Below are 144,179 nucleotides of genomic sequence, written 5' to 3' on the forward strand. Positions count from 1 at the left end.
TATGGAAGAGAAGAACAGAGGATGTGGTGCCCATGGTGTGCACAAAGATGGGGAAGAGCTTTCGGTGTCCCACAGATGGTGCTTGTAGAATGTAGGTGCAGAACTCTAGCAAAGCTGATCAGAGCATGAACCTAGCTTTGGAAAAAAACCTGCTAGGTAGTGGAGCAGTGGCTATTTGTATCTTCCACTCCTCACCACTATCAGAAGGTGCCAGGAGGAGCAGCTGAAACTGCTGGTAGAAGGAGTGCAGTAACCAACTGCATTTTGAGAGCTGCCACCTGTATTAAGTAGGGGGAATGCCTGGCAGCTGACTACAACAAAGAGCACTCTCCAGGGAGATGATGCTGTTCTTACTTGTTGATCTGCTGTGTCAGCTTTTACAGATGCTAAAGCCAGTATGTCATCTTCAGTTGGGTTTTCTCTCACCACAGGCATTAGTTGGACTCTACCAGCAGCCAGACTCACAATCTGTGTTCTTGTCATGACCCACACTGAAACAGTGCTTTCAGGTCAAGTTTCTGACCTGGAGATAAAAGGAAGGGCTGTAAAATTTAAAAGTGATTCCAAAAGAATTTATAAATATTTTAAAATAAAATGTATCCTCTTCCTTCACCAGACTGTTGACTATATGTGATATAAGCACTGGAAAATTCCTGGTGAGAACAAAACTTCTGAAGTTGCAATGACCACCACTGATTAACTCAGTTCATGGAGGTCCTGAACATAGCATACATCTGGAAATATGACAGGCAGTGCTGGAGCTTTGCAACTATTCACCAGTTAAATAGTTCGCAAAGTATCAACTGATAAGGAAACAGAATTTAGAATACTGAATTATCAGTAGCTTCTGCCTAACACTTGCCTCTTATCTTTGTCCATACTACAAGCTCTCCAGACTATGCATCTGTAAAATGTTCTAGGAATAACTGTTCTTAGCAAAGTGCAGGTAATATGAAGCACTCACCCATTTTAGGTCTGCAGGATATACAGAAATCTTCAAATTAAATACCTTCAGATACACAGAAGTATTATTTATGGTCATGTATGATGACTTTTACAGTCATAGATTTTTTGCCCTGAACTTTGTATTTTTATTAATCAGTTATTACTGAAAGCCAGTCAATATCGAGAGAAAAAAACACCCAGTTTGTAGTCTGAATACACCCCTTAAAGTAAGCAGTATACACAGCACAACTTTGGATGTGTTCTTCTGTGTGTTTGTATACCTGTCTCTGTTACACAAAGGGAAAGAACAGAAGATTGCTTCAGAAATCAGCTAAGGAGGTGAAATACATGTGGCAGGATTTCGTTCCAGCATCTGTAAGGCTAATTATTATATACTCAATTTACTTCCTCTTCATGAAGTATGAAATTTGCTCACAATTATGGGTGCAACACAAATGTGTCACTCTGTGAAAGCTGATATATTGTGTCAGGAAACACCACAAGAATGGGTTTTATCAAAAAACAGGGACTGGGTGAACCTGGCAAGTTGCAAGATGTGGGTAGCCAAAAGATTATCATTCCCAGTGGATTAATTTTTACAATATGAACTGCACTTCATGTTTGTTCTGTTAGAACATGAAATACATGCTGTCGCTGGAAAGGAGTACCGTAGTTTTAAAGCAAGGACAAAAGCTCTATCGCAAACAAATGTTTGTTGTCTGAGAGTGCGTTTTGGTTGTGTGGAGCACTTCTGGACCTCCACTCTGTCACCAATGTGTCACATAATACCACAGATACACGGTCCCCAGCTTCCACGTGAGGTGCTACTGAGCCCTCCCAGCAATGCTGCTTCACCATTAACCAGGGAATTGCAGATGTTCTATGCACAGCGCTGTTGTTAGTCACAAAGCATAAAAAAACAAACCCATCCACTTTCTGGAGCCCTTCATAGAATCATTAAATGGCTTGGGTTGGAAGGGACCTGAAGGATCATCAATTCCAACTCCCCTGCCGCATCCAGGGCCACCAACCTCCATATCTAATACTAGACCAGGCTGCCCAGGCCCCATCCAACCTGGCCTTTCAAATGACCTGTTCTATTCTTCAGGCCTTGAATTTTAACTTTCAGTTGATTGGGCTTTTGTGTAAGTCAATTTTTGTATTAAATAACCAAAGCCAAAATCCTGGATGAAGCAAATAAAGATATTGTGATTGATTACTCAGAGCCAAAAGCCAGTGGGGCATTTTCCAGGGATGTTGTTCTCTAGCTGAGTTGTTTGTTTCATATTAGCTGATTGTTCTGTGAGTGTTCAAATACTCCCTATTTCTAGTAAATTCTAGTAAGTTCTCTAAAAACTCCCTGTTTTCTAGTAAAACCATAATTTTCTTCTTTGGCAATGGAGTTGCAACATAGTCTTGCCTCATCACAAAAAAGTTATGAAGAATTAGCAGTAAATACTTAAGTGAAGCAACTCCTTAGATATGCAAAACAACACTCACAATCTGGGTATTTCTGAAGGCTCAAATTCTCCATTTTTCATTGGGTCTGTATCATTACAACTAGTATTTTGGAAATTGCTTTTGTTATCTTTGCCTCTAAAAGACAGATTTATTTAGTTTAAAAGACTGTTTTGATGGGAAAGTTTTTGTTTAGGTTAATTTCTTCCTTTAAGCTGCAAATCTGAAACCTAATATCATCAGTTCACCTCTTCTTTCCAAATCAAATCAGAATGTCATGCCTTTTCTCTGACATGTTATGCAGATTTTTCAGTGCCTTTTGTCCGTTTTCCTTTCTTTATTGCTCAACATAGTTCATGTATGTTAGCTTTCTCTTCTTCATAGCTGAGAAATGAAAAAGCCCCGGTGATGCTGCCCACCTACAATCCCTAAGTTATTCGTAATAAAATACAAACAGATGAGTGACTGCTGTGTGAAATATATGTAAAATACTGGTCTCTGTTAAAGCTTTGTGGTACAATTTGAAGCTTCAAGAGAAATGTTTTTCAAAAGCAAAAAAATAAAAGTGCTGATAAAAATTGCCTCAGAGCTTTGTCAGTATGCTGATGCCCTGTGTGACTCATGGCAGCTGCAGAACACAGTTCTGATTTCATCTTTATATTAGGCTTTCTTGTATTCCTAATTACAAGCGCATAAAGGAGCTTGGAAATAATGAGAATTCTTTTCCTTTTATGCTCATAGTGTTTATGCAGTCCCAGAGTGTTTATCCAAAGCATACTTGTTTCCAAAGGATAATGACACTGGTACTCCTCTTCAGTGAAGCGGGCAAACCAAACAGCATAATTTTAAGTAGAAACAGCAACCACAAAAATAATAATACAAACATGCTAAGGAAAGTACCTGATATCTCTGTTCAGCCACCCTGATTCCTTCCTTTTAGCTGTTCCTCTCTGATTTAGACTTAAGCCCATTAATACCTCCCTTCTGCAACTTGCTCTCTATGTTCAAACACTAACCCTTGAACTTACATTAGCACAACAGATGTCATGCCAACCCTTTCCTTTATATGCAGTCGTACACCTACAGTAGTTTGTCAAAACTGAAGCGTTCTCTTCATATTAAAGGAATATAGAGTTTTATAACTGTGACTAATTTCTGCTGTTTGCAATTTTTCTGCAATTAGTATTTGGAAAATAATTATTAAATAGCTTGGAGTTTGTGTTTTGTTTGTTTGTTTTGTTTTGTTTTGTTTTTTATGCTTTGAAACTGTTTCCAGGCTTACTTAGATTAAAATTTACATTGCTACCTCTGACTCACTTAAGCTGCAAGACACATGCTCATATCTTCACTCCAGCTAGTGTTTTCCACTAGCATTACAACAGCATTTTTGTGTAAGCACAATCAGCCTTACTGCATAAAACAATATAAAAAGACAGTAAGATCCATCCTGCAGCTCCTTTCTGTTGATGTCCAGGTGCAGCATAGCTCTAAAGCTCATGTAGCTTACTTAGAAGTCTGAGCTCTAGCAGTTCAAAATGATCATCCAAGACTACATATCAACATGGCCAGGGGGAGGGAGGAATGGGTGGGGACAAAAATAAATAGATGAAATAAATAAAAAATGAATATATTCTGAACATTCTTGAAAAATTAAAAGAAAAAACAAAAAAAAAACAAAAACAAAAACAACAACAACAAAAAAAAACAAGTAAAACCCCTTCCTGTGTCTGTTTCATGAATGAAATCAATCAGTCAAACAAACAAACAAACAAATACATACTTGGTGGAAACAATAAATTTCCTTTTTAGATCACAATCAGAGAAATAATAAAATAGGAAATATACATCACGCTAGTGAGCAGCATCCTTTTTTCTTGACAACTATGTTATTAGGAAGCTCTCCAAGGCAGGGCATCACCAGTCTTAGTCCCTTACTCTGCCTGATGGGATGGAAACAGTCATCTGCCTTTGATGCATCCCACCATGCCAAGCAGTACCTGGGAGGGCTGGAACAGGGCTTGCTAATGTAACTTGCTAACTGTCCTATTTTAAAGTTTTCCATTTGGTATAAAGAACTGAAGAGTTGTTGGAAGATACAGGTGCTTTATCTCAAGAGACTGTCAAGGTGTCCACCAATGCAAACAGCTTCTGCAGCCTTTTTTTGTGCAGTAAGCATTCATGCAATGTCAACGGTCTCTTTTAAGCATTTTTTAGTTAATCTTTTCTGAGATGGAAGACACAACTGCAAATTCCTTCTCTGCCTGAATAGCGTCAAGCTGAACTTGTCACCTACCTCAGTACGGCTTATTCCATGTCTGAGGGACAAGCATGGTGCTGTTCACTCAGAAAGTGCCACCCTGTTTAAACTGTGACTTTGCAACCACTGACCATATCTCCAGAATTTTTCCTATCAGCAGTAATCTACAGAGTATGCTGGGAAGGCACAATGAGCCTTGGAAAGAGAGGGAACAAAGTATGGAGCAGTACTCTGGTTTTTGTTTTTCCTTCTGATTTTGCTTGTCTGCAAATGCAGCAGAAAAACTAGGGGTTTTCCTTTAATAAACATATGACCAAAGATGGATCCAGGGAAGGCCGGGCCAAGTTCTCCCGGTCTAATTTTATGGGACTAGGAGGCTCAGCTCAGTCAGCCTCAGAGCCCCTGAAGGCAGTCACTGCTGCTGCCATGTCCACCCTGTCCACTTCCCCTGCTACCCTTCTTGCCCTTCCCTTTTGACTTGTGCATCAGTGCCTGTGGCAGCAGCACAGAGGGATTTCTGCTCCATGCTAGGTCAGAGGCACTGAAATACAGGAAATAATAGCAATACAGTTATGTAGTGTCTGCCGCAGAAAGGAAGTAAAAGCTATTTTAACTTATCTTGGTGTAAGCAGGCACAGTAGAAATTCCACATGCAACAAACATAATGACTCATATTAAAAGTATCTTGGCTACAGTGTGATTTTATAAGGTGTGTATGCCCAAAGACCTAGACTTACAGTTACAAACAAAGAAGCAAACAAAGAAACAAACAAAAAAAAGAGAGAAAGAAATCCAATTCCTGTTTCAGAGTTACCATCCCAAAATACTCAACAATTAGTTACGTCCCCTGGAAGCAAAGTCCTTTAGCCTGCCTGCAGCTTCTCTGGGTCTGTGGAGCTGTTACAGCGGTTGCATTTTATTATGAGGCATTGCCTGTGATAGTATTATCAGACTCTCCAGACATGATAGCATGAGATAGCTGTCACTGTGCTGCTGTAGTATATAGTCTGTCACTGAACTTTTCCATAACGTAACTGAAACTATCACAAGAAATAACTTAGGTTTGGATGGTATGTAAGTGCACACAGCTTGTGTGCTGGGATGGTAGTGAAAAGTGCCATTTCATAGCAAGAAAGAAGGGTCCTAGCTCGTGTTTCTTTTATTGTTGCCAGTTGCAGCTTCTTTTACCCAAAGAGAGTCAAATATGCTGCTAAGTGCTTGCAAAGCCCTGGAATGTGTGGTTTACAGCGGCATTAAGAACTGACCTATAATTACAAATAGACATGGCACTACTAATCTATTTGGTAAGCTCCTGAAATGCTGACTATTTCATTCCTTCTTATAGACTGAATTTAGGTTGTACAGAGGCAGGAGAAGCAGTGGGTCATAGTTTCCCCTGCCTCCCCTTTGGTTTGTTTTTTTTTGGCAAGCAAAAAGGCTTTTTCAGAAACTATCTGGTTGTGAACAGCATCCTTTCCCTTCACAGCCTGCTAGATGTACTGACTTGTGTGAGTCTGAAATCTAGCTATCACCTATGACCAGAGTACCAGCCCTAAATACAGTGTTTAGAGAGCAAAACTAGAAATTCTGTCTTTGGTGTTTTGTTGCTATTGATATAAAATTAGAATATTTCCAAGTCAGATCAAGTATTTTTTTTTAAGTAATTGAAGTTTTCAGTAGTACAGCAAGCACTAAGAAGTGAAGCCTTCTTGGGGTTCTTTTAAATCAAGAGTCACGTAGAACCTAAGAAAATTTATTCCAAAATGTCCACTTGCTCTGGTCAGTGTTATACAAAATCAATTTCTGTATTTAACTGAGAATTATAAAGAACAGGAATGAGAGATTATGCCTAACTGTTCTTTCTTGAATATATTTAGAAAATGCTGTTTTCCATTGCACACATTTACCCACTTACTTCAGCAATGACATATTTTGAATCTGAACCCCGGAGATTAAACTTTATGGCAATGGCAGAAAATTTAGCCAATGAGGCAATGCCATGTGAATAAATCATCATTTAAGAGTTTCAGTTTCAAGAGTTATATCAGAATTCCTATTGCTAGTCCTAAATGATGAAAGAGATGATTTCAGGATGGCTGTTTTAGGAAGAGGTAGGTACTAGCTGAATAAACCCCTATTAAGATTTTCAGTACCTTGTGCTCAATGGTTCTCATTATTCACCAAGTGACATTAATCCAAACTCTAAGTCCTTCAGAATGCTTTTTCTTTGCTAAATATTTTGACAAGAAAAAACAGTAATAAAACTGCTTGATCTGCAACATTTAGAAGAGTGTTTTAATTTTTGTCTTCTACAGGGCTAAGATGTCACAATGAGGTGTACTAAGAGTAGTAGCTGGAAGTGGAAAATGCTCAAAATTCTTACCAGAAGAGAAGCTAGAAAGGTCTACCTTCTTATGCAGGTGGAAGCCTTGCTCTGTGCCCCAAGCTAGATGGGCAATGGTTATGGATCTGCTCCACCTTAGAGGTGATTTTGGAGGTGGAAGTTGAGCACTACTGCTAAGGGACTAATGAGAATTTGAATGAAAAGCAAACATTATCTCAGGCTAAAGCACTATATATCTTCAGCTATCCAGAGTTACTGGTGCAAGTACTGCCTTCTTACAAACTTTCAGACAGAGATGCTGTCAAACTCAGACATTACAATCCTCATTTTGTCCTTCATTTGGAATTTTTAACTTTAAGAAATTGCAACAATTCTATCACAGACTTCCACAGGAACAGGAGACAATGGAAGACATTTGAATATTGGAAGGGACTTACAGGGACTTACATTTGGAGGTGGCTTCTGGTGTTCAACATGAACAGTTTTTAGGCTTGCTGACTATTAAGAAATAGATATCTGTATTTTAAGATTGTTAGATATAGATATCTGCATTTAAAAAACAAGTAGAAGGGGATGAAAGTTTCAATGAAGCAGCAATGGGCTACAGAACACAGCAACAGGAAGAAATTTTACCCCAACCTCTGGTCAGAGGAATGGCACCAAAAAGTCTAATCTAGGCACAAATAGGTTGATGAGTGGCTCTCTCAAAAACAACAGTAACAGTCTTCAGAAAATAGCACCCACATGAAAGTTAATGAGCTTCTAATTGTATACTTATCTATACTTAATCTTCTTGTCAGTGTTTCTTAGTTTTCTGTCTCTCCCAAATGTGAAGTGTAATAGATGATTTCGATTCTAGTAACCACATAATCAGACAGCACACTGTACAGTGCTTTTCTGGTGCTTCACTATTGCTGCTTAGATGCTCTAACCCTCTGATGGAATTAATACAAAAGAAAGAGTCACAGAACACCTGAAAACAAAGACAGTGTGGCAAAACTAAACTGATCACATATCTCAGTGTCAGACTGTGTTGTATGTGTACAGGTGTCTTTAGAGCACAGCTCACAGGTAAGCTTTTGCCTGTAATATCTTTTTACAAGTCATCTGATGTTAGGCACTGCTTGAACAATGAACATATTCAAGTAAGGTTTTTAATGGGAAATTCTCACCAGGAAAAGAGAGGCGTTTGTTACAAGTAAATATTGAAGACTGTTCAGCAGGAGCAGAAGAAAGGCAATATTCATCACCTTGGATAGGAAAGAGGTTACACTACAGTCTTTGAAGAAAAATATATTGGATAAAATTTGCAGTTTTAATTGGGAAAGGGGGAGAATTAAGTTACAAAGGAAACATGTTGTCATATACTTCTGGAAGCAAAGATCTTTAGGCTCTGAGCTCTGGAAGAACCTCACTCATTCCTGTTCCAGGCATATAAATAGGATCGATAGGACGAACAGGGAATGTATGTACCTGTTAAAATCCCATTCCTCCATCTAGTCTTATTTCACATCCCAAAGGTAAGTACAAAGATAGAAAGTGAATGCTTTTTATCTCTTTACTGTGGAACCTTGGTCTGAGTTCTTCTACAATGCACTTTTTGATTCAATCCCTCTTCTTTCATTTTACTGTCTGTGACTTTTTTTAGATAGTCTTACTAGATATTTTAATTGTATACTGTTCCATATCCTCAGAAAAGATGATCACAAAGGATAGGCAAACTTTCCATCACTGCATTTTATCAAAGGCATATAATTTTGTCATGGTTGTTACAGTGGTCCAGGCTGTATGTGAATTCTGCTGTGCTTTCAGCACCTCACTGCACTAAGGAGTATCAAAGTTTTGGGAGGGGTATTGCTGGGAAAAGGCAGTTGTGTTCCTTTTTCTATCTCTCACAACTCCCAGCAATAATCTGTGCAATGCACAAAAACAACCATTAGAGTCTTCAAATATTTCAGCTTACCATGTAGTACAAGTATTTGAGTTTGCTCTCTGTATGTTCAAATTATGTTCAAACATAATTTATTGCAGAAAAAATAGATTTTTTTTCCTTTATTTACATCAACATTTTGTTTTAAAAATAAATGCATGCTGAAACTTGAGCTGGTAAGTCCGGTCCTGTGCTAGTCTCTTTGAATGAAAATCTCATATGATGAACTTTTCATGAATTAGACTTCAAGGATTATAACAGAAAAACATTGACTTATGAAAGTGTTCCTTCATGCATAAGGAGAAAGTTTTATCCAGCTTGATCCTATTACAGACTCTGCTAGCACAGCTTATACTCTTACCATAGCAGTGCTCTGTAACACTTGCATAACTAAGTCTGTCTTTATTTCCCTAGCACTAATCTCCTCAGCAGCACCCACCTCTTCCTTTATCTCTTCTAGACTTCGTAAAAGTATTTAAACAATTTGCTTTGGCTAAACAAGGAACATATATATATATGCCTTAATTGTGTGAGTTCATAAGCTGCGATACATACATCAAAAATGGCTAATAACATAAAAAGATGTGAATGAAAACAGTAGTGATGATAAACTTATTCCTTGCTTTTAAGAGTACTGGTTTCATGGAATAAAGACCGATTTCCATCGTTTGTGTTTCTCTGTATTATCACATAATAACCTATCCAAATCTAAAAAAGAAATGAGGCCTAAGTGCTTTCCTAAAATAAAGCATTGCATATGAAACTTTGTTTAGCAGAAATGAGAGATTTGATTCTTCAGAATTAATCTGCATCTGCAATTCAACAAACCTGTCCCTCCAAACATGGTTATTTTTTTTTTCATTTTGAACTATGAGTTTTATTACAGTAATATAGAATTACTTAAAATGCAGTACTTCTTGTATTAGTAGTTGTTACAATGAGTCATTCTAAAAGTCCTGAACTTTAAAGGTCTGCCTCACTGGATATGTTGAATACAGCTGAAATAGAGAATCAATTCCCTTTTACTATAAAGAACCATGACATTTTGCAAGTAAATGTCTACTACAGTGAAGCCAGTGAAAGTTTCTTCTTTTTCTTTTTGGTAGAGACAAAATGGCAGTCTACACAGGAGTCTGCAACATTTTCACAATGTATTTTGAACCCTGTACGTCCTTTCACAAAGAGACGCAGTGCATTGAAGAGGTTTGATGTGGTGTAACTGATCCTCTTCTCTCCATCAGTATACCAATGGATGTAGTGACAGCAGACAGCACATGCTCTGCTCTGAACAGCTGTGCTAAAATAACAAAGCAAACAAAAGTTATCTCAATGTTAATGGTTTCTCTTGAGAGGTTCAATTAATCCTTGCATTACTGAAAGTGGAGCTGCATAGTATGCTTAATTCACAACAAATAGACAAGAACAAAAGCTTTTCATTGCTGTCAAAGTCTTCCATCATCTTCAATTGCAAAAATGTTCAAGAACAGTGAAATAAAATTCTCTAACTGCAAATGAAGAGAACAGAACGGAACAATATTATTTTTGCACATTCTTCTTTCCTTAAAATCTTAAAACTACTAGGTTTTCTGTAGCTAATTGTAACCATGACCTTAAATCTCCATTCGCTTCATCATATGGGATAGTTTTTCTCTGTATCATGAGGTTCAAAATGTGTGTAATAGTTTCAGTATTCCTGACTACTTATTTTGGAAACTTAATTTGGCTCTAACTTAGAGAGAAATGATGAAAAAGAATAGTGTTCTCCAAGAAACATATATTTATCATAAAAGAATTTTAATTGCTACTGATTAAATAGTTAAAATAGCATGTTTAGAAATTATATTCATCCACTGCAGTTTGTTCACCCAATGTTTGATATATCTCTTGTACAGTTAGTTTTAAAGCCAGTTTGCAATGTGGATGAAGATTCATTCTGTTAATCATTTTCCATGTCACTGTGATGCTGACCATTACAGAAAATGCAGGACAGATAGGATGAAACACAGATCATAGAAACACAGATCTCGAAAGTATGTAAATGCAGGTATCAAAATGCAAAGAAATACAGTAGAAAAAGGAAGAAGAGAAGTGATGAACAGATAATGGTTATTCAGGAGAAATTGGATGGGATGAGTAAGTTTTCATTTCTTGGCAATATTCACTTGGGCAATAATCACATGTGCAATTATATGCAGGATTTTAACTCATATCCCGGAGCAGGGAAAAATTGAAAGGAACAGACTTGACCCAGCTGATCAATGTGTGGTTCATAGCTTGCTGCTGCTGGCAGAATTTTGAGTTTCTTGATCATAGGATGGTCCACCAAACATCAGACATGATGGGATGCACTTTTCTCAGAGTGGGGGAAAGGTTTTTGTGAAAGAGTTAGAAGAGATGATCAGTACATCTTTAAATTAAATTAAAAGAGAGAAGGGATAAAACTAGAGATAAACTATGGGTTCATACATCAAAATATGATGGAGGGCATGCTAGCAAGTTCCTACAGTCTGCTTCACGAGGTGCTGGGTACACTGAAGCACATTTGAGGCCAGCCATTAGGAAATACTACTTTTCTGAAAGAGTGGTCAGGTACTGGAATGGGCTGCCCAGGGAGGTGGTGGAGTCACCAACCCTGGAGGTGTTCAAGGAATAGTTGGATTTTGTGTTGAGGGACATGGTTTAGTGAGTGATAGGTGGATGGTTGGACTGGATGATCTTGCAGGTCTTTTCCAGCCTTGGTGATTCAGTGATTCTGTGATTCTGAAATGTTTCTACAACAATGAACAAGCATGAGGACTGAGCAAGAGAAGTTAGAAGTCTTGGCCCAGGCCCAGAGCTACAACATCACTGGCAGAAGTAAAACTTGTTGGGAAGAGCCCTGTGTCTGCTATTATGATCGATAGTTCTGTGGCTTTCAGTAGGAACAGGCAGGACAAGAGAGAGGGGAGGGATGTTGCTGTGTGTGAGGTAGGGGCTGGGCTGTACAGAGCTTGCAGTTGAGACTGATACAGTTGGGAGTCTTGGGTAAAGATGAAAGGACAAAGAAATAAAGTGGATGTCATTCTGAGAGCCCGTCGTAGGCCACCTAGTCAGGTTGACGACACCAATGAACTACTCTTTAAGGAATGAAGAGATACCTCCGTGTTCCTAAGGGTAACTTCAACTTGCCAAATATTAACTGGAAACACCACACAGCTGATAAAAACAGGTCCAGGACACCCTGATTCTAACTTCTTGTTACAGGTACTAGGAATCAGACATGGAAAATGCACTCCTAAATTTGATGCTTGTAAACAGAGAGGCTCTTGTGGGTGAAGTGGCCATTGCTGGTCATCTTGCCACTGTGACTACATTTAAAATCTATGGTAACAGGAGGAAATCTGCCACCAAAGCTTCAGCCTTGGATATGGGAGGAGCAGAGTTCATGCTGCCCGGGGAAGTAGTTGACAAGGTCCCCTAGGAAATTTCTTTTGACGGCATTGGAGTCCATTGGTGCTGATCACTTTTTAAGAGGCTTCTCTTAAGAGCACAGGAACAGATAATTTCAAAATGTTGGAAGTCATGCATGTGGGGCAGAAGATCTTAGGCTGTCGGGATGTTTAATCTTGAGTGCTTCTGAGACACCAAAATTTCCTACCTTCCTTAATTGAGGCAGATTCAAATGGAGATTCAGGGTCCTGCCAGTAATCAACATCATTTGTCTATCTTATCCTTAAAATGCACAAATACTTTCCTAGCTAGTTCACAATTGCCTCCATGATCTCTCCAGTGTTTGAACAATTGCTTAAATTTGCTTTTGCTGATATCATCCTTGAAGAAATGCCCTTAGATTCTTACATTCACTTGTGAACTTGGCCTTTTCATACTTCACCATTACTAGATAACCAAAAAGCAACAGTTAGCTGAAGTGCCTTGATTATCACGGCTGGCCAGGAGACAGCCTGTTTTGGCAGATGGAGATTTGGCTCCATCAATTAACTTGAGAGCCTTTGCGCTTCATTACTGCAATCTACCATATCTAGCCCAGAATAGTTTCCCACACAGTGAGCAATGTGACAGCCTGTCCCTGTACAAATTCTGATAGTATAGATACAGTACATCTGATCCAATAGTTTTCTCGTTTAAACTCCAAATTCCTCCTGCAGATTCTGAGGCATTCAGTTTCAACTTGGCAATCACACAAAGGGGTGTGTGGGGAGGAGAGCTGAATAGTTTGATCCTCATGTTGGTCTCCTGCCAGCTGCCAAACAATTTAAAGCAATCAAAAAGCATTTCTAAACTACACCAGCTGCTAGCAGCTCTGGAAGAGCCGTCTGCCAGGTTAGAGCACCCCAGTACAGTCATGGCTTGATTATGCAGCTTCCAGTTCCTGTACTGGGAGGTTAAATTGCATGCATGACAACAGCTAGATGTTAATATAAGTCTCCCTTGGAAGACAATTAGGAAATTGTCTCCTGCCAACTGACAAGTTTCAAGCCTGTTTGTACTGTTCTAGTATAGCAAAGAGAGTAGGAAGAGAAGAGGTATAATTCCATATCTTGCTTTTCCAGGCTCTCAACGCGCTAAATATTCTGGAGTTGTCCTCATTATTCAAGACACACCAAAATAACAGCAAATATCCTGAACAATGGAGTTGACACAAAGCGTAGAGGCTGGTATCTCCATGGTGGCCCATGGGTGTGGAACACACTGTGAAGAAAGATTAAAACAAATCTGTTCTCTTTTGGAGAAAAATTTGGAACCCATTTCTTTGCCAGTTCAAATAACAATAATAGCTCAAGGGAAAAGACACAAAGGAAAGTGGAGGAGAAAAGGAGACTCATCTGCAGAGGAGAGAAAAATATATTGTAGCATACAATAATGAAAGGACAAATAGAAATAAAATCTGAACACTGTGCAAGATGTATTATTATTGGCTACTATTATGAACCCTATGACATATTGGGAGGAAGAAAATGAAAGATCAGAGCTGAAATCTCCATGGGTGGAAATCAACAACATTCTTCCCTGACTACAAAAAGCAATGCCAATATAGAACAGCTGTTATTTGGACTGTACTGGGTTTGGTTCTCCTTTTTCTTTAATTTCTGGTTTTATTTTTATGATCAGAGGATAGAGGATGGATTGACAATGTTTGCTGTGGGTCTCATGGGACAAGCCTGCTGTTTTGAGTTTTCTTAGCCTTTTGAATGCCTAATGCAATGCTAATTTGAATAACTAACAAAGTTTTCTTTGGCAAAAAAAAAACCCTATTTGGTATATGAACAACTAAATGATGACTTCAAATGATAATTAGCAAATTTTGTTATTGCTGATTCATAATTGCATGTTTGAATATTGGAAAGGAGAGAAAGTAAATGCTGTCTGACTGACCATGTCAGGAGAATCCTTACTCTGCATTCAGAGAGAGTTGCTTTAGATTTCAATTCAACTTCTGCTTTGAAAATATGTTTTCTTCCTCACAGAACACAATGTATTGTCTCGTAATTTGCTTTTTGGTTTGTTTTGCCACCAACACTTATCTGCTTGTCAAGGATACTTACAAAGAGTCCAACACATCTTTACAATTGTGATTCTTTTAAAAATTAATTGTTGCAAACAAATACGAGTAAGTATTTCTTTGTCACACTGGCAGAGTGGTAGACAATGAGTACAGATAATTTTTTCTTTATTTCACAGTCTTTTAAGTAGTTATGTGGTAGCCTTCAGAGATGGTAAATAATAGATAAATGATTAAAGCACAGATTGAAAACAACAGTGAAATAAAACATACCATGGCCAAAGGAAAATTCTGTCTGAAATGAGCTTCTTTCTTACTCTGCACAACAGTAAGAAAGTCATCACGTAGCCAGGCTAAGATTCACAAAATAATTCACTTCATCTGCCAGGAATTTATAACACTGCTTAAAAATCTTTTATTTAAAATGCTAATAATGGTAAGTGAAAGCACAATCCTCACATGCTTTTCACACCATTATTTCAGATCTTAGCTCACATTGAAGCTCAAGCAGAAAGTTGGTTTTAGCACATTCTAGAAAATGTAGCTTTGCTAAATAAATCATTTGAATTGGAATTTCTGGGGCTTGTTTAGCCTAGAAAAGTGAAGGTGCTGGGGAAGCCTTTCAGTACTTAAAGGGGACCTATAACAAAGATGGGGAGGAGCTTGTTATACAGCGTGTAGTGAGAGGACAAGAGAGGAGGGCTTAAAACTGAAAGATGGCAGGTTTAGATTAGAGATAAGGAAGAAATTCTTTACACACAAAGTGGTGAGGCCGTGGCACAGGCTGCCCAGAAAAACACGCGTGCCCCATTCTTGGAGGTGTTCAGGGCCAGGTTGGATGGGGCCCTAGGCAGCCTAATCTGGTGGAATCTGCAATCTCATCATCAGTGACACTGGCAGTGGGATCAAGTGTACTCTCAGCAAGTTTGGAGATGACACCAAGCTGTGTGGTGTGGTCAATATGCTCGAGGGACCTAAACAGCCAAACAGTGGGCCCAGGAGAACATCATGAGATTCAGCAAAGCTAAGTGCAAGGTCTTGAACCTGGGTCTTGGTAACTCCTGCTACAAGCTCAGTGATGTAAAAATAGAGCACAGCCCTGCCAAAAAGGACTTGGGGGTACTGATGGATGGCAGCTGGACATGAGCCAGCAATGTTTCCTCACAGCCCAGAAGGCCAACCATATCTTGGGCTGCATCAAATCAATGCAGCCAGAAAGTTGAGAGATGATCCTGTCTCTATGTCTCTATGCTATCCTCACCTGGAGTATTGCACCCAGATGTGGAGTCCTCAGTACAGAAGAGCACACCCAGAGAAGGGCCAGAAAAGTGATCCAAGAGATGGGACACTTCCCCTGGGAGGACAGGCTGAGAGAGCTGGGGCTATTCTGCCTGGAGAAGAGAAAGCTGCAGGATACCTGGTGGTGGCCTTCTAGCATCTAAAGGGAGGGGGGGAGGGAGCTATACAAACGAAGGCAACAGTCTTTTCAGCAAGATCTGCTGTGACATGAGAAGGGGAAAACAACATCAATGTTCAGAAATCCATGGGACCCAATGGGATTCATCCACGGGAGCTGAAGGAGCTGGCAGAGGTGATTGCTGAACCGCTTTCTGTCATCTTTGAGAAGTCTTGGAAGATGGGGAAGGTGCCTGAAGACTGGAAGATAGCCAACATCACCCCGGTCTTCAAAAAAGGCAAGAAGGAAGACCCAGGCAATTATAGGCCAGTCAGCCTCACCTCTGTCCCTGGAAAGGTGATGGAACAGCTTGTGCTGGATGTCATCTCCAGACAACTGGAAGAAGAGGAGGTTATCAGGAGTAGTCAGCACGGGTTCACCAGGGGGAGGTCGTGCTTGACCAACCTGGTAGCCTTCTATGATGTTGTCTCTGGCTGGGTGGATAGGGGGAGAGCAGTGGATGTAGTCTACCTTGATTTCAGCAAGGCATTTGATACTGTCCCCCATGACGTCCTTATAACAAAGCTGAGGAAGTGTGGGATAGATGAGTGGACAGTGAGGTGGGTTGAGAACTGGCTGACTGGCAGAGCACAGAGGGTCGTTGTTGGTGGTGCAGAGTCCGGTTGGAGGCCTGTAACTAGCGGTGTTCCTCAGGGGTCTGTGCTGGGTCCGGTCTTGTTCAACATCTTCATCAATGACCTTGATGAGGGGATAATGGCCACCCTCAGCAAGTTTGCCGATGATACGAAGTTGGGAGGATTGGCTGACACGCCTGAAGGCTGTGCTGCCATTCAGCAAGACCTGGATAGGCTGGAGAGCTGGGCAGAAAAAAACCGGATGAGGTTTAACAAAAGCAAGTGTAGAGTCTTGCATCTGGGGAGGAATAATTGCATGCACCAGTACAGGTTGGGGGATGACCTGCTGGAGGGGAGCTCTGCGGAAAGGGACCTGGGTGTCCTGGTGGACAACAGGTTGGCCATGAGCCAGCAGTGTGCCCTTGTGGCCAAAAAGGCCAATGGCTTACTGGGGTGCATTAAAAAGAGCGTGGCCAGCAGGTCAAAGGAGGTGATCCTCCCCCTCTACTCTGCCCTGGTAAGACCTCATCTGGAGTACTGCGTCCAGTTCTGGGCTCCCCAGTACAAAAAAGACAGGGATCTCTTGGAAAGAGTCCAGCGGAGGGCCACGAAGATGGTGAAGGGCCTGGAGCATCTCCCCTATGAGGAAAGGCTGAGTGAACTGGGTCTGTTCAGCCTTGAGAAAAGGAGACTGAGAGGGGACCTGATCCAGGTCTATAAATATCTAAGGTGTGGGGGGCAGAATGGCAAGGCCGGACTCTTTTCAGTGGTGAGTGGAGACAGGACAAGGGGAAATGGCTGGAAACTGGAGCATAGGAAGTTCCGCACAAACATGCGCAAGAACTTCTTTACAGTGAGGTGACGGAGCACTGGAACAGGCTGCCCAGGGAGGTGGTGGAGTCTCCTTCTCTGGAGACGTTCAAGACCTGCCTGGATGCCGACCTGTGCAACCTGGTGTAGGGAACCTGCTTTGGCAGGGGGGTTGGACTCGATGATCTCTGGAGGTCCCTTCCAACCCCTACAATTCTGTGATTCTGTGATTCTGTGAAAACAGTCTTAAACAAAAGGAAGGTAGATTTAGATTGGCCATAGGGAAGAAGGGTGGTTTTTCTGTTTGGTTGGTTTGGTTTGTTTGTTTTTTGCCAAGGGTGGTGAGGCACTGGCATAGGTTGCCCAGGGAGTTGGTGGATGTCCTGTCCCTGCAGACGTTCAAGGTCAGGCTGGATGGTACTCTGAACACCTGGCTGAGCTGTAGGTGTCCATGTTCATTGCAGTGGAGTTTGACTAGATGACCTCTAAGGGTCCCTTCCAACACAGTAATTCTATTCTTCTGTGTGTCAGCCATTCAAGAGGTTGAAAACTTCAGTGGCTGACTATGAAAACGAGGCTGCCTTTTCTCTGGTGCTACAAAGGAAGTGGCTGTTTTCTAGGGCAAAGTAGCAGATCTAATAAAAGTGGGCATAACTTTCTGCCAATGAAATAGCTCATAAATGCCCTCATTTTAGTACAACTTCCAAGATCCCTTGCTATCATCCCTCTCAATATTGGATATTGGATATTATTTTTACACAAAGTAGCATCTTTGATAGTTTCAGGTGTATTTTGAAACTCTGTCTAAGAAGGTATCACAACATTTGGTATAGATCCCTGGGTGGAGTAGTCACTGTAGAAGCAGCCTTGCTTCTACAAGAAGAAAAGCAGACTACTGTACACTCCTTCTTGAGGTAACCTAACATTTTCATGGCTGTTTTTATCTACCTTTGTGACAAGCTCCTTTCATATATGTAGACAGATATACAGGGTTGTGTGCATCTGTGTGTCTGAGGTTCATTTGGACAAGAAAAAAGAGTCAGCTCTTCAACTGTTAAGAAACTCCTTGTCTCTGTGACCCTGAAGCTACTTTCACATGGATTTTTATTGCAGAACTCTTCACTCCAAGAGGGATGTACCAGCCTCCAGTGTAGGCATTTAGACAACAACTGAATCAGAGGCTTTTGCACCAAGAATTTAGTAAGAAACGGTCCCCCTTTTTCATATTGAACATCATTATAAAATAGAGTGGGAGACTTACTTTGCCCTTTTTTTCAGGCCAATATCTGATTTTCCAGGATTTCTCTAAAATTGTTTTTCACGTCATTTGATTGTTCAAATGTCTTACTTTGACCTAACTCAGGAGATGGAGCCTTCTGCCAAGAGACTGACAATATCTATGAATTTAAATATCTCAGAATCGTGTTAATAATGAGGACATTACCAGAACAGTTAATCACTAGTAGCATCTTGGTTATGGCTGCAAAAATTCTTAGTCTGTAGGACTGCTGTGAGTAGAATTCACTGATAGCTCTTGCAAAACACGTATAGCAATACAGATTTTGTTTATGGCTCACTTGAAACAAAGCATTTGGTCTTAACCCAATTTAATGTGTTGTTCGGTCAGGATTTCCTCCAGTGACTCATAATACCCCCACTGAATTTAAGAGGATATGTGTAAATCAGCATTAACCTCCAAAACTTCTGACTTTTTATCTTGCCTCTAAACTGGCAACACACCACATCTACATGTCCTACTAATACAGGGAAATATCTCCTACTTTTCTTTCTTCCTTATTTTTCCTCTTAAATGAGATCTTAAATGAGTCAGAGACTGCAGGTCACACACATGGCAGGCATAAAGCATAGTTTAACCCTGGACAGCCAGCTATACGAATACTGCTGATATGACTCTGCAGCCAAGCAGTCCCACAAGTAAGCTCTGGCATCATGAGCTAATGCAGAAACCAATGGTTAAAAAATGTACTGGAGATATATGTAAGTTAAAATAAATAAATAAATAAATAAATAAATAAATAAATAAATAAATAAATAAATAAATAAATAAATCTGTGAGTCTGGAGAACTTTTTTCTTTTTCTTTTTTTTTATTTTTTTAAAGGAGGCAAAGATAAAACTAAAGTCAGTGTCAGAATGTGAAAACTCAAATAGACAAATGAGAAGCCAGACAAAGCAGACAAAGTATACATAATTTAACACGGAAACTAATTATCTATTATAATAATGTTGTAAGGAACATCGTGATGGAGGCTTGATCTCTGTCTGAGAAATGTTCTCCAATTCATCCAAGCATTAATGGGCTTTTATGCAAGAAGCTAGAGCAGCAGATTATGATAATTTTCTCTGACCTTTTGAGCCATAATGCCATATATTAGCTTTCCAGCCATGTGTGTCATGTGGAGTTCTTCTGCACAATTCTGAATCTGTGTGGTGTCCTGCTGTGAAATGATCTATCTGATTCACCCAACAGAATGGATCAAATCAGTAAGCATTTGATAAACCCCTCCTCTCATGCTAGATGCTAAATGGCATCTTGAGAATGCAGGAACACAGGTACACACAGTCCCAGCAACAAATCTGAAACCATTTTTCAATACACTATTCAAGTTTTCTTAATCTTTTCCCATTTTATGGATGAGGACCCTATCTGTATTCTTTTCAAGGCAATCTCTTGCTCTCTGAAATTTACTGACAGCAGTGAGCTCTGCTGTGGGCTAACAGATCAGGTTCAGACATCACAAACACTGAAAACAGTACAGGAATAGAGCAAAAAGAAAAAAAGAGAGAGAGAAAATGGCAGTTGTGATTTCTTCAGATGTAGAGATTTCACAAGTCAGAGGTAGTACAGGAAGTTCTGTTTATTGTAGTGCAGGCTAAACAATAGTTCACTGCTTCTAATGGCTTATGAAACACATTCATGACTCTCTCAAAGAGAATTATGCCCACAGTTTTGTTTGCTCTGTGTTTACATGATTTTCAGAATGAAAATATTTTCTCAAATGGAGCAAGACAAAATGAAGGTGGGAAACCTGAGAACGATTTTAGAATGCCAGAGGCAGGGTTGATGTGGTTGGAGTCCCGTATATCTCCACTCAGAATCTGAAGGCAGGAACAGCATCTGGTTTGGGCTCGCTTTTTTTGACATGTGTAGATAAATTTCTCTAAAAGTGGTACTCGTTCTTGCTAAATCTCCATGCTGAATTTGAATTTTTCATTTTTAAGGGAATATTTAAGTGCCACAGCAACTGCTTTGAATGGCTGTGACTCATCGTGGGTCATCATTTGACCAACATAACGCTATTTGCTATTTCAGGAGATACACTTACTCTGTAATTGCTAGCTTTCGCTTAATATGACACTACTGCTGATGTTCCTTGGTGGGGTCACCATCTGGAAGTCTGTAGGCTGCCTTTACTATGAAGTACTCTAAACACCCTTGCACATTACCAACTGCTTAAGTTATCTGTACCAATTGGGTCGCAGCAATGCGCAGCATCTTCCTGGAGTAACCTCTCAGGCTTCTGCTGCCTCCTGTCTACTCCTGTCTCCACACTGCTGCACCTTTTCTGGAACACATACAGGTCTCCCAGCACTGTGCTGGAACAGCCAAGCTCTTGCAGGATACACCTCTATAACCTCCAAGCCTTGGATGAATAATCGTCTTCATGCGCAGCACTATTAACAGCACACTTCTACATCTGTCTCAATGTCAGCCCTTGTAGGAGTTTCAAAAGTTACGTTTTTCTCTCATATTTAAGGAATCACAGGATCATTACTGAATCACAGCATGGTTGGATTGGAAGGGATCTCACAGCATACCAGCCCCACCCCTGCCATGGCCTGCTTGCTCCCCATCAGCCCAGGCTGCGCAGGGTCCTTCCATGGCCTAGAGTATCTCCAGGGATGGGGCACCCACAGCTCTGGGCAGCTGTTGCCCTGCCTTCTGATTGGAGAGTTTCCTCCTTATCTGTAATCTAAACCTACTCTCTTTCACCTCAAAACCATTCACCCTTGTTCTATCACTGTCTGCCCATGTGATAAGCTCAAACACCAGCCTCATTTCACCATGTGGGAATACAAACGTTCAGCCAACAATGAGATGGTCCTGTAGAAACTTGCTGGAAAAAAACAATGTGCAACACATTTCCAATCCATCTTACTCCTTAGGAGATATAATAACCAATGCAAAGAATTTCCTTTTTCAGCAAAATTTTGTAGCTTGCAACAGAATGCCTGGAAGGCTGGGTGAAAGAAATGGAACTGGGGATGTTGGTTGATGCATGGCTATACATGAGCCAGCAGTGTGCCAAGAAGGCCAATAGCATCCTGGCCAGGAGAGGTCTTATCACTCTCTATAACTCCCTGAAAGCAGGCTGTAGTGAGGTGGGGGTTGTCCTCTGCTCCATGGTAACAGCAATAGGATGAGAGGTGATGTTCTCAAGTTGTATTGCGGGAGGTTCACGTTGGATATTAGGAAAAATTTATTCTCCAAAAGAGCAGTCAGGCACTGGAACAAGCTGCTCAGAGAGGTAGTGGAGTCACTGTCCCTTGAGATGTTCAAGAAAAGGATGAATGTGGCACTCAGATGTATGGTTTAGTGGTGAGTACTGGTGGTGGGTCGACAGTTGGACTATCTTAGAGATCTTTTCCAACCCAAATAATTCATCAATTCTATCTGTTTGCATAGACAGTAAGAATAAAGAGAACATTTTATTTTAAACATTTCAAAAAAGGGAAGGATGGTACCACAATAATGCCAGTAAAAATCCATCTTGATTTTTCACAGGAGCTGAAGTTGTATCTTATAATTTACCTTATACAGCTATGCAGCCTAATGAGTACTTCTTATTTAAACAGTATTTTCAGCAATGAGCTCAGAAGTAGTTACATAAAGACCTTCTTTACTGCTGTGACAGAGCACAGGAACAAGCTGCCCAGTGAGGTTGTAGAGCCTTCTCTAATCAAGAACTGCCTGGATGCTTACCTGTGCAACCTGCTGCAGGGAACCTGCACTTTAGCTGGGGGCTGGACATAATGATGCCTAGAGGTCCCTTCCAACCTCCACAATTCTGTGGTTCCGTGATAAGCAGGAGTATCATCTCTAACTGAGATGCTCTTATATGTAACACACACAAAGATACTTGGCAAGGCTTTAGCTAAAAGCTGCATTTGCATATGGATGGCATTTATGGCCTCCAAATTAAAATAAGGCCCTTCTGGTTTTCCATCCACCCCCGCCTCGCAGGCCACACTGCTGCAGGATGTGATATTCTGCAGCTGACCTGCATTCCTTCCAAACCATTTAATCGCACAGAGCTGACCAGCATTCCTGTACCAAACCAGCTCGTCAAATGCATTACAACTGCCCCAAATGGTTACTTCACCTCCGTGTATGTGCAAGTGTGGAACGTGCCACGTCCATGTGTGCCATCCACAAAAGCAAATGATGCAGCAGAGAGGGACATCTCCAAAACAAACCTTTCCCCCTCGCCGTCAGTCAGCACGGGTGTGTTTGGGGGGCTGAGATTGCCCCACGGCCCCTGCCTGGAGAATGAGGGTTAATTCATAGCAGACTTCATTCAGGCTTCTTTCCTACACGCTGCGAAAACGTGGAGGATGTGCAGGGAGTGGGGCTGTGGGGCTATGGGGAACGCGGCAGCGAGCGGCCGCGGAGATCCCCTCAGCGCCGCGGGCAAAGGCACCTGCGGCATCGGGAGGAGCGGCAGTGGGGATAAGGGGTAGGGGGGAGGCAGGGGACGGAAGAAAAAGGGGCTGGGAATGGAGGGGCTGTGGGAGTAATAGATGGAAGAAAGGGAAAAGTGGGGAAAATGAAAGGAAAAAAAAGGGATTAAAGGGATGAAAAAGGAAGAAAATGAGAAAACGAGAAAAAATAGAAAAGAATGGGGAGAAAGGGGGGGGGAAATGGAAGAAAGGGAAAATGGAATGAAAAAAAAAACGAAAACGGGAAAAGGGAAAAAGAATGGGGGAAGGGAAGAAAAAGAGAAAAAAAGGGAAGAGAAAGAGAAAAAAATGAAAATAATGTAAATAATTATTTATATAATGTAAAAAGGAAAGAAATGGACAAAAATGGAAGGGGAAAGGGGGAAAAGGGGAGGAAAAGGGGGAGCAAGAGGGAAATGGGAGGGGAAGAGGGCGGAGAAAGGAGGGAAAACGGGGGAAGGGGCGGAAAATAAAGGGAACGGTGGGGGGGCAGGGCGAAGGAGAGACCCCCGCGCGCTATTCCGCACCACCGCAGCCCCGCACGAAGCCGCCGCTCGCATCGGGGCCGCCGCTGAGCCCGCGGAGCGCGGCGCGACCGCATCGTGACGCAGCAGCGGGACCGTCCGCAACGGCACTGCGAGCGCGGAGAGCGCCGGGCCGCGGCGGGGCCACCCCGGAGGAAGGCAAGCGGCCGAGGGCGGGGCCCGATCCCGCACCGGCGCGGGGAGGCGGCACCTGGGTCCTTCCCCGGCTCCATCACCCGGCGGCGGCCGCTGAACGGCGGAGCGGAGCGCGGCGCGGGGTGAGGCGAGGTGAGCGGCTTTGTGGGCCCGCGGACGGGAGGGGTGCGGAACGGGGACCGCGGAGAAGGCGGCGGCGAGCCCCGCGCCGTGCAGCCCGGGACGGGGTTCGGCCGCGGGCGCCTCCCGGCTCAGCCTCCGCAGCCCGGGCGCTGCGAGCCCCGGCGTTTCCTCTGGCAGCAGCCCCTGCGTCGGAATCGGGGGGGAATCCGAGCAAAAGTTACGCGTTTGTAGCTGCGAGGAAGCGCGTAGCGAGTTCTCCGGTAGAAAAACAGCACCTTGGGTCAACCGCGGTACGAGGGCGCGAAGCCGGGATCAGACCTCTTTCTTGTAGCAGTCTGTTCGAGCTGTTTTATGAGCAAACGGGAAGGACGGCGCACAAATCAGCTCCCAGACAGACGTGTGCTTCGCTGTCGGTGTTGCTACCTCGTAGCATTTCAGTTGTTGGCTCGAAGCCACAGTACCTAAAGACACATTGATCAGTTAGCACCACTTCTCGACAAAAAAATGAAACAAAGCAAAGAAAAAAAAACTTAACCCAAGCGTGCTAGTCGCTGTGATTCTGTGGAAACCATGGAGGCAAGTCGTCTTGCTACATCTTGTACTGCACGTGCCCCTAACGAGCTATAAGTATTGAAGCCCATTGCCTTGCTGGTCAGTGTGGGCATCTTCAGGCCACGACTTGCTGCAGGCAGCTCATACGCTGCTCGGTGAGCATAGGAAGCCACTGGGCTTCTTGTGCTGCTAGGCTGTGGGTATGGCATGCTGTAGCTACACCTGAGGCTTTTATATCTGAACAAGAGCCCTGCTGTTGAGAGCAGGCTTGAAAGGACTCTCAGTGGGAACTGATGAGAAGGGCTGAATGTGAGCACAATTGGCATTTAGCCTGAGCTGTTGTCACTTGTATCACCATTCCAGTGAGAATTCACAAGTTATGCAGTGATTTCTGCACATAGCACCCACACCTAATGTGAAAAAGAATATTTTTTGGCATCCTTCACAAGGTGTAGTGTGCTTTGTCTGCATGTTCTGTCAGAAGCTGCACACCATTTCACTAACAGTATCATAAACCAGCAGACCTCTCCTTCTCCAGACCTTTGTGGTTTTTGATCTGTGTTGTTGGCTCCATGCAGTGCAAAAAGAAATGTGACTTGTGGCTTGTAGGAAGATGGATGAAATGGGGACATTTCTTTCAGAAGAGGGGGCAGTGAAGATCCACCTCCATATCTGGGGAGGCTCTGAGGGACTGGCCTGCCAGAGTAGCTTGTTGAGATAAACAGACTTTCAGGTGAGGAGGTCTTGGAGAAGACAGTGGATTATATGGGACAGAAAAAACTCCTCTCCTCAGCAGCTTTATTTTTTTTAAGGACAGAAAATGATGTGGTAAGCAAGCAAGTTTGACCTGATTTCTTTGGGACTCAGTTCTGCGTTGACAAAGAGCCACATGTGGAAGGCAGACTAGCTGCACTGGGTGGCCAAGTGACACTGCTGCAGGCGCAGAACAGTTACCCCAGTGCTGTGGATGAGTGATTGGCAAGTTTTTGTGTATTTTTCTCATTACTGAGGAACCAATGGAAGTTTCACCTCTGGAGGTGTTCAAAGCCAGGTTGGATGGTGCCCTGGGCAACCTGTTCTAGTATTAAATGTGGAAGTTGGTGACCTTGCCTGTGGTGGGGGGGTTGGAGCTTCATGATCCTTGAGGTCCTTTCCAGCCTGGGCCATTCTGTGATTCTGTGATCCAGCAGTGGGCTCAGCCCTGAGCTGCCACAGCTCAGGGAGCACTGGGACACCACTCAGACACACAGCGTGGGTCTGGGTGCTGCTGTATGGGGCTGGGGGTGGGACTCGGGAGGTTCTCCCCGTCCCCCTCAGGATTCTGTGGTTCTGTAAATATCTCATTACTCTTGAGTGATGAGTTGTCAGAACAACTCAGTCTGTCCTGTTGCCTTTCTGTCTCTCCTTTCTGGCCTTACCACTTGTCCCCATGTGGAGCTCTGTAGCATACTCTGTAGATCTGGATGCAGCATGTTGGGGTTACCTCCTGTTCCCGTGTATCCTTGAGGTAGCATGCCTCTCACAGTGGCACAGATCACCTCACACAGTGCATCCCTGCACTGTCTGCGTTCACAGCAGCTCCTTCCTGCGTGGATAGCAGGAAGAACCAGTAAGGGGGAAGCATGGCAGCCCTGCTGCAGCTGCCTTACTGCCTGCTCTCTGAAATGGAGACGTGCAAGTCACACTGTCCTGATATTGCGCTGGGGTGCCAACATGAGAGCAGCCCTGCGTGGGACATGCAGCTGTCACAGAGAAGAACAGATGTGATGTGCTGGCAGTGGAGCAGGGATTCTGGCAGTCATGGTTGTGGCATCATGGGGTGCAGAGTGACGCTGTATGGGCACATGCACAAGGACCAGCAACCCCAGCAGCCCCAGCAGCTGCTGAGCAATGAATGCAGCATGCTGCCTCCACTCCGTCTCTGACTGCTCTGGCTGAGGATGGGGCAGCATGCAGCAGAGCTGTGTTTCCACGCTGTCTGCCTCTATTGCTGCCAGGAGTTCCAGCAGCTATCTGTGGCTAATTGCAGGAGGGAGGAGGGGGCAGAAGGGGAACACCTCCCACCTCCTTCTGATTCCAGCTTTATTTACGGTTTGATTTAAAATTTGTTTAAAATAAATAAATCATGATGCATATGTTGAGAGTAAAGCTATGTCTGTTTCGGGCTACACTTAAAAGTGGAATGGCAGAAGGAACATCTCATCTTCCCTTATAAAACCATCTTGAGTATTATCAAGTGAAGGAAAGAAAACTTCCCATTTTTCAGATTCAAGTATTTGCAAGGAGGCAGTTTACCAATACTTTCCTGTAAATTACCTAGAAAATACAGTGATTTTTTTTTTTACTGTCAATGTATATTTTTCCACACTGTGGCAGCAAAAAATTGTTAAAAACATGTTGGGAAGTAATAGATTTTGGAAGGGCACAAAGATTTTCTTCTCAAAAATGGTCAGAACAGGGCCATGGCCAAACTGAAGGGAGCAATCATCAGAGAGTTTGCAGGAGGATCTGAGGGAAGGTTGTGTCTGGGCTTGCTTTTTTCCTGGAAGATGTATCTGCTCCTCAGAGGAGGCAGAGGATGTAGGAGTTGGAGCAGGTGCACAGCAAACACCAGGGAATTCATCTTTAAATGCAAATGTGGTTGTGCAATGGAATTATGTGCACAATGGAACCATTGAAAACAAGAGAATAGAATGTATGCATCAGGATGCCTTATTGATTTAAGATCCCAAGAGACTTTTTAACTGATGGGGAAAGAGAAATTAATTAATTATTGCAGCAGAAATATTGCTTGCTGCTTACCTGCCTGAGATGGAATTGCAATTTCCACTTCTATAATCAAGTTCCAGAGGTATGGAGATCCTGCAGCTATTTAAGAGAAGGAAAGTGCCATTCAGCTGTCACCGTCTGATGGCTGGGAAGATCCTTCATTGGGTTTGTTTTCATGTGAGTCAAGACGCATTTACAAAAATTTGTTCTGAATATGGATGTGTTTGACTTGCACTTAATAAATAATTATCAAGTCAAACGTGGAAATACATTTTGCTGAAGCATCGTATTAGCTCTGTAATGTTTGCTCTAAGCATTTCCTTTTCAGTTCGCAGTTGAAATGCTGGTATTGTTTTCCCTTGTTTGTAATGGAGAAAAAGACATTGTCTCATTTACCTTTAAACTCAATACAAAGCATTACATGACCTCTCCTTCCTCTCCTCCCCATTTATTATTATTATATCAATCTGGAACTTGTCCTTGAAAATGCAGCTATCATCAGGAACTTAACACTTCCCTTCGGCTCCCCCATTTTAGCAATCTGTGCTTACATCTGTGAGCAAAAGTCAGCCTATGCTGCATAGCTTCCTTGCATGTGCATGACAGCTCTCTGCTCACAACTGTAATCTGAAGTCATACTGTTTTGCTTGTTCATCCATGAGTGCTTCTGCAGGATCTGGCCATAAGGACTGCCATTTTTCTTAGGAAATGGGAAATCCAGTAACAACATATAACCACTGGCATATTTACATGTGCATATTCATATCTCTCGTTTAGTAATGTACAACTGTAAATACTCTGCCTTTTGCAAGCTACACTCTCAGATCTGCCTGTAGTCACAGTCATACACTTTAAAAAGCTTAAGAAGAGCTTTGGATTTGGCTTCAGGTTTGTAATGCTACGGTTGTCAGTATGGTGAGAGATTTATCTGAATATTTGTAATTGCTGTGTCCAACATTTAGAAAATAACAATAACTTTAAAATGGCAAAACAAAATTAGGAATTATAGCACACTAAGTAGAAGAAGGGTGCCAGCACAGCAGAAGGATCATGCCATCCTCTTTGACCCACGTCTCTATTCCTCTTAGTCTAAATGTACTCATTTGAGTTTCTCTCTTCTCACACTTTCAGACAGCCTTAAGGTAAATGCACTAATAATATTAAATACTGGGATATTATCATTCAAATATCACAATCTTCAACAGCGTCAAAGGTTTTTACTTCCTATCTGTAGAATCCTGAAGGGCATTTTTTTGGCAGATGCATAGAGAGGCAGCCTGCTAATGGAATAGCAGTGTGTCAAATACAGGATACAGCAAATACAGGAAGATTCACTTGCTCACTGTCCTTTTGAATATGATACTGCAAAATCTTCATCTCCTATTTCATTACAGCAATTTGATAGCACAGTTTTTATGATTTTGTTTTTTATTGCTCCGTATATTTATTGCTTGTACTAGTTATTTGTGTGTGGCATCTTAGGATACCCTTAGGAGAAAGAGAATCACCTCCTACAATCTAATTATGATAAAACAGTGGCTGCTATTTGGATGAAACAGGACAGATCTTGGAAAGGATGCTGGCAAAGCAATTAGTCACAAGAGGAGTTATTGCTCATCACTGTGCGCTTTGTGCTGGTACGTGCAGCAGGGACTCAGCTGCCCAATAGTTTGAAAAGCTTTGGTAAGGTATATCTGTTGGGTAGATTTCTCCATGCAATCTTTCACGTCTCATCTAACTTCAGATATCAGGACTCCAAGACTGAAAAAAGATAGAAATGGAGCTCTCTGCCACCTCCTCACAGTTGCTCTTGAGGGTTGCAGGTGAAACATGTTAGCGAACAATGCAGTGAACACTGCAGTCCTGCTCTTTTCTGAGATGCTCCCACTGCAGACAAGATAATGTACTGTCTGTACTGTACGTACTGCATGCTTTCTAATGTACTGTATGCTTTCTGTTGAAGCACCTCAGGAAATATTTCTTAGATGAAACGTCGTGAGAAGTGCTGCCTGAGTGCCTGGAGTTTCAGTTGTGCTCATGAGCCTAGGTCTGAGCTGCCATGTGGAGCATGGCAGAGGATGTCTGTAGGGTTTCCAGGGAGAGACAGCAGCACAGGATTCTTACCCTTTTGCTCAGAACTGTCTGTCCTTCACTCACTCTCTTCTTCCCTTGGTAAATTAGCCCAGATGCAATCCCTGCTGCACTGATTTGATTCCAGCCAGAACTGCAATTGTTTGAGGCAGAATTAGCTTGTTTGCCTTTGTTCTCTCCTCATAAGGCAGCTAAACATGCTGAAGAGCAGCCTTGCTTCTGAACCTGTGTGCTGGCTGTGATTTAGCAAAATGCATGCAGCATCTCCCTGGAGCGTATTGTTCAGAATACAGGTTAGGTACATGTGTAAATTCTTCTGGTCACTTGCTGGACAAGCTGTTGTAAGCCATCCTTGAGAGGCCTCTGCCACTTTGTGCTTGTACAGCAATCTTTGCTCCCTGTGTAGCAAACCACCATTAGAGGGGATGAGGTGCTGACAGTAAAGGACTTGACCAACTAATGGGTTGCTGTGCTACAGTCTGTTCTGCCCCTGTTAACAACAGTTGTGGATGAAGATGTTATTGATGTCTTGATATTCTTCTGAAATAACTGGCCTTGAAACAGTGGATAACTAAAGTGCCTGCTTAGATTAGGATTTAGCCTTCTGGCATTAGTGCTTTATGAAGATGAATGAGTGCCATTTATACATAACACTGTTGCCTCCAGCTGCCTGTAGAGTGTAACACTATTGTTTCATTACACGGTGAAACTGGGTGAGTAGCTGTACCTGAACTTTCCAATTAGTCTGGCCTAAATCTGCCAAGCCCCATAGGAAAGGCCAACCTGCAACTTCGTGTTGTAGGAGTTCAAGGAACTCCAGGAGTTCAAGAAAAGCAGCTTGTGTGGGGGGAGAAGTAAGCTCTCCTGATCCAGCTTAGTAAAATGGACACTCCCTCAAGCATGTGTTCCTCATCAGGTCCCATATACTTTACGCTGTGATCCCAGACTTTTCTTTTTGCACATACAGTTTTTAGATGAATGTGTCTGTAGTAGCATTTTTTTTCTGGATTTGTCTACACTGAAGTTGAGTAGCATGAATGTAGCTCATATGGACACATCTGTACTAATTAGGAGCAGATGACTTTCGGGTAGATAACAGCAGGACCAGGGAAAATGGTTTTAAGTTGAGGGAGGGAAGATATAGATTGGATGTCAGGGGGAAGTTCTTTCCAGAGAGAGTGGTGAGGTGCTGGAACAGCTGCCCAGAGAGGTTGTGGATGCCCCGTCCCTGGAGGTGTTCAAGGCCAGGTTGGATGGGGCCCTGGGCAACCTGGTCTAGTACTAAATGGGGAGGTTGGTGGTCCTACATGTGGCAGGGGAGTTGGAGATTCATGATCCTTGAGGTCCCTTCCAACCCTGGCCATTCTGTGATTCTATGATAGCAAAGCTGACACTGACCACAAGAGAACTAAAAAAAAAAAAAAAAAAAAAAAAAGGAAAAAAGGGATAAAATGATCTCAAGTTGCACCAGGGGAGATTTAGTTTGGACATTTCGAGTGTTATCAAGCCTTAGAACAGGCTGCCCAGGGCAATGTTAGAGTTCCCATATCTGGAGGTATTTGTTAGAGTTCCCATATCTGGAGGTATTTCAGAGATGTATGGACATGTCACTAAGGGACATGGCTTGGTGATGGCATTCAGGAGGCCAAAGGTGATAGCTGGAGTTAATGATCTTGAAGGACTTTTCCAGTGTATGTTAGTCAGTGATTCTACCTTTAATCTGTAAGCGATGTGAAAACTTGTCAACCTGGACTGAAGGGTGCACTATCCAAACGTTCTGGATAAGTTGTCATGCCATGCTGAAGGCTGCTTTCATCTGTCTTAGCTGCTATTTTTAATTGTGCTGTCTGTATTAACACTGCCAAGAATACTCCTACGCATGCTGAAATCCCTTCATGACTTCATGCCCACTGCTTCTCTACTATGTTGTCTGTGACTGCAACTGCATCTGGGTATGTGTCCCTTTGCACTGATACTGTCTAGTTTTCTTCTCCACTATGTTTAGTTGTTTATTTTGGATTTTAATTTCCTGCTGTATGGAATTATAGAGAGGGCATCAGAATTTGGGAGGGAGTTCTGGCAATTTTCCACTGCAAAATTCCTGTTAGAGTTTCTTCCAAGTCAGAAAGAAAAATCTTGGAAAAATATCAGTGATGACACTAACATGACTACTACACATCTGTTACTACGTGTAGAAAACTGTCTGACTTCACTGCATTTTTAAGATTAGTTGTTTCTGATATATTTTTTTTTTATTTCTTTATTTAATGCATGTAATGAGGGTTATTTTTAGTCTTTGTCAGATTTGATATTAAGTAACCCCATGGACTTCGTAATGAAGTGTGCTTCCAATTAAGGTGCTGTGCTGTATGAGCAAAGCTTACCAGCAACAAGTATACTTCCACATTAGATTTTAATGTTTTTATTCACAAAATGTACTTTCTCTTCTGACCAACCAACCAGCAAAAGTCAGAAAACAGTGAAACTAATATTCATCTGAGGATACAGACTGAGAAGCTGTGCCAAGTATTAATTTCTTTTACTGTACAATTTTTGTGTTATTTAACAAAGACAAGGAGAAAAATATGACTTGGAAATTGAAGCTAGGACTTAAAAAGATGATTTCATGCAAAATTTTTGGTGCCATAAAAATATTTCACATGAAAGCAAATAGTGTCAAACAAAGAGCAGTACAAAATAGACTCTAACATGGCTCGTGTTCCCATGACATGAGACATGCTGGAGAAGAACAAGGTGAAGCTGAGCTTTTCAGCCTGTTAGAATGTACAGCTTACTTATCTGCCAAGAGACTGTTTTCTGTGTAGTTAAATGATTGAACTGAAATAAAATACAATATTCCTCATCTTTTCTTAAGCAAAAAAAGAAAGGAAGTATGTCTTATGGCTGTCCCTGATGCTCTCCTGAGGGAGAAGTGTAGCATTACTATGCTGGGATTGGGCAGAATAACGTGAGTATTGACCTGCCAAGCCTAGTTCTTGCACGAGGATATCTTAAATGAGTTTTCTAAGATTTTTTCACTTACCAGACAATAAAATGAGGAGAAAATATATTAAGAAACTGAACTAGCAGAATTGTTAATAGCAGTACCTTTTTCTAATATGATCTGGCTTTGTAAAGAAGATATAGCCCTTTCCTGAACAGCACCCACACATAGTTTGAAGGTGCTAGAGTTTAAGTGCATCACTCTTGGTGTACTTTGTCTTCTTCACTCACCTTAGTTATCCTGCAGGATGCTGCAGAAGTCCTCCTGCAGTAATGGGCTCTGCACACAAAGCTGGCTCTGTGCTCCTAAGGAAAAAACAGCTGTTGTTGGACATTACCTAAATAGCTCAAACAAATTAGAAAAGGGAGTGGTAGAGCCACTTTGTGCTTTCCTTACTCTTCCCCTTTTTGGCAGGTATGTGGTGGCCAGGGATGCTTAACAGATATCTCGACTAATTTGCTAATGGTTCTGGAAAGCACATAGATAAAGGGGTAAGGAGCACAGAAGAAAGAGAGATGTCATTGTAATTAATACAGGCAAGGAAACATTGACCAGCTCATGTCCCTGCCTCTGATGGGGTCTTTTATGTTGCTAAGCAAGAAACTGAATTCATTATGAGGCAACTGGCCACAAAAGCTGCATGTTTGAGCACTTGGTTCCCAAATTAAATCTCTTTGCTTTTGCTGTATAGAAGAAATGTACTGCAGTGAGAGCTGCTCCCCCGTTTCTGGCAGCAATCAATATGGTCTGGAGATAGGAACATACACAGAGATACTCCCACATGCTATTTCTGATCCTAGCCCTTCTGCTATGCTATTCTGTGCCTTGCCATGCATCCCTTTGTCTCTTTTCCAGTTTCTAGATGTGATTAATAATGTTTTCTCAATTTTTGTAGAGATTCTAAATGATTGTAAGACAGTACAACAATACTGCTGAGCATCCTTGAAAGCACTGTGAAGATGTGAATGTATAGGGCTTGGACAGGCTGAGGCAATAAGATTTAGGCTGGTAAAATGCTGGAGGAGGAGTGGGAAAGAGAAGTAGTGACAATAACTGCCTGATTTTCTGAGTAGCCTTGATTATACCCTTTATGAAGAAAACATCTTTTTGCAAAATACTGAAATGGAACCATTCTATTAGATTTTGTGTCAGACAGTACATGTAAAGGAATGCCCCAAATGCACACATTTTATAAGATGTTAGTTTTTGATGCAGTGACGCACATTTCTTTATTTCAAAACTGAAATTTAATTTTCAGAGAGTTTTTAGAATCTGTTGGAGGCAATACTACAAAATTAGAGCTTAAAATAACAGCAGTGCTTCTGTAGTTAGGAGTTACTTTTGTTACAGCTCAGTTGTGTTTCACTGATTTTGAGTTATATCTGCTGCCTGTACTGTTTAAAAAGCAGCAACAGCAAGTAGCAGTGGTTTATACAGGATAGCAAACAAGTGCTGTTGCAATCTATTTTTGATCACTTAATTGAAAATGAATGACAGTTTTAGAACTTTCTGATCTCAGGGTCATAGATATCTCTCAAGAATAATTTGATCTTCTCTGAATTTTGAAATTTCCCTGAAACTAATGGAAATCATCATTTGTATTTGACGACATTTAAGTTTGCAGTAGCTCACACCATTTAACTCATAATTTTAGCAAGCAATTATAAGCTCTGTCTAGGGAGTAAAATGTCAGAATCACCATGATTTTGTCCTTTGTCAGTTTTTAAATCAAAATAAAGATACATGCAAATATGTCAGTAGCGCTGGTGCTAGTTGTGACATAAATTAATATCTATATCTGCAGCAAAATGCATGTCTTATCTAATAGTATTTGTTTACTTTAAAAGCACTTACCCATAGCATTACATGCAAGCAACTGAATTCATGTAGTTAACTGAGTAATCTCAAATGAAAAAGGTTTGTTCTAAGAAATGAGGAGGGTGAATTTTGGGAAAAAGCTTTTTCCTTCGGAGTCTGCTCCTTTCATCATAGAATCACAGAATAGCCTGCGTTGAAAAAGACCACAGTGCTCATCCAGTTCCAAACCCCTGCCATGTGCAGGGTCACCAACCAGCAGACCAGGCTGCCCAGAGCCACATCCAGCCTGGCCTTGAATGCCTCCAGGGATGGGGCATCCACAGCCTCCTTGGGCAACCTGTGCCAGTGTGTCACCACCATCTGGGTGAAAAACTTCCTCCTAACATCCAGCCTAAACCTCCCCTGTTTCAGTTTAAAACCATTCCCCCCTGTCCTATCGCTATCCATTCACATAAACAGCCATTCCCCCTCCTGTTTATATGCTCCTTTCAACTACTAGAAGGCCACAATGAGGTCTCCCCAGAGCCTTCTCTTCTCCAAGATAAACCCAGTTCCCTCAACCTTTCTCTGAGCTGAGTGGTGGGGGACAATCACCTCCCTCTCCCTGCTGGCCACCCCAGTTTTAATGCAGCCCAGAACACAGTTGGCCTTCCAGGCTGCAAGCGCACACTCCTGGCTCATGTGCAGCTTCTCGCCCACCAGGACCCCCAAGTCCTTCTCTGCAAGGCTGCTCTCAAGGAGATCTTCCCCCCAGTTTGTATAAACACGTGGGATTTCCCTGACTCAAGTGCAGCAGCCTGCACTTGGCCTTGTTGAACCTCATTAGGTTCTCATTTGCCTACTTCTCCAGCCTGTTCAGATCCCTCTGGATGCTTCCCTTCTTTCCAGTGTATTTACTGCATTGCTCAGCTTGGGGCTGCCTCTCACTACAGTCTCCTGACACATTTTGTTTTGCACCATGTGCCCTGCCCAAGGCTGACCAATTTGCCAGATGGGAGAGTGAGTAGTGCTGTTTGCTCATCAGGTCACCGCATACACTCCAGCATCCCAGGATACACTCCGTACATTGTCACCCTGGAATGGAATGTTACTCGCATAGGAGCTTTCCCTTGAATTTATAGTTAAAGCTATCATGAAGGAAAAAAAAAATCACCATGGGACTAAATGCAGGATATATATTTTGGCAGGCAAGTGTAAATGAGGCAAGTTCTAAGTTATGATGTTCAATACAGCATTTGAATGTTGTAAACTTGAGAGGGTACCATTTGGCATTAGTATTTTCCCAAGATATTTTTGAAATTAACTGAATGGGCCACAGTGGGACTACATGGTATTGAAATTCTAATGGATGATTATTGAATTGGGCTGAGGAATTTAAATGAGAAAATGAAAGATAAAAGAAAATGAAAAATACCTTTTCCTGATCTTTACAGTAGATAACAAGCAAAAAAACCAAACATGGTCTAACGGATGCTGTCAGCGTTCAAAATATGTTGAGCAAAGATATCTCAGATTATTTGGTTTGTTGAGACAACACTTATAAATGAAGTGTGTTCTTCAGTGACAAAAAGAAAAAGAAATCAGGACGATTTATAGGGATGGTGTATTGATTAAATTAATTTCAAATTTTTTTCTGTGATCCATGAATCACAGAAGATATGAGCTGTGGAGAACAAGTCAAGTAAGGGTGTTGCATGGCACGAGAGGGACAAACAAAAGCCGAGGTTTGAGTTTCATGTCATAAAACTGCAGTGTCAGATTCTGTGATTTAATCTAGCTGATTTTACTAACAGCAGAAACATCTTCTGAAGGATTGCTGCTCCCGTGCTACAGCCCCCAGTGCTGCTGCCACTGATTCAGTGGAAAAAAGAGAGACCTGAGTTTCTGATTTTTAAATGAGTGCGCAGTGAGTCACATCTGCTCTATTAAAACTGTTGACACAGAATTCCCCACCTCCCCCCAAGCCAACACATGGTTTGGAAAGAGTGAGCTTTGCTATGCTTGATTTCATCCTAACACGAGAGTTGGAGCCTATGTTAGCAGTGCTTGAAATAAGCCTTTTGCTGCTCCATCTTACTTTAGGGCCAAGTTTCTGGTTCCCTGTGGATGCTATTACTAGGATTTTTACACGAGAACTAGGCTACCAAAAAGAAGGCATCTTTTTATTATTTGTGTAGCTCAAGAACTTGCAACAGCTCTACAGATGTTGAATACTTATTACTTCTGCCAAAATACTTTAGAAGTTGTGAAAATTTTTATGGCAGAGTACTTTGAGAATGGTACCTGGAGTAAATTGTTGTTAAAGCAATATGTCGTGCATATTTGCTTAGATCCCCTTCTTCTCAAGTTGATTGGGAATGAATACATCACCAGTACTTTTCTCAGTGTTACATTTAATTTCCCCAAAAATCAGCATCTTTGAAAGCTTTGCTCAAGTAAATACAGGCACACTACACAAGTTCCAATGTGGTTCTTCTTTATGCTGGTAAAATATTATATTATTATGGAATCATTTTAGGTGAGACGTGAGCTATTCATCCCCAGCAGCCACTGAAATATAATAGTTGAAGTTTAATTTTTCTGTGTTTTGCATATAGAAGAGGTGACTGTCTTGTCTAATGGTTTATGGTCCACTGTGGGACTTGATTCGGAGTGCATAAATGCAAAGCAAGACTGTTAGTATTCAGATACTTATTCCTTCTTATGTGACAATGTTACTAAATAGCTGGGTAAAGCTTTGCTGTTTCTTTGCTTGTTAGGAGAGTGCTGATGGCATCAGATAATTAAAAGTCCAGTCAGCCGATATCCCAGTTGCCGTTAAGTAGTTTGCATCCTGCATTAAGGAGATGAAGCACTGTCTTTAATGTGGAGTGTGCTGTATTTCAGTCACTGGTTTTCTTTGAAATAACGATGTGAACTGCAAGTAATAGAAATAGAGCAGCATTTTATGTCTCTTTCAGTGTTCCAAGCAACCATGACTTGATGCCTATAAGTCTTTGGTTCAGTCTCAAATCTAAGTTTAATGGAGGATTTACAGAAATGTTGAACAGCACAAGTACTTGTACATGATTGATGCAGTGTTCTATATATATTTTACAGTTCTGCATTATACATTATTTGGTGTTTTAGTATTAAAAACAGATGACAACCTATAGCTTTAACATTATGTATGCACAGAAGATGGATATATACCCATGCATAATCTCTGGATTTGATTGTTGAACCTCTATGCTATATTAAAATGTATTATTCATTTCTGCCAACAGTCATGAGTCAATGGAAAATAATGAGCGCAATCACTTGAAAAATGCGCATTCACGATTTGCTTGTATTCATCTCAAAGTTCAGACTGCAGATGTGTAACCATTCATTTTACTGTTCTCAGTGATGCGTGTAAACCTCTTGAGTATTCACATTTATGAACTTTTATGAACCACTGATATTTAATGTAGAAAAGATAGGTAACACGAAATAAAATTTCTTTGTGCCGCAGAATTTACTGGTTTAAGAGGCAGTTATGGAAAAGTAACTAACTAACTAACAAAACAACAACAACAAAAATAACACCAGATCATCACTCAACATGATTCTCTTAGTTCGGCAACTGTATTTCCACTTGGAAGGTCACAAATTCCATTTTCAGCGGGGTATTCTTGTAATCACAAATATGTGGTCTTTTTCTCAGAGGAGTCACGGTTAGGAGGAGAAAGTGTCTTTTTTTCTTTCCTATTTTTTTTCAGGAAGCACAGGAAAAAAAGATAGATTATCTTTTAAGCTTGCTTTGTTTTTTTTTTTCTGACAAACTTCACGTTTCTGAAGTGGCTGAAGAATGCTAACTCCCAACATTTCTGCTCAGTGATAATTTTCCAGGGAGAGTTTCACCGTATACAGTCTTCTGATCTGTATGCATTAGTTTAACCCCACCCAGTGTTAGTATTAAATTACTAACATTCAAAGCAAACATATCTGAAGACTTCTTTGAAGATTCCTTGTTTTCAAGCACAGAACACAATGACCGTGTTACCACTTGTCCAAGTACAATGTGAGTCATTATACACCCAGAGCTCCAAAATCCATCAGTGGCACATTTCCCATCATTACACACATTCTGTTTTATTACCAATTAAGCCAGTGCTTCTGGTATAATTTATTCTTATTCATATCTTGGTATGAAATGTCATTAATTTTTCCCTTGGTTTGGCTGTATTTTTTAGTTTTAGTCCGTTAGCTTTATACATTGTTGTTTTTTCACTATTTCAATAAGCAAAGGAAAAAAAAATCATTAGCAGAACTTATTAGTGAAATCCTACAGTTTCAGAGGGTTTTTTTTGTTTTTCTTTTTGTTTTTGCTTACAAGGGCTGTGTAGTGTCATTAATCATAAGTTCAACCTTATGAGAACCTGCAGAAGGAAACCTGCACTATCAACCTATTGCTATAGTTTTGGCTCTCGAAACATGAGTTTGTGATCCAAGAGAAAATGAATAAATAACAACTATTTTTTGTCTTTTTAGATTTTAAAAACATGTTAGGAATGATTGCTTTGATGGGGCAGAAAGTGAAGTGATGTTTGAACCACAAGTATGGTGTAATGCAATGTTCCCTATGTGTATTTTAGATTTCCAACTGCAGCATGAAAAATGCAAGTTTCACCAGGACCAACAGCCACAAAAATTCCTTTCCCCTAAATGGCAAAACCAAGCAGTATGCTTGAAAAATTAGTATACTTACAAAATCTTTTTAAAATATTTGTAGATCACTTGTTTTTTTTCTCTTGGACGGCAGCATAACACATTGGTTTTGAAGGAAACTGCTTCCACAACACTGAGAAAGTGAAAAAATTGCCAGTATTGTATATAGATCACCGTAATTCTGCAGAGAGATGTTATTCTCTTTCTTGCTGTGAAAACTACATTTAGTGTACATTAAGGAAGTAATAATCTTCTTCGTCGCATCCCACACTCACACACGTTGGAATCTATAAGGTGCCCCTTCTGTAAGGAGATGGTGATGTGCAGCCAGTGCAGCCAATGCCAGAACTGTCATGTGCATCACTGGTAAAACCATGAGCACAGCCAGCGCCTCCTCTTGCTTATACTCAGAATGGGGCATGCCATCAGATTCTGAAGGACCGTGTAGATCTTCTTAAGATGCAGTTTCCTCAAAGTGGAAGTAACTGCTTAAAAGGTCCTGCTACATTTTTAGAGAATTTGTACAAGCTTTAACTAACTTGTGGATAAGTAGGAAATCAAGTCATTTGCAAGAAAAAAAAAAAAAAAAAGGTTTAATGAGTATTTTTGGTGATGGGCGCTGCCACCATTTGAATCTATCCACTACAGGATAATTGACTTAATAGTTACAGCTCTACAGGACTGATCTCTTACTGAAACTATACCATAAGTCATAAGCTTAGTATTTTCTTTATCTGAAAATTCAGCAATTCCCATGGCACTGCATGTGTCTCTGCAAATCTGCAGTGAAAGTTAATGTTGCAGAACTCAGTCCTGCCTGACTGACCTGATCTCCTATGAAAGAGAGCCCACTAGCATTTGAGGGATAGACTGTGAATGCTTTTCATTTGGGTTCAGCAAAGATTTGATAGCGTTTTCTACAGGTATTCTGGAGAAACTAGATGCTCATAGCTTGGGTAGGTTTGTACTTCACTGGATGAAGAATTGTCTGGATGGCTGGGCATAAAGAGTAACCACGAATGGAGTCCTGTCCAGTGGGTAGCTGGTCACCAGTGCTGTTCCTCAGGGCTCAGTCTTGGGGTCAGTTACACTTAACATTGTGATCAGTGACCTGGGTGAGGTCATTGTGTGTGCCCTCAGTAAGTTCTCAGATGATACCAAGTTAGACAGGACTGTCAGTCTGCTTGAGAATCACAGAAAGGCTGGGGTTGTAAGGGACTGTAAAACCCACCTGATAGGCAGGGACTCTGCACCACTTCAGGTTGATGGCTGGTCTTGGTGATCTTGAAGAGCATTTACAATCTTATGACTCCATGTTTCACTGTCAATTAAATTGCTACTTCAGCTGTAAATCAGAAATCATGCTAAAAGCCACATGGGATTTTATTTTCTACATTCCGTAATTATTAAACCAAAATATCTGAGGATTTACTTGAACTTCCAAACAAATGTAAATTAAATCAGATGTGAATACTTCTATAGTGATTGGCAAAAACTGTTTCCTTAACCACAGTTAATATTAAAGGCTTAAACTTTAATTCTCAGAATGTCATCATGGTTGCTTTTTGATTAGGTGATAATAGTACATTTTATAGTTGCAGGTTTGAGATAAAGAAGTAAACACATTAACCTTCCCTAAGCATCAGATGGTACAGTAACTCAAGATGAACAAGCTTCATTGGTGGAAAGGAGAGGCTTTATATATTTAAAATAAGCACATAATATGTTTCAATAAATGCTTGAAATCTGGTAAGTATCTGATTTTTTTCCCTGACATTAAGAAATATGAAGAGAATCAAAGCAAGTTTTCTTTTTTTTCTTGTCCAACAAAAAGAACAGTGTAATTTTGCATTGTGATAAATACATAGCAGTAAAAAGCCTATCACTGAGTTAAAACCTGCAGTTCAGGAAGGCACATTATTTGTCAGCAGTAGGAAATACCCTGAATGCTGAAATTAGTTTTGCCATCTTCATATTTCACTGTAATGGTGAACTTCTTCCATAAATTAATTTATCTTTGTACTATGTTTGCTTTTTTACATAACCTAAGGAAAGCTCTGTAACACATTCAGGAACACTGCCATAATCAGGCAAAACATTAACTGCACTATAGAATGAAATCAAAAAAACTGGGGCTTTCTGGCCCAAGCACAGAGCAGGGTACTTGCACATCTCGTCTTGGCTAAGACCACTGCCTGTGCAGCCATCACACCTGTCTTACTGCTGTGTATGTTCCCTGTTACCTAGCTGCATGTTGTCTCTTACTGAAGACTGTTCTTTTGGAAGGGTATAGCATCTGTCTCTTTGTGTCTGTTTCTGTCCTTGTCAATTGGCAGAGCTGCTCAGTGTAAGCATAATCCAGTTATAGAATCATAGAATCATAGAATCACTCAGGTTGGAAAAGACCTTAAAGATCATCAAGTCCAACCACAACCTAACCATATTACCCTAACAATCCTCTGCTAAATCATGTCCCTGAGCACCACATCCAAATGGTTTATAAACACATCCAGGGATGGGGACTCAACCACCTCCCTGGGGAGCCTATCCCAATGCTTAACAACTCTTTCTGTAAAGAAATGTTTCCTGATATCCAACCTTAACTTACCCTGGTGCAACTTGAGGCCATGTCCCTTCGTCCTGTCACCAGTGAGAAGAGACCAACCCCTCTCTGCTGTAAGCACCTTTCAGGTATTAGAAGAGAGCAATAATGTCTCCCCTCAGCCTCCTTTTCCCCAGACTAAACAGCCTCAGTTCCTACAGTCTCTCCTCATAGGGCACATTCTCCAAGCCCTTCACGAGCCTTGTTGCCCTTCTCTGGACCTGCTCCAGCACCTCCATGTCCCTTCTGTACTGAGGTGTCCAAAACCGAACACAGTACTCAAGGTGAGGGCTCACCAATGCCAAGTACAGGGGCACGATGACTTCCCTAGTCCTGCTCACCACTCCATTCCTGATACAAGACAGGATGCCATTGGCCTTCTTGGCCACCTGGGCACACTGCTGCCTCGTATTCAGCTGACTGTCCATCAGTACACCAACGTCCCTTTCCATCAGGCAGCTTTCCAGCCACTCCTCCCCAAGCCTGTAGGGTTGCCTGGGGTTGTTGTGAACAAAATGCAGGACTTGACACTGCAACTGAATACTCACACACTGATTCTGAAACTCATACATTTTATCTTGGCCCATCGATCCAGTCTATCCAGGTCCCTCTTAGTGCCCTTCTCTGCTCTGGCAGATCAACACTCCCTCACTACTTGGTGTCATCTGCAAACTTATATGCCAGCTTCTCATTTATATTTACATTCCCTTCATTAACTCTAGGGGGAAAGCTACCAGAATATGATCATAAATATTCAAACAGACAGCACTGTAAAGGGTGATACGGCATCACAAATGAAGAGTCATTGGCTTCTGAACAATATCACTTCAGTTTCAGCATTCAAATAAAATGACATGCTGACATGGTTACAGTGTGTTAACACTACTAAGTCATAGAAGGATTTGTGGTACTACAATGCAGTCTGAAGCATTACCAATTTTTCTTACCTTTTAGGGCTACCAAAGTTTTTTTCTAATTATGTGTAATAACATTTTTTTCTATTACTTGTCCTGCTCAGTGTCTGGTTTGTCTCTCACTGACTGAACCTCTCTTGTGTGAGTTTGTTCTATATACTTTCCTTCCTTCAGTGTAAGCCAAGAAAAATATATCATGCAAAGGAAATTATCTGTCCAGTCAACTTTAAAATATAAAAATATAAAGGGGACAGCTCAACAGGAGCAAGAGATTTTAAAGAGTAAAGCTGCATTTAAAATAACAACTTGTTGCAAGAAAAAAATGAGAAGTTAACAGTAAGGCTGAAAAATGGAGTGATTTATTTCAATGAAAGAATAAATTCTGAGACTGGGACTGCTTTATCCCTTATCACATTTATTCAGAAGTTTTCCTGAGTTTAAAAGTTCACAGCAGCAATTTATAAACAGTATGGCACTTCTAAAGCAAGTCAAAGTAAAAGCACTGCTTTTAATCAGCACAATTATCATCATTGCTCAAGCTACACCGATAGGACGGGAAAAGGAATGCAGCAAAGCACAATGATTTCCAAAAAAAAAACACCCTAACATATACAAACTTTAAGAATAGGATTTAGAAATCCTTGCATTCCAGACATGCAGGAATGATCTACCTACAGCCCTACAGAAGTACAAATACTGAGAATGGTTCTATTCCTAATAAAGGCAGTGCATATTCGGTGCAGATTTTTAGATGAGAACAAATGTATTGTTTTCTGGACCAATTTAAAGAGACCCTTTTACCTAGATCTCAAGATCACACAGTCATCCAACCTTGCATCCAGTGCAGTCTTAGGGAGTTCATTTTAAAGACGTCATGCTAAGGTCAGTAATATTGTGTGGTTCACTTGCTTAGTCTCCTACTCTCATGAAATGCACAGAAAATCCTTCTCAATTTAAAGCACTTCAACATCACTTATTTTTAACAGCTACAGTGACTGGCACTGTACCAGTCACATACTGCATCAGGATGCACAGTGATGGTAAACAACTCTTATTGACATTCCTCATGGCTTTTGTTCATTTCTTTGTTTTTAAAGCACTGAATAAATAGTATTTCACGTAACTTATTCCAGAAGCAAAGTCTTGCTTTATGAATGACATCTGAGCTCCACTTTTTCATTAATAGCTGTGTGAGTTGGACTTTACCCAACTTGGGGCAAGGAGTATCTACTTGATTGTTAGTAATTACTTCCCTTTTACTTTTCTAAATACTTCTGCATTTAGTGCTTTAATAAACAACCATCACATTTAATACTAAAAGACAGCAAGTCCACTTCCTCATTCCCAAAAGAAAGCAGCAATTTAGCAACAATGTGATCAATATTCCGGTTATTAAGTGATCTGACTGAGGAGTTGTTAGTAATAAGCACAACTTGAAAGGCATTTGTTCAATGAGAATCACTCCAGATTTCTCATAATAAAACAGTCTTTTCCTCTCCGTAGTTTTATATTTCTTTCAAGATTGAAGCAGAAAGAAAACTGGACTCTGAGCATTAGACCGGAATGCATGCAATGGAGCTTTCTGGAATGAGGCCTAGAAAAATAAGTATGTTTGTTTCAATCAACCTTGAAGGGGAAACCTTTGGAGTTGGAAATCAATATTTGTTATTTTAAAACTGAAACAGCTTGTGGGGGTTGGAGATTCATGATCCTTGAGGTCCCTTCCAACCCTGGCGATTCTGTGATTCTGTATGATATGTGATTCGAACTAGAAGAAAAGCTAATATGCTGTCTGCTTATTGCTAATGAAAAGATCAAAATAAATAAGAGGTCAACTGATCTGTCAAAAATGAGATGTTTGGCTATATTTGCCTAGTTTTTCCCTTTGAACTACCACACACCTATTAGCTCTTAATATGATATACCCTACAGCTGTGCAACATTAGCATTCTTATTTTATCATAAGAAGCCCATATGGCAATAGTTTCAGATATTTCCCACCAGCTAACTTTTTCTGTGGTTTTTAAGATTCACAAACATGCAGAACAAAACCAGATCAAACAACTCACCTCTGTAAATGACAGCTGCACACCATGTAGAAATGGAAGGGAGGACTAGTCAGCAAACAAAAACACACAGCAGTATTGCATGCTATGCTGTACTACATCCATTACTGTAACTTACTTCCATAATGCTACTGTTTGCAGTGATGTACAAAAAACATAGTAGGATAGCAGCTGTATTGAAGATTGCACCCTTACAGCTAAACATACAGGTGCTGCTTTTGATACAATCCAAAGCCAAATGGTAAGACATGCAGGTGGTGCCTTTTACTTCAGCTTTCCACAGACTTTTGCATTAGAAGTTGAACTGGGTCTGGTTTTGCCACTTCTCCACCAACCAGCTCATGCTAGTAAGTGCTCTCACAGAGGTGCTAAACACAGGGCTATGGTTTTGATAATACTTTCGTCTTTCCCTGTTAAATGTTGTTATAAGCTTCACACACAAAAACCATAAATTGCATTTAACTAATAAGTTCTATATGTTCCCTATTTAGTAATTTTCTATATAAGAAAAAGAGCTTTTACTCCTGAGAGAAGATAATGTACTGGTCATTCATCTTGGACTTTTTTTTTTTTTTTTAATCAAAGGGCATTAAACTCTTCAATTATCATGTATTTCTACTTAACTTTTTTACACTGATAGTTTAATTCCATTTACCTAAGCCGCAGAATGCCAGTTACTGACCGTATTTGGGCATAGTAGCTATTTCCTCCACTTGTTCAAAAAGGGTCTTTAAATAGCAATGAGCTCCTACTTCCCCCTTTAAAGTGTTCTATGAATATATGTTTAACTTCATGTTATCTTTAATTATGATTTGCATTGGATCTACCCTCCACATTTAAATTGCGGAGGGGGGATCTATAATGCTGAAGCACTTCTGCTCAATGTAGAGAGTACTAATATAGGAGAAATATTAATTTGATTTAAAATATCTTGTAAATTTAAAATTCTGGCATTCTTTACTATAAGGTAGAGCTCACAGCCAGAAGGACTCAGATCCTTCCCTGAAGAGTTTGTTTGCTGGTAAGCTTCCAGTGCACACTTGTGCATGGGGTTATAGCTCCCCAGATTCAGGACTTTGTATTTCCTTTTGGTGAACTTCAGGGCACTCCTTACCTGCCCAGTCTTCAAGTTGGCCCACGCACCTTTGAGTGACAGCACATTCATTTGGTGTGCCCTCCATTCCTTCCATTATTTTATCATCAGCAAATTTAGAGTGCACTCTCTTCCATTGTTCAGATCTGCTGAACTGGCCCTGGGGATACACAAGTACTGACTTGCCCTCATCTACACATTGATTGCACTATTGACCATAACACTCTGGACCAAGATGTTCAGCCAGCCAGCTTTGAATCCACCTTCATGTCCTCACCTTTAATCAGCTTTCTATGAGGATGTGAGGCTCCATCTGGAATACTGCATCCAAGTCTGGGGCCTGCAACATAGGAAAGATGTGGAGCTTTTGGAGAGGGTCCATAGGAGGGCCAGGAGGATGATCAGATTGCTGGAGTACCTCTCCTATAGAGATAGGCTGGAGGAACTGGGCTTGTTCAGTCAGGAGAAGGCTGCAGGGAGACCTTGCTGTGGCCTTCCAGTATATAAAGGGTGTTTATAAACATGAGGGAAGTCAACTTTTTATATAGGTAGATTGTGATAGGACTAGGGGGAATGGTTTTAAACTAAAGGGGGGGAGATTTAGATTAGATGTCAGGGGGAAGTTTTTCTCTGTGAGGGCGGTGAGGTGCTCAAGAAGGCTGTCCAGAGAGGCTGTGGATGCCCCATCCCTCCAAGCATTTAAGGCCAGGTTGGATGGGGCCCTGGGCAGATTGAGTACTTGGTCTGTCTGGCAGCTCTGCCTGTTGCAGAGGGGTTGGAACTTGTTGATCCTTGAGGTCCCTTCCAACCCAAGCCATTCTATGACTCTATGATTCCATGATTCTCTGTTATGTGAGGTAGCATCAACCCTCACTAAACAAAATCCACTGCTCTCCCATATCCACCAAGCTAGTCTCTATATTGTAGCTCACAACAGTATCAGGTTGGATAGGTGTGGTTTCCCCTTTGTAAGTCCATGTTCATTACTCTAGATCCCTTGCTTGGCCTTCATCTCTTTGCAAGTGCTTAACAGGATGATTGTCTTCAACCAATTTCTAGAGATTGAGGCACCTGACCCGTGTGGTTTGTGAGATTTTCCTTCTTGCCCTTCTTGAAGACAGGGGTGACATTTGCTCTCCTCTGGTCTTCAGGAACCTCTCACAGTTGCAATAAACTTTTAGAGATAATAGGGAGTAGCCTCATTCTGAGATCATTCACTGAGATGCAACACTAATACACACAAAACGGCAGGCACCATAGGCTTATGTGCTTCCAGTGTGTTTAATTGCTTCCTAACCTAGTTCTGCTCCAAAAGGGGCAAGTCTCCCTTGCTCCAGAATTTTACTCTGGCTTCAGTAGTCTGGGATTCCTGCAGTGGAGAAGACTGAGGCAAATAAATCACTCTATGCGTTGGCATTTTTCATGCCATTTGTCACCACTTCTCCACTACATTCAGCAGCTGCCTCACATTTCCCTTATATTTCTTTTTGCTATTAATGTATTTTGAAAGCCTTTCTTGTTGTCTTTCACATCCCTGTGGGATTTAACTCCAGGTTGATCATGGCTTTCCTAACCCTGCAGTATCAGACTGCAACTCTGCTGGGTCACTTGTCCCTTCTTCCACCTTGTATCAGAGTTCACTGTGGAGCTTCATGCATGGTTTAAGTCTCCTGCCACTTTTGCCTGGACTCTTGCTTGTTGAAGTACTTGAGCTTTACGTGAGCTTTGAGGTGATCCTTGTATACTGACCAGCAGTCTTAGACTTCTCTTCAAGGTCATAATCCATGGGATTCTTCAAAGTAGATCTCTAAAGAGATGCACAGACTAGTACAGCTGGATGTTGCTAATATTTATTTCTTCATTATTTCTTTATTTTCTGTTTGTTAATTTGTGTGAAATGAAATAAAAGGAAGTAGGTTGCTCTAAAAGCAATGCCTCGTTTTTATTTACTTGAAAAATACAACAGATCAGAAACCAGGACAACTATTTGATAGAGCAAATTCTCTGCTACAAAACACTTTTTCAACATAGTCACTACCAGTAGCTATGCCTTTTTGCCAGCAGTGCACAAGAGCCTGCATGCTGCGCTTGTACAAATCTGCAGCAGCAGAGGAGACCAGTGTCACTGTCACCACTGCTGAAGTGCACTGTTCACTGCCTTGCTGTGCTCACAGCCACCATATGTAATGGGACACTAGTGGGAAGGTTCAACCTCTACTGTCATAAAGGCAACATCTGCCTCTGACACTGTGGACCAATATCCAACATAATAATATAGGACACATTACTTTCAGAGCAGCCCTTGTATTTCAGATGCTTACTGGCTGTCACAATGCTGTTAGTGTCAGTTATCCATCACTGACAACTAAAACCAAACCAGAGATAAACACTGATTTAGCACTCCATATACATTTTTTTTACAGATTGTCATGTTTTCAGTACTTGCCATTTCACTCTCCCTCTTATGGATGGAAGTATTCAACAGAAGAACAGAAAAAGAGAGAATAGTGATTAAATACTTTTTAGAGTGTACAGAAACAGGAATATCCATATAAATAATTGTGAGCATAACCATTATATAAATAAGCTACATGTACTTCTCATTGCATAGTGCTGCTCATGACCAAAACATCCTGTTTGTTCTGCCTGTTCAAAAAACAAAAAGAAAAAAAGAAAAAATATTCATGAAAGCAATTCTTTACACTGTTTCAGAAGTTTCAGAAGGAAGCTGGAGCTGGTAAACACATGTTCTTATGGGAAATTGCCACAATATTGACTATACCCCAGCAGGCTCTGAAAATACTTCTCACAAAGTCTCTTGTCTAAAATCTAGAACATATGTACAACAGATTATATTTCATGTCCTTTTAAGGAACTTGCTAGATTAGCGCAGAAGTCCTCGCATTTCCTCTGAAATTGTGTTTTTCTACAGGTATTATTTTTATTTTCTGTGCTATTCTACACTTTCATAAGCCTGTGAAAGAGGCTGAGAGTTCACATCCAGACCCTATGCTGCTACTGCATTATTCCCAGCATGGATTGGTAAACGTGTTTCATTCTGTTGATGTCATTAAATTACTGTCATTCTTCCAGGACAATTATCAAAGAAGTCAATATAGTTGTTATTTTTTCTTCGGTTGTAAGAAGTTTTGAAATTGCTACTTTTTCTATTACTATTGATTGATAGATCAAAAAGAACACAAACAGGTCAACACAGCTCCAAAGCTAATTGTCACTCGGTTCAATCCAAGGCATATAAAATTGGGCCATTAGAAACATAAAAAATTCATACATTTCTGGACTGGGAACACTAATGTTAATGAAAATTATTGAAAACTGAATCACTATTTGAGCAATGCAGATCACTCTTTATAATCTAAAATGTACAGTGTGATTCTCTCAGCTGTTCTTTCTTTGCAGCTTCTTTTCCTAGTCTTCATTCTCTCCCATCAAGCAAGACTATTCCGTTAAAGAAAGCAAATCAGATCACAGAGACACAGAAACATCCTGATTGCAACTGGAGAAAAATGATACACAGAAAACATCTTTAAAAAATTTCTAAATGCAGTCCTTTCATATATCAAAGTGCACACCCAGCAATTAGTCTTCCTGCAGAGGTCTGTGATCAGTATTGTCCACTGCAAGTGCCTATTTTTACTAAAATTAAAATGGTAACAGAACTCTACCAGGGCCAAGTGTGTTGTGTCTGAGAGCAAACATCAGCTCTTCTCTAACTGCTCTTTTATCAGGTTTGTACAAAAAGATAGATAAACAGGCATCCCTCATCATCTTCCAGACAAAGGAGCAGCACTGACCAATTAAAACTTGTGTACATTAAGTCGTAGAATCATGAATTCATAGAATCACAGAATGGCTTAGGTTGGAGGGGGCTTAAAGGTCGTTGAGCTTCAACCCCCATGCCATTCTAGATTGGGCTGCCCAGGGCCGCATCTTGTGTCTAAAAAATAATACAGCTAGTGAACTGGGAGAGAAGCAGAGCACTTCTGTTTGGTAAAATTTACTACATTTGTGCATGGATACAGAGTGCCTTTGTTCTGATTTACCAGTGTTTTACTCTGTGTTAGTGGGAACAACTGCAGAAAATGCAGGAAAAAAAGTCAGAGCTTTAATGATCGTACAGAAATTTATAACCAGTGTCCTCCATGCCACAGATGGTGACTAGTTTTTAAACCAGTGTGCTTTCCTTTACCACAAGCAAAATACTGCAACAGTATTTTTAACTTTTTGGATGTCATTTGGCCACAATGACTTGCTACTACAGTTGGAAACTAGACCACAGACATCCTACTGCTAAATTTAAAATCTATCTCTTGGGTTCGACTCCACACTATAAATTACTTAAACAAATAGAAAAACTCCTTTTCATTTGTGCTTCTGTTACTTTCCGTCCAGGATTCTACTCTCCAGGCAGCTATTTAGATTCCCCTGCTTCATTACATGTGACTCTCTTAAAGCCTGGGATTTTAAATGCTCTGCCTAAAGGACTCTGACTCCTTTAGTGGGTGTCACTGTTAATTAAGGACACATGGGAAAGAAGTGAAGGAGCCAAAAACAGCCTTGTTGTCTGGAAGAATCAAAAGCATACATGGACAAGGGTGAGAAAAATCAGCTAGATAAGGAAATGTTTGCCTCTGTAACAGTCAAGTGCCCTTTGTTCAAGCTTACAAAGAAGCTGCATGTCTCAAAAATCAGCCTCAAGTGGATGAAAAATTGGGACAATGGTGTCAAAGTTTCAAATTAACAAGAATCAGTATTGATTGATTTGTAGTAAGTGTTTTACTCACTGGCAGCTTCGTTTTTGCTCCACACCAGCTATATTTCTGTTCAGTGCAGCAATAAGGGGAGCCAAAAGGAAAACTCTGACCTGCTCTTTGCTAGTTTCTAATTCTGACTCCTAGTTACCAGCCTTCAGAAGTGAAATTATGCAATCATATCACTCGGGAGGACCTCTAAAAGACACTGCAATTTAAGAAAAATAAACTGTGTGCTCATCATGCAAAGAAATGGTGATCTCTTAGTCTTCTTCATTTCAGTTTCCCCAATTCCTCCACCTCCACTTGGATAATCTGCACTTCACTCTTGAGCCCTTCTGTAGCTAATGGACCTACCAAGAGGGGCTGCTATATCTAGTAAAATCACAGAAACACAGAATCACAGAAGTATGTTAATTATTGAAAGTATTTGAGATCAAATAGCACAATTTTAGTGCTGTTTTCACTAAAAATTGTAACAGGCGACGTTTCTGCTTCTGGAACTAGGAGGGTGTCAGAGAATAAATTGAGAAACTAAGAATGCATCTGTTTACTGAGGGGAAAAAAACACTAAATGAGAGCATTTGGCAGACCTGCAGCTTGGCTTCACAAGCAAATATTTAGTTATCTGCAACTGACAAGTAAGCAGAAACACTAATTGGTTAAGTTTGCTTTAAAATCTGAGCAAGCAATTTAGCATTAATGTTATAATGTTTACTTTTAAGTAAACAATACTGTCATAGAAAAGTCTGTGCTTGTGGATAGTAACACTATAATTTCTATTTTATTAACATAATTTTCTGCGTCTATAAAGCACATTGTGAGCCTTGGCATGCAACCAAGCTACAAGTGTAGTCACTTTACTGGAAATAAATGCAACTGGCTAGGCAGTGTTGTGAGACTGATATTTCAGTATTCCAACAAAGAAGTATATGTCTTGCTACCTTATTTTCCCATGTACACATACACTGAAATGAGCAGCCATTCTGCACGTAGGATCTGTTCCAGCTCCAAGAAAAGGCAGCAGTTCAGAAGAAATTAGTGCCAGCTGCAACTTTTTAAAGAGATTATTGACCTCACAACTGCTCCAGTTTCTTCCATTCACCTGTTACAAGGTAAAGGGACACTGTATCTAATAAACAGGGGGAAAAAAAGGATTTTCTGGTTCATATATCCTTCTACACAGATGAATATGTTTCTATCCCCATCATTTTCATTATGGAGTATTGCAGAATTTGAAAACCTTATGGGGTTCAGGTGTTCATAGACTGATTTGTTGATCTTTATCATAGCTGTGTAGTCTGAAAGAGAGTTCTGCATCACAGTGTCAATTCAGCATGTAGTTACTATTAACAAATGTGGTCTTAGGTGCCCTATTGTCTAAGCAATATGTCTTCCATGTATACTCTTGCTACTCAGAAGTCAGTTGCAACTCCCGTAAATGCTGGGCAATGAAAGAATACACTGCCTGCATTGTGTCAGACTCTTCCAATCAGTGATTCAAATTAATGCACAGTATGAATACCCTTTATGTCAACATGAGGTTTTTCGTTTGTTTGGTGTTTTTGTTTTTTGGTTTTTTGTTTTTTTTTTTTTGTTTTGTTTTGCTTTTTTTTTTAAGAATTACAGTATCAGAGTAAAACCTATGTGAATGACAGTACAAACACCGGACTGAACAGTCAGTTACACAAACATACACATTTTGCATGTCTGCTGCCTTAAAACGATGCTGAATTCATAGAAGATGAGAATGATGGAAGACAATTCAGAATTTAATTACAGTCATAGAATCATCTACCTTGGAAAAGATTACCAAGTCCAACCATCACCCTGACATACCAAGTCCCATCACTGAACAGAGCCCCTCAGTGCCACATCCACATGTCTCTTAAATACCTCCAGGGATGGAGACTCCACCATTTCCCTAAGCAACCCGCACCAATGCTTGATAACCCTCTTCATGAAGAAATTCTTCCTAATAGCCAGCCTAAACCTCTAAGGTGCAACTTGTGACTGTCTCTTCATGTCCTATCACTTGTCACCCAATAAAAGGACTGACAGCCTCCTCACTGCAACGTTCTTGCAGGTACTTACGGAGAGTGATGAAGTCTCCCCTCATCCTCCTCTTCTCCAGACTAGATAGCCACATTTCCCTCCACCACTCCTAACAACTCCTCCAATCTCATCCCTTCACCAGCTTTGACATCTTCTGTGCACATACTTTGGCAATTTGAGATCATCTTTGTATCAAGGGACTCCAAAACTGAACTGTTGCACTGAAGAGTTTTCAGGGTACGATCTCATCAGTGCTGTGTACAAGGGCACAGTAATTTCCATGGTCCTGCAGATCACACTATTTCTGATGCAGGCCAGGATGCCATTGACCTTCTCGGCCAGCTGAGCACACTTGTTGGCTTATGTTTGCTTGAGCAGCTCTCCAAGCTCTATTCCCCATGCCTCCACCACTGCATGGAGTTGATATGACCCAAAGTGCAGCTCTTGGCATTTAGCCTTTTGGATATCATGCAGTTGGACTTGTCCTATCCATCCAGCAATTTACTTTCCTTTTCCCTTATCAGTCTTTGCATTCACTAAGTAATGACAGTCAAATGCTCATCTCTGCAGGCCCTTGTTGTTGTGCAAGATCATAGATAATATGGCAGCCATTGGCATTGCAATGCAAAGTCAGTAGCAGAAATGCCTTTAAAGCATTCCAGCCATTCCCACATTGAATATTCTTCATCTTTACATGCCATGTCCCTTGATACTGCTTTTGGTGTGACTTTTCTGAGGCAAATCCAAAGCTTGATGAAGTTCAAAAAATAAACTTTTAAACAATGTAAACTTTTCATCTGCAGGCAACGCATGCCATCAGCCTAGAGTGAGTTTTAGTTCTTGCAGAAATTATCAGATTTGTTCTCATGATCTAGTATTTAATTGCTTTTTTTGTTTGTTTAAATTTTACTGTTTGCTTTCTTTGTCATTTTCCCTCCATTTACCTAATCATATGGAATGTTTTTCAGAAACAGGAAAAGGGTTCAGACAAACAGGCTTAGCTTAGAACAATAGCAGGGGAAATCATCTAATTTGGAAAATCAGTGACAATTGCTGTTGTTGTTTGAAAAGGAGAAGGATGGTGGTTTTTCTGTTTTGCTTTATTTTGCAGCATAATCACTAATTAGTATCTGTTGCAATGCAGTTTATGCAAGATGTTATTATACCAGCATTACTATTGACACATTTCTCTGTGGTTTTTAGCTGTATGACTTCTCCTGATGGCAGTGTTTCATGAAACCAGAAAAACACCTTTCTTTACTATTTGTGGATGATGTTTTGTCTCTTACCATCCGTTGCTGGCAGATGCAACTTTGGTTGCAATTACTTTTACCTTGCAGATTGCCTATTTTCTCTTTGTGAATAGCATTTGGTTTGTTTATACCTCTGGTGAACACTGAATTCAGCTATTGCAAAGGTCTAAAAATAATCACAACCTGAGTGCTATCCTTACCATATGGTTTGCATTATACATGCTGTAGCTCTACTCTGTTTCAGAAAGTGCACCTTTTGAATAAGACACCAAGTATAGTCATGGGAAGTCTTATTTGATGTGCGTTCTCTAAGCTGATGCCCCGTTTCACTACATGGAGAAAATCCTCAATGTGTGAGTCTCTTACCCTTTCTTTACACATAACTGAGCACCATCATTGGAAAGAGAAGCTTTCTGTTGAGAAAGTATCTTTGCTTTGGTTACTGACTTCAGCCTTTCTGTGCTTGATGGCCTTTGCGTTTTGAGGAAGACGGAAGATAACATTTTGTGGAAATAACATTTCAGGAGTGCAGATAGGAATGGTGAATCTTGTATGTCTCTAGGTGAAATGCAGTCCTCACATTAGCACGGACAGAAGCAGTTGTTTGGATATTTTGCTCCTATGCCTTCTTGAAATTATGGTTAAAAAGGTCAAAAATTGAGATCTTTTCATTTGGGATGATTTGATGTATACGGCAGTCAAGAATATAAATCTTTTATCAAAGTTACATTTGTTTTTATGTTTATGAGCATGGGAAGGTGGTAGTTTTCCTAAATAAATCAGTTCTAGCTGCAAAAAAAAAAAATTACTATTATTAATATAAATTATTATAATTATTATTAATTATTTAGGTTAAACATGCTGGATTTTCTTTAAATCTCATTCCAGGGAAACTTCAAACTCTTTTCTGTGCTTCATACATGCCATTGGGCGTATCACTATAACAGGAATCCATACTAATTGTTTTGTGCCATTTCTTTGTCTTATTCTGCTCTGCTAGAGCAGAATAGAGGAGCTCCATGGAAACTGCTTCAGCTCTTAAGTTGTTCACTCTGAAATGGTTGACAGTGGGGATTTTGTATCATTTGGCCAAGTGTAAGTTGTGCCTATGCAACAGTGATTGCTATCTGTTCATATGTGTAAACAGTGCAGAAATGGTTTTTCCTGCGGTCTTATGCTTGCAAAAGGAACTTGGTTGTCATGATGATGCCAGAAACAAACTGTAATGTTGTTCATATACAAACTAAGAAGGTTGTGCTAAGGCACAAACCTTAAAAAAATTATTGAAAATCTATGCCAAGAAAGCAAAATCAGTTACAAGGAGAAGAATTCATAGACTTGAATGTGTCATCTCTGTTCTTACCTTTTTGTGGCTATCTCCTTTCTATCACTTTACTCAGTAGCAACAGTGAGAGTCAAAAATAAATAGCTGAAGTTGTTCTTCCATGCTGCCTTCCTCCCTGCTTTTTCCTCTCCAGGACTTGCCTCCTTATACTGAAAGGAGAAGAAATATATAGTAAAGAAGGCATTTATGGATTTTTGTGGGGGTATTTTTGTTTATTTCCATTTCAAGAAGAAACTGTAATGAAAAATACTTTCAGTAACTTGGTAAGATATAAAAATTTTATTTTCCAACTTTTCTAGCTTGAAACAGCAAATGTGTTTCTCGGTTCTTCTTTCAATAACTTTCCAACAACAGCTGTCTTAGAATCAACTATGAGCTTGTATGGGCTGTTGCTGAGGAGATCGTGATTGTAGATTTGTCTGCCAATGAGTGTCACACCTGCAGGAATAAATTTTCTTCAAACCTCTTATCCTACAACAGTCTTAACCACAAGTAAATCACTCATGCGATTGTTTTATTTGGACTGTACAGATGACACATCATTCTTCATAAATGTATTTCTTGGCAGTTGTCATATGGGTAAACTGGACTTTCCTTCAGGCATTTCCAGGTGTTATGTACAAGTACTACCAATGTTTGGTTTTGCTCCCATCATAATACCTAATACTCACATAGCGACTCACTTCTTGTAAAAACAATTATCACTTTTTTACCAGCTTTTAAAATAGCATCCTTTTTCACTTCTATTGTACGTATCTTTAGTGATAACACATGCATTCACTCTAGTTAGGATTTGGAAAGTTGTGTTTTGCTGTCTTTGATCTGATTGTTTAAGCTCCACTTTATTCAGAAGTACATACTGAATTTCTTAGCCAAATTTCTTGCTTTGCAAAGAGACTTTTAGCTTCTTTTTTCCCCTTTCTATGAGGATGTATTGAAGATCTCTGAGAATCGGTGGAGATAGACAGATACACTTCTGTTTTTGCCCCGGTTATTGCTTGGGAAGAAGTGCAGATAAAGACTGAGGACAGACAAATCACCACCTGTAAAGGACCATCTGTGTTGTGTTGTTGCTTGTACGGAGGAGTGGAGATGAGGTGTGAGAGGATTTTGGTTTCTGTGCATCACATGCTTCTCATTTCTTGTATGCCATCCTGAGCAGAGGAAAACAGAAGTGATGAGCTGTGTACTGGGTAGCAAAGGAGTAGCATCCTTAACAGAAGATATTCCATGATATGCAGAGTATAGGAGAAAAACTATTGTTTAGCTTTGAGGATTGATCTCCTGAAGACCTGCTTGTGTATTTTACGTGCTTTCAATGATCAAATAACTATATTAAACTATTTCTATGTGGTTTTGACTTCATTAGATTGCCTATTTTTCTTTTCTTATTTAGGTCTTTACGACTATGCTGAGTCACCAAAAATGTCCATAGAAGAATAATGGAAGCCCCTGAATACCTTGATTTGGATGAGATAGACTTTAGTGATGATATATCGGTAAGTATTTGTCTTATTTTGTTTATATGAATTAAGACAATTTTAGGTATCTTAGTGCTGATGTAACAAACAAAACAACAACAACAAAAAAAGGTTCTTTTTTTTGAACACTTCTTTTTACCTTACCCACAGAAATGTTTAAAATGTTGAATCTAGAATTAAATTTGGTATTTTGTAAAGAAAGACTAATCAGCTTAAGCCTTCTACCTTCATTAAAAAGGGTTTGTGAGTCAAATTAATATATTGGTTTTATTTCTAGGTTGCTTATGCGTTACGATTCTCTTGAATGAGTTACACGTTCTCTTGGGCTGGCCTTAGACACGAAAGTGACAGCTCACATTTCTCGTTTTTTTATTTTTTTAATCAAATGTACTTCCACTGTAAAAAACCCTCATGCCTTTCTCCTGTCTGGACTGCTCTTTCACCATGTAAGCTCTGCCCCTTCTGACAGAAGCTAGCAAGATGTTATGTGTAGTTGTGAGACAGCTAATTGTGATGCAGTAGAGTGCAGCAAGAGGCCAGACTCAGACTCCAGGGACTCAGAGTGCTTCTCCTTCATGTCACACCTAAAATAGCTCTGACTGTAAATGAGAGCAAAAAGGCTGTTCTTATAAACTGCATAAATTGTACTGTTTGAAACACCGACACAGTCTGTCCCGTTATTCATAGCAGTGTTCCTCCTGCTAATGTTTCTGCTTTTTGTGGAATAGAGTTTTGTGAGAATAGAGTTGCTAGTATATGTTGCTAATATAGTACGAGGTACTATGTACCTAGTAAATGAGGGACTTGAATACACCATAAGTATTTATTAATTCAATTTTCAAGTCCTGTTTCCTTCAACATTCTTCCTAACTGTAGTGGGGTCGGTGGCAGTGCTTTTAATTTGTTTTGTTTGTTTGTTTGTTTGTATTTTGAAGGTATTGGTTTTTCTTTATTTTGGTTTGGGTTTCTTGTTCTGCTTTGTCTTGCTTTGTAGCTTGTTTCTTTGTTTGCTTGTTTAACAAAGGGCCTGTCTTTTCCTTGAGCTTCTGGGATTCTTGATTCATTTTAAAGCATTCCAAGTGCTGTACTCACAGACAGGTTCAATTGAACAGGGTTTTGCTTTTACCTATTGTAACACTGATTTTTTATTAAAGAGGAATGTGGCACATGCCCAAAATATAACAGGACAATAAGCCAGTCTTGGAAGAATACCTTATTTGGGGCAACTTTCCTTTTATTACTGTTCTATAGTAGATCATGTCCTGGTGTCTGTTTCTGTGCTCAGTTTTGCAGGACTGTAAAACATAAGGGATATAACCTCTCTGTGTCTCTCCCATTGTGGCTGTTGCTGCATACTGGTGGGTTAGGTTACTTGTTTTTCCACTGACTGGCTCAGGCTGCCTGCTGTAATGTGCTGCTCTCTTATTGGATGCTGAGCCTTGAATTAAAAACCAGCACCAATTGTGGAGGTTGTGCTTTTAGTTCTACTTTCACAAGTAAGGGAATGAAGGATTTGTTGCCAGAAACCAGATTTATAAGAGAATTCCTGGTTATTCTGGTGCTCTTGTCACATCTTACCACGTACCATTCTGAGATAATCAGCCTGCACACTTTACCACCAGCCTGCTGTGGAAGGAGCAGCTGCACAGCACTGGTGGTAACAATTTAAATTGTTCCCTTTTGCACTCTGGTTTTAGTCCAGAGCAGAAAAGTACTGGTCAAAAATAATGGCAGCAAGAACACTGTTAGAGTGATGTGCTTGTAAAAGTACCTGAACTGGAAAGCACTGTGCTATCACAGTTCCTCATAGAGACCCTTTCTCCAAAAATGATTAAAATATAATAGATATCGAAGATAGTCTAGGATTTCTTTTAAAAATGCCTGGATATGTAAGTTGTCTCAGTTCCTTTTTTGTTGAACACTGTTTTTTTTACATAATGGAATTGAACATATCTCTGAAATATGATATTTATTCTGAAAACTAGGATGGCACAGTATCAGATATGTATGATACAGCATATCTCAGTGTAGTTTAAACAGCAGAATAGACTTATGGGACTCTTGCTTATATTAAGAAAAAGTAGCATTATTTCCTTAGTAACACGAAGCAAACAATCTGAATATTTTTTGTTATTCTTGAATAACAATTCACACAAAAATGATGAAATAACAGACGTTAACACCTTTACATTTCATTAAAACAACAGATAAACTCTGTAAGTAAAATTATGTTTTAAACTTTCTCTTTTCCCTATCTTTCTCTTTATTTTACCTATAAATGAGGAGGTGACTAAGAAGCTGTCAACTTGCCAGGTATGTTGACACACATCGAAAAGCTTCTTTCTGTCCATCTTTGCTTGGCAGAGCCCAAGATAGAAGCAGAAATATATATATATAAATTATTAGATTCAGGCTTTGCATAGCAATAGTATCAATGTTGTTTGCTTTAAAATTAGAAGAGTAACATGAAATACACGTGTAAAATTGTATAAAAGTAATTCTCCTATTTTATGATGTTGGCCCATGGCATCAGAAGTGAACAGCGGTGGAATGGCAGGTGGGGTTGAACCTTCCCACCAAGACTCTGTTAACATTCTATTGCTGTGTGACAGAGAGCAGTCTGACACAGAAGTGCAGATGAAGCAAAGGTGTGGAACTGAATTCACAGTTGGTAGTGTGAATTCAATGTGAATTCAGTTCCAGCTGCAGACAACAGAGATGTGATAGGCCAACGGGGAATGGCTTTAAACTGAGACAGGGGAGGTTTAGGTTGGATATTAGGAGGAAGTTTTTCACTCAGAGGGTGGTGAGGCACTGTAACAGGTTGCCCAAGGAGGCTGTGGATGCCCCATCCCTGGAGGCATTCAAGGCCAGGCTGGATGTGGCTCTGGGCAGCCTGGTCTGCCAGTTGGTGATCCTGCGCATGGCAGGGGGTTGGAACTGGATGAGCACTGTGGTCCTTTTCAACCCAGGCCATTCTGTGATTCTGTGAAAAACAAGTCAAGTTCCAGGCTGCCATGCACAGATAGTGGAGATTTTTACGAACACAGCGTGCAGGCTCTTGTTCATCGCTGGTGAAAATGCCTGGCTAGTGGGGGTAACTGTGTTGAAAAATAGTGTTTTGTAGCTGAGAATTTGATCTATTAAATGGAGTTATGGTATTCTTTGTATGTGTTGTAGTTTCCATGAAAATAAATAGGAGGAATTACTTTTGGAGGGATATACAGGTAAACACAAATAACCTAATTGGTACTCTGAAGATGTTGGTCATATCCATTAAGAGATATTCCAAGGAAAGTTATTTCCCACAGACATAGTTCTAGGCTAATCTTCATTTTCCTTTTTTTTCCCCATTTTTCTTCAAGAAATTATTGAGAAAAATCTTTCTTAGTCCAAGCATTGTTATTTACTTGTTCTCAAGAGTCTGGGAAAAAGGGTGATATTGCCAATTGTAGAGTCATAGAATCACTCAGGTTGGAAAAGACCTTAAAGATCATCGAGTCCAACCACAACCTAACCATATTACCCTAACTCTAACAACCCTCTACTGAATCATGTCCCTGAGCACCACATCCAAATGATTTATAAACACATCCAGGGATGGTGACTCAACCACTTCTCTGGTAGCCTATTCCAGTGCTTAACAACTCTTTCTGTAAATGTTACACAAAATTTACATAAAATGTTATTGCAGAAGTTTTCATTTAAGGGGATTTGAATAGCGATTAAGTGGTGTATCTTCCAATATAGCAAATGAAATCAAATGAGATGAGTTGGTTGGCTTACAGCGTAACAATTCTAAACAAATATATTATAATGAAGGGAGGTGTGTGCTTTCTCTGTCTAAATAAAAACAGTGAGTTGCAAATTTCAGATCAGGACACAATCGCTGAGGTCTTGATCCAGTGTCCATGAACTTGATGAGTTTGGTATCAATTTCAGCAGGAGCAGGACAGGGTCTGGAGTGTTTTGAGGATATCACATTTTGATGGCATGGTCTGAGAGTCACACTATGTGTCCAACTTTGCCATTTTACTCAATTTCGGGAGACTTTAAAAGTATTCTCTACTATGCAAACTTGCTCATTTTCACTTTTTTGTTTTTTGGCCTTTCATACATTGCTACACCTCGTAATGCAGTATTTCTTCTCTCTGATATTTCTCAGATGTGAGTCTGCAAGAGGCAGAGAAGTTACAGTCTCAACAGAGACTGAAATTTTATTTCTCTTATATTGTGTTTAAAATCCCTTCAGTTAAAATTTGCAAGCCAGCTGAAATTCAAAACATTGACTTTTGCATTCATTCAAATTCTGTAGCCCAGTTGTACTTGACTTACAAGTGTTTGTGAGATAAGCTGTTAAGGGAGATTCTGTTTTTCCATGAATTGGAAAATTGGCAATATCTTGTATTCACATGGAGTAGTTGTGCCTGCCTCTTGTCTTTTGTTTGCTTTTAATACTGTTCTTCCATTTTACAAAGTCCTTAAGGATGTGCTGAAATAAACTAAGACAGGTTGGCCATTGGCATGCCATAAAAGCAGGGAAAAAAAGGCACCAACTGTAAATCAGCAATCAAAAAGACCATTGCATACCTTGTCCTAGGAAGATGCCAATTACTGAATTTCTCTATCAACAACAACACACACTTGTTAATTAGCAAAAAGCACATACACTGACTAACAAAACACGCTGATCTCTTTACCATTCACTGATACTCATGCCCATGGTCAGGGCCCTTGGCTCTTGCTTTAGTTGATTGCTCTACTGGGAGACTGGGAGACGTGGGTTACATTTTCTGTGTGAAACAAGAACGTAGAAAGAAAAGTAGGAAATAATGAACTCAAAATTGAATAGCAGTAAATCTGAATGACATTCTAGGGAAAAGCTGCAGTGTTAGCCTGTTTTGCTATTACCTCTAGTAGCCTTGAAACTCCCTCTTGAAGAAAAGCTAACAAAGCTAACTGATGAATGAGAGATGAGTATAAGAAAAAAGAAAGTAGTTGTAGAGGGAAGAGCTGACAATGCATTGTACTTAGGGTTGGGAAAGGTCCCTTTTAAAAGAGTAGTTTCAGTGAGTTCTCCACTTCTTGACCAGAAAAGACATACGGCAGAAATGTAAGTATGCAAAAGTCTTTTTGAGGGCAGAGATGAGTGGGAGGAAACCTGTTAAGGATATCAAACCAATATGACTAAAATGTTAAAATGTATAAATGAATTCATAACACTAAACTTTTTTTGTTATTAGAGAGGGTTGTAGGGGTTGAATACATTTTGGTTTAGTGTTGAAAGAAAATTTGTTCTTCCAGGAAGAAAAGAAAAAAGGACAGAAAGAGAAAAGTCTTCCTGTTTTTGAGGATGCCTGACAAAGCACATAGCAGTGGAATACAAAAGGCCTTGTTCTAATTGAATTACAAACTGTGTAATAGTTTAAACTGCACCAGCTGGTCTTATGAAGCTACCATATTCCTTGGAGACATGTTCTTGGATTCTCTTAAGAATCTTACTAGGCCAGTTCAGCGTTGCCTTCAGAGTCTTTGTGCTGAAATAGCAAGATGTATAGCTTAACAACTTGATCTTTATTAAACAATAACTACAGTGAAGTAAAGCATATGGTGTTTGTGCTTGTGTGTGTTTAACTTATAATAATTTGTATTGTAACAGCATCTTTCTTTCTCCCTGTGTCAGTTCCTCTGCTGTTTTTGCTTCAAGTTGTCAGATCGGGTGCAGTCACAGCCCTATAGTTACCCACTTTAATGTGGATGGGAGTCACATGGCAGCTCTGTCCTAAATGTTTTAATTAGTAAGTTGTGTTCTTCCTGGGAGTACTTGTTGTAGATGAAGCTTATCAATTCATTGCTGATCAGAACATCATGGGAAAAACAGGCTTGGGAGGTTTGTGAAGCTCTATAACGGAACTGCAATCAACTGAGCAACAGACTTACTTGAACTTTCACCAGAGAAGTAAATAACTTCCGCAATTGGTTCTGCACAAGGTTGACTTTAGATACTTAATTTCACTTTAGTAACTTAATTCCTGTATGTCGGAATCTATAGCTGTGTAACTCTGGGTTACTTATACCACTGAGGGCATTCTTCAAGCTTATAAAACAAAGAGGAAGATTTATTTTTGGTAAGATGCATACATTATCCTTGGTTCTCTCCCTTTTAATGCTGCAGTGAGAGAACATACTGATCATAGTCAGGTGTATCTTACCGTGTCGAAGTAACAATGCAGGTTACCTTAATAAAGTCTGAATTCCAGACATGAGCGTTATGGTCTGATATAGGAATGGATATGTACTTCTCTCTGAAAACAGACCTGTAAGGTGTAAATATTCCTCGTTAATTTTACATAGTGCCTTTTGAAAATTTGAATTCTAATTGTTAATTACGAAGTATCTTGCAATATAAATGCCACAGTACAAGTCTGGTGGGCAGAGTGAAGTCTAGATTTACTGTGAGGTCCGAATTTATTCTCATACTTGATGTACCTATACATCCCATGGAAAGAATGTATGAAATATATTTGTGACGTGAACAACTGATGTACAGCAAAAAGCATTGCTGTGGTGGAGAGATTCTTTCCTGTGTCTTTGGAAATCTGATTGTGGGACACAAAAGCTGACACTGTCCGCTTTCTCGTGCTATCTCAGGGCACCATCAGACTGCCTGACGTACCCTCAACCTGGTAGATCTAGCCATTACCAATGGTATCGCAACCTGTTGGAAAGCCTTCCCTTTCATCTTCTTAAATTATTTATGTGATGTTTAGTTTTGTTTTGTTTTTCCTTTTTTACAGTACTCTATAACTTCTCTCAAGACTATCCCAGAATTATGTAGAAGGTGTGATTCACAAAATGAAGACAGATCAGGTATGATCCCCACTTCTGTCCACCCATCACTTTCTAGGCTGCTTTTTATCACTTACAACTTGGCAACAGTTTCTTCTTGGCAGTACTCTATTGTTTTGTTTTCTCTCATTTTTGTGCAGCTTTCTGGAAACATGATTTTTTTTTTTTTTTTTTATTTCAACAGATGTTAGTTCATTAGAAGGAAAAAAAGTTCCAAAAAAAGATTTGGCTGCATACAGATAAGTGTAGGGCTTCATCTCAGCAGCTCCAAACCACAGTATATGCAACAATTTACTTGAAAACCTGAGAAACCATTGGTGACAAGATGTAATAATGTAGGCGCCAATGAAAAAATGTTGGATACATTTACTACCCATATGGCCATGACCAGTTTGAGGGATGATGTTTTGCCAGAGTCTGAAATTGTATCAAGGATGCTACATGATAGAATCTACTCTAAGGCATACTGTAATAGTTAAGATTAAAGCAGAGTTTTTGAGTTTAATAGTGTAAACTAAATGAAGAATCATGGCATGTATATGAGAACCAGCTGGGGATCTTCCATCCTCCTGCCCTCCCCCTGATAAAAAGTGCATTCAGTGCTATTTTTCACTCTGTTAATCAGATTAATCCCCTTTTGTTTTTCTCTTCCTGATGGAGGAGAAATGAGTTGGTGAGAGAGCATTTTTGTTGAGCTATGAGAAGTTTATTGTGCTTTCATTTGATGTTTTAATTGAATATTCATTGATGTTGTGGAATCAAAAGATTTTTATAACATAAAGGGCAGACTTGGAAGTTGTGGGACGATGAAAGACTTTGGGAGCTGTGCTATACTTTGGCAAATTTCATTTCTTGATTTCCTTTCAGAGTACTGTAGATTTCCAAGGGGCATTACTAAGCTGAATCCTTACATGAGCTAGTTCCTCTGCCAGAGTCATAAAAGCCTGGTCTGCATAGCCCTGTGCCACTGCTCCAGGTAGCAAAGGGCAGTTTTCTTCCCCAAACATTCTTGCAGAGTCTTTGCCCACACCTGAGGACAGCAGTGATTGTGCTCCCAAAGTTACCTCTTGTAAGCAGAGATGCGAGGAATAAGGGAGACCCCCAGTCTTCTCACCAGCACTTTTCTCTCTGTCCCATCCATGCCCCATCTTTTCTCTGTCTTCCCCTGCCTTCCCCACTTGCATCCCACATCTTTGCTGTCCTTCTCCCATGTCCTTGCCACTATCCTCCCTCCTGTTCTCACACTCTGCACATCCTCTGCCCTGCATCCTTCTCCCCAGAAGTTGTCTCTGCTGTTGTCCCTTCCTGTTCTCCAGTTCCCCTGCAGTTCTCTCCCATATTCTCCTTTTCTCATCCTACACTCCCATCTCTTTCTTTCTCTTTTCTCTCACTTTCCCCAACCTCTTTCCCATTTTTTCTTCTTGTGACTCACATTTCGTCCCATTCCTCCTTGCATAAATCCCTCATTCATCCCACCAAACCTTTCCCAATATTCTTTCTACATTATGTCTAGACCCCACTTTCTCCCATTCTCCTCACTATTATCCCCACCACTCTTCTCCCTAGTGGTCAGCACTCTCCTTCTTGCTTCCTTTATTCCATTCTCAGTGCACATGATTTCCCCTTCCATTTTCTCCCACAGTATGTTAGCATTATCAGTATTAACAGCTGATCATTTGGTGGCACAGCATTATATAGTCTTTTCACAAAGAGTTAAAGTCATTCATGCACACAGCCACTTCAGGAGCAAGATGAACAAGATAAAGAAAGCAAGAATAGCCCCTAAGAAACATTGTGCTCCTTGTTCTGTTCATGAGAACTGCTCAGCCAGAATGGCAGCATCTCTATCTGCCTTCAGGAAGAAAAGTATCTTCTTTTTAGAGTAAAATGCTGACAGATAGCAGGATGAAGCATTGGTAGTGAGCTCTTCCTTGAAACCACAGGATACTGACAGTTACTTTCTAGTTCTGTTGTTTAATGATTGTCTCTGCAGTCAGACATTTTTCAATGATGATTTTAATTACATCTCCACTCATCCATTGCCTTGAAAAGGAGCTGGCAGAAGTAAATGCAGGCATTGCTGGAAGACAGTAGCAGTGCTGGGGAGTCTGCCAGTGGAAGTTAATTCAGAACTTTGGATAAAATTCTGGAGTCAAAAAATAGGTCTTTAGCACTGATAACAATATTGGCAAACTGGAAGCAGAAGTGAAATCTGTTTTTTTCACTCCACTTGTCACTTGTGAGTTTATGGATTGGAAACGGTACTAAAGTCTATTTATTTTTTTCTTAATCACTGAATACGCACACTTAATGTTGTACAGGAAGATACTGCTTTACATCTCTGCACAGATGTCATTGAAATATCAGTGGAACTGCATCAGTAAGCATTGCGTTAGGCTCAATCTGTTGATTTTTCATATTACTTCTGATGCAGCCTCCTGCATTAATGGGCCATTAAGAAAGTTCCACAAATAGTTGCTACTGTTCACAATTTATGATGAGGATAAACTGTATCATATTAGTGTGCATAATATTCCTGCTATTTCGTGTTTGTATTCAGTAGCAATTTAAGTAATCACACGGAGAAAAACAGATTTTTCAAAGAACTTGTCCATCTTCTTGCCTTATATGGACACCTGTATAGTTAGAGCTTAAACTTTTTTCTCTAAAACTGAGACAGTTGTGGAAGTAGAACTCTACAAGGATTATTTGTTAAAGGAATTTAAGTATGACGTGTTAGTTGTCAGACTAGACATGCCAGGACACTGAAACCATAAAAAACAGCAGCCTATTTCAGCCTTAGCTCAGAAAAAAATATTTGGTGCACTAAAGCAATTAAGCAAGAAGTGTAAGTAAAATAAGTTTCAACTTTAATGTATACGTAACTATGAAGACAATAATTTTCATCACAGGGTTGATTTAACAAATTTAAAGGACAGTTCCTCTTTCTGGAATTACATGTTTTTAATCATATGGCTAATTATATGGAGGTATAACTATTCCTTGTTCTCAGGTAAGTTTAGTAAATAGCCCAATAAGTACCTTTTTTTTTCTTCCACATTTGAACTAAACATTGAATAGTGTTAGCAATACATGAAGTGTTTGATTACGTTTTCCAAATTGCTCTAAACTCTTCTAACCCTAGGAAAACATACTGGTGTCTATGAGTCAGTATCCTTGCTCATCCATCTCCTGTAAATTTTTAATCAGTTTTTTTTTTTAACTGTTTCTTTCTGTCTCTCACCTTTGGTCGAATTTCTTGTTATTTTGGATGAGGACAAGTTAAAAAGTCAGAGAGATTACTTTCCTCCATGTAGTCCTTTCTCCTCACACTCCTTCTGCCTTTTCCCCTCCTTTTCTGTACTGGCTGGCTGTGAACACGGGAGGGTGCTCTGTGCAAGATGCGTGTGGAAGCTGTGCAATAGAATCTCAGCATGACTTCTTTGTGTCCTTCCTCAGAGTGAGGGATTTCTGACTCAGGACTCCTGGAACTGAAGTGTGTCTGCCAGTGCCCCTAGATTGCAAGGTAAAAGGTTTGCAGGATGGGAAAGAAGCTGCAGGCCAGAGGTGTAGGTGCAAGATTCGTAGGCCAAATCCTGTTTTATCCACAAGAAAGTGAAATTGAGGATAATCAGCTTTTCTTCCATTATGCTTAAAGAGAATGATCACCATAGCTAGAATAATAACCTCTAAGAAGGACATTGTTCATCTTCAGAAACAGAGAATTGAAGAGTATAATATAAATATCAACTCAGCTTTTTATTTATTTATTTGTTTGCTTGTTTGTTTCTGAAGTGAAGTGTTAGCTGGCCTGCCCATTGATTTCTGGCAACAGAAATCAGTTCTTTATGCTTCTGTTATTAAGCATGAAATTGCTTGCTTTCTCTCTAGGCAGATTTTCTATGGCCGCTTGAGCAAATGGTTCAAGACATCTCATGGAGTCATAGAATATCCTGAGTTTGAAGCAATCCTCAGGGAGGATCATCAAGTCTAACTTGTCTAACTAAGTCAACAGACTTCCATGAACCATGTCATTGTGCTGAAGAATATTCTGTCAGCTACAGTGACTTTCGATTGTCCTTAAGTATATATCTCAAATAAGAACAATATTTCACTCAGGATCTTTTTTTCCTGTAGTTAAAAGCAAATTCGTCTTTAGTGTCCAACAGTTATCTTACTGCAGAGGCCAAAGCCGTCATTACAGACTCACAAAAGAGTTTGAAAGATAGGTTTTCTATTTAACAAAATGAAATCAGTATAAAATGCTAAGGAACATAATATGACAGACAGTTTTTATCTCAAGCTGTTGGTTGTTAACTATAACAAAAAATTAAAATGAAAATTTGATTTTGAGGCAAAGTGTTTATTCACTGACACTCTTATTAATGTTTTGATGACCTGGAAAATATGTACTGTTATTTAAAAGGATAGATTATTATTTATCCTTGTTTCTGTCATTTCTAGAGCCTTTCTTTCCTTTTATCCCACTTAAATGGGAACAATTCCACATTCATTTTATCAACACATGATTGTTCTTTAATTCAGACTCTCCTGCCTTAGGGTTTACATTAAAGAAGTCTAAAATGCACTCCTGAAGATTATTAATATATTAAAACTGGAGAACAGTGCCACCTTCTGTTAAAATTGTTAAATATTATTTCAGTTATATTAATGAAATCATAATAGGTCGTTATTCAGATGTAGCTTTTATTATTTATTGATATGCAAGGGGCATCCCTTTCTTCACCTCTTGGAACTTCCATATTGCTGCTAGTGTTGGAGATGAATGAATGCTAAAAAGTGAGAGAAAATTTCTAAAAATTACCCTCATGTAGGCAACACCTTGCTGTCTGTGTATGAGATCAGTATCTTGGTGCTCTAAATGGATCTGGAATAAGTACAAGACTTAATTGACTCAAGATGCTCTATTGAAGTCATATTGTAAGGAAGATGGTCAGGTATTTATTTCAGAGGACAGTAAAATTCCCAATGTGAACCTTTTTTATATATAGTGACCCAAAATAATTATAGAGTGATGCGGTGTTATTAAAAAATAGATATGGGCAGTTCTCAGTGATCATCTGAGACTTCCTTAATGGTGATGACTAAAGTGGAGTAAACTCCCAGTTGTCCTTGTAAAGTAGGAAGTATTTCAAGTAAGGTCATTTGAATGCATTCATCCTTTGGTGGCAACAGAGCCAACCTAGCAAAGTTTGCTCTTATAAACAATCATAGCCTAAACATTAAAGAAGCTCTTCACTGTGTTCTCAGCAAGGGCAGGGAGTATCTCCTGTATTTTCAAATACTTACTGAAAAGTTCTTATGGCAAAAGCTGTCTCTTCTTTTGTCTTCTGTCAGTTTTACACATTATTTCCAGTCTTGCTACTACCTGCAAAAAGGAATTCTTTTTTCAGAGTCGTTACATCTTCCTTTACAGAATAACTATGTCAGAAGGCAAATCTGAAGGATATTTTGTCCAACTTCCTGCTCAGAGTAGGTCCAGTTACAAGAGCTTTCTCAAGGATCTATTTTCCAGATGGCTCTTACTATAAAGAACTTTGCAACCATGATACTTTGAGAAAGTGTTATTAGGGAAGCAATCATAGTAATAAACGTATTCAACTTCAGAATTTCATAGACTTTTGAAAGGCAAACTAGGTATGATTAAATCAGGAGATAGCCTTACCATATTGTAGAACTATCAAATTCAGAGCTCAAGCAAAATACTGTTCTCCATTACTCACAATTTTCCTTCTGTTTTCTGACTGTTTAGATACGGATTTTACAGAAAGCAAAGGCTGAAGTACCGAAAATTTAGAGTTACTACAGTCTGGCTCAGGTCACCGGGCAAACATAGCATTAGTGTTATTGATTACTGATAACTATTTGGATAAAGGGAAGTCATGCAGTTCTTCTGCTGGACAGTGGTTCAACACAGCTGACCATAAGATCCTGCTGTCTGTGTTGAGAAAAGATAGCCAGCTAAAAGGGCTCCATGGTGATATAAAATCATAATGAGGATCACCCATAGAAGAAGAGGATTTAACACACCTTTTCAGTTGTATTAAACAAATATCTATCTGTCTAACGATTCTAGCAGAATTCAGATTGACCCTTATCTTTACAGCCATTTCCTGCCTGCCTGTACCATTGCCCATTCTATATCCGAGCTGTTCACTAGTAGCAGTTGTGACTGCAGACAGTTAGTCAAAGCATTAATCTAAATGAGGCCATAGTGATGGTGGCAGAAAAACACTCTTAGAGGTTTGACCATTTCATCAGATCCACAGTCAGTCAATGTCCTGCAAAGGTGAACTGTTCTGGGTTCTCTGTTAGATGGATCCATGAAGATCTTGTGTGGATCATCTACAAACAACACTCCATTATGGTCAGTTTCATTTGGACATATACTGTTTGGCGTACAACCCTTTGTCACCACCTTGTGTTACAAGTGCTGTAAAGCTCAGGAAACCATCAGCAGTTAAAGAATGTTACTGAACCCTTATGCCAGGGAGACAGGCTGAAATTCTGTGAATTTCAGAAGTGAATTTCATCTGTAGTTTCCATAGAGACCTGAAGTAAAAGATTTGTTCTTTGTTATTTTCACTAGAGTCAAGACAATGTAAAGGTATTCGAATGTCAGGCTTCAGGTTGCATGTATCCCAGCTCTGCCCTCTTAATTGCCCATAAAAATTTATCTGTGCACTGGCATAGATAAAACTCTTTGAGGAAAACTCTTGTTTTCCCTCAGATGCTCATATATCAGGTAAAACTCTCCATCATAGCTCTTCACACCTTCAATACTTAAATAACATTGAAAAATACTTTCAAGTCAGCAGATGCTTCCAACTGGAAACTATCATTATCTCTCTGAGCTAATTCCTAAAATCAAATATGACACAGTGATTGAATTGCCAGAGAAGTTCCTTTTACATCACCCCTTTTCTAATTATTTGTCCTCCACAGTTCCAGGGTGCCTTTAAGTGAATGAAATTGTAAATAGGCCTTCAAGCCTCTTTATTCAAATCTTGTGTTTTCTCTTCCTCAAGGTAAGCACAGAGCATAATACGTGGTGAAGAACTACTTTCACAAATGTTACCCTTCCAGATTTTCCTCAGATACTATTCCCTTTCATGCTGAGGAAAATATTCAGTACCTCAGGTCTATCAGACCTATACTTCTATACTGATGACAATAAAAAGTCTTCCAGTTTTTTTGTTCCTCTCCTTGTCTAACTACACTAGCATAACAGTAAGATCATGCAAGTATCTCATGTTAATGATTAAAAGTTAAGGAAAAAAATTTGACAACACTGTTGAAGAAAATACATTTTGTTGTCACCATTTTACATTTGAAATATTGGTGCATGGAAGAGATAGGGCTTATCCAAGAATATATCAGAACTATTTGTCACATTCTGGAATCACATTAGCTGTTCCACTTTCTGGTCCACTGCTTTTAGCTCAAGACATCTTTTATTGCTGTTTATAAAAGAATCAAACAGTATTTATTTGACCCAGACATTCAATGGCCCTTGTCCGAGTTCATAAGTAAGTGTGGAGAAATGAATGAGAGGCTTTTCCTCAGGAGCAGCTGTTGAAGACGATGCATGTAACTCTTGCCATACCCATGTTTTGGAAGACAGACATTGCTTTTGCTTTCTCCAAGAACAAGCAACTGAAAACAGGATGGAGGAGTGTCTAGCAATGCCCTGCTCTGCTCTGGCCAATGTTCTCAGTATTTTGTAGTGGGAAACCATGCTGTAAGCACCTAAACTGTAATTTTGAACTTACAGCATCCAAGTGCTTTCCTCACTACTGCTTATGCGGTTGGGTGCCATTTTCTAATCCTTTATTAAGTGCAGTGTAAATTCATCATCCCAATTAAGCACAGAACACATTCATAAGCCAGTAGAAATACTGATAATTGTTGTCAGTGTCCCAGTTTGTTTTTCTGGAGATAGCATTTGTAAAGAGCTGCTCCTCCAGTATGCTGGGAAGAAAAACACTGAAGAAATGCAATGGCTTTATTCCTCTCCATTTGTGATGGAATAAAAAAAATATATGTGACTGTGCAATGGTCCAGGACAGATTTGACAGATTTGTTACAAAGGTCATAGCTTCTTTGTGGTGTCTGATTTTACAGTTTTATCAACAGTGGTTTCTGTAAATGCTTGTTATTAAGGTTAGAAAGTGGAAAAAGTGCAAAATAAATGTAAGCTTATAGAAAGTGACGACAAACAAAATGTTGATGCCTTTCCCTCTGTCTAGACCCCCGTGTTAAAAACAGTGTTTTCTTAAAACTCAGACAGAATTCATTTCCATACTGAGTGCTTAATAGTTCCTGTCAGAACAAAACAGCTGGGAAACATGTGGTATCCATTTGCCTGTATCACTTGGAAAAAATTTCACATGTAAATAAAACCAACATAAAAGTGTAGGCCTTTGAACCTAGAATCTTATACAATACATAAATAAGTCAGTACAGTGCATTCTTTGTATTGGCCCACAAAGTTACACGCCTTCTGATTATCATTATTTTTATTTCTTTTTCGGAAATGTATTCTTAAGCACTTCCAAAAGTATTAAGGTAATTTTCAGACATCCGTAACTACTAAGCTGTGCTAATCTTTCACTTCAAACATTAATGCTGCACTGAAAGTGTATATATCTGTTTCCTTAGGAAGGTGTTCATGGCAAATTTGACCACAGATTAGATCCCACTGATATGCAGTTAGCATGTGTAATAAATCTGCTGTGTTTAAGCTGCATTCTTGACTTTGAGAGTGCATTAACTCTTAGTGTACAGTAAGTGGAGCATAGAAAGGAGAAAATGCCTATGCCTAGAGTTTTTAGTGAATTTAGTGCTCTACTGAAAATAACAAAATAAAGAAAACTCTTTATCAGAGTTCAACTAATTAAAGAGAACATAAATATCACCAACAGGAACTGCAAAGAAGTGCAGGTCTGATAGGGTTAAGAGTTCAGGTGCCTTGAGCTCTCTTCCTTCTCTGCAAGTCAGATTCACTGATGAAACTCCAATGTGCTGAAATAAAGCTCTGGAAGGTCCAGAGCTATAGGGGTGTGTGTGTTTGTGCATGCATGCGTGCGCATTAAGGGATGGAAAATTGGACCAAGAAGCCCAACGTACAGAGGAGAAATGGAAAAAGAGACATTAAACCGGAATACGTAGGTCTTAATTTTCAAATCACGCAATCATAGAATAGTTTATGTTGGCACAGACCTCCTGAAGTCACAAAGCCCAACCTCTCTGCTTACTCAAGGTCAGCTAGTGTAAGTTGCCCAGTGCCATGTCTAGTGGAATTTTAAGTAGCTCCACAGACTGAGACTCTGGGCCACTGGTTGCAGGACCAACGTTGCAGCAAAAAAGTGTTTTCTTCTAAGTGAGGGCACACAGCTGTTGCTTTCCTTCTTGCATGTTCAGATGGCAGCAAAGCTAAACACATATCTCTTGTCTGGTCAGTGAGCAGAACTGTGAAGAGCCTTGGCTCTTTGTTCTTCAGCACTTCCCATCATTTATTTATACACATGGAAAAGATTCTCCTGAGCCTTCTCTGGATTGAATAGTCCCAGTTCCTTCAGCCTCTCTTGAGATGAAAGAGATTCCAGTCCCGGAACCATGTTAGTGTCTTTGGGCCTGATTTATTCTAAGAAGTCCGTATCATTCTTGCACTGGGGAGCCCAGAAATGCACCCAGCACCTAACGTGTGGTCTTGCTGAGGCTGAGCGAAGAGAAAGGTTCACCTCTCTTGACTTTCTGTTTTGATGAAAACAGGATTTCTCATTCTCATATGAAAACGATATGAGTCTTCCAGAAATATTAGCCCTTAAAATACATATTGTTGTTGCTGTTGCTGAAACAGATTTTTTTTTTTTTTTTTTTTTTTTTTGAAGCCTTTCATTGGCCTCTAAGGAAAGGCATCTTATTGCTCTGGAGCATCTTTGTGCAATTTGATATTTGCAAAAAGCAGTGCAAGCAAGAATAGCTGGGCAAAGCCACTGTGAATGCCACTAGTTTTTTTAATAATGCCTATTACTTGACTCAAACTGCTTTATTTATAAATGATCATAGAATCATGAAATCACACTATGGCCTAGGTTTGAAGGACCCTAAAGGTCATTGAGCTCCAGCCCCCATGCCATGGGCAGGGATGCCACCTACCAAATTGGGCTGCCCAGGACCCACCCAACGTGGCCCTGAACGCCTCCAGGGACAGGGCACCCACAGTGTCTCTGGGCAATAGTGCCTGTGCTTCACCACCCTCTGAGTGACAATTTTCCATCTAACATATAGCCTAAATCTCCACTCCTTTATTTTAAAGCCACAGTGAAGTCTCCCTGGATCCTTCCCTTCTCCAGGCTGAACAAGCCCAGCTCCCTTAGGCTTTCTCCATAGGAAAGGTGCTCAGCCCTTAGATCATCTTTGTGGCTCTCATCTCAACCTGCTTTAGATTACAAAAGCTTACAGTGTATGTCCTGTTTGAAGACTGCAGTTCTAGAGTGTCAAATTCTTCAGCTCTTAGCACAGAGTTGCGATTAAATCTGCTAAGGTATGAATGAAATACGGTGTTGTGTTATTCAGGTTTCTGGTGCTTAGCCAGGTCTACCTTTGAAGCATATTATATCATGTCACTCATCTGGTAACAATAAGCAGTTCTAAGTCATATTCGTCTATTTTTCTAGTTTCCAGCAGCAGCTGGAACTGTGGTGGCTCTGCTCTTATCGGAAATGCACAGAAACCAACAGGAATTGCAGATGCGTGCAATAAATTCAGACCAGTGAAGAGGGTTTCCCCATTAAAGCATCAGCCGGAGAGCTCTGAGAACAATGAAAGTGATGACCAAAAGAACCAGAAGGGTGAATACCAGAAAGGCAGCGACTCTCAGCCTGCACCTCCAAATGATGACCAGAGCCCAGGAGAAGGAGAAAACCTTAAAAGCAAACACATTGAGCCTACTGTTCTGCTTGGGGAGCTGGAGCACTATGACCTGGATATGGATGAAATTTTGGATGTGCCTTACATTAAATCAAATCAGCAACTTGTTCCTTTCACAAAGGTAGCCCCTGAGAAAAAAATTTCTGGTGTATGCTCAACAGTGAATGGTGTTAGTGGCAAGACCTGCTCTACAGAGAGCACAGAGCCTGCTGGGGTGACACAGTTCTGTGTTCTCTCTCCTGTGAAAGGCTCTCAGCTGAGAAAAACGCAGCCCATTGTTGTTGATCAGCACAAGCATTTAACAGAAGAATTAGAGCTTTCCCAGCCTTTAGCGAAGTGTAGCTCAGTCCATGAATCTGAAGCCCAGGGCAAAGGGTTCCTCTGTAGGACATTTGTTGGTCCTCAGACTCACAAAACTGGGAAGACTATGCCAAACTGCCACCTGAGGACTTTTCACCTGCAGACAGCAGTGGCAGAGAGCAAGCAGCTTGAGGAACTGAATATGAGCTGGAGCAGAGCAGGGGGGCCAGAAGAGAGGAGTGAAGAGGTGAAAAAATTTAAGAGCATCTTAAACATTGTAAAGGAGGGGCAAATATCATTACTGGTAAGTATCATCTTTTTTCATAAACCACATAGAATAGGGGAGTTCTGTGCTGTGGTTTGTTTCGCTGGCAAAGCTTATAAAGTGTGCATTTTGAATCACCACTTGTTTTATCTTGTATGCTCCTTAGAAATTTGGGTGACTGATCTTCCAAAGGGAAGGTTTTCATTTCTAACTCAAGTGTGTAGCAAAGATGAGATACAAGATTGCTAGCTTATGTAGTATCCTAAAATCTTGTACAGGATAGGCATCGTAACTGTAGAGTTCATTTGTACATCGAATTTAAATCTTAGCTGGGTTTTGTTTTTCAAAACATTTGTGGGTTGCTTTGTTCAATTATTGGTGGTTTATCTCAGTTATTATTTAGGGGCTGACAGTGGGAACAGAGGACCTTCTGTTGTATTCTGATTATTATTCAGGAGCGTTTATGCTGACTTGTTACAGCAGCATTCTCAGACAGGAGTTTTCTCTAACACTCCATTGGCCTCTGACCTGTATGAAGTTTTCAGTAATTCCAGCTATGTGATCAGACACTGTCGATGATGTTTCCCGGAGTAACGAGATTCAAGTGAGCACAGTGATGCAGAACACGTGATCCCCACTCAGAATGGCTGGAGGAGGTCCAGCATCCATAAAACTGTTTTTGTTAGATTTTTGTTTAGCTTCTCTGTTTATCAGTCTAGCTCAAGCACAAAGGCATGCTACTAGCATAGCAGCAAAAACAAAGGCAGACATTCAAAGACTAGGCAGGGACAGGAGAGTACATTAGAATGCTCTGCAAGAAATAAGAGTAAATTTGCCCCAAATTGTGAAATGTTGGTAACTGGTAAAAACAAAGCAGACAAACAAAAAATAAGGGCAGAGTAGGTAGGTGGGAGAAAACACATACTTTTTTTCCAAACAAGTCAAAACCTCTGAGTCAAGTGTATTCATCAGCAAGTGGTCTGGCAAGTCTGCACAGCTCTAGGAATTTACCACTGTTGCTGGAGTTTATCAATCCAATTGTTTTGTCTGAAAATTAGACTTGGGCAGGAGTCGTGTATTAAGTCATGGTTGTGACTTTGGGTAAATATTCCAACAAATTATTTCTGTAATGGAAACAAGCTACCAAATAAAAGACTTCTTGTGTTTTAGCTGTGTTTTAGATGACGCTAAATACAAGCTGACACTTTTGTGATGAGCAAAACTAAACAGCTACATTTTTAGGAGTCAGTCATGGATGCTTCCTGTTCAATGACTCATTATTATAATGCCAAAAAAGAAGAGATAGAGAAAACAACTGTAAATAGGCAGAATTTAGGAAAATGCAGATGTTTTTACCAGTTCTTTGTTGGACTATAAGCTAAAGCTACTGAAGCTCTTGCACTGTTATATGCCATTTGCACCAGGAAAGAAACTAAGCAGTGAATCTAGTCAATGAGCAACCTGCTTCTGTCCTTTTGCTAATGGTAGCCAGGTGCTGTACAAATGAAAAGCTTCTGATTTTGAGATATGAAAGAACATAGCTATGGGAAAATGTCTTTGTCTTATATCTTGGGTTCTAAGGCTTAAACTTCACAGTATCTTTTCATCCTTAGTTGTAACTAACATAACACCTTCTTTAACAGCCACATTTAGCAGCAGATAATCTGGATAAGATTCATGATGAATGTGACAACAATCTGTTGCATGTAGCAGCATCAAAAGGACATGCAGAATGCCTGCAGCATCTCACTTCTTTGATGGGTGAAGACTGCTTGAATGAAAGAAACATGGAGCAGCTAACTCCAGCTGGTTTAGCAATAAAGGTAACTCAATCTCTGTCTCTACTGTAGTGTGACATAAGGGCAATTTAGCTTCTTTCTGTGATTTGAGTAGGTAATAGATCCAGCAGGATGTTATTTTTCAAGCCTCTTGTTAAATGGAAAAAGAACAGGACCATTTAAGCCAATAAGTCTGTTATGATGTGGGATACTATGTCAGCTATACAAATAACACTGATGTTTTGTATGTTGCTGTCACTGAATATCATATTTTAATCAATTAACTGACTAAAAAATTGCAGTGTTCATAGGAACATTCATATAATTTGTGCTCAGTTGTATCTGTAGGGAACATAAAAATTCTTACAAATATATGTGAGATCTTGAAAGAGAGATGCGAAACCGTGCTTACAAAGCATGAAAAAACTGATCCACATCTGGACTTGAAACTTTCTGGCTGTCTGGAACAGTTGCATCAAAGTTAATATCTACATTTTTACAGAGCAATCCATAAGAAACTGCAAAAATTAGTGTGAAAGCATACTGGAAAACCTACTACATAGCAAAGTATGGAACTGAATGGTGATTCTTGGCTAAAGTAAAACGTGCTGTGTACTGAAGGCTGGTGTAGGGCCAAACTTACCCTGAGTCTTTCATAATTCAGGTTGGATGGTCAAAGACCATTCCTCTTAGTCACTGAATACCTTAAGAACAAAAAATGGAAGTGGTGACGACTGTTCCTGATTTTTCATTTTTTTTTATTGTTTGCTTCTTCGGAAACTTGAGTAACTGACAGACAACTGGTAGATTCTAGCCTGCAGGTTTGTATCTTGGAGAGGTCATTCCAATGACCTGGTGACCTCATACTGGTCTCAGGGATTTTATTCCATTTAATGAGAATAAAGTTAAACAGATAGTTAGCTACACTAATGAATTGCTCTTATAAAAGTCATATATTTAGCTTCAGTACCCTGGCCCATGTCCAACTTGAATAATTATATTCTGCCAATTTGAAGTCTTACAGTTTTACTTGGAAGTAGTTTTCTTTCTTGTTATTTCAAGATAGGTCGATAAGACATTTATGATATAGCTATGTTTGACCTTTTTTCTCCAGAACGATTGCTGTTTAGTAATCAGTTTTTGTAAAAGTTCTGTCACACCTGAGCCATGCTTTGGCATTTCTAGAAAAATGTGTAAACATAATGGAATTATTCATGTAAAGGAGAGTGCTCAGGCCCGAGAGTTTCTAATGAAGACCTGCATGATGGCTGGGCTGGTCATGTGCAAGAGCCTTAAAGTGATGTGGCATAACTAAACTATACAGCTCTTAATCCTTACTCCCAAAATACTCTGATACCGAATAGAGTGGACTTTATTCTTCTTGCTTGTACTGTAACTCAGATAATGATATACCATGTGGGACACACATCTCTGTTCCACAAGAATAATGATTATCAGAATGAAATAAAGCTTGTATGCAGGAACATACACTTCCATGAAAGGTAGTTTCAGCAGATAATTTAGTGGTGACAAATAGCATTTGCCAGTAAATAATGAATTATTATAGCGAGTGATTTTGATTCAGGACTTCTTTCTGACATAGAGCTAAAAGCTACAGTGAAAACGTAATGGTATATTGCGGCCACGTTTATGGCTTATTTTTCATGACTGTGTAGAAACTCTCCATGAATTAGAAGAAAAATATGTTACATACCAGGTACTTCATTAATTCATTATATTAATTTTAAATTTAAATTACATGATTATGATACATAAAACACATTTATCATTTAGGCATGCTTACTAATATTTGAATACAAATTTGGTGATGAAGATTTTTCTAACACAATGAAAAGAATACAAGTAATTTCATTGCTAAGAGCTTACTGATATTCAGAGAAATAGAAGAAAGTAAGTGAAGTAAAACAATGTGCACTTAAATGTGTATACACATGCTTATATATGGAAGAAATAAAATAAATATCAAATTGATTCTGTTTTTTTCCTTCTTCCAAGTAATTTGAAATGGGTTAATATTTTTTACGTCCTTATCCTTGTTTTTGTAAAAACAAATCTGGAACTTGAAATTGATATTTCTTTTCTTTGCACAATAACTTTTTCCTTTTTATGCATTCAGAAAGCTTTCTGTGTTCTGTGTCTGCTGGCTTGATTTTGACTGAGTGCTTGAAATATAAATTTTTAGCTATATAATAACCTATATATTCTATTAGCTATAACATATATTAACCTTCATGGAAATATCAGTGTGCGTTGTGATAAACTGCATCTGCTGAGATATAATTGTTGAAAGGGGAAACTGCAGCAAAAGAAGCTGCAAAAACCTCCTGCCTTTACACCAGCCCACAAGTAAGCTCTGAAGAAAATGTATCCATCTATTTTTGCAGCACCTACATCCTACTTTGTAGAAATTTGCTGTAAGAGTGTAGATAGCACTTAAGGACTCTTGAGATTGGGATGTAAAAGGTGTTCAAAACAAGAACCACCTCCTTGTTTGTGTTTGATCACAACTGGTGCCACTAAAAAAGGGCAGAGGATCTTAGTAATTGGAAACTTTGCTGAGAGGCACTGAGGCATCCATCTGCCTCCCACATAACTTCTCTAGAGGGGTTTGCTGCCTCTAGAAGAGGATACCAGGTATGATAATGCCAGATGACTACTATCCCTTCCTGGTGTTTCAAGCTGGCTCACACAAGGCTGTAATCAGGAAATTGAAAAATACCAAAAAAGGCTTTGCATCCCTTGGAGAGGTGTTGAGGGGACTGGGAGCATGGGTAGTGTTCTCCTGAGTCCTCAGTTGGAGACTGGGATACAGGCAGAAGGAGTAAAAGAGTCTGAGTTGCCCTCTATATTAAAAAGTGGGTAGGCTGTGAGGAGCTCCCGCTATGTCACAGTCATGAACATGTTGAGAGCCTGATGGGTTAAGATTAGGGATGGGACCACTAAAGAGAAGCTGGTGGTTGGGGTCTATGACTAGCCACCTGAACGAGGGGAGCCTACTGGTGATGCCTTCCTGCTTCAGCTGAAATAAATGTCGCACTCACCTTATCCTGATGGGAAATTTCAACCACCCATATTTCTGTTGGGAAAACAATTTGGTGAGGTGCAAGCGTTCGGGAGACTCCCTGAGTCCACTGATGACAACTTGCAGATTGAAATATTGGACAGATCCACCAGAGGTGAACCTGATGCCCACCAGTGTTGAAGAGATCTTTAAAGACATTAAGATTGGAGGCAGCCTGAGCTGCAGAGACTATGCCTTCATGAACTCAAGAGAAATAGGCTTGACAAAGAGTGAAGTCAGAACCCTAAACTTCAGGAGACTGATCTTCAGACTGTTTAAGGAATTTTTGAAGACTAGTGAGAAGCGGCATTCCTTGTGGATCAGTGTTGGGACTGGTGCTTTTTAGCACCTTTGTAGGTGGCATGGACAGCGGGATCAAGCACACCCTCAGCAAGTTTGGAGATGACACCAAGCTGAGTGGTGCAGTTGACACACTAAAGGGAAAGGTTGCCATACAGAAGGACCTGGACAGGCTTGTGAGGTGGGCCTATGCCAACCTCATGAAGTTCAACAAGGCCAGGTGCACAGTCCTGCTCCTGGATTGGGGCAATATCAAGCACAGATACGGGTTGGGCGGAGAATGGTTTGAGAGCAGCCCTGAGGAGAAGGATTTGGGGGTGTTGACTGATGAAAGATTCAGCACGAGCCGGCAGTGTCTGCCTGCAACCCAGGCAGCCAACAGTGTCATAGTGTCATCAAGAGAAGTGTGACCAGCAGGTCAATGGAATTGATTCTGCCCCTCTTCTCTGCTCTTGTGAGACCCCACCTGGAGTAGTGAATCCAGTTCTTGGGCCACCAGCACAAGAACAACATGGAGCTGTTGGAGTGAATACAGGGGAGGGCCATAAAGATAATCAGAGGGCTGAAGCACCTCCCCTATGGGGACATGCCGAGGGAGCTGGAGTTCTCCAGCCTGGAGAAGAGAAGGCTCCAGGGGAACCGTATAGTGGCCTGATAGTACCTGAAGGGGGTCTACAGGAAAGCTGGGTAGGGACAGTTTGTAAGGACAGGTAGTGACAGGAGGAGGGGAAATGGCTTTAAACTGGAAGAGGGTAGATTCAGACTAGATATTAGGAAGAAATTCTTTTCTGTGAGAGTGGGGAGACTCTGGCACAGGTTGCCCAGAGAGGTTGTAGATGCCTCTTCCCTGGAAACATTCAACTCCAGGTTGCATGGGGCTGTGAGCAGCCTGATGTAATGAGAGGTGTCCCTGCCTATACCAGGGGGTTGGATCTTAAAGGTTCCTTCCAACTCAAACCATTCTAAGATTCTATGATTTCTTGGGAAGCTGTCCTCAGATACTAAGGACTGGAACAAAGCTGACTGCTCTTTAAGGATGCCTTTCTGAGAGTGCAAGAGCTCTCTGTTCCCAGTACAGGAAAACCAGTAGGGGAGACAGGAAACCACCATGGCTCCACAAGGACCTGTTGATCAAACTAAGGAAAAAGAAAGGCAAGTACAGGCAGTGGAAGCAAGGTCATGTCACCTGGGAAGAATACAAGGATGCTGTCTGGCCTTGCAGAGGTGGATCAGAAAAGCCAGGACACAGATGGAGCTGAATTTCATGAGGAATGTTAATAACAATAGGAAGGTATTCCATAGGTACATTAGTCTGAAGAGACAGGCCAAAGAGAGCATCCCTCCTCTGATGAATGAGAAAGGTTATAAAAGATATGGAGAAGGCTGAGGTACTCACTTAGTTCTCTACCTCAGTCTTCGCTGGCAGATGGATTCTCACATCCCTTAACCTCTTGGTGGGAAACTGGGGGAGAAAAATGCCCCCCACTGTAAGGGCAGAGCACATCTGAGGTTGGCTCATGAGACTGAATGTGTGCAAGTCTATGGAGCCAGACAACATGCACCCCAGGGTTCCAAGGGAGCTAGCTGAGATGGTTACTGAGCCAATCTCCATCATATTTGAAAAGTCATGACTGTCCCCAGGGACTGGAAAAATGGAAACATCATTCTCATTTATAAGAAAGGTAGGAAGGAGGATCTGTGGAACAACAGGGATGAGCAGGAGATCTGAGACAGCTAACACAACTTCACCAAGGGAATATCATGCTAGAACGATCTGGTGGCCTTCTGTGATGGAATGATGGCATTTGGTGGACAAAGGGAAGGCAACAGATGTGATCTACCTGCATTTCCACAAGGCCTTTGACATGGTCCCCTACCACATCCTTATCTCTAAATTAGAGATACGTGTATTTGAAGGGTGGACTATTTAGAGAATAAGGAATTGGTTGGAAGGTCACAGCCAAAGGGTTGTGGTCATTGGCTCTATGTCCAGCTGGAGGTAGAGGACACCAAGTGGTGTTCTCAGCAGTCCATCTTTGAACCAGTACTCTTTAATATCTCTGACATAGATGAGAACCATGAAGATGATAAGAAGGTTGGAGACCTCATTATGTCCTTGCAACTCTTTACACAAGTATATAGTGACAGAACAAGAGGGAGTACTTTCAAAATAGAGGAAAGGAGATTTAGATTAGATGACAGTGAGAAGTTTTTGTCTGTGAGGGTGGTGAGGTGCTGGAACAGATGGCCCAGAGAGATTGTGGATGCTCCATCCCTACAGGTCTTTAAGGTCAGGTTGGGTGGGGCCCTGGGCAGCCTGATACAGCCTTGGTCTAGCATCTGTTAGCCTTACCTGTGGCATGAGGGAATGGAACTTGTTGATCCGTGAGGTCCCTTCCAACCTGGGCGATTCTACCATTGTATGATTCTGTGATTCTATGATTACAGGTCCTAACTTAAAAGGATTAAGTGTTCAGAAAAACATATGCTCCAAAAAGTATATGCTCCAAAAAGTATTGCTGCTCCAAAAGTAATGCCTCCTTTTTTAATTATGCTGACTGATGATGTCCTAGGCAGATGTTGGTGATATGGCAGTAGAGGTTGAACCTTCCAACCAATATTCTGTTACATTTTCTTGCCATGAGACAGATGGCAACAGAGGGGCAATCTGGCAAAATGGTGTCTGACATGGAAGTGCATAAGAAGACAAGCTGTGTAACTGAATTCCTCTATCGGAAAAAGGGTGGCCCTGATTGACATTCATCGATGCTTACTGAACATTTATGGAGACCAAACAGTGAATGCGAGCACAGTGACATGATGGGTGGTGCATTTCAAACAGTGGTGACAGCAACAGTGGTTAACTCCACTGGCACAGATTTTTGTGAGCTTTGCATGCAGGCTCTTGTTCAACACTGATGAAAATGAAGAGCTAATGGTGGTGACTGTGTTGAAAAATAGTGTTTTGTAGCTGAGAATTTGCTCTATTAAACAGTGTTACTGTGCTTTTTGTAACTGTTGTAGCTTCCATTGAAATAAATAGGAGACATTACTTTCAAAATTACTTAAATATAATAATAGCTTAATCTTGCATGCACTTTGTTATTGATAAATGAAAACTAGACCTTATAGGGAAATACACTGTTCAACATACTTTGGCAAATGAACCTTCACTCCAGACATTAAGTTTTGTTGTATGGGTTGTAGAAGCATAGCTATGGTTTTGTTCTTTATAATCTAAGAGTATCTAACAGGCATCAGATTGTGTGTGCAATATTTCACTGCCTCTTGAACTGATGTATGCTGTGGTGTCATTCAGCAAATATTCTGTACTGTAGTTTTACTCAGCTATACTTTTAGGAATGAGAAGATGGAAATCCCAGGGCAAGTATAAGCTGATGGCATATTGTAAATAATGTAATACTTAGATAAGATAAACAAACGTAATACTTGAGAACAGATAAAAGATGAACTGTCAAAGAAACTGGAATTTCATAACATGCTAATAATTCTAATAAGCTTCTTCATGTTAAGTAGACATGTTTGGATTGAAACAGATAAGATTTTTAATTTTTTTTCTTTGTTTAGAATGGTCAGCTGGAGTGCGTTCGGTGGATGGTGAGCGAAACAGAAGCTATTGCAGAACTGAGTTGCTCAAAAGATCACCCAAGCCTTATTCACTATGCTGGCTGCTATGGTCAGGTATGATTTTCACTTTTTCAAAAAGATCACTGAATTATTCACATAGGAATTTCAGTTTAAAGAATCTTTATTAATTTGTGGTTCTTAAAAACAGATGTTTGTAATTAGTTCTAATGTTGAAAGAACATTTCCCACTTTGAATTTTTTTTTTCATTATTCTCCTTATTAAGTCCTTTTGTTTTTTTTTTTAAGTAATGGTTTGGGGAGGTTACATGGATTATTATGCCAGTCTATCAGTCCCATGACAATCAGGTGAATATAGCATCATGATCCCTTGCTTTCCTAGGACACGTCAGAAAATTGTCAAACTTTTTGGATAGTTCTGATTCCTTTTACAGGAGAGATTAATCTCAAAAAAAAAAAAAAAAAAAAAAATGGAAGAAAGAAAATTGGCATATTGAGACAATCTAGGAATTCATTATACTGGCAGTGAAGCGAAGCATGGCAAAACTTGAACATCATCTGTACAACTTTGGTTTTATTGAGAATTATGTATAAAAATATGTTGCAAACCAATCCTGTTCCACACCTAGCTTACATATAAATCTGATCATGAGAAACCACAGAAGTACAGCATTTTGGTACTTGACTAATGTCTGGGGAAACATATACCACTCGACTGCACCACATTCTCCTCTTACAGTCTGTTTTTCCTAAACAGGCCTTACAATAACCGCTGTTCAAAAGATCTTCTCTAGAATATACTATACAAGGAATAGTAATTGGTTATTCTTCTCTAATGTTTTTGGAAGATGAGCCACTCATATCATCCATTTTCTTCAAAAGACATTAATGGGAAATGCAGAAAATATACTATTGTTGTGCTAATGCTTTTGTTGATACAAAGAAACTTAGCTTTCCCTTTCCAGTACAAGCATGGTTGTTTCCTGCTGTGCCATAAAAATATTGTGGCATGTTCCTGCTGTTAACTGATTTTTTCCAAGCATAGATTTGTAGACAGGGGTAGAAAAAGAGGAGCATATCTGGAAGGCTGTGAATCTGGAAGTCCACTCTTCATCTTGCTGCATCCTGAGCCACCACAGACACCTTTGTTCTCATGCTGTGCTAAGTCCTCTGTATCTCTCTGCTCACCTGTTATGCAGATGTCACTAGTGCAAATTAGCAATCTGCTGGACATACTGATTAATTGTCCTGCTTTCTGTAACAAGTTGAGCTTATAAAACTTTCACTGAAGATAAGGAAGCTGGGAGCCCCATCAGAACTGGATCTGAGTAAAGGTTGTTTGTTACTAGAAAGAAAGTTTGGAAGAGAAAGCTTCATATGAATTTAGGCTTGTGTCTTCGTTTCACTGATGTAATTTTTCCTCATCTCTAAATGTGTTTATACAAACTAAATCCAGTGAACTCTGTTGTTGTGTTTTTTTCAGTGAGCTATGCTGTCTACTGTTAGGAATAGATTTGGCAGGCTTAATCCAGATATTCTTTTAGAGCAGAATGGAAGCTCCACCAGTTAAGAAATGCCAGCTATAGTTAACCATGCACGAAATGTAGAAAGGTGATATAAAAAGTGCTGCCAAATTTTTTTAGTTAGTTGAATGCCAAAGAAAGTTCACATGTAACGTCAGCTTTTTTAAAAAAAATTTTTTCTTTTAATCTATAAATGTCTTGCAAACACGAAGGAATGTTGAGGCTGAAGAGAAGCCAAATTATCTTGCCCAACTGTGTTAGGAAGAAAGAAGTTTAGATATTCAAATGTGTAGTTGGCACTATCCTCGAAGTTTTAATTTATTTTACCATTAGTTACGTGAGAGATAATCCATGTAAACACTGGCCTTGGCAGAATTGCAGGAGTAATATTTTTACAAGGAAGACCTGTTATAGAATCTTTCTCTATGAGTCAGCCCATCCATTGTTTCCCCAGGCATTAGGAATGCACACCATATTTTTCTTGAACAACTATCATTTAGAATGGGCAGCAAAAGTGAGTTTATAGCAAAGCTCCTATATTAAAGATCATCAAACCACAGCCATGGCCAGATTCCAAAAGCATTTCAGCAGTGCTGTATTTTGTCCAGTGTGAGAGGAGCTACATATGTTCAACTAATGGAAGAAGAGCTTGTAACCAACCTGGAGTCTGGTCTGCAAACCTCCTGCCAAGGGTTTCTTTAAGTATGAGGTCTTGCAAGAAGCTGCCATGGTTGACACAGCTTCCCATAACAGGTTGTTGGTGCATGACACATTAAATAACATTTGATTCTGCCACAGGCATGTGTATTTAGTCCTGGCTTTGAAGAGCTCTTGTTTCTTTCCAATATGGACTACATAGGGAAGAGACATAGTGTGGGGGAATGCCAAGTGTTTGTCACATTCAGGTGCAAGAGAATCAGGAAGGGCTTCAGGAAACCAGAGCTACAGTGTGACTGAAAGGTTTTTGTGTGCGTCTTGGCAGCGGTGTACTGCTGGAAATCACAATGTGCTGGGGAGAGTGTGTAGCACAGACACACAAATGCACATTTATGCACTTCAGGATGTTTCCCTTCAGCTTGGTGACCACCATATGGTCATATGTCTTTTCACACATCTCACAGTTTTCAATTCAAAAACCTAGTATTTACTGAGAATGTATTAATTAATCAAAATCAAGTAATGGGCAAAGATTAGCTGTAGAGTTAGTACACTTCACCATGCAAAGCCTTCCATTTGTAGTCCATTTAACAATTTGGACAGTTATTCTTAACTGTTCTTCCTATTTCAAAAGCCAGCTGATGGAGCCAAAGTCTGCAGCTTGTCCCAAAACAGAAAATATGTTTTATGATATTTTCCTAGATTTTACTTTTTATAGGGAAGCTTGAATTATTGTTAGGTCTGAAATATGCCAGCGTGATATTAACCATTGCTACAAAATAAGACTGTTGAGTCTTAAAATGATCAGATATGCTGAATAATTTGACACTGTTTATCAGGTCCTGTTACACAACAAGTATGTGATTACTTTACCTTATCAAAATCTTACAGGTAAATGTTATTATTCTTCATTTTGTCTGAATAAATCGTATCAATGATGTTAAGCCTATTTCTCTCTATTTCTAAGTGCCCTCTTCTTCCAAATATATAAGCATTACTAAAGTGATAAATAATATATGATTTTTCATTCTTCAGCAAGTGAAGAAAAAAGTTGTTTTCCCTGTGTTTGTATGTGATGTCAAAGATCTGTTACAATACTGTCATCTGGGGGAAACACAAACTATTTTAGCAGGCCTCTAATGTTGTTCTTGTGATCAGTTCTAAGTTCTCTAAGTAGAGATGATGTCACTTAGTTACCCATCCTTGTACTTGGTTTCTGTGTTGATAAAAAAAATTACTAAAAAGCATAATTTGCTCCGTGCTGATTGGGATTGTAAAATTACAGACCATGCACAATATTTTGGTTATGGAATAAATGTATTCTGAAAAAATACATAATTTCTAGGCAGAGGAATTTTTCTAAAATATTATTCTTTTCATTATTAATATATAAGCACAATTCACATGAGTAGCATAATTCTCCTCTGCTGCTTGCCAACACCAGAGGCGACTCCAGAAATTGCTCAGAAGTATTTTTAAAGGGATATGTGATCTCAAGTTGTCTCTCTGTGTTGACTACCAATTATACATGCCAGCTATATCAGTTGGCATTCAGAAATATAAATACCTATTCTTTTACCCTGTAATAAGAAGAAATTGCTGTTAAAATGAAATACAGAGAAGTTAAGTTCTAGACACTATAGCCCTCTGAAGCAGAAAGCAGAGAGATTCAGGTGCTTGAACAGATGGAGTTGCTTCAAGGACACCTAAAAAGTCAGAGGTTCCATCCTTCCTCTAACAACTCAGTGCACTGACAGAAAGTTCAGGATGGCAGACTTCCTGATTTTAGTTCTATTACTTCTCTTCTTGCACAGTAGTCAAGAGCTGTAGACAAGTAGACAAGTCTACTCAGCTCAGTGATCTGTGCATACTCCTGTTTTAGTTTTCCAAAGATGCTTATGAAGTTCCACCAAGTGTCAGAAGAAGTTTTTCAGGTTGGAAAGCAAGATGTGCTATGTCAGGTGTCCTTTCCAGGGTGTAGGCGTGCATGCTTTTCCATGTACAATTTGTGAAAATGTGTTACTTAATGCAGATTCTTCTTATAAAACAAATACAGTATTGTGGTGTATTGCTTTGGAAAAAATAAATAAATAAATAAATAAAGCACCTAGAGGCAGGCTTCTGATAGACCAAGTCCTGCAAAAGTAAGAGAGACTGAAATCAAGGTCTTGCAAAAGCAGTTATTGGTCAGTGCTATACCAGATGACAATACCAGCATTCCTCTAGTGCCTGTCCATTCTTATTATTCCTTATCTTTTGTGGCATCTCTTTCACCCCTTCTCTTAGGAGAAAATCCTTCTATGGCTTCTTCAGTTTATGCAAGAACAAGGGATTTCACTGGATGAAGTTGATCAGGATGGAAATACTGCTGTTCACATAGCTGCTCAACATGGCTATCTAGGATGTATACAGGTAGAGTATTATCTATATCAGAAATGTAGTTTAAGTCAAATGAATTTTGAATTATGAGCTATTGAACTATTAAAATGTTTACAGGAAACTTTACACGTAGAACTAGTTATTGATACCTTAAGATATACTGGAATAAACAAATAGAACTCAGACTAAACACCATAAAGTTCTTTTTTCAAATTCTATTATGCTATTCTGAACCTAAAGTAAACATGCTGCCAGAAGATAGCATGATTATTTAGTTTAGGCACGAGCAGTTAATACATGTGTTGCTCTGTAAAAAAAGGACAGCCAATATGGATGTGATCTTCTTACTGATTTTGATGTTTTCCTTCTGTTTCTTTTTCCAATGAAAAGTTGCAGCTCTTCTTAGCAAAGTCTAAAAGTTGCAATTTGTTCTGTGTGGTAGGATTTCCACCTTGAGCAAACCATTCTTTCCAGAGTTGTAATCTTTTAGTGTAATGATACGAAACATAATAGTGTGATAGTGATTTCTTAAACAAATTGTATTTCCACAAAGAGCAATACAGCTTTGTTATACAGAGCTGCTTTAAAGGGAATTTGACCTGTTGAGAGAAGATTTGTATGGCTACAGTGCTTCTGAGAGCCAGATCTGAATAAATCAGTTTGGATAACTCTCTACAGTAACTGTTCAATGTAGACAAGCCAAAAACGCTGTATGGTTGAACTGAATGGCGCTTGGAAAAAAAACCCAACTTCACTTTGTCTTGAATCAAGGACACAGATGTACCCTTTGTCCATCAGAGTCAACAGAACCATTAGTCACAGGAGTACATTCTAGTATTTGGTGGTGGGATCACTTTGAATGAAAGCTGTCTGGAGAAGAAATAGTAATAAAATTAATTCAGGCAACTAAAAAAATGATATTTGAGAAACAAATCAGCTACTGAAGAGTGGCTTGAAGAGCAGATCATCATGTTGCAATCTACATAGTGCTATTTGCAGATTTGTAACTCCTCCTGCTTGTTTATCTTTATTGGCAAGTTAATCTCAAGGTTTTTTTTATGTTCAGTACAGTTGAAGAGTGCTCATAAGTTTCTATTCCTCTCCTTGGTCAGCAGATGAAAAGGTCTCTGTGCCTGCTGCTCTGAGTCAACAAGGTCACTCTAAACCCTAGCTGGTCTCATCTGCTCCTGAATAATTCAGTCAGCTTAGGTGGAGCTCAACCACCCACACCCCCTACAGCTAATGATGCTGTTTTGGGATATATTACGGTTTGGTTCAGCATTTTTTTCTAGAGTGCTGTAAGAAAAGCCTGACTAAAAACTGCTGCATACACCTAGCTCTCATTCTATACATGCAAAATTGGAACACTGATTATCATAAACTAGAAGAAAGCGTGAGGGTTTGTTTTTAGTTCGTGCAAGTCTTGAAGTCAGCTTGACAGAACTTTGTGTTTACAATGTTTTGGATTCAAATTCCAGAATTCAGAGATTGTGTTCACTATCTGGACAGTTTCCTAGCAACAAGCTGGAGTTTTACTTCTGTGTTTAACACAGGGATAAGCATCAGAATATGAGCTGTGGCCTAAAGACTAGAAGCTGACAATTACTTCAGTATTCTCTAAGGAGATAGTAGAGGGTAACCCAGCTGGAAAGCAATGAGATGTTTTCTGTGAAAACAACGTGAAAACAGTTTGGAAAACTCTTTGAACAGATTTCTTTCTTCATAATTCTAAATAGTTCTGAAACTTAATAATGTTGAGCCCATCAGAACCAAAGAGGTTTTTGGGAAGCCTCTACTCCACCTTTTCTATCCAAGCATTAATTCTCTGATAGCTTCTCTAAAGATATTTGAGACTGTTCCACTGAGTGTTTCAAACCCAGCTATTACAGCTCATCGCTGCCCTCTATAACCTCAGACACAAATGTTCTAGCATGGATGCCTCTCAGTTGCAGCTGCCCATGTCTCCTTTTCTAAGTCTACCATGTTCAAAATTAGCACAATGGTCAGCAAAGCACAGACATCTGAAAAAGTTTATTGCCATGTCTCAGAAGTGAATTATTAGTTGCTTAAATGTAAGTATTCTGTTTTCATTTGCTGGTTTTCACATTTTTCATTCACAGTATGAATGCTAGAAGCTATGTTATCTCACAGAAACAAATGAGCAGAAAACTAATAGAATTTCAAAAGCAGAAGGAAAAATGCAAGCTTTTTACAATGCCTTCTAACCACAGAACACTCTGCTGTGTTACCCTTGCTCCTGTGGATTTTAGTCATGTGTAAAGATTCGTGCTTATGGATGTCATTGTTTCCTTTCTTGACTTTACAGACATTAGTTGAATATGGAGCAAATGTCACCATGCAAAACCACATGGGAGAGAAACCCTCACAAAGTGCTGAGCGACATGGGCACACGATGTGTTCCCGCTACCTAGTGGTGGTGGAGACCTGTATGTCATTGGCCTCTCAGGTTGTCAAGCTAACAAAGCAACTAAAGGAGTAAGTGTTTAGTTCTTAGGGTTCTTAGGGGTTCATTCTTAATACCATTTTTTGTTTTCAGTTTGTTAGCAGTGTCCACTTTCTGCTTCTCATATGAGTCATATTCCTCCCTTATTTTGCCATGCTTTCTCACTCCTTCACCTATAGTTTGTCAGCTGTTCTGCTTCTGGCATCTTTTTGTGAACTGAAATGAAGGGAATGGGAGTGAAAAGGGGAATATATACAATATAAATGTATACATAAGCAATCCTTTTCCCCATTGAGTGCCTTGAGATGACATCATTGCTGATCACAATTTTTGTTCATATGGCATGTTTCCTTTTATATACAGTTGGTGGCTCTTCACAGTTGTAATATTGGTTTTCAGTATTAGGAGGAAACAGAAATAGCAGAGCTTTTCATCTACCACAGGCAGTGAAAATGCCTTTTGAAAACAATATATATAATGAAACCATATCATGTTATGCAAACAGTGTGAACGATTGTATTGAGTGTAAACTCCATGGTTTTATTTGCATGTGGTTGAAAACAGGTGGCCTCTGTGACAAGAGGTCAGGGGGTTTCAGCCATTTCCAACAAAAGATCAGCTGAAGGACACAGCTGAGTTTATCATCCAAGCTGCTGATGTCTCTAAGGGAACGTACTTGAAAAATGGCAGAATATGTCAAGGAGGAGGGAACAAAGAGAGATTGAGGTAACAAAAGCATCAAAGGAGTTGCAGGTGCTCTGTGGTAAGGAAAAAACACCTACAAAGGAACTGCTGCCCATGCAGGAGCAGGCACACTCCTTGAGTGCAGTGGAGCCCTCGCATAAGTCCATGCCATATCAGTTGGATCCTGAATAAACTGAAGTGTGCAAAGCACTAGAGTACAGGAAGAGTGAGAAGGAAGGAGAGAAGCTGCTACACACTGTTTCAGACCTATGTCATTCACTGCATTCCTGAAAAGAGTGAGTGTAATCTGCAGTGATAACATGGGGATAGGAGAGTTGCCTAGAGTGAAGCCTGACAGTGAGGCAGGAAAGGTGCTTGGAGCACAGATGAAAGTGGTAAAAGCCCAAACAAGGGGAAGTTAGGTGTTTTATATGTTTTCCTATTTTTGTTTCCCAATACATAATCCATAAAAATTCTTCCTTCTTCTTCAATTCTTCCTAATTTTTGCCCCTATCTCATGGAGGTGGCTGCGTGGGTGCTTGCCTGCCACCCAGAGCCAACTCACCACAGCAATTCAGTTTTTATTACCATAATAAAATGAAACTTAAAAATAAACAAATAGTGCCATTTTATTATAATCAGGTACCTGTTTTGTAATTTTTTTAGGAGAGAATGGGTAGTATTAGTTCTCTGTCCTTACAGGTCTGCATAAAAATCCAAGTATAGCATGAAGTGCATGCCTGGAGCAACTTCTCAAGGAGCCTCATCTCTAATAATGTAGGAGAGTTTATTGGCTGCAGCACCTCTAAAAATCCCAACAGTATCTGAACAAAGTCCAGTTTACAGCCTAAGTCATTTTAAACTTTCTTATGTAGGAAAAGATCCTGCTTGGGCAGCTGAGCTAGTTTTGCTGTATTTACTCCACCTATTTCTACTGGTGTTCATGGACATTATTCTAGTTATATTCAAATCATGATGGATTACTTGACTGTTCAGGATAGTACTATCAACACACTAACCCTTATCTGCTTCCCTACTTTTCCTCAGCTACTGTAAACATGCACTGATTGTACACACTGCTTAATTTTCTGGGCTCCTTATCAACAAGGCATAAGAAATGCTCTGAATACTGTATGCCCCCAACCACTAGAAGACTGAAATGACTGATACTGTGCAAGAAGAACAGAGTACAGAAACTGTCTTAAATCAACACCTTACAAGATCTTTCTTCAATGGTCTGAAACCAAAGAAGAGATTAATATATTTCATTCTCTTCTTATGAGCTCTTCCAGACAACACAAAACAGTTCTATTCAGAAACCACCGTAATCCATCACACTCTCTGGAGTCATTCCTGAAGAGAAGTCACAAAAGCAAAACAATAAAATCACAGTCTGCCAAAGTCTTCACGTCTTACGGATCTTTGATCCAAAGCAGTTCATTTTAAAGATGAAAAACTGCAACAACAACAACTTCTGAGTTCAGTCTAGGTCCCCTTTCAGCAAAGATTTTATGAAAAAAGGAAACTATTTCTAACTAGAAAATTTCGATTAAATCTTCATAGGAGGATTGAGACTGTTCCAAGAAAATGAAGAAACAAAAAAAATCTTTCTGTAGTTAAAAAAGGAAAGTGGCCCACATAAATAAATAAATAAATAAATAAATACATCTGCTATTAACTTCAAAATAAATCTTTGGTTTTCATCTCTTGCTAATTACAGAACTTTGGTCAAACGAATACAATTTTCTGAACAATTTTCTGAGAGAACCCAGTATAGGCACAAAAATTTTTCACAGATCCTATACAAAGTACTGGTTGTTGTTCTGCTTTCACACAACTCTGTAGGCCTTACCAAGTCACTGTCTCACATTTTACAATTTGCCATGTAGAAAGGGTCTGAAGCTCTGACTGATGACAAGTTGAATGTGATCCAGCAGCATGCCCTGGGGTGCATCAGGTACAGCACTGCAAGCGGGCAAGGGAAGGGATGGTCCCACTCTGCTCCACCTGGCGTGTACTTGAGTACTGCGTTGAGTACAGAGTAAGGACGTGAAAATATTAGAAAACATCCAAAAGAGAGCTACAGAAATGATGAAGGGTCTAGAGGACAAAACATATAAGGTTCCTTGGTTTGTTTCACCCATAGGAGATTGAGAGGTGGCTTCATCACAGCCTACATCGTCCTAAATAGGGAAGCAGAGGGGCAGAGGCTTGGAACAGGCTCCTCAGAGGTGTTGTCACAGCCACAAGCTGCCAGGGCTCAAATAGTGTCTGGATAATAGTGTCAGACATAGGATTTGGATTTTGGGTGGTCCTGTGTAGAGCCAGGAGCTGGACTCAATGATCTTTGTAGATCCTTCCAACTCAGAATATTCTGATTCCATGATTCTATTTTCTAGCTATTATTAAGGCAACATACTATGAATGATGATACTTCATTAGATAATGCTTCACTACATTCCCTATTCAGTAACTAAACATTCTGATTTCATTTAGAATTATCTTCAGAATTCAGAATTATCTAAGGAGAGGTATCAGGTTCCTCAAATAGCACCTAGTGGGATCATTGTCTAAAATACAACCCTACGAATTTGGTATTGAATACCTTAAAGACTTTCTTACTTATACTTCTGTAGTGGTCTTGTCTCCTGAATCAGACTCATTTTAACACTTAATAATATTGTTGTTCCAAGGAGTTCAGATCTCTCATTTTCAGTGTTATCATAGGTATGTATGTTACATTTCTCTGGAGAAATGTCTGGCAGGATGTGTGTGTTTCTGTGTACTGTGGGGTGTCCATTAACAAGTTGAACTGTGAAAATGAAGGAGATGTTGATTCTCTTAGCACAATAAAATGTTTAACTGCAAAGAGGATGTTAACACTGTAGAAGAGGTGTCATACATTTCCATTAAAGCTAAACGTTTGAGATTTAGATATTTAGAAATAGAAGTTGAAGAACACATAAAAAGAAAGTCAAACAGATAAACCGTATCACAGTCTAATCTCAAGGAAAATTTCCTTGGCTCTCAAATGAGAGTGTCTGGGGAGTTGCAGTGTAAGCCAATGTTGACAGATGGTAGGAGTGATTTTAAAACAGTGTAAGGAAGTGTGTAGGCAAGGGAAAGGAAGACAGAAAACTAAAAAAAGTAAATATGTACATAAAACATGATCATGTTGTAATAAGTGATGGCAAGGCAGCATGTCAAGATCCCACCTTTATTTCTCTAGTACTTCTCAGATCCACACTTTACTTGTAACTGATACATTAGAAGTAAAACAGTTTGGTCAGCCTTGTAAGTACAGCCATTTGGATTCTTTCTGGCTTTGACATTGCCAGTTATATTAAGTTATTAAGACTGCATTTGGAACATAGTTAGATCTTCTGCTGATGGTATGTGAACTGAGAAAGAATCCAAATCAGTCTTGGAGAACAATACTGGATATGTAAGTCTAATGTGAACAAAAGTACTAAAAACATATTAGTTCTGCAGCAACAAACGTAGAACATGAGTGAAACAGACGAGGTCATATTTGCCTGCTGGGTTCTTATTTTTCCTGATTAGGTAATTAAACCAAACGTACAAATTGCATCCCAAGAGAAAGACAGTTTATATGCACAAATGAAAAGCTGAAATGAAAATTACTGTTTTCTGGTAGTTTCCCAATAATTCTATCTATCTCTGTGGTATTTGGGGGCACTGAAACTTACATTACCAAACAAGACTGAATGTTGTCTTGTGGTCAACAAGCTAAAGGGATGTTTTGATATTAAAATAAAGGATCAAAATTGGGAAGGGGTGGGGATGATGAGAACTTTTGTGATAAATGGATCTATTCCTTCATTTTCATAGCACTACTTGAAGATTTGCAGATTAACTTACTAGATTGAGACCTATAGAAATAAGTATTGTTCTTACATAAGAATTTGATGTAGTTATTGTTCTTAATAAGTAATGTTCTCACAGTTCTGTGGTAAGCTGAATTTCTGATATGGATGTCACTTTCATATTATTACCAAACTGTATTTACCACTGTAGTTTCTATAACATTGGCCTCTAAGATTACTTGCAAATCAGTGCCACACTGAAAGCAATAGACTTAATAGCAGGATGTGTAATACTACTTATAATGTGGATGCAGAGCACAGGCAGGACCTTCAGTAAGGTTGGGCAGTAAGCAGATGTGTCTTTTCCTACTCTTCTGGAATAGTGAGCTCTGTTGTGTATCTGAGGAAGGTTTTACCAGCCCTTTCCAGTAGGCTAAGACTCTCAGTACAATTGCAGGGAGAAAAGGACAGAGTGGTTGTTTGAACCACTGTTTAGCTGAGTAAAAGCTATCCACCGAATACAGGAAGTAATTTCTTAATCTGTCCCATTGTTCTTCCTTTTCACAATCAAGAGCCATGTGGCCCTGCTGTTGCTCTGAAATATGTTCATTTCTGGAATTTTATTTTCTGTAAGTCACTTGGTTCCCATGAGCTATTTATGATCCCACATTTGTCCTTGTACAAAGTTTAATAAGTAATCTCTCACAAACAAGTGCATCTTTGTGTTGGTATTGTACAGTGATCACAAAATGCCCTTAGGATTTTGGAAGTACAGAATCTCTGCTCATGCTGTTATTTATAAACTCATGTCTTTATCCATTAATCTTACCTGTAGGTGAAGAAGGCTTATCTTTGGAATGCAGTGTTGAACAATTTATCCTGTAGATTACTAACACTGACAGTTATAAAACTCAAGATCACACTGTCTTGCAGGCAGACAGTAGAACGTGTGACATTGCAGAACCAACTCCAACAACTTTTAGAGGCCCAGCGATCAGAGGGCAAGTCTCTGCCCACATCCACAAGGTAACATGACTGGAATTTCACTGTAGCATGGATTTGCACAGTTATCATGAGAAGTTGTGATCTGTCTAAATAATAGATGAGTTTTGTCGAAGTGAATGTGCTTCTTTTACCCTGTGGGCTTGAAGCTGAGAATTTGAAAGTGTGTAATGTTATATAAATATTGGACATATTGATTATGGAATTAATAGTTTCAGTTTTTCCCCAGAGTTAAAATCAGATTTACAGTGGAATAGATTGTATCTTGTGTTAGATTAATAGCAGAGAATCCTAGAAGCCCCTACAAATGTAATATGAAAGTGTGACCTTGTGCTGGTTCACCATACCTACCAGCTGTTACTCGTAAAGACAGTTGCCATCAAAACATGCTGTCAGAGTAATAAGATCCTTAAGCTCATTAAATCTTTTGCCTGCAGTAGCTCTTATAAAAGGCCAAAACTCTAGAAATTTTACATATTATTTATTCTCTGTCCACACAAGTCCCAGAAGTCGATACAGCCTTAAAGAGGAAAAAAGAGACTCTTCCAGCAGACACACAGCTTAGGGCCTCCTGATCTGTCCCTTAACTTCTGCCACAGGTTTCCAGTGTGGTGCATGGAAATCAAGTAAGCACACAACCTCCCTCTCAAGATGACACTGAAAGGAATGAAATAATTCAGGTGCAAATAGAGCTCAGTTTACCATTACCTTCTAATTCAGTTTCCTCTGCAGAAGGTGCACACAGTGTTTTCCCTTGTTTCATGGAGTCTCAAGGGAGTTAAATATATGTTAAAAGTAGAAATCCAGCTTAATTAAAACTTCTTCCACTGACATTGGTGGCCTGAACTCTGGGATGTCATGTATGAACCTGCAGTAGTGGTGATTGTTTTCTGTTCGATCTTGCAGAATTTTATGCATTGCTTTGAACAAGTACATCATATCCCCGAAGTTCATCCGTCAGTATTTCAGACAAGTGCAAGTAGTTACAAAATAGGTAATAAAGACACTGGGATAGGCGGTGCACTTCTTTAAAGGAACTTTGGCTACAGAAGGGATTAAAAATCCAAATTCCTGCTGAAGCAGAAAACCACACTGGAAAGAGTCTTTTTGTCCTTTTTGTTAGTACTCATGGTCTTTGTACTTCATATCTGCCAGCTCAGCAGGGACAAAGGGACCAAACGCTGTCTTCCAGCTCATTTGGTTTCTGTGATTTTTGCTGGCTGTACTTTCCATGTGGTCTTTCATCTGAGTACTTGTGAGCACCAGGACAGTTTCAGTATCAGATAAGAATAGGTGAGAGCAGATCTCTCATCATTCATTTTTTCTGTAAGAGAGTAGGTTTCAACATGGCTGTAGTTAAGTAAGTGAGTTTGAAAATGGCAACCTATTATTTTGAATTTGTTTTCATGGATGGTTGCTACTTCTTCTAATTAGAACTGACTTTGGGATATTGTCATCTTATAGACATCATAGGCAGATGTTAATCTATGAGAATCTAACAAACCTGTTGGCATTATCTATTTTATATACATGTAAATTCTATTTTGGTTTGCCCATTTTCCCACAAGGATAACTCAAAATGGACTGAAGGTGGATATTATATTCATGTGAATTTTGTACACAGTTTATGGACTTGGCAGGGAAGGAAAACAGAGAAGAGACAAAAGAAAAAGGAAAAAGAGATTTATTGATTCACTGCTTCACATCAACCTTAATTTTTCCACTTTACCCTTGTTTAAAGAAAAATTGGCTTAAAATAAGAACGTGGAGCATCAAAATCTGGTATACATCATGGGAAAAGAAATGGCCTGTGTAATTTCTATTTCTATTTCCATTTCCACTTCCTTACTATATATCATTTGCAGTGCTAAAATTAATTTATTGATCTAATAATACTGAAATAAATTAATGTCACTATTCACCTGCTTTTCAGTATTTCATGTCTGAAAAGGTTTGAGCGTAAACATACATGAATTTTTATGAAGTCTTATTTGGCTGCTGTCAGATGAAGCTTATATTTATGAAATCATTGCTCTACATAGAGCTGATACTTAGCGGTATTTAAAATCTTTATCTTATCTTTTAATCTTTATCTTCTGTAATGTGGGGTGACTTGAATAGTAGGCATTTGCCCTTTTGGCTTTTTTTTTCACCTTCTAATCTATGTCAGTTCCCACAGAAAGGCGACAGTAGTTTTGCAAAAGTTTCTCTGATAAACAAGTCTTCGGCATTGACATTATTCTTTTTCTTTTAAGGATTTTCCTTTGTAAAAGAAAGTGGAGAGACTTAAGTTCTAATTAGAAATGGAAGCAGGGTTACATCCTTTTCTCTGTAATCTTCATTCTAGCATCATAGTAATGAATTCCACGTGAGTAGTGAGAAAGAGGACAAGTAACAATAAGCTGAGACAGACTTGTAAACGGGAAATGACAGTTTTGCATTTTATATGTGCATTAATTTGGCCGTGGTATTTCCTCCTCTTTTTTTCTTTAAGCTCACCATCATCCCCTGCCTCTGGCAAACCCCAGTGGAAACCATCTGAAGCAGATGAATTGTCTCCACCGAAAAGTAAATTGAACGCCCAAGATGGGATTCAGATTCTTGGCAGCTTGGGAACTTCTAGTCGCACTCGAGCCAAGATGAAAGATGAGGACTCAGATAAAATCTTGCGCCAGTTGTTGGGAAAGGAAATCTCTGAAAATGTCTGTATGCAGGAAAAACTGACCTTGGAATTTCAGGATGCTCATGCATCCTCCAAGAACGTGAAGAAGATTTTGCCAGAGAAAAGGGAGCTGAAGTTAGCCAGACTGAGGCAGCTTATGCAGAGGTCTCTCAGTGAGTCTGACACAGACTCAGCTAATTCTGAGGATCATAAGAACACTCCTGTGAAAAGAACTGACAAACTAAGGCCTCAACCCATAGTGGAAAGTGTTGAGAGTGCAGAGAGTTTGCACCTGATGATTAAGAAGCATACTTCAGCAGCAGGGCGCCGCTTCCCTTTTAGTACCAGAGCTTCTAAGTCAGTGGATGGCCACAGCCCTTCCCCTACTTCAGAGAGCAGCGATCCAGATAACGAGGCTCAGTATCAATCTGGTACTGTACCTCAGGGCCAGTTTTGTGGAGACAGCTCTCCTTCCAGCGCAGACGGTGCTGCTGCTCAAAAGGTTGCCACCAGCCCTAAGAGTGCACTTAAGTCTCCATCTTCAAAACGCAGAACCTCACAAAATTTGAAACTCAGAGTGACTTTCGAGGAGCCTGTGGTGCAGGTGGAGCTAGCTGAGGCAGAGCTAAATGAGGAAAAGGATAAAGAACGGGGCAAAGCACTTTCACGGGCTCCACCCACCACTGGGGAACCATCGGGGGACCAGCTAAAAAGGCCTTTTGGAACCTTTAGATCCATAATGGAGACACTGAGTGGTAACCAAAATAATAACAACAACTGTCAAACGGCAAACCTGATCAAAACCTCATCGACGCTGCCTTTTTCGTCATTAGGAAGAAAGACAGCAGACAGCAAGGGAAACCCAGCAGCTCTGACAAAAGGAAGAAACAAGCCAGTGAGTGCACTGAAAGGAGCCTTTTTTTCCTTCTTTTTAAGTAATGAATGTTTGACAGCTTCTTCTTCCTACCTTCCTACAGCAAAAGGATATACACAAGTAATTTACTGTATTTGAGAAGTAGAAAACCAATCCACTGTTTTAATTTTAGAAGGCTTTTTTGAGGAGTAGCAGGCTTTGGTACACTACCAAAGTACATAGTCCATACTTTCAGTGCACATGGTGCACATATTCTGTACTGAAAGCTCTCCACGCAGACATGATTCATCTGGAAATGATATTAGATGTTGCTCTGAGTGAGAGGTCATAAAAACAGAATGCCATGTTCGAATGCATGGGATTTTGTGCAGAGTAAATACCTGAAGGACTAGACCAACCATGCTCTATGCACATAATGAAGCCAACAGGATGAAAATTAGTGGCAGAATGTAAAAACAGCGGAAGAGGTTCTCCCTGCTTCTATGCAAACTACAGCCATCCCCTAAGTATCTAAGCTGTCAATACCCAACCTCCTTTGCAGCCTCCTCCCCAGAGCACACAATCTTCCCTTAGCAGAGCGTATGGTTGGTCTATAGCAAAATGGACTGATTCCCCTCTCTGCAGTGGGCAGTGTGCTTTTGGGGATCACAGCAGAATGAGGGATGTCTCCAGTTATAAGTCTAGCTCTTCTGCTCAAAATCAGAGAGAAAATAACTTGAATAAATGTATCTTCTGAGAGTTGGAGGTGGGAAAGACTGTGAGCACAGTGTGTTTGTGGAGCAGAGAGAAGTTCAGGTATCTGGAAATCTAATAAGGAAATGAGTGAAAGGCAATGGTAGATAATTTAATCCTCTCTGAAAGGCTGTGTGGAAGGGGGGTGGATGGAAAGACATGAGGCAAAAGAATAAGTTCAAGATGAAAAAAAAATAAAGAATGTAAGGCAGACTAGATGTAGGAAGAGGGATAGTGAATTATATACTGCAAAAAGTATGATGAGGTAATGGGAGAAAAACACAGGAAAATCTTAGGCACAGAGCAGACAACATGAATGTGGAAAAGATACATCTGAAACAGAGAACTGGGAAATAGTAACAAATCCATATTAATGGGTGCTACTAAAAGCACATGGTATCAGAATGTGAAGTGAATTGAAAATTTCCGAGGAGGTCTAATAGGCTAAATTGAAGTGGAAGTGTATTTATTAATGTTCAGTTGGAGTCGTTGTATGAACTGCTAATTTGCATATCACTCAACTGAATTGCCATAGAAGTCTTTTCTTAACCCAGTGGCAATTTATTTTTCAAAAGGATGGTTCCAATTTTGTGGTGATAAAGAATCTCCCTTCAAAGGCATTCTGATGGAGTGCAGTCTCATGAGTGTTTTTCATAGATCCCAAACAAGTTTAAAGAGTTGAGTAAGATAATTCTAACAACATTGTCACTTGCGCTGCGAAATGCACATCACTTGTGAAAACTCTGCTTGTTTTTGTTGTTGTTATGAACATCAGAATTATAGGAGGAATATATTTTCATACCTACCTAAAAGACCACAGCATATACCTCCAAGAAGAAAAAGATTCAGCCTGATTTACTAACTTAAAAAGAAATGTGTTAAAATGCTGCCATGGCCATTTGACTGCATGTTTTGATAGATTTCCTAGTTATGCATGTGGGAAGCTCAATGCATGTTTCTGACTGATCTGATATTGTACTTCCTTAGGGGCCTTGCTTCAGCCACACCAATCTTTCCTCTAGCACACTGAACGAAGAACATCTGTGTAACTATGCTTGGTATGTGCATGGAGATATTTATCATCTCTGTTGCTTTGTCTTCTCAAATTGCATGTGTTTTCTAACTTCATAACTGAAATAACAGAATTGATTGATGCACAAGAAGGGAAATAAATAGATGAGTAGAACATCTCAATTCCTAGAAAAGCAGAAATTTATGAAGGATTTTTGCTGATGTCACCATTGAGCTGGAGATTTCAGTTCCAAACAGGCGTAAAAAATAGTCACGCTCATAAATCCACTAGAGAGTATAGCTTACTTTGGCTGAGTATTCAGCCTCTGTTGAATGAAGTGAAGTACCAGATGACACTGGAAACTAAATTTCCTCTCATAAGGTGAACAGAAACACCACAGTTCTTCTCTAAATTGAGAATATAGAGAACATGAGGCAGGATGCTGTACGTTAAGTCCAGTGCTCTCCTGCTTTTATAGATTTTTCTTACTCTCCCTCAGACTTTGAAGTTAAATCTGCTTTTGAAAAGTTTGATGACTTTGACTGCATTTAAACTCTTAAATGTATTCCATGAGGGCTAATCAGGCAGATGGAGACCAGTCCCTCAAAGTACATAAAGACATGTTGGAGAAAACATTTGACAAAATATACGTTTGTTTTACAAGCAAATTACTTTTAAAAATTAGCTCTCATCATTTATCAACTGTTCTAAATTAGTGGGATGATCATGGTTTTTTGTTAAGCTGAGACGTAAATCCTTTCATTAGATCTGGAAATGACTGTATTTCTCTTCAAAATTATCCATTTGAAGAAACTTCTGAGAAAATTATAAGCTAATCATGCTGCAGTTCAGAAGCTTAAATTCCTCACAAGTTACTTTTTTTCTAAAAATCTAATAAATTTTTTTGTTCACTTTTTTTTTCCTACTGTCAGGAGCTTCCCATGTTTAAAAACTTAATTTCCATAAAGCGAAGGAAGGGAAGTTCTGAAATCAGCAGCAAGATTTATGTGAATCCAGAAGCAGAACTGTAAAGTTTCCTAGAACTTTAATTGTGCTGTGAAAACAAGGGAAATTCCAGCATAGAAAGCTGCCTGCAGAGCAGCAGTTTGAGGGAGCATCAGTGAACAGCCTCCAGTACCCACAGTGTGTCCAGGCTCATACACAGCCATAATCTTGTTCTTTTGTTGGAGCCATCCCATAGATTTCGTCAGTTGCTGTAATTTGCTGTTGCTTTATGTAAACTCTTATGTGAGCAGGGTGGCAGTTCACCCAAGGCAATAAGAGAGAGTACAAATTGGCTGCAGCTGGGCCCCTACATGTTGCCATCCATGAGGCACTGTGATCCACCGTGCCCTGGAGCTGCTCTACTTCTCCATGCTCCCATGGCAATGGAGCGTGTGGAAAATCAGAGTAGAAAACAAGGAGTGTGCAATTAGAATTCAGCTTCAAGGTGCAGTTATTGTACCCAGAGACTAGGACAGAAGTGGGCAGATTTTGTGCCAGATTAAGTGGCATAAAATTTCTAAAGTTCATGTAAAAACCTTTTGCTCGTCTCATAAATCAGAATGCAGGCATGCAGCCCCTCAGAATTTCCAAGCCAGCCTTTGTGGTATTCTTCATTAGGCTGCTGCATGCTGCCCTCTACCCAGTGAAACTTAAGTACTGGAAAATCATCACCCTCAGGTGCAGTGCCAGTCCTGCGTGTGTTGGGAAGTCTGTATAATTACCATCTTAGAAAAGTTTTTAAAAAACAGCCATTCTGGAAAATAGTGCAGTTTTTGGTGTTTAAAACCTGTGCAGATAGTTATATTCAGAGGCTTTATTACTGGACACAGTCCTGAAATTGTTTTAACTCTAGATCTCTTGTATTTGAGATTTTATTAGCGTATTCTGAAATCTGAAATTGTTCTGCAAAATCTACCTAGAATCAAATGATGTTCTGTCCATCTATTATCAGGTTCTTTTTCTTCAGCTTCTGTTATTTCATTTGTTTTATTGTTTCAGGATGTACTCAGGTACATCCAGGCCACGTAGTTTATTTTATTCAAGTTGGTTACAATGAATAGTAGAGAATAATATCAAAGTTTCTAGAGTCCTTTTGAAAATTGAGACACCCTATTTTTCTTAAGGTTCTAGAGTAAATTTGAGATGTGTGAAACATCTTATGACATATTTTCTCCTTTCAGAAGGAATGGTTGGTTGCTTATATATTACGATGCCAAGCAAATGCTTGTACTTTTTTCCATCTCTCATATATGCCAATAAACTGGCTTCTTTTCCCACTCTTTAACTAATGGAAGATCTGCATCATATCAGTAACTCATCATATCAATACAAAGCCTCTTATTAGCCGCAGCTATCAGTAGCTAAAACTGCTTCATACATCAGGATCAATTAGCTGAATCTACTGTTAGGTTTCTATCAGACAGTATGCTGGGCATGCCTCTAAAGTAGCAAGTGGATCTAACCTTCAAAATTTCTCACTGCCACGTCTAGTGCTGGGAAAATTCCATCTTCATCCCAAATGTGAGTTCTAGGAAAAAGATGCTTATCTCTACATTTAATAAACTAGTTATTATTCAAACTAGTGCAGTGTAAAATCAGTGTAAAAATAATTTAAGTCTGGACCCACAGAATTTATGGATGTTCTTTTCTGAGTCGCAAGTTTCTAAGTTTAAGACAAATATTTTGTACACAACCTTGCCATTTGGTCCAGGTTTTTTACCATCAGGATTTATCCTTTGCAACCACTATCCAGCTTGTCATGGTTGCATTGTAGGAGCTTTACTGCAGTCGTTTCTGAAAAGAAGACATAACTTCATTGAAAGTTGCTGTGGGCTGGACAGTTGGTCCAAAATCCTTCATCTGAAAGGTTAATTGAAGAGAAGGAGAGTAGGCTGGGGTCTCGGGAGAAGGCAATGTGAAAGGAACTGAAGAAACAGCGTTTAGTTCTCCTACCTTAACTAGAATAATATACACAGTTGTCATGTACACAATTGATAGATTATAAAATTAATTGTTTTAATTAAAGTTTACGTATGGTGGAAATAAAAATATACTGTAGATAAATAATTGTTTTCTGTGTATGTAATAAAATTCATAATTGTTTCAACTAATATGTAATTATATTGTTAAATGTGATGTAGTCCCAGTATTAAAAAGAGGCATGTTTTCCCTACTTCTTGAAGCAGACACATAAAGAAAGTCCAGCAAGCTACCTTCTGTAGATGAGTTCCTTCCATGTAGTGTAAGGAACAAACACAACACAGGTTCTGTTTGTTGTAGTGGATCCTTTTGTCTCTGTGTTGCTATTTCCTGAAAAATATAAGAGGTTTTAGGCTTTCTGTCCATTATTTCCAGAACATTTGGCAGCATACTAATTAGTGTTCTGACTTAAAAAGCTCCTCATCTTTCTATGGCTTTCCATCTTTGATTGCAGAATAGAAGCTACATGAAAGTCAGTAATAATCTGCAGTATTAAGAACTAATGTGTGTAGTACCTGTCTAGATATAAAAAAAAAAAAAAAAGTAGCTGAGAGTTTAATATTTGCAAATGAAATTAAATAGGGAAAACAAGCACAAGACAAATCCTTCTATATTGTTAGTGTCACTATGAGTAATTTTCTTCTTTTTTCTCTCCAGGCATGATAACATCAGTAGGAAAAGCCAGAAGTCTTACAGTCAAAAGAGTTCAGAAGAGACGGACCTGCAGGAACTCTTCCTCTAAACCGTATCTTGTGATGTCTCACTTTGTCTGAAATGCCTGAAATGAATCCCTTTGAAACACTGATATGAGACATATCCCTCACCAGCAAAACAGCAACTGTTAGGATGCCTTAATTCGTAGCAGTTAGACCATATTCATAACTTTTTTTATGATATATGTGTATATGTAACTTGTTTGTAAACTGTACTATGTAAAGGCATGGGTGAGCAAAAGCAACAATTTGAGAATTGCTGTGACACAGGCAACCTCCAAAATGTTGGGCCACAAAACACATTTTGTACTTTGTCTCTTGCATGGATATGTTGTCATATATCTTTTGTCCCCTTTGTCAATGAAATATGCTGTCAAAGTTTCAGTCAGGACTCTGCCTACTCAGCTCTTCAATGAGACAGAGGCAAAAGCATTGATTCAAGTAAGTTTTGTTTGTTTTTATTTCTACTTTTTGTAAAAAGGAAATAAAGACACTGTTAAATAGAAACGCTGAGTTTAAATATTTCTCATACTTCACTCTTTTAAGCTTCAGGTATTGTTTTTTCCAGATACGTTTGATAGTGAGGCAATATCCAGCATCAGAATTTTAGTACAGACATTCATCTGAATGTTTATTTAGTAGTCCCCTTTCAGACTTAAAATATGTAGAAAAAGCAATTTTAATTGCTTTTATAAAATGCATAAATGCAATTTTAAATTACCGTTTATTGTTACTTGCCAAACACTGGCAGTATGCTTGGCTCACCAAATGACCATGACCATGCTCCTTCAAAGCTGTCACGATCCTTTTATTGAATTCACTTGGAACCTTTCGGAGAAAGTAAATATTCAACATCTTATTGAATTCATTTTGTTTCTTGTAAATTATCAGTACATCCTGTGGGTGTGTCAAATGCAGCACAACATCAAAAACAGGCTAGGAAGCAGCCTTCAGCTGAAGCATTAATATATACCATTTGCTTTATTATGATTATATTGAGCCATTTGAAGACTGGTGTGGTTTGATGAGGAAGATCTACATACATGAGAATTTATTTTCGTGGCTGGGAAGTCAAAGGAAGTCTGCCAAATAAAGTTTTCTCACAAAAAAAAAGATGTACCAGATGTACCACAGAGCTGAAATAATGCCAATTAAATTCCTGCAATTACATAGCTATTAGGTAAATAATATAGACAGCCAGGAGGATTTTGATGAAGTACAACGGAGTTACTTCTTTGCAGTTTCTTATGCCTGTTTTTCACTGTGCTTTTAACTTTAGGTTTCCTTTCTAGTTGATGAGGATACATAGGGGCTTCCTGAGTGTGATTCATCCCACCTATTTTAGATACCTCATTTATAGGTTTGCCCGTCCTGTCCTTCTTACTGCAGGGGAATTGGAGTTAGCAGAACTATTGGAAGAGTTACTTAGCGGTTGGATACCTGTAGTTAAATGATAGGCAGGTCCCTCTTTGGTCACTCTTCGGAGTGATGTCATGTTTGGCAATACAGTTACCATACACTAAGATGACCGAATGCCCCAAACACATTACTTACAGCTTTTGGACAAGCACAGACTACTACTGGACAGAATGGAGCCAACTGAGAGATCAGGAAAAAAAATACAGCTTGAAATAACAAGAGCATCCCCTTACAAAAATGAAATTCTGAGTTTCTTTCCACAGTTCTTATCTGTGACTTGGCAGCACTTTGGTTTTTGAGCTAAAGTAATAAACCTAGCACTCTAGCTGACCTGAACTGTGTTGTTTAAAAAAATAACCAAACCTCCAAAAATATCTGTCAGCCGGGAACAGCAGTGCCTATAACCAGGCCTCCCATCATCTCTGTGTGTATAAGAAATCTATATGCAGTGAGAAGAGACATGTGCTGCAATTGCCTTTGTGCTGAAAGAGAGGGAAAGAAATTCTATATCTGGTGGATGAACTCAGGACAGGTTGGTAATCTGTGCTTTTGAGAATGTGATGAGCATTGACTGTGGTGATGCAATAGCAGAAGTGTGGGTTAAATGACAATTTCTGAAGGAGAAATATGCAACTTGAAAAAGCAAACATACCACATGTGTGAAAGGTTTTATAAGCTTTATCAATTGCCTTTAAAATGAATCACCTGAATCTTTTTGTCTTGTTTGACAGCAGTGGGCAAAGGCTTCAAGGACAGTTTTCAGCCCTAAAGAACTGTGCTGAATAAAATGTAAAAGCATGTTTAGTGATCTTGAGCCACTGGAGATCAGTAAAGGCCACTGTAGCTATTTAATGTCTAGTTGTAGCAGGGGATAAATCTGAACTGTGAAAGGATTTCAAATAAAGTGTAAATACCATCAGTGGTGTCAAATCCTGGAAGAAAGAATTGGCTGGATGTGACCAGTGGGAATTTAAGATTCACCTACACTGCTGGGCTTCTTTCTATGGAGGGTACTCATACACAGCAGGCAGTGAATTAAGTTACACCAGCATTGTAGGACAACAGGAGATTACTAAATGAGATAGGATCAAGGTGCCAAAAGACACTGAGGGTTCTTGGTTAGCAATTTCTGTTAATAACCACTGCTGAGTCCCAGATAGCTCAGTACAGCTGGAAGGGCCTGGGAGTTTGGAGTGAGAGCTACACTCACTGCTTTCCTTCCTCCTCACTGCTCTGAGCACACTGGGCTGCAAAGCTGTTGCTGACTTGATGCAGGCATGAAAAACAGTGCCTTTAATGTATTATCCCAGGAGAAGATGAACTCATGTATAAACTGCTCTTTTTACTGTTCCTAATTTGTAGATTGTTTCCTACCTAAGGCCTCAAAGCCTACACATGGTATACTGTGATGTCCCCTATCAGAGAAATGCTGATTCTGTGATCTTCAGCAGGCTGAAGTGTGTGCCTTTTGTATTTGTATCCTTAGCAGCTATAGAATCCCGGTGCCATAGCTCCTGTTTGGTCTATAGACCTCCAGGCAGATCCCCTTAGCATGAGTCGAAGTCAAGCTTCTGGCAACAGAGCATAAGCATTTCTAGAGTTGATCAGGGGTTTTTCAGCAAACATCTTCAGAAAATATCGGTTCACCATAGCTTCCAACAGCAGCACAAAGCCTATTTGATTACATTCCTTGTCAAAAGGGCTCTCCCCTGCCCCCTGGGAAATTTCTGGTCAAAAGGAGACAGTGAAGTAATTTGCAAGTGACCACTGTGCATCACAGTAATGCTGTATCTGTGGGCAGCAGGGGCTGGTTTTCATATTCACTCACCCACAGCAATTGCAGGATAAGACCTCCATGTGTAAGTCCTGTAGGTTTGTAACAAAGATGATGAATAGGGCATATTATAGAATCATAGAATCATAGAATCACTTGGGTTGGAAAAGACCTTGAAGATGATCGAGTCCGACCACAACCTAACCATGCTACCTTAACAACCCTCCGCTAAATCACGTCCCTGAGCAAGTGAGAGCAGTATATGAGAGCAGTAGAGCAAGTGAGAGCAGTATATGAGAGCAGTAGTGAATTTCAGTTTCACACTGCACAGCTCAATGATTCTGGAGAATGAAGTCATTATCCAAAATGAATGAGAGTAATCTGCTAAGAGCCTTGTTTTAGTGATAGGCCAATATTGGTTTGTTTGTTGCATGTGTTTGGGATGGACAGCATCTGGATACACGTGGTATGACAACTGCAAGCACAGCACTTTATTTCATCAGTGGAGCACTGGACTGTGTTTTGTTCTGCATTACTGAAGTAGCATTTTAATAATACTTCATTTGCCCTTTAGTCTCCAGGGGCAAATGCACCAGTGTCCTAGATTGCAGATAAATAAAATAACTACACATAACATAGCTGGTATGTGGACAAGGTAGAGACAAGGTAGGAAAGATCAGATTTAGTGAATGAATGAAACAATCATTCAGAAATCATGTAACATCAGGCTGACACAAGATTAATGGCATAACAAAATGTAAATGATAGAGGGAACAAACAAACAAAAAAACCACCTCCCAAATCCTCTTACTTATAACAAAATGGTAACTGTCTCAAATTCTACTGTCAGAGAGGTAATTCATTGTATGTTTTATCACCTGCTAGTACAGCAATGCCAGAATATATCCTGTGCCAGGCAGGAATTACAGATTGTGGTGGGACAACTTTTGTTCGCTGGTAGAATAGGATTCAGTTCATGGTACCTCAGAAATTCTTTTTTACATTTTAAAAGCCTACTTGGTGAAAATTGGGCAGAAAGGACTATGAAAAATGTAGTCTCTGCATTTGTAGCATCAAAGTGTCAGGCTTAATTGTTTGTCATGAAGTGGTTCCTCAATGATATTTTCTCAAATTATGGGACATTTCCTATTGAAACATCAGAAATATCTTTCTAACTGTATGTCAGCCCAAGTATACCCTCTTACATACCTAGCTTTTGTATAATCCTGCTTTTCATTTCATGTGTGTTTTGGGGTACAAAGACTAAGTCTTAAGTGAGTAGGTAGCTGTGCATGAGAAATAACACAAATAGCACATGCCCTCTGACCAAAATGTCTGTCAAACATAAAAATTTATTGAGTATAAATTGCAAAAGTAAAAAAAGACCCAGCATTGGCTGACCTACAGTTCATCCTCTGCCTCTGTACAGTATCACTGTCATATCACTTTCTTGCATACACCGAACATGTTTGCCTTCCTTTACCCATTATTTCTTCATTATATTGATCAGTAAGTGCATCTTTGACCCAGGTATCAGAGACTGCAGTCAGGACAAATAGCACAGGTTCTTAATGTGCCACATAACCTCTTCCAATTAAAAATAATGTATGATACATATGCAGCATCCACCATCTATCTCCCTTGCATACATTTGATAATGCATTTCCAGCTTCCCAGATACCACAGCTTTTGTAGCTTGTGCTCTTTTTGTGTAGCATATATGGACTGCTATAAATACCAGCTCAAGACATCTGTTTCCTGAGCAGAATGTTGCTCTTTGTCTTTGACATCTGTGCAGCAACTTCCTTTCCCACTCTAACTACTAGGTGTTTTGGTAATATGCTTACCACCAAGCAGCATGCAGCAGGAAGGAAAAGATTTATTCTGGGTATATTTGGGAAGCAGATAAGAAATCCAGAGGCCATTAGAACACTGAGCTAGCTTTTAAATAACTCTGGTCAGTCAGTAATACTGCTCCAAGAAAAGATAAAATAAAATCACATGGGTCTGAAAGGGAAGAAAAGAGGCCTGAACATACAGGTATGAATACAACCTTACATGTAGATGCATACAAATTGCTGTTAAAACTCAAAAACCTGCAGAGTAGGAGCCACATCATGTGTCTGGCAATGCAGAAAACTGTGACTGTACCGTGCTTATGTGTCTGTGCATGCATACAAAGAGATTAGACAGCTATTTCAAAGTACTATGAGTAGAATAAGATTATAGTCGTATTTTACTTCTAAGCTGTGGGTACAGACAGCAAACTTCGAGCGATATATTTAACAAAGAAGCACAAAACTGCACATGTTAAAACATAAGGAAATAATGATTATGAGTTATTTACTGGAGGAAACAAACTAACATAGATAACTTCCTTTCAGTGCACAACTAAATAGTAGGCTGGGAGCAAACTGCCTCTCTATGTTGCTCTATGCATTGTCTACCACGTGTAAAACAAGCAGCAGTGAATATAGAACAAAGGGGATGGAGGTTATGTGTTAGCAAAACTTTCTGCAAGTAATGATAGCACCAGAATCAATAGCCTGAGGGGGAAGATGTGGGAGAGTCGTAATTGGAGGACTTGAAGAACAGGTGGGAGAAACAACTGTCATAAGTGACATGCCAGAGACAGCCATGAGAAATGTCATGGGGCAGGCAGGTGAACTCAGCTGACCTCCTGAGATCTCTCTCAGGCTGCTCTCTTCTAATGGGTCTGTGATTCAACAGTGGCAGAATCAGCTTAAGAGAGGAGAAAACCATTGAGGTCTTTGCAATTCATGACTTTTATAGCACTGTCAGGAGAACCAGCATTCTGCCAGAGGTTTGTGATATGGCATTTATTATCTGAGAACACTGATCAAATAATACCCACATATGGGTTTGCTAAGGAATCTAATAGGTGTCATAAATTTAGCCTTCCTTGAAAATGTCTGCCTGAATTATGAAACATGTTTCTGGACCATTAAAAAAAAAAAACAAAAAAAAAACAGGTAGGTTTCTTCTCCAGAGGGTGAGGCCAGTTTTCACCACATGCCACCCTTTTGAGACATAAGAAAAGGTTTTTGTCCAGGATCCTCTGTTTTCACTGTACACATAGTAGTAGAGCAGGAGAAATGAAGAGATCACTCACTAAAAGTGGTACAGACTGAGCGATAAGGATGGGCCTCCAGCAGCAACTGAAGTTGCCCATTTTGATGAAGAAGAGCTGCCACTGGCAACAGGAGCAAATGTGGGATGGCAGAGTGCCAGAGCTGGTGGTGATCCTGGTCCTGTATCTAGCCCATTTCCCCTATTTCTCATCCTTATTGCTGAAATGAGGATTCTATCTTCCCTTTGCTGGAGGTTTCCACAAAAAATCAAGACAGAGATATCACATAAGTAAACAGTACTACACTCAGAAGCATGGGGAAAGGTTGAGTTCTTGGCATGGAGAGGGTGCATTGGCAAAGGACTCTTGCAAGCCAGACTTGCTGCCAGCTTCTGGGAGAAGAGGACCACTGAGCTGCATCCTCAACAACAGCTGCTTCCCAAGGCATTCTTACCTCTGCCTAAGCAACACTGCCTGGACACCCACAAGGCAGCAACAAACAGCATCATAGTGCTGCCCTTGTTAGGCTGGTTTCTTGCCAGCTGCCTGCTTTGCTGGGGGTGGGAACGCAGCCTGTGCACAAAGCAAGAGCTGCATTGTGGAAGCGTGTGTGTCAAAGAAGCTGTTTGTGCTCCTGATTTTTTGAGGGAAGAGTTTGTAGAAAGCAATTGGGTAAGTCTGCTATGCCAGATCTCTTGGGACGTTGTTTGGTGGTGTGTGCTGCACTTCTCTATTTGCTATTGGAGTTGGGGCCTGGCTTGCTGATATTGCTCAGGAAGGCCACGTGTGGCACTGTGCAAAAGGTTGTTGTCTGCCTCCAGGACCTGTATGTACCTGGGCAGAACCAAGCAGACCAGACACATTACTTTGGCCATTCCCTATGAGAAGCAATGACCTACATCTCAGAAAGAGCTGCACCCCAGCACAGAGCCTACAGCAGCTGTGGCTCAATGCAATACTTCTTCAGGTGCTTGATAATGAGAATGCCTTTAGACCACTCTTTTATATGACACTACCACTCATAATTGTACTTGAAATACATAAAATCTTAATAGTAGGAAAAAATCTCCTCTCAATACTTTGCCTATAATTTTCAGTGAGGAATGTTCTCAACTAAAGACACTTGGAAGTCTTGCTCTCTCGAATGCTTCTTCCTTGGCGTCCTCTCTGCCACTTCTTCTCTGAAGCCATTTTCCTTCTCTGCTATGAGATGGATAGGAGACAGACCAGTGTATTTAAGGGCAACTCCAATTCCAATTCTGAGACTGAAAATTGCCTTCCAGTGACATCCAGTGTCCAGTGGCAGCACTGGAAATTGTTTTCAGCATTTTTCTGTGGAACTCTATTATAATCTTACAAACGTGACAGTAGTGAATACAGATACTTAAAACATACATTAAAGTGTTAAAAGACACCACATACAAAGAAAATTCACAAATTCCAGCCTAGGTATCAACATTGGACTTTTTTTCTGGAAAATAACACTGTATTTCCATGAACAAAGATAAGCATCAGAGGCCAGAGTAAAAGAAACAGGAAGAAAATTGTTTTCATGCTGTAGCAATAAAACACTGTCCTTGTTTGCATTTTATTATACTTTTAAAACAATTGTAAAAACTGCACATGTTTCTGGTAGTGTTTAATAGACAGAACATCCATATGGGGATTAATGCTTATGTGTGCCAATGTAATTTGGAGATTTATTTATAAAAGTTTATTACTAGAAAATTAGTAATGGTATTGATTTCCTTTTTTTTTTTTTTTTTTTTTTTTTTTTTTTTTTTTTAATTTTGGGGGTACAAAAATTTGCTCCATCTGAGAGAAAAAAATGTTGTCATCTTTAACAAGGTGTTGTTCACCCCCTTTCCTGCCTTTTTCAATAGGGGTGTGATTTTTCTACTTCTACGTAAGACTTCTAGGGCAGAAGTTGTGTATGTTTAACAGCTGTGTTACGTGCTCAGAACAGTGTTTAAATAGGACTAGGCCATATCCAGTGGCAGCTGAGGAGAACAGAGTTTGGTGTTGATTAAAACAAAAATAGGTAAATCGTTTGGAGTTTTCCAGTGCATGATATTCAAGGGACTTGTTCCTCATGTAACAGCATGTTTTAAGGCTGTCAAAGGTCACCATCTCCTGGGTGATGAAGGAAGTCAGACATGGGAACTGAATGAATTTATTTTGAGAGTGGAGAGAGCACAGGTATCCAGAAACAAGGGAACTCCACTTCTAACAGGCTGATTTTTACACCTCTACCATGTAGGCAGGCACTTTTCTAAATAAATAGAATTTAAGATGCTGCACAGGTAAAAGATACAACCTACTAGACTAGCAGGTGTTGTCTGATATTTTGTGCTCTTTGTATGCATTTCTGTAGCAAATTGTGTAGACAATCATACACTTCACGTTCAGAAAAATTGTAGTTTCAGAATGTGAAAGTATGCAGGGCAAGACGCTAGTGAGCTGCACAAGAGATATCTCAGGAAACAGTTTTCTTAGGAGCCAAAATTTTCCTAATGATATAATTAAAATTTGAATCAATACGAATTTGGAAAGGAAAACTCTTTTTAAAAGTTAGATTCAAACTGTGTGGATTTAAGCTTTATTTGGAACCCTGTGACTGCAAAGTCATGTCAATGGTACGACACATTTGCAGCTATCCTTACAGTATTAGCCTCAGGTCAGCAGCCAGCTCCAGCTTTTGAAATATAGCTCTGCAGTGTGGTCCAGCTTCTGGCAGGAAGCAATGATAGGAGCCTATTTCAGTAAATGATTGACAAACCACTGCTGCAGGGATGGAGATGCCAAAAAGTCACGGGCAAGAAGGTAGACCCTCTTTACATATGCTCCTGAGAAGAAATGTAGAGGTTGGAAGGGACTCCATTAACTACAGGCCTCCAGTTAGACTATGTGCTACTGATCACAACCCTCCGAGCTCTGCCAATCAGACAGTTCTCAATCCACCTCACTGTTCATTCCTCCATTCTACGCTTACTCCCATAAGTAAGCCATGGGAGCAAGTGTCAGAAGCCTTGCTGAAGTCATGGTACACAACACCCACTGCTCTCCCTCCATCTACCCAGCCAGTCATGACATCATAGAAGGCTATCAGGTTGCTTGAGTGTGATTTTCCCTTGGTGAATCCATGCTGACTACTCCTGATAACTTCTTTTTCTTCCACTTGCTTGGAGATGGCATCCAGAATGTCACAGCCAAAGGTGCTGGCCATGGGTACTAAAGCATCACCAGGACTGGGAGATGGGAGACTGGGGCTGGGAGATGGGTGCTGAGAGATGATGGGAGATGGCTGCTGATCTCTGTTTGCTTCTGGGCAATGGAGGGAGAAGTGAAAGTGGTTGCAAGTCAGCTGAGGGGAAGTGCTCCCAAGTAGGAATCAGGAGTTATCTTTTTTTTATTTTTCAATAATGTGTTAATACAAGATTTTCATAAACAACACACTTTGACTAAATCTGTCAGTTTGCAAGTACACACTTGGAGTGCAGCCTTACTCATATCTAACTCAGAGGATGCCAGAGACTTTTCCTTGAATGACAGGAAGCTGCAGTTAGTACAACTGTTGCATGTACATTATTATTTAATTGTTTCTATGTTTTAAACTAATAAGTATGTCAATTTTGATGGACAGAGAACCAGGGGAAAACACATCCTTTTTAGTAACCATGATTCTTGTCATTGGGAAGATAATGTTCTTGTCAAACAGGAAGATCACCTCTGCTCAGGTTCCAGGGCCCAACACCTGATAGGAGGTGAGGTCAGGTTGTGGATGAGGAACTCAAACCTTCCCTGCTTCATTAACCAGAACAATGATTTAGCAATCTAGAGTGGCAATGACTGCTGAGGGGAAAAAAAAAAAATAATCTGCCAAATAAGAATCACAGTATTGGCCCTGGCAATTGGCCTGCAGATCTCAAAAGCATCGTGATTATCTGGCTGACCAAGGCTAATTAATACCCTCTGCTTTCAAGAATCAGGATTTGCTAGCTGCCTACATGGTTAAACATCTCCGTTCTGGTTTCCATCTTACCTTATTGAATGGAAAGAAGAAATTGGCAACGTATTGATTTGCAAATAGCTGGGTTGTCAGACACTGTTTTTCACTGCACTCTCCCTTCGTGCGAGTACCCTGATTCATCTCAGAGCAGAACCAGCCTTTAATGGCCAGCATAAAGCGGGCAACAAAGAAACCTGTAATACAAAACACACGCACGAAATCTGTCATTTCTTGTAAGTACAAACCACATTATGGGAGGAATAGATTGCTTAGCACTCACTTCAGCAGACACAGTACCATTTTCAGCTATTCAAACACCATAATATAAAAAGATTTTTAAAATATGGAGAGGGAAGACATGAAAGCTTTCAAAACATGGAATTGTTCTCTAAGGTAACTAAAGTCATTTAATGAGGAATTCTGTTCTGTTCAGAGAAGAGCTTACGTGTATGGCTCTGGTCTTGATTCATTTTGGCTATTGCAACTGTTTTAATTTCAGTTTGGAAAAAGCACTCCATATGGCAGTTTTATGAACCATTTATTTTTCAGCATTGAAGTGACTGCCATTTGTGGATCGTTCTGGCCAACAGGATTACCTTGTTGTTAATTGCTTGGATTTGGCTTTCTCAGAAGTATTTCACATTTAAGAATAAGCTCATACAGACAAGAAGGCACATACTGGCCTTCTGTTCCTCCATTCCCCCTCAGATTTGCTAGGTTTCTGCTAGTTTTTACATAGTGGGTAAAGTGTTTGCAGCAAGTACGTGTTTTCACCCTGGTGTAATGTGAGCTGGGTGTTTGTGTGCAAGCCTTAGCTTAATTTGCTTTAGGAAATATCTGTGTTAGTGCAAACAGCAAATTAGCTTGCTTCTGAGGACAAAAGCCCAATGTATATCTCTTTTGAGCAACCATTCTAGGATTGCTTTAGGAAACATACATTACAATTGTTTTCACTTCATTGTCTCCTTTGCTGTTTTACTCCTTTATTCAGTAATTTACACTGCAGCCATCCTGATAAAATTTAGCCATCTGTCCCACGTCCTATGAGCCAAATATTCTTTCCAATGACGTCTACAGGAATTTTGTCTTTTGTTTTCAACTATATTGGGAATTTTCCCCCGTGTTCTACAATTAAGTAACATCTTACACTTCACACACAGTGCAGACCTCCCCTCGGTGTTCCCAGTCCTTCCAAGAGTTTGTTTCCAGTTGTGTGCTCCAGCCTTTTGCTCAGCCCTGCAGCATCAAATGTGTGTATATACCACGTTTTTATGTCAAGGCAAACACTGCTTTTGCAGGAGCTGGGGTCCGTGCTCACACACACAGGCGCTGTGCTTGTCAGAGCTTCGTTTGCTGGCAGCTGGCTGGAGCTGACAGAGGCACATGGCTGCTTGGGGTTGGAAGTCTGGAAAATAACTGAGATCTAAAGCAGCTTAATGCTTTCTCATCATCTGCAATACCATTCTCGCAGCAGGTCGGTGTAGTCTGCCCTGTGAGCGTGTGTGTCTGTCACACAGCTTCCTGCTCTGGTAAGGCTTTTCTCTCTCTGGAGTTTCAAGCAACTTTGCTGAGGAAAACACACTGGCAGCACGAAAATGCTCACAAGAGTTCTTCCTGTGAGAGGCCAGCTTCCAAGAATCAGTTCTCTTCGATTTATTTAGCCTTTTGATCTAAAAACTAAGTTCCATTTTGTTAGCAATGAGAAACAGTTAATAATCTCCCTCCATGGCTCCTACTGGAGCCTGAGCTGCTGCGGTCACAAATTGCTGCTCAAACTCTGCCGTGCCATCCTCTGTGCTTCCCCCCTCTTCTCCCTTTCTGAGGGAAGGAAGGGTTAAGCTCATGTCCTCACAGAGGAGCAATAGCTCTTCCCAAAAGACAAGTCACAGGCAAACTATTCCGTTGTATATGTCTCACTGAAGAATTGGTACATGAGTGAGACATGACTTCATCCTTTAACCTGCATGCTTCACTGGTCTAGGGAACCCTGGTGGGTTTGGCCCATTCTAGTCATAGTTGTCATGGGAGATCCTAATGACTTAGTAAGGTAGCTTAAAAAATCTCCATGCAGAATCCAGCATATGGTATATTTATTGGCAATGCTAATCCCCCTAGGAACAAGTTCTGTAGTAACAAATGGTGAATTATGTGGCTTCATAAGCACTCATGTCATCAAATGCACCATTGACCTTTTTACATTTTCAGTGGAATTTTCTGCTCTGCAGTTTCTCTGGTTTGGAACTGAAGCAGTTTAACAATTTGTCCTGGAGGAAACAGGTAATCAATAATTTCAGTTTTGGTTACTGGAAAAGGTAAATGAGACCCATATATTTGTTGGGCAAGTAAGCAATCCAGGGTTTAGCAAAGCTTAAGCAGGAGCTAAAATAGAACACGAATGTTCATAGTACGGGAGCACAAAATAGAATCCTTGCCATGAGAAAAGAAGAAAGAGTAAGTCAAACAGATCTCACGGTGCCAGACAGAGAAATATTTATTTAAAGCATGTTTTTGGCATGAAGCAGAACTAGGAAAAATATCTGGCTCCAGCAAATAAATCTGTTGCAAATCTCTTCAGAAGACAGTAATACAGGAGCCTGCAGTTAGCAATGGGTGGATCCCATTCAGATTAATTCAATAGGTGGCCAGAGTCATTTGTCTGGATCCCATGACTAAAATTTTGGTCTTAGTCTTCTTACAACATGGAAACTCTAGGATTGTACAGGGAAAAGGAAAATGCCTTCCTGCCGTGACCAGACTGAGAAATAAAGCAAGGATCAGGTCGTGACTGTGCCAACCTGCCCAGCCCAAGACCAAGACCCAACCCTACCCGACTCCAAGATGGGTATTGAGCCATCCATTCAGTGAAGCAGCCAGGCTACCACTAGTCTGCTGTGCCATTCCCAGCAGATAGCTCTCTCAACATGGGTTTTTGAGATCTGTGAGCAAGGATGAGCTCCCAGGATGCACACGTAGCATGGCAGACCTGCATGCCCAGTGCAGTCGGTGTCAGCTGTGATGCAAGCAGAGCTGAGACAATGGATACTTTCATTTTTTCATTGGCCCTAGTGTATGTGATACTCAATGCTACACCCTGCACTGAGCTGCCTGACAACTTTAAGCTGTTCAGCCCTTGCCTCAATCAGCAGTGCATTCTGCTGTGCCCAGAGCTGTTTCTGAAGGTTGGGTGGTAGAGCTGCTCTCTAGTCAGGTGGCTTACCTGGGAGAAACATAACCTGTGTTCCACGCACTGCATCTGCTTCCAAGTGAAAAGAAGGCACTGACAGCTGCCAGGCAGAATCACAGAATCACAGAATCACAGAATCACCCGGGTTGGAAGGGACCCCAAGGATCATGTAGTTCCAACCCCCCTGCCTAGCAGGGCCACCAACATACATATTCAGATCAGGTTGCCCAGGACCCCGTCCAACCTGGCCTTAAACACGTCCAAGGACGGGGCATCCACAACCTCCCTGGGCAGCCCGTTCCAGGGCCTAACCACTCTCCCAGTAAAGAACTTCCCCCTAACATCCAACCTAAATCTTCCCTCCTTCAACTTAAAACCATTTCCCCTAGTCCTGCTGTTGTCAGCCCTTTTGAAGAGTTTACTCCCCTCCTGGGTGTAGGTTCCCTTCAGGTATTGATAGGCTGCAATGAGGTCACCCCGCAGCCTTCTCTTCTCCAGGCTGAACAAGCCCAACTCCCTCAGCCTGTCCTCATAGGGGAGGTGCTCCAGCCCCCTGATCATCTTAGTCGCCCTCCTCTGGACCCTTTCCAAAATCTCTATGTCTTTCTTGTACTGAGGGCTCCACACCTGGACACAGTACTCCAGGTGGGGCCCCACAAGAGCCGAGTAGAGAGGGACAATCACCTCCCTGTCCCTGCTGGCCACCCCTCTCCTGATGGAGCCCAGGATCCCATTTGCCTTTCGAGCTGCCAGAGCGCACTGCTGGCTCATATTCAGTCTCTCGTCCATCAGGACCCCCAGGTCCTTCTCTGCCGAGCTGCTCTCAAGGACCACTCCTCCCAGCCTGTACAGGTGCCTGGGGTTCTTCCGGCCCAAATGCAAAACCCTGCACTTTGCCGTGTTGAACCTCATCAGGTTCACCCGAGCCCAGCCCTCCAGCCTGTCGAGGTCCCTCTGAATGGCATCCCTTCCTTCCACCGTATCAACCGCACCACTCAGCTTGGTGTCGTCAGCAAACTTGCTGAGGGTGCACTCAATTCCCTCATCGATGTCATTAATAAAGATGTTAAAGAGCACCGGTCCCAAGACAGACCCTTGGGGGACACCACTTGTTACCGGCCTCCACCTGGACATAGAGCCATTGACCACCACCCTCTGTCTGCGGCCTTTCAACCAATTGCTTATCCATCGGGTCGTCCACCCATCAAATCCACTTCCCTCCAATTTGGAGATGAGGATGTGGTGGGGGACCATGTCAAAGGCCTTGCTCAGGTCCAGGTAAATGACATCGGTCGCCTTCCCTTCGTCCACCAATGCCGTCACTCCATCATAGAAGGCCACAAGATTAGTTAGGCATGACCTTCCTTTGGTGAAGCCGTGCTGGCTGTCTCGGATCACATGCTCATTCTTTATGTGACCGAGCATGTTGTCCAGGAGGATCTGTTCCATGATCTTCCCAGGCACGGAGGTGAGACTCACCGGCCTGTAGTTCCCCAGGTCCTCCCTGCTCCCCTTCTTGTATATGGGAGTGATGTGGGCAGGCAGCACAGCTATTTTCAGCACAGGTCTTTCCCTGCACACTACCTGACAAGTGAGCTGGACTAACACAGCACAGGGCTACAATGCATGCTGCCCAGTGGTGGGTGGACAGACAACTGCTGGCAACTCTCCTTCCTGGTGGCTGAAGCTGAGGAAGGCATGCAGGTAAACAGTGAAAAGGCTATTGTGTTTGTAACTTACTCAAGAGGTAGAAGATGTCAGCAGAACACTGTGAAAAACTCCTGCCTTTCTGATCCTTGTGTCCTGAGATACCTAGATGCCTTGTCAGTGTCACAGAAAGTGTTCTTGAGGTCTCACTCACCCTTTGAGGCAAACCATACCATATCAGCACAGGAACACTGGAAAACAGAGTAATTTAAGCAGACTGAATTGCCTGAGGCTGCCAAGGGAATTTTTGGTCCCTGAGAACATTTATATGCCTCAGGCCTGGGCTGTCTTCTCCATCCCATCATGACTAATGGTCCTAAATTGAATGGAACTGCCAAGCCCGGCCGCCAAGCAGAATATTTTTACGATCTCAGTTCTATTTATGCACTGATAAATACAAAACTCAGTGTTAGAAGAGAAAGTGCAAAGCAAAACTGCAGGAAAAGAAGCAAACCTGCAGAGAAAAAACCTGCAGACTGTGAAAGTGTGCTTGCTGTTGGATGGCACCACTTGCAGACACCCACACCTTGTGTGGGCAATGCTGCTCCAAGACATGAGCCCACAGCAGCTGCTGAGGCAGCATTCAGCACACATTCCGAGAGCTGGATTTATTTTGGAATATCCACTGGCCCCTGCTGGGGATAGATACGTTTGCTTTTCTGCTGTCAGCTCTTTTCAGGGACCCACCACAGTAACCGCAGAGGTGACCGGTGCCCCTGCTCACGTAAGTCTCTCCGAAAGGAGGGCAGATCGAGCTTTCCTTCGGCGTCCTTCCCACAGGGACGGGGCTGGGTTTCGCTAATCTCCCCAAAGCCGCAGCAGCCCCGGCCCCGTGAGGAGCCGCGCTGTCCCGCGGCCTCTCAGTTCCCGAAGGAAGCAGCAGAGGGCGCTCGTGCCCCGCGCAGCGCGACCAGAAGGGGCTTTGCGGGGCTGCTCACGGCCGCGGCTTGACGCTGAGGCTTCAGGAAGCTGCAAAAAGTGTCACATCCACAGGCTCTCATCCTCATGGGGGATTTCAATCATCAGGATACCTGCTGGGAAAACAAGACGGCGAACCGCGAGGGATCCAGGAGGCTCCTTGAATCCATGATGATAACTTTCATATATTGGACAGGTCGACCAAAGTTAAAGCGTTGCTGGAACTGGAGGTCACCAGTGCAATCATCGTGAAAGACATTAAGATTGGAAGCAGCCTGATGGTGATGCACTGGTACAGGTTGTCCAAGGAGGCTGTGGATGCCCCATCCCTGGAGACATTCAAGGTCAGGCTGGTTGTGGCTCTGGGCAGCCTGGTCTGATGGTTGGTGACCCTGCACATAGCAGAGTTTGGAACTAGATGATCATCGTAGTCCTTTTCAACCCAGGCCATTCTAGGATTCTATATGATCCTTGAGGTCCCTTCCAAACCAAGCCAGTCTATGATTCTATGATGCTAAGAAAACGCTTATCCTATTGTGCCCCATTTTTACATTTCCTTCACGGAAATACAGGTTGGTCCTGCACGTGAGAATTTTCCAATGTATTTTCCTTATCAAGTGACTTGCATGAAACTGGTAAAATGTACAAAGTTTTCACTTAAAAGGCTGAATTTTTTTAATCACATGTAGATTGCAGTACAGGTTGTCAAGAACTGATGTAACACTCATCAGAATTCATCTTATCTTCACACCAGTGACTGCAACACAGCACTGATGACAATGAAATACCACACATGATGGAATCTGCTTGTGAGACCCTGTCTTCAAAAAGTATAACTAGGATAGAAGCTATCACTACGGAGACATTTGCTTTATTAATTACTATTTCCTGAAGTTTCATATTCTCTACAAGAAAAGGAGTGAAGTGTTGTCATGTATAATTCACATCTATCTTCCAGTATTTCCTGGTTCTTGGAGTTACTTTCCAGGCACAGGGCTTTGCACTCCTCCTTGTTGATCTTCACCAGGTTCCCCTCAGCCCACTTCTTCAGCCTGCTGAGGTCCTTTTGGATGGCAGCACTGCCCTCTGGTGTATCAGCCACTCCTCCCAGTTCCATGTTATCAGCAAAGTTGCTGAGGATACATCCTGACCCATCTTCCAAGTCATTAATGAAGATGTTAAACAGGACTGTAACCAGTACTGACCTCATTATTTATTGGTTCCAGGCAGACTCTGTGCTGCTGATCACCACACCCTGGGACCAGCCATTCAGCCACTATCTCTGCTCCCCCAGTCCACACTTCAACAGCTTGTCCATGAAGATCTTATGGAAGAAATTGAAATGATCTTTGGTTCCTCAAATGGAGAAAAATTTTCATGGTGGTCTGGGGATTAATTTTTGAAGAAATGGTAATGCTTTTTTAAAAGTGTCTGGAAAACAGGATAGACAGCAAGAGGAAAAAGGGGATAAAAGCACCAGATTACATATTCCGATCTTAATACTTGTTCAGAGTTCTTATGCTTAAAGGAGAAGATCATTCTTTTTTTTCAGCCTTTTTAAATAGTCAAGAAGAAAAGTGAGTAGAACTGTGGGACAAATTGAGAATTTGAGGTAAAGCAGCCCATTCTTACCACAATAGTGCAGTAGGTCTGTCTCTGAGAAGTCATCACAGGGCAACTTCAGGCCTTGCTTTGTCCCAGCTGGAGCACCAGTCTGCTGCCTCACACAGTATGGCTATAGGCTATTCAGGTCCCCACAATAAGGAACACAGGCTGTATGGAAATCAGTGCCTGGAGCCCCTGACAGTTTGGCAACCTGACTGTTAACAAGCAGTTATTACCAGATGACCTTCTGAGAGTTTTCACCAAAACAGAATCATAGAATGGCCAGGGTTGGAAGGGGCCTCAAGGATCATGAATCTCCAACCCCCTGCCACATGCAGAGCCATCAACCTCTCCATTCAATACCAGACCAGGCTGCCCAGGGCCCCATCCAACCTGGCCTTGAACACCTCCAGGACGGGGCATCCACAGCCTCTCTGGGCAGCTGTTCCAGCACCTCACCACTCTCTCTATAAAGAACTTCCCCCTGACGTCCAACCTAATTCTTCTCTCCCTCAACTTAAAACCATTTCCCCTTATCCTACACATATCAACCCGTTCAAAGAGTTGATTCCCCTCCTGTTTGTAGGCTCCCTTTAGGTATTGAAAGGCTGCAATGAGGTCACTCCTCAACCTTCTTTTCTCCACGCTGAACAAGCCCAGCTCCCTCAGCCTGTCTTCATAGCAGAGGTGCTCCCGTCCCCTGATCATCTTGGTGGCTCTCCCCTGGACCCTCTCCAACAGCTCCCTGTCTTGTACTGGGGCTCCAGACCTGGACACAGTACTGCAGATGGGACCTCACAAGAATAGAGTAGAGGGGGACAATCACCTCCCTGTCTCTGCTGGCCACCCCTCTGCTGATAGAGTTCTATCTCCTAGCTCTTCTCTGAGCAAGATGAGGGAGCACTGTCATGCTGGTTTCTTGCTGTGAGAACAGCAGCAGAGTGGTGACTCCTCACCCAAAGCGTGGTACAGCAGCATCTCTCCTCCCAGCACAGTGTGAGGCTCTGTCTCCCCACACATCCAGGACACCACAGGCAAGAGGTGCTGTGCTGGAAAGAGATGTCTGCCCTGGTGTTTACTGTGTCATCTGTAGCTTTGTGCATCAGATTTCTTGCTTCTCACTGCGGTCTGGTTTTACAGTAGGTCTTATGAAAATAATAATATAGGAGCAATAATTGAGCATGAACAGTGTGCAGTAATGTCTGTTTGCTGAGATCTGATCTTTCACATTAACTCAGAAAACCATCCCTTACAGGCTTGTATTGTAGTGCTGAGAAGCTGCTAACCTGATACGACTTCCTGTCCATCTTGACTAAAAAGGTAGTGTTTGGTTTGGAAACAGTACATTTTTTATTTTAAATGGAATAGAAAAAAATTGATTTTAAGCCCTAATTGCATACATGTCAAATAACACGTCACATTTAAAGACTGTCATGGGAGCCAACCAGTGTAATTGTATATGGACAGCGTTATCTAATTTACCCTGGTTTGTATGATTTACCGGTATGTTTTGCTGTAGATTGCATTATTTAGTTGTTTGATAATCTCTTTTCTTTCTGTTGTGATTTATGAGGTGGAATTTCTGCTTGTTTTATATCAGCATGCTATTTTTGTCAATCACAATTTGTGCAACAGTGATATACAAAAATTAAAAAAAAAAAAAGTGGAGAACAACTCATAGAGTGTATCTAATGTGTGCTTTAAACAGATTATTGATGGAGAAATGTATCAGAGGAACCAATTTGGATAGCAAAGGTTGGCAATATGTAAAGAACAAATGCTGCAATCAGCACTCTGTGGATTTGTTTGCATAAATTTTGTGGATCTGTACAGTTGTCTAAATGATTAATGAACACAAAATGAAAATTCTTTTTCCTTTTGAGCTTTTGTACCTTTCCTTTCTCTGTCCTGATGGTGGAGTCCTATCCTCTGTCTTTGCTGCTTTGCTCACCTTCCTGGCCTTATTGGGACAAAGCACAAGGATGGATCTGGATTGATTGTTGCCTTTCACCATCTGCAGACTACAGCTACATGCTGGAGTAATGAGAAGCTTTGCCTGGGACTTGGCAGCTTTGGGCCTCTAAGGTGGACAAGAAGAGGATGGCACATATGTCGAGTGTTCAGGGCAGTCTGCATACAAAAGCTGGATGTGGAAAAAACAAGTTTATCGAGGTCCTTAATACCTCCTAGTGAGACGAGAAAGCCAGTGTTCCATTTGATCTCTTCTTACAGGTCTATCTGATTTATAATGCTGTGATACTCTACTTTACAAGCTCTTCTAACTATGTTTTTTCTTCCAGTGATTTTCTTTTTTTTTTTTTTTGGAAAACCATCAAAAGTTGGCTCTTACTGAAATGAAACAAAAAACGCATCGTTTACCCACAGCTCCCCACAAAATGCCATGACAAGAGTGCCAGCAGTATTGCACAAAGTAGAGAGAACAATCTCAAAAGGATACCACGTGTTTAAAGACAACTTCGAATTGAATGATTTCCATTTTGTTGGAACCAATTCTACTGAGATAAGTGCCCATCCAGGCAAGCAAGCACAGTCCCCAGCTTTTGTGTGGTACAGTGCACAGTACATGCAGCAGCCTTCTTACACCGCTACGGAATCATACACACATTGTGCAGCTCAATTCTGTACCTCCCAAATTCACAGGCCTGTTTCTGGCAACAGCAAAAATCAAACTGGCATCTGTAGCCTTAAATCTCTAGTTTAGACCTCCAGTATTTACCATAAATATGATGCAGATACCAGAGTGATGGAATTAGGACTTCACGTGACTGTAAAGAAAAGAAAGCCAGAGCAAAAATACAACGAGGTCTCCTTGAGGAGGCAAACATATGCCACTGAAATAACTCAGGAAGCTGGAGCCTGTTTATAGAATCATGGAATCATAGAATTGCTCAGGTTGGAAAAGACCTTAAAGATCATCAAATCCAACCGGCTCGTTTCAAACAGCTTTGAATGGCAGCCTATTCAGTACCATATCGTTCATTCCTTTAACTTGTCTCACATTTTTGTCAGGGAAAAAAAGCAAACCTATTTTTAGAAACAAACTTTGCCAGAGAAAAGGGAGTATGAGAAAGTGCAGTTCCCACCTAAGCTGTGAACTGGTATTTCCGGGTGAAGAGATCCATGTGCAGTCCCTGAGCAGGACTGCAGCTTTACGGTTTTTTCTCTGCCTTTATCTCTGCACTTACAGACCCACAGGATAGTTGGTGTTTGACCAAAAGAAGACAATCTATTTCCTTGAGACAAGAAAACTTCACAGGTCCAGTTGGCTTAAAAGGCACAAAGCAAATAAAAGCAAGATGGGAAATGAAGTAATATAATTCCTTGGCTTTGAAGATGCTGCTCGCAGAAATTTAGAAGTATTCTCAACTTTTCTCTAGTTATATGTCTAGACACAGCCTTTTCCAAGGCAATTAAAAGATGTACAGGGTGCTAGTTCAGATGGAGGAAATAAGCAAATGTGGTATTTTGTTATCTTTCTGACAAAATGTAAAAATGCAAAAAATTAACTGCAGGGGCGATGTGTGCAGTGTATATAAACCAAAGGCTTTCCTTTAACCCACTGCTAATCCCTTACTTATCTCTCCTACTGTACATGTGTTGTTAACAAAGATAGAACTGGCGCAGAGACATGCAGGCGCTCTAAGGGAGTTAAATTCCAATATTGCAAGTCCAAAATGCAGAATAACCCCACACTGAAAAAGTCCTCGCACCACCACCGTCATATCTGAGTTTTATAAAGCATCCTCACAGTGATGAGTAGCGCCTTTCTGCATTATTGAAACGTTTCTCTTTTTTTCACTATGCTACACATGGGAGGTGTGTAAAGATCACTTAATGATCACCCTTGAATTATACTAATGTACTGGGCATTGTTGCTTAGAAGTAAGTAATGGGAGTGTAATTAAACTTTCATATTTTTTTCATCTCTCTTTTATGAGAGATACTGAGTTAAAATGTTAGCTTATGCTTGAAAAATACCTCTGGTGGAAGAGCACAAGTTGGCTTCTAAATGATATTCCAGTCCTTTCCTGAAGGCTGGTAGAAATAATATAAATTATTGACAGTGAGTGTGCTGCTTATATCTGAAGAACAGACCATTCATAGTGATAATGAATTTGACATTTGAGCGTTACAGAGACCTGCGCACTTTTGTTAAAGGATAAAAGTGCAACTGGAATTTCCAATCTGCTTTGTTACAGACAATTTAAACGACATGGCTATGAAAAAATGAAGTACATCTTGGATGATTTAACTCAATCCTGGTTTGGTTTTATTGTATTAACTTACATCATTTTGATAGCAGAAGTGTGGTAGAAGGGAAAACCTTTGCAGATATGACTTGTATAATCAAGTGCTGATGATTCCACATCCCTCAGCGTGTATTTTAATGGCTAAATGTAAAGGATTATCAAGTAATTGAGTGTGGAGGTGTCTGTGACTATGTTATATAATGCTAGATATTTTTATGAGAAATCCACACCACTGTTCACTTTGCACATCATGTTGCTGCTGGAGGAGGTGTGAAGCAAAGTTAAAAAACAAATAAACTTAAAAAAAAGCCACTTCTTTAGAGGCTGGATAAATAGTAAGAAGCATGTTTAATACAACTAATTTATAGATGAATGTGGTGCCAAGCCAGAATACATTAACAAGGTAAGGCTGCGGGGTCTCTAGGTAAGATAATATATTGCTTTCATTAAAAAGCAATCTGCATGGACCATATCCACTAACACTGGAAACTCTGCAGCTGTCACCTTTATCAGGGGAACAAGAGCAAGCCACTACATTTTAATCACTGGAGTTTGTCAGGAACGAAAAACAGCCAGCTTCCCACAAATCAACAGACATGTATCCTGATAAGGAGAGTGAATTGCAAAAGGACAGCTACACCACGCATTACACCACCTATTCTGGAGTGATCAAAGTGCTGTAATTGTAGCAGATAAATCTAGTGAATTAGGCTCTGGGATGAAACACCCGTTTTTTTGCAAAACAAGCACATGCCTTCTTGGTCATCCATGACACAATTCACCTTTTAGTTTGAGTATTTGCAGTAGTTAACAAAGGTAGCAGGAGAGAGAAAAAGGGTGCTTGTAACAAAAACCTGCCAGCATTTTTACAGTCTGTTTCCTGATCATTACACAATAATTAATATCTGTGCTGCAGCTACTGACATATTCCTTTGAGCAGCTCTGCCAATGAAAGTAAATATAATTATTTTTAATACTCTTAGTCCTTGCGTTTGTCTTATCTGATACACATAGCAGATACTTCTTTCTCTATGATAGATAATTCATCTTTGAAGAGATGGTAGTATAGGAATGAAAGGGGCAATGCTTGAGGTGAAAATATCCTTCCAGGATAGACAGAATGAGAGTAAAATTTTAACCCCTGGAGTAGTCACAGGTATATGGTCATTATATAGGAGACAATGTTAGCAGATGTGACCCCTGGAGTGGCTGATATGACAATGATTTTCTGTAAGGAAGAATAAACTACAAACCTCTCATGGAAAATTCTTTTTCGAATGGAAATATGGAAATATTTGTTTGTTTGCAGAGGAATGACTCTTATTTTAGGACAAGGGGAGACCTATGAAGAAGTTTTGTTTTGGGTCTTGTTTGTTTGTTTTAATGCACAGGATGTAAATGCAAATCAGTTTTTGAGGAGAGGTGTTCTCATTCACAAGAGCTTTGCAGTAGCGATTAAATCCAATGTCATGCAGCAGAAAGGTCTCTGAAAAAGGAATAATACTAATACTGCACATACAAAACATGGAGGGAATGAAATATATCGGCCTCATAGATTTTACATTTCTGAACTATTCACTCTACTGTCTGGGATTGGCCCATTTCCATCAGCTGGTACAGTCCTTGCTGGCAGTCCAGGTCAGCACATCTAGCTAAACAGCTTATTGCCATTTGCAACAGCAGGCCAGGTTCTTCATTGGCACCCAGAGGGGGCTAAAATCTGCTATTACCTCACAGGCAACAGTACTAATTTGGATGTGCATAAAGTGCATGGAGGATCATTACCATGAACCGTTATTTGTTGCTCATTAAAAGATCAAATTGTGATGGCATACTTCTTCTTATACTACAAGGCACTTCGGTATTCAGAAAATACTCCAAAGAAATCAGATGTATTTGTGTTACTGGAAACTATCAAGGTAATTTGTCTATGAGATTCATCATCCTATTTCCTACTAGCATACTGTTAACAGTTATCCAGTGTGGAAGCCACAGATCCCAGAAGTTGGAATCCAAGTTCATAATAACAAACCTTGTTAGGTCATACAAAATGCTAAGCTGTGCTGTATTTTCCATGAGGGCACACATTATTTCAGCAGCTATTAGAAGGGTATGCAGAATCATCGAATTGCTAAGTGTGGAAAAGACCTTCAAGATCATCAAGTCCAGCCTAACCTACTACCTTACCATCTATCAACTATCACAACCCCTACAGACACAGAGGCAGAAACATGCATGCACACAGCTCCCATGTGGATGGTCACACTGTGGGATTAACCCCTGACACAAGATTTGGCCCAGCTTCAGGGAGGGACGCACGTGATTTTATTGTCACTGTGGTTCCATATGTCATAATTACTACAGAGATGGTAATGCCTAAATTTATTCTTCTGGGTGCAGGAAACTCCCTAATCAAAGAAGATCTAGTGTATATTCTTTGAGGTGTTGTTTAATTCTTCAATTGATCCAAGATAATATGAGAACTCTTGCAAGGAAACGTGGAATCATGTGTGTGTCTTCTAAATTTTCCTAAGATTTATCTATATGGAAATTCCAGACAGAATTTTTATCATATGCTTGAATTCTGTTGGTTAACTGGCAACCAGAAAAGCAAACACAAGTCAGTATATGGTTACATGTTTCACCCCTCAGAATCAATTATTTTTATTTCCTCTGCATTTCAACAGTCCTTTTATAGATAAAATAACATCCAGAATGGAATGAAAATCAAAGATTTCTTTCAAGATAGCATTTTCTTTTGGAATAAAAATTCATGTAATCCATCACTCAGAGAGCTACTGAAATAAAATCACCAGCAGTCTGTCAACTCCACTAAGAAAGTCCCATTGTCTTTTTGTTTTCCTCTACTTTACAAGGAATATCTGAGTATTTCATGTTGATAGCTTGATTGGCTGCACTGGGACTCTTTAAAAATACTAAAAAAATCAACAGTCTGGTACAAATCAAACACAGGCTTCTTTCAATCATGTGCTTGGGGTATTATCTGAGGTTTCTACCCGGAAAGATGTCATTAAAAGTTGCAGAAATTAATTGGTGCCATTGGCTGTAATGGCCTTTCCTGACATGGTTTCTCAAATGTAAAGGAAAATTATGGATAAGGCAAATTCCTCATGGGATTTTTATGGATGTCTGCTTTGTTCTGTTATTGTTTATTGCAAATGTTATTACTGTGATCTATTGCCCCATCATGCTTTGTCTATACTGCTTATGCCATTTTGCAGCCCGTAACAACTAAGGGCTTCTGTCATTGACCAAGATAGCATTTATTTTTAAATTCTGTGTTCTATATGAGCCCGTAGCCATCTCTAGGTGTTAATTTTGTGTGTTTAAAATTTCATACTCAAACAAATCTTGTTCTGATTGATTAAACATTGCCAACGATCTTCCTAACACAATTGTGAATCTTCTCTCAGTATCTGCATTTTCTTCTGCAGTTGATTTAATTGCTGTACAGAGCAGCAGGGGTTATTCATTTATTTCCAATGATGTATTTTGCATTTTTTATGTTAAAAGACAGTTTTCACTCTCTTCCTTTTAAATTTATTAATGGTAAGATTAACTTCTTAACTACAGTTTAGAATACCCTACAAGAAATGGAAGCCCTCCAGGAGCAGAAAACCATAAAAATACAGCCTATGCTTTGCAGCAGTGTAAAGACAGTTGCAAATGAATCTAAAATATTTTATTTGAGATGCACAAAACATTTTGTACTTAATACCTGAATGTTTTTTTTCTGTCACTGAAGTCCAATTACTCCAGCATCTAGTGGATACTTTCCATTTGGGATCCTGAAAGACCCTTTTGAAGGCATTTGGAATCACAAGTCTTGCTTTAAAAAGCTTATCTGAATTAAACTTTAAAGCATACTTTATTAAACCTTCTCAGAAAATGTTGTGGATCTTTAGGTTATCCTTTTCAGAATGTTTTATGTAAATTGGCATAAATTGAGTATGAAATGCTCTAACAGTGTTACCAAAATCCAACTGATGTAAAGAAAGAGGAGTATCTACTACTGTATTATAATTCCAGCTATGTAAGGGTGTTGATTTTTGGTGGTGCTTTTTTTTTTTTTTCCAGTTTGGTCTTCAGGTTTATCATACACAAATGTGAAGTAACATAAAAATATCAGTCTGTTACATCTGCCCAGCCTTCAGTCACTGAAGCTGTGACTGAACAGCCTGCCATCTTCCAGCTTTTATCTTGTTCTTCTGTGTGCATTAGTAGACTCTCTTCTGCCTGTACATTTTAGTTCTGTATCTGGTAGTACTATTCCTAGTTCAACTTACAGCTTTGGAATACACGTTTTCTCTTTGTAACTGTCAGCTTTTTTTCTGTTTGGATAGTTTCAGAGCTGTGCTTTGTTATTTGAATTGATTGTCTTGTGCTAAAGTTGTAAATCCTTTCAGACCCCTAGCAAAGATTCACTGAAGCTGGAAACAATAGGCTGTGTGGGCTCAGGAGTACAAACACAGCTTTTCTTTCATACAGGGCTTTCCGGGGCATGTTCTCTTGCAACTCATGATCTTACCAGAAGGTAGGGCTTTGGTGATTGTTTTCCTTTGCATTGAAGTTGCATCCTGTCTCTAACAACCCAACATGCCAATAGCAAAAACATGGCCACTGTCATAATCATTGTCACTCTTAGGAAAAAAAATTTACTAATGTTAGAGGTTGAATATGGCCTCTGTCATGAAGGCAGCACTTCTGGATTGAAGAGGCTAACAAATCCCATCCTGAGAATCTCAGTGGACATCTTTGCACTTCGTTGGTGATTAACAAGACCATTGCTCAGTCATCTTCATTTCTGCATGCTTGTGGATTCTTCCCCACCTGGCTTTCTGTTGTGGGCCAGATGTCTTTATCATTTAGTGGCACTCTAAGGGGCTAGGAGGGAGCCACTGAGAATGGCTATAAGCATGGTGTGATATTGGGTCTGAAGAAGAACTCACTGGAGTGGCATAGATCAAAGCTGGATCTCCCATGGACACTGCTCCCATCTCGACATATTATTCTTAGGACACCCCACAAACAGCAGGACCACTTTGCCATCTTTGTGGCATACCATGCTCATATGCAGCTGCTGAGGAAAAGAATTTCCTGTACTGCACTGTTACAACTTACTTAGAAAGTAAAAAAAAAAAAACACATGTTTTTGCTTGGTGAGGTGGAAAAATGAGAGACGTTCTTCTTATGTTCCTTGAATCATTCAATTCCTGTATCATCTCTCCTGTATCATCTCCTTAGGATTCAGGTACCATGTAACTTTGTGTCTTTTCTGTCTCATACAGGCAGGTGGGTACCTGTGGGACACTGTTGACCATTAAAGCAGCCAGAGGATATGTATTTCTGCAGCACCTGGCACTTAGGCAGTGCTTGAGGAATGCTCCAGTCTTGCCACCCATTGTCTGAGTATCTCTGAGCTCCACTTTTTTTTTAGGTGCTCATAATAAATATGCTGAAGCCATTCAGTGAAGGTGTGACATGGCATGTAGAGTGGTATGGCATATACCTGTCAACTGCAACAGAAGCTGGAAGTGCTCATGGGTCCTTTTCAACCCGGGACATTCTATGATTCTGATAGGCAGGCACATTTTTTAAGCCAACTGTTCATCATATGATTTGGCCTGCCCATTTTTTTCTAAATTTGTGCTCTCTTACCAAACAGCTCACAAAAAGGCCATGTTTGCCAGACTGTTTTCAACACCCTGTTTAATTCTCTGTAATTCACACCTGGAAAGCTAAAGTGGCATGTCTGAGGTCTCATAACCACTGTGTTCCCTTGCCTGTACTAAAAAGAGAGACTGAGTTTCATGCCAGGTCCCTTGTTCATACTTGTTTAAATTCAGCAGAAGAGAAACTCTTGTACAGTGTTCTGTTTTTCATTTCTCAATCAGACACACTTGTTCAGATGCACTCAAAAGCAATGCAGGAGAAAGAGCTTGAGTGCTCATGCTGAAGTCCCATACCTAGCACCCTTCCTGCGTCAGGCTCATGCCGTGAGTCATAGAATTATAGAATGACAGAATGGCCTGGGTTGAAAAGGATCACAGTGCTCATCTGGTTTCAACCCCCTGCTATGTGCAGAGTCACCAACCACCAGACCAGGCTGCCCAGAGCCACATCCAGCCTGGCCTTGAATGCCTCCAGGGATGGGGCAGCCACAGCCTCCTTGTGCAACCTGTTCCAGTGTGTCATCAGTCTCTGTGTGAAAAACTTCCTCCTAATATCCAACTTAAAGCTCCCCTGTCTCAGTTTAAAGCCGTTCTCCCTTATCCAATCACTATCAGCCCATGTAAACAGCCATACCCCCTTCTGTTTTATGCTGCCTTCAAGTACTGGAAAGCCACAATGAGTTCTCCCCAGAGCATCTCTTCTTGAAGCTAAACAATCCCAGTTCCCTCAACCTTTCCTCATAGCAGAGGTGCTCCAGCCCTCTGATCATCTTAGTGCCCTCCTCTGGACCTGTTCCCAGAGCTCCACGTCCTTCCTGCATTGGGGCCCCAGGCCTGGACACAGCACTGCAGATGAGTTGATGCAAGCAACACCATCAGGGAGGGCTGGCAGTTGTTTGCTAAAATCACTTCTCTGCACCACGAAGGATAAGGAAGGAGACTGCTCTCACCCCAGTTTTGTTTCATCCAAGGACTGGTCAGATGATACAAATGGGTATAAGGACATCGGTTTGCCAGCTCTCAGCCACCTGTTTTGCTTTCCATGAGGTTGCAGTAGCACAAACCACAGGTCTCAGAATAACATTTCCCATCTGGAGAGTGTCCAGAAACAGCTAATTGTACTCTATGTGTTGCTCTTCTGTCCGTTGCCCTTACAAAGAAGAGCTATAAAACTCACCCTGTCAAAGTGCTTTGGGAACAGAGTTGGGTTTTCTTGGAGAACATTGTTCTGGATGATTGAATATGCTGATTGATCGACAAAGTTACCAGAGAGAAACCTTATTGTTATCAGATTATCCAGATAGTCAGGCTTTGAGCCCCTGCATAAACATCTTGTGAGATAGAGAATAAGGGTCTACTATGCTTCTACTAATGTTGAAGAGACATGAAGAGAACCAGCTTCAGAATTCTCACTAGTGTAATTCTGCTGCTCCCAGAGGCACAGGGGCAGTATCTAAGAAAAAGGAAAAAGTTGTGTGAATGTGGCCAGTGCTTTCTCAGAAACAAGCATGGGCCTGGACCCTCAGACTGTGTAAATTGGCACTGTTGTGATGAGCTTTAGTAGGGAACAGTTGAGAGTCTGGCTCCAAAGACAGAGCAAAGAGAAATGTAAAACAGCCAAAATGAGACATAGACCATTAAAATAAGTTGATAATAGAGGTGCATATATATATACAGTTTTTCTTTGTCTTTAATCTTTAAAGTTTTAATCTTTTGCCATCTATGAAACAGAGCATGAGATATTTCTGATATATTTTCAAAGGTCAGGACCAAAGCCATGCTCCTTTAAAGGCCTTATGACTGTTTGTGCTTTTTTGATGTTTGTACCATCATTCAGACCTGATAAGTAGATGAATGACCCATGATAAATGTCCATAATGAGAAAGTGATAAGAATACCAGCATCTGACATGAGTTATGCCTCTGACGGCCAAAAATGGAGATGCTCTGCTTTTATCTTTACTCTCAAACTTCTTAATTAGAAAGAAAGCATATTTTCCACCCAGTGCATATGTATTTGGCAAGCATGTTGTCTAATAACAAGACATCTCAGCCAATGACCTTATTATAGATACTGTTGTAATTTAGTGTTTGAAAATGTCTCTCCTCCCTATAGTGCTTGAGCCACAGGAGCAAGCTTTATGCGGTGATGTGTAACAAAAATTGCTAAACATAAAATCTGATGGGATCCTCATGATTTGAAAAAGAAAAAAGAAAAAAAAAAAAAAAAGAAAGAAAAAGATTAAAGAATGAGGGCCCCGTCCCACAGGGTTTAGAAAATACATGCTCATTTATTCACATATATGGTTTGATTCAATTGTGGGGATTACTTATATGAGTGATGACACACACATGCATTTCAAAAACCTGGCTATGCAGATCAGATTTTAATCTCAGATACCCAGAAAGTCTGTATTGTGAAAGCCTTATATGGGCAAAATTCCCTTTAATGAGATTCCTCCCATTGATAGGACTCTTGCTCCAGAGAAGCAAGAAAATCAGAGCCATTCAAATCTTTCTTTAAAAAATGAGCCACTGTGTGCTGTTGGAGAATTAGAGCTGTGGACTTTTTCAGAAATTAGAGTCTGTATTCAAGAGCCTTAATTTTCCCAGAAATCAAGTGAATGTTCTGAATTAATTTGTAGCAGGCATGCTACAACCCAGTGATGGTTCACTGTCTTTTGCCTATGCTCTGAGAAGACTGGCACACTTGTGTCCTTCTCCATGACTTGTACTCCTGCTGAAATAAAAGAGATGCATTTGTGGAAGGAGAGCTTAACAATTAGAACCTAATTCTCTCATAGTGAATGGGAAAACTGTTCACATAGTGAAAGGAAGCTAATATTAACTGCAGTAAAGCTACACTAAATTAAGAATTTCTGCATTGTGCAAGCTACAGGACTGTACTGGCTTCCATATTATAAAAAGAGAATTTAAAATTCCTTTGTTTTGAATAACTGCTGCATAACTGCTGTAAGGCAGTATTTTATCCTGCCATTTAATTGCATTATTGTGATAATACCAAATTACTTAAGCTTAAAAGCTATCATGAATAGCCGAAAGCAACAATTCTGGCTGACTGAAAAACAGTATTGTGCATTTTTATGCTTTTGTTTTGTTTGCATCTAAATGCAAGGTTCATAAAACATCAGCAATACGAGGTGTAGCAAGGAGAGAAACATTTTGTAGAGGATGTTTATTTAGATTTTCTTGGTTTCCTTTCAAACTAAGATTTGTTTACTAGAGGCATTACAATTTAGTGAGACAAATTAGGCTAAACTTTTTATCTCTGGTGGTTTGCACATGCACTGATTGAACTAGTATTTCTTCTAAAGATTGCCTGGGAAGATAAATGAACAAGAGGAGCAATTAGAGTAAGGAAAAACTAAAGATTGGCTGACATGATTTAAGTTTACCGCTAAGGCAGTTTGTCATTTTGTCTCTATAATCTCTATCAGAATTGACTAAAACGGTAAACATAAATCATTATACTAATTTATTTCACCACAGTGTGGTCTGGGAGAAGAAGATTTCATTTTTTTCCACAGACTTTTGGGATTCAAGTATTTGCAGAACTTTTTTTTAATATAGTGGAAAAACAAGCCAGCCTAAAGAATCATTGATTAGTATTTCAGCTTCTTTAAAATCTAATTTTTTTTTTTTATGGTAAGCCAAGAAATACCCCTATTACTGTTGCTAAAATAACTGTTAAGAATTCAGAATAAATGGGCATGGATTTGATTTTTTAAGTGACTGTATAAAGCTTAATGCAGGACAAAATGTAATGCAAGGCCATCAGTTAATACTTTACACTAGTCCAGCTAATAAGCAGCCTTCTCTCCTGAGATGCATCAGAACAAAATGTGCAGGACGGTGGGACATCTTTGTGGGAGGGAAATCACTAGATATCTGAGGACACCCTGCAGCATAAATCTCCATGGGCTGTCACTAGGCCTGTTATAGACTCTCCAAAAATAGAGCTCTGTATATCTTCATTAGGAACCATGCTAACAACACTGCCTTCCTGCAGTTTTATTCAGAAACTATGGATATGGTAAGGTCTATATTATGTTGCTCTTGTCAAGTGAAATATTCCTTATCAATGTCTTGAAGGGACAGATTTTCCAATGTCATTGGCATATCTAAGTCCTTTGGACCTCTCTGGGTGTGAGTGGTCCATCTGGCTCATTGAAGCTCCTTGCAAGCTGCTGCCCATGTTATTCTCCCAAATCACAAAATCACAGAATCACAGAATGGCCAGGCTTGGAAGGGACCTCAAGGATCATGAATCTCCAACCTCCTCCCACATGCAGGGCCATCAACCTCCCCATTTAATACTAGACCAGGCTGCCCAGGGCTCCATCCAACCTGGCCTTGAACACCTCCAGGACGGGGCATCCACAGCCTCTCTGGGCAGCTGTTCCAGCACCTCACCACTCTCTCTATAAAGAACTTCCCCCTGACATCCAACCTAAATCTTCCAACTTAAAACCATTTCCCCTTGTCCTACTGTTATCTACCGTTCCAAAGAGTTGATTCCCCTCCTGTTTGCAGGCTCCCTTTAGACACTGAAAGGCTGCAATGAGGTCACCCCACAGCCTTCTTTTCTCCACGCTGAACAAGCCCAGCTCTCTCAACCTGTCTTCATAGGGGAGGTGCTCCAGTCTCCTGATCATCCTCTGTGGACTCCTCTGGACCCTCTCCAACAGCTCTCTGTCTTTCTTGTACTGGGGCTCCAGACCTGGACACAAATGGGGCCTCCCAAGAGCAGAGTAGAGGGGGACAATCACCTCCCTGTCCCTGCTGGCCACCCCTCTGCTGATGGAGCCCAGGATACTATTTGCTTTCCAAGCTGCAAGAGAGCACTGCTGGTCCATGTTAAGATTTTCATCTATCAGGACCCCCAGGTCCTCCTCTCACTAGTTTAGTGAGATTTTGTCTGATATTTCTTTCATTGGATACCTGAGGCTGGCTGTTAGACCTGTTAATTCCCATAATTAATGGTAATGTGAGGGAACAAGAAAATGCAGATCCTCAAACATGCTAAAGACTTCCAAACTTATTTGAAAAGGTTCTGAAGTCAAGATAAGCACTAGCAATGGGTCAAGATTGCCAACTCAACCACTGGCATGGCCCTGAAGCATAAAGTTCATTTTCAAGTAAAAAATATTTCAGTTTTCTCTATACCAGCAAAGCAGAGATGCCGGGCTGATGGCAAGGCAGAAACAAATGTTCCTACTTGTGTGAAGGATCACTGAGTGGATTGAAAAGAGATAAAATGCACCAAGTTTGCCTGAGTAGGGCAGATATTTTATATAAAGAAAACGCTCATCCCAGCTTTGAACTCCAGAGGGCAATAGTCCACAGCACGACAGCTACCTCAGGATCTGCTAAAAAAAAAAAAAAAAAAAAAAAAAATTCATTTCTGAAAGCTTTTTTGGTACTACCAACAGGACTGGGATCATACCATGTCAAAATGGTGGCTGCAGAACATGCAGCCAGGATTGACGGAACCACAGCTGGTAGCAAAGTGTGAGACTAATGGAAAAAAAGCAGGGAAAAAAAAGTTACCTTGTCGCTGAAAATGCCTTGAAAAGAGTGGCATGCTGCAGGAGAGGCAGTGTAGGACATCGGTGGGCAGGAGCATGTTGTGGAAGCTTGTCAGGAGGGTTCTGTAATCTGAATAAGTCCTATTGTGTGCTTATTAGCAGTTTTAAATCAAGGACTATATATGTATAATAGTTTATGATTATTTATTCTGATTATACTTTTAAAATAACAATTTTCATGTGCTAAGAATACAGGAATTTTTGCAAGCTACAGCCAAGCTACAAATACTCCTGCACAGCACTGCAGTGGATTCTTTCAATCATTAAATCAGGAAAAAAAACATCTACATTACAAAAATACCACTACATTCTTTACCATTACTATTTATTTATTTGTTTGTTTGTTTTGAAATGTGTACCAAATAGCATCTTTTTTCAAAGGGAAACACTCCCATTCTGGGCAGCGTCACTGGAAATATCAGTGAGATATCTCGAACTTCTGGCATAGTTTCCACTGTATTGGCTTTTGTTATTGTCTGGGGTCCATGTGTTGCTCTAGTTCCCCATCAAGAACTGCTGCTTACCATGTACTCCTGGCACTCCAATTTTCTCCCAGACCAGGGAGGGGTTTTGTTGCTCTGAGCACATTACCCTCACATGGGCATTATGTGAGACTCTATGGCATGATCAGCAAAGCAAAGCAGACTACTAACACAACTTGAGCAGAGAGTGAGAGGATAGGAGGAAAAAAAAAAAAAAAAAAAAAAAGAGAAGCAAATGTTTTTGTTTTGGATTTCATTATTTTGAGCTGTCACAAGTCATGTTTGTAGATAGGGTCCTAAAATCTCTGCTCTGTTTGCTGTTACATGCTAACATTTCCTGTCTTCCTAAGGTCAAGGAAGAGCTATGCTTGCTGGTGCCTGCCAGGCTTTGCTCAGAGGAAGACAGCAATCAGGAAGCAGTGAGCAGTCAGTCTGCCACCTCTCTAAGCTGCAAAGAGGTAAGAGATGAAAAACTACTGTGCATGCTACACTTTAATATCTTTTAACAAATCACAGATCAATACACCTGACTCTGTAACTGAGTGCTTTGCTTATGGTGTAAAAATAAACTGCTATTCAGTTTCAGCTTTAGGGTTTCCTTTCCCAAATCAGGAACTGGAACAACCATGCAGGGTCCTTACAGTACCAATAGGCTGTTGGGTGATCACTTATTTATGGTGGTGATACATACAATGCAAGGACATTTCTACCTTTCCTCTTAGTCCCAGAAATGGTCTGTGTGACTGTTTTGTTTTGTTTTGTTTTTAATTGAAACTACTTTACAGTAGAAATCCACTTTCTGCTACAGAATATATTAACTTGCCTTTTTAACAGGGCAAGTCCATGCAGCAGAGAGCTCAAAACTGCTGGGCTTGCCTGCAACTAAATCTAGATTGTGTTCTGCTGCTGCCTTCATACTGAAAACAACTATATTTGCCTGTTTTAGATACCCGAGGGTCACATTTCCTTCTACAGAGATAACCTCTTGGGACAGCTGCATTCCACTCAACCCAAGAACCACCATGCAGTGTAACTAAAGGGAATTTTGTCTTCCTTCTTATTTCTCCTTGCAACTGAGAGCAGAGTTTAAGATGGAGACATCTGCACAATACAAAGTGACATTGAGTGAGGTGATCATATCAAAGAAAGAAGTAACATTCAAATTTACATTTAACTCTGTCAGTTCAATACAAGTTTAAAATAGAAGAAGCAAGCACACGAGTTTGCAAGCCAAGCAGTGAGTGCTCATAGGAGAACAGTTATTCCATATCCAACTTTGCAGGCTGATAAAAAGTAGTTTATTGCTAGCAGAAAATAAGTGACCCAAGCAACTTACTCTCACCAGGTTCAATAAATTTCTTCAGCAACTGATCATGTGGAGAAAATGAAACAAAACTTCCTGAAGTTCATGGAAATGTTGGTAAACACTGACAAGGAAAATTACCACCTAAGGTAGAGTTTAATATAGGAATTATGACATTAGTAAATAACTTGCAAAAATATTAGATGGTAGGAAGTTCTTCTTGAATGAGGTTAAATACCAACTCTGAGGTTGCAGGTGAATTTTCTGTAAGATTGCCACGGGTAGTGGTATTTCTTAGCAATCCTTCACTAAAGGTACAGCAGTTACTTATGACACTTGTCCAAGGTGCAGAAGGGACTCCAGATATTCTACAGGAAAAACCAGACAAGCCTGAGGCTACAGTAATAGAGCCAAAATTAATTTAGTCATACAAGACTAGCTTAATAACACAGATACTAGTAAAAATCTTTGCTACAAGTGGGCAGCTTCATACTTAAAAATGAGACAGGGAGGGGAAGAGCAGCTGATCATGGTATGAATCATAGATAAGAAGACAAACTAGTGATGATTTAATCAACAGAAACATTGCACAACAACACTGACAAAAACTCAGTAAGACTTCATGAGGATGTAAGGGACATGTTAGGTTTTTGTGTTCGTTAAATGTAAATGAAGTCTGCAGCGTTGAGAAAGGTATTCTGAGACAAAGCATCATTACTAAGTCATTCCTTTCTACTTATAGCCCTGCTATCTGTATGTAAGATGAAGAGAGTTCCTACTCTCTTTTGTCTGAATTTAGAAAAGATAGCTTTTTATGTGTGGAAGTTTAATTGCTATAAATCCTGTTTATGTATTCCTGTTATTCTTTCACTCACAGACTCTCCTTCTCAGTGTTCTTGTTTGAAGAGATGGTCTTTCTGAGATCTCTTCTGACGGTGATGCCTTTCTGAATATGGAAATGCAGTGTCCTAGGCTTTTGCCAGACCATCTCTTCTTGTACCATTTGTAAGTTTGGAATCCAAAATATTTCCTCTGATTTAGATAAATATCAATGATTTCTACAAATCTCAACTAAACTCAACCTTAAGATTCTACAGTTATTTAAAATAAAGTTTTAAGCTTAAGACTAGGTGTATTGCTGATGTATTTGGATCAAAACAGAAGTAATGCAAGCTAAGGAAAAAATGTGAATAATGCATTATGCACAACCTACAGTATGACCAGTAGACAGTGGAGTGTAGGTGTTGTGTGGTGCAAGAAAGAGTCGTTCGTTGGATTTCAAACTCTGTATTGATTAAAAAAGCAAAAAAACATTATGTTGAAACAGACACTTAGATGGGAAAGTCTTTGTCTCACTGAGCAGTTCAGTATCTATATTAAAAAAATTGAAACATTAAAGTAGCACTTTATTAGTCACACGTGCAACTAACGCTGCCACGTGTAAATGTGATACCAAGATTTCCGTTATCACTGCTGTACGTGTGAAAACTGTGGTTTCAGCTTTACCACGAGCTTTGTCTGTATTGGGAGCATACTGTATGGTGGAAAAAAAGTGTTGCTTTTCTGTAACATGAGTTTATATCCACTACATCTTTGTAGTCTTTTACACCCTGCCCTTTCCACATCTCTCTGTTTCATCCATATGCTTTCCATGGCACACACTAATTATGGCCTTTGGGGTCCGTGCCTGTTATTATTACAGCCTTACTTGCTACCTTATTTCTTGAAGACTATTCACTGCAAAAGCATCTTCCAATCTGGCCAGAGATTTTCTGCATCTCAAACACTTAAAAAAGCCCTCGAAATATTGTTTTCATGCAGAGCCAAAAGGACAAAGTAAAAAACTGTTTTAACCTGTGATCAGACTGTTCTGTACCCAAAACAATGCCACGTTATGCTTAATTCATTTCATTTGTTTTTCTAGGGGTCCTCTATTCAGGCACAACGTACTCAAGTCCATACTGCTCAAGTATATTTTATTCAAATGCCTCTTTCAGAAGGAGAGAAAAGGTATGATGGACGGAACATCTGATTGCTAACAAGAGCTCACACAACTTTCAAAATGCGACATGGCAGGCATCTCTTCGCAGAGTGGGCAAAAGGCACACAGTACCAGGAGACATTAGGTTTTTAAAAGTGAAGTTAAACTGATAAATTAGACCTCATTTATTGAACAGCAGTTACAGCCAATTGCCCAGGGAGTCATTTGACACCTTTGAAGACCCTGCTAACTTAATTGGTGATAGTTTGGGGGCTGAAGGAAACATTTAAGGCTGTAGCAGCAGGACACCGTGCAGCATGAAAATGGAGAAGACAGGCATTCTCACTGACAAGGGGAGTCATATATAGATTTTTGTGTCCATTGTTTTCGCTTATTTGTGTGTGTGCTTTACTCAGTCAATCAAATATAATTGACACCACTGGGTTCTGTTGTTTTGTGGATGACAGAAGCTAATGCAAGGGAAAAAAGCTGGAAGTAAACTTCCCCCTGAAAGGCTGTGTAAAGGTTTTTCCACCGGGCTTGTGACATTTTTTGCTCAATTGTATTAATTGATGTACTGACAAGGCAGTTGGAAAGATGATGTATACTGATCACTACACTTTTCTTTCTTTTTTTTTTGGGGGGGGGGGGGGGAGGGGAGGATCTAGGCATTAACATAAACTCTGCTTTTGTGTAAGCAGTAGGAATGCAGCCAGTGAGAGCTCAAGGTGAAGGTTTCAACACTTGCAGACAGAGTTTATGAAACTAAACATTCACACCTAGATATTGCTACAAAACAAGCAAGGGATGTTGCTTTTAGACTGACTTTTACTCAGTTCACCTCTGTACCCAGCTTTGCTTTTCTGTCCACTTTTTCCCATGCTGTTGTACTTCTCCCATATGTTCCAGATATTTGCACGAGCTCAAAGGGCATTAAAACTGTTCTGGCTCTTCCCTAGATTTAAAGTATCTCCAAACTCATGTTAGGAGCTTGATGACCTAAATGAGGTGATAAATGCGATTTGGTTCCCACACACAGTTAGTCAGCCATTTGGCTGGCTCCCAGCTCTGTAGAGCGCATGCATAGGTGATGCCTGGACTCAAGGTACAATGTACTAACTGCCCTGTGCATTTCTGTGAGGATCCAGACAAAATCATGCAACACTTACTATTCTTCCTCAACGGCCCTCCACAGAGGACACTATTCTTCCAGCACAAAGGAGATGCCCCTATGTGCGGCTGACCAAGTCCAGAGACAGTGGGAAATTGGCATCACAAGTATAGCTTTCCCTCTGAATACAGCTGCCTGACCTTAATACAGATATTAATCAGTTGGATTCCTAAAGAATGTCACCACTGGAGCTCGCTCAGTATATGAATTGCATAATTAAAATCTTATTTTATCTGAAAAGGCACCAATGTCAATTCCTTTCTGCTGGTCTTTCATTAAATGGCAGTAGCTAAAAGGGGTGTTTGTGAGAGTCTAGACTACTCAAGGAGAAAGCCAGAGGCCTTGACACAAAAATGGAAGTACGCTTGTGAACCAACACTAGGGGGAACATAGATATCATCTGCAGACACACAGATTGAGTGAATATTGAACCAGTCATATTCTTCTATTGAATCATTGTCTACAGTCAGTTTACTAAGTTGAGATAATTAACACATTTCATATGTTAAAACCCTATCTAGAAACCTGGCTTTAAACATTCCACCATTTTTTTTCTGGATCCTGTTACTTATTACTGGCTTAAGACATACAATAAACAAAAGGAGTTTTGTTGGCAAATGTGAAAATACAAGGTTTCCCTCTTTCTTTATTTGAAAGCAGTGAATTATTTTACCTGGATTTTCACAAATCCCCATGAAAAGTTCAAAATACAAAAGCCGTTGTTGCCCTTTGATTCTAGGCTTCCCCTTGGACATATCAGTGTGCCTGATATCTGTGCTCAGTGTGTGAACCCAATGATGTGCCTTGATTGTAATGTGTGTGTTTCACTACCATGTGAAACAGTCAGGTCTCCTTCAAGGACAGACCCAGGGGAAAAAAATAAAGGGAAACATTTGAAAATTGAATGGTAGGTAATAAAAGCAGATACTAAAACAAAGTATATGATCTTCCTATGTTAGTTGTTCAATCAGAAATTCAGAAATTCTTTCT

At 40.2% G+C, this 144,179-nt stretch overlaps 1 protein-coding gene and 1 long non-coding RNA gene across 3 annotated transcripts; both read left to right on the forward strand.

The window, feature by feature from the left end:
• Window positions 1–23,254: 23,254 nt before the first annotated feature.
• LOC125686606 (synuclein alpha interacting protein) lies at window positions 23,255–105,981 on the forward strand. 2 transcript variants are annotated; one of them, XM_048930774.1, is made up of 12 exons: window positions 23,255–23,828; window positions 56,239–56,341; window positions 63,121–63,193; window positions 73,876–74,732; window positions 76,337–76,516; window positions 83,442–83,555; window positions 87,926–88,051; window positions 90,345–90,514; window positions 95,927–96,019; window positions 98,490–99,552; window positions 101,251–101,321; window positions 104,918–105,979. In XM_048930774.1, the coding sequence occupies exons 2-12, from the start codon at window positions 56,285–56,287 to the stop codon at window positions 105,000–105,002; spliced, it is 2,889 nt and encodes a 962-aa protein (XP_048786731.1). In that variant the 5' UTR covers window positions 23,255–23,828; window positions 56,239–56,284; the 3' UTR covers window positions 105,003–105,979. The 2 variants fall into 2 exon arrangements, with proteins under 2 accessions (XP_048786731.1, XP_048786732.1); XM_048930775.1 differs by lacking the exon at window positions 101,251–101,321 and having other exon boundaries at window positions 104,918–105,981.
• Window positions 105,982–139,114: 33,133 nt separating this feature from the next.
• Window positions 139,115–142,621, forward strand: LOC125686752 (uncharacterized). Its single transcript, XR_007373888.1, has 3 exons — window positions 139,115–139,192; window positions 140,915–141,042; window positions 141,962–142,621. It is a non-coding gene; the product is annotated as an uncharacterized LOC125686752 (long non-coding RNA).
• Window positions 142,622–144,179: the final 1,558 nt, after the last annotated feature.

The sequence above is a fragment of the Lagopus muta genome, chromosome Z, assembly GCF_023343835.1.
Source record: "Lagopus muta isolate bLagMut1 chromosome Z, bLagMut1 primary, whole genome shotgun sequence".
Classification (NCBI taxonomy): Eukaryota; Metazoa; Chordata; class Aves; order Galliformes; family Phasianidae; genus Lagopus; species Lagopus muta.

Coding starts and splice junctions, on each gene's coding strand:
- LOC125686606 (XM_048930774.1), top strand. CDS start 56,285: ATGGAAGCCCCTGAATACCTTGATTTGGATGAGATAGACTTTAGTGAT. Junction 56,342..63,120: donor ACTTTAGTGATGATATATCG/GTAAGTATTTGT, acceptor CCTTTTTTACAG/TACTCTATAACTTCTCTCAA. Junction 76,517..83,441: donor CAGCTGGTTTAGCAATAAAG/GTAACTCAATCT, acceptor TTCTTTGTTTAG/AATGGTCAGCTGGAGTGCGT.